This window comes from Eschrichtius robustus, chromosome 17 (genome assembly GCF_028021215.1).
Source record: "Eschrichtius robustus isolate mEscRob2 chromosome 17, mEscRob2.pri, whole genome shotgun sequence".
Classification (NCBI taxonomy): Eukaryota; Metazoa; Chordata; class Mammalia; order Artiodactyla; family Eschrichtiidae; genus Eschrichtius; species Eschrichtius robustus.
This window is the reverse complement of record NC_090840.1, coordinates 27,372,591-27,516,769: the sequence shown is the minus strand read 5'-3', so window position 1 is coordinate 27,516,769 and position 144,179 is coordinate 27,372,591. Positions and strand designations below refer to the sequence as shown.

At 35.0% G+C, this 144,179-nt stretch overlaps 2 pseudogenes; both read right to left on the bottom strand.

Annotated features, from left to right (window-relative positions):
* Window positions 1-54,840: 54,840 nt before the first annotated feature.
* LOC137751027 (ATP synthase membrane subunit K, mitochondrial pseudogene) lies at window positions 54,841-101,472 on the bottom strand (annotated as a pseudogene).
* Window positions 101,473-136,246: 34,774 nt separating this feature from the next.
* On the bottom strand, window positions 136,247-137,273 carry LOC137751471 (electron transfer flavoprotein subunit beta pseudogene; annotated as a pseudogene).
* Between the last annotated feature and the right edge of the window lie 6,906 nt (window positions 137,274-144,179).

Genomic DNA, 144,179 nt, shown 5'->3' with positions numbered 1-144,179 from the left:
TTGTAAGGTTATTAACTGGTCTCATTTCAATATTGTTGTGTCTCAGGGAACAGAGAGGCCCAAGGAGAAGGAGAGAGATAGAGGATTGGCCAGTCAATGGAGCAGTCAGAACACACACAACATTTATGGGTTAAGTTTGCAGTCTTCTGTGAGTGTGGCTCATGGCACCCCAAAACAACTATATTAGTAAAATCAGAGATCATTGATCACAGGCCACCATAACAAATATAATAATAATTAAAATGTTTGAAATATTGTGAGAATTAGAAAAATGTGGCTCAGAGACATGAAGTGAGCAAATACTTTTGGAAAAATGGTGCTGATACAGTTGCTCAATGTAGGGTTGCCACAATCTTCCATTTGTAAAAAAGTACAGTATTTGTGAAACACAATAAAGCAAAGCACAATAAAACAAGGTATGCCTGTACAGAAATTTATATTAAGTTGGGGGGTGGGGTGTTGCCATAACAAAATTAAAAGTTGTGATCCTGGTTTAGTTGATAGTGCAAAAACTTTTTTTGAAGTTTAGAAAGCGAGAGAGTCCTGTCAAGCTGTGATAAACATTTGGTAAAACTATCATATGAGATAAATTAGAAGGTAGAACAAATATGTGTTGAGCTTTTAGATCTATGGGAAATGGTTGAAAAAACAAAAGGCCACTATCTGTTGACTACTACTTACATCTTTTGGCAAGATACTACAGGAGATGAGGTTAGGTGGGAATTGATAGATTTGTAAAGAGAAGGAAGAAAAGAGAGAATCAAAAAAATGGGGAGAGAATTGAAAAAATTTAAGCTCATTATTTCAGGTAGCTTCAAGGTATAGCTACTATTAAGTTTGGAGAGAGAACTGACAGCAAATCAAGGTTAAAAGAAATAAAAATACAGTGGGACTAATAATGATGTCTAACAAAGAAATTTGGTTGTGCCACCAGCACACAGAATATTCTGGAAACAAAGCATATCAGAGAACTACCAAGGTTTTTTTTTGACAGTAATCATCACAATTTATTTTTCTTGTCACACGTCTGAGAAAACTACCAAGTTTTTGAGGGAATTTTATTGGCACGTAAACTGTGAGCTTTGCCTAAAAAGTCTGTGACTGTTCAGACCTTAAAACTGTCCTCAGGCTACCAAACTTCCACCAGCAGAAGGGCATTGTGAAAGCAGTTGGACTTTCCAGTAGGACATATTTCCACATGGTCATTTCAGATATGGCCACAGGGTATCACGAACAAGGAAAAACCTTGAGAGGACAAAGTTGGGAGTCAAAGAGCATTAGCAAAAGATCAGAAAGATAAGATGGGTTAGGTCATATAGGGTCTTATATTCCATTGTAAATGACTTGACTGTTTTAGAAAAGTGTATATTTACAGGATTTTGAGCTGAGCAGTGAAAGGATCTCAATTAAAATGCTACTTTTTTTAGAGAGATTACTCTGGCTGGAGAGTTGAGAATAGGCTATAGGAGGTGACCTAGAAATAGTGAGATTGTTTAACAAGTTATTGAAATAAACTGGAAGAGACATGGACCAGGTTGAGGTGAGCAAAAGTGGTGAGAATTGCTGGGGTTCTGCATATTTTTCAGGTAGAATCAAGCAGACATTCTCTTGCATTGTATGTGAGTTGTGAAAATGAAAGAAGTTAGGGATTCTGTTTTTCAGCCAGAGCAATTAGAAGGATGGAGTTGTCAACAGCTGAGTTGGGGAAGGCATTATAAAGAGCAGGTTTAAGGAGAGAGAACATCAGTTAAGTTTTGGACAAGTGAAGTTTGAGATATACATTACATATCCTCGTGAAGGGGTTGAGTGTGCAGTTAGATAAAAAATGGCTGGAATTCTTGAGAGAAGTCTGAGTTGGATGCTTTGGGGAGTAGACAGCATATATCACACATTAAACCACACACCTGGATGATATCTCCAAAGGACTGATGATTATAGATGAGGAAGATGATAGATTAAGAGGTTGAGTCCTGGATAATTCTAACATTAAGAGGTCAAAGAGAAGAGAACAGTTAAGGAGACTGAAAAAGAACAGGCAATGATATAAGAATACATTCAAGAGAGTATTGAATCCTAAAAGCCATGTGAAGAGAGTTCATTAGGGAGAAGGGATATGTCATTGATGTCAGGAGCTTCTGAAAGGCCAAGTAAAATAATGTCTAGGATAATTTTTTTCAGTAGATGCATCCATGTGGCTACATTCTTTCCAATAGAAGATGAGCAGAAATCATGTGAGTTATTTCCAGGCTTTTAAGAGAATACCCATGTTCCAACCACATCCTTCTTTTTCTCAAGTATGAGGCAAAAGATGAGAAGGTGCTAGGACAGTCTGATTCTCCCCAAATGGAATTCTGAAGCCTGGGTCACTGAATCAGTATATGGAAGAGAGGCACAAACAACCTACAATAACTGCCCTAAACTGTTATGTGAGCAAATAACAAAAAGTTATTGTTTTTAGTGATTATAGATTCAGAGTCTCTTTTTAGAGTTTTTGGCTAACCTTAACTAATGCAGTAAGTTAGCCTGACCCTCTGTCTCAATTTCTTCACCCATAAAGAGTAGTATGATCTTCACTATTCAGTAAGATGGTTATCTACTGATATGTTTATAAACATTTAACATTTTTAAATAAGTAAATCAATGTATATTCTATTTTAGATCAGATTAAAACTCAGAGATCAATATACTACTTATTAGGAACACTAAGATTCTGTTAAATGATACTACACTGCTTAATGATTAAAAAAATGGAGTAAATTCAACTTATGGGGGTGGTTTAACAAGACTATAATGATCTCAGCTCTGAGGGGCTTTCTTTTACTTTCTCCCTTATTTTGCTTCCAGTGTGCCTTTTCTCTACTTTTTATTTTATCTCGTTTCCTTTGCTTGTTTCCCATATCATCTCTTTCCTCTCTTTTATTTTTTCTCACTCTTTCCCTTCATTTATTTCCCCCCTTTTCCCCATTCCTTTTCTGTGTTCCCATCACTTCAATTTGTTTCCCTGCTATATTGTTCCCCTTTGTTTTGGTGCATAAGCAACCAAGAGAATCATCACAGGTTCATGACAGAAATTCAGGTAGAATATAAATTAGTTTTTTTTTTTTTTTTTTTTTTTTTTTTTTGGTATGGCCTAAGACAAAGAGAGTAGAGGCAATTAACCAAAGCAGCAGCTACCTATGCATGTTATTGTTAGAATTCCCATGGAATGAAGAGCCTCTGGTGCTTTAGAATACATTCCTTTCTTATTTTGTTTGAGTATTCATTCTGAAATCTGATAAATATATCTTACCAAAAGGTCGAATGCTTTCTCTTACAAACACGTAGAAAAATTGAGAAAAGAAAAATTATGTGTTGATGTAGATATTATTTGTTTTGCAATGTCTCCCAGGCTATCTGTATCCTGAAAAGAGTAAGATTATAAAAAATCACTCTCACATCCTGGAAGGAAAAATTAGCTGTCTTAACTGTAATATTTCGACTATTTTGCCATGTGCCACTTCTGGTTTTTACTCCACCTGTGCATCTTTATTCCACACTCTTCTGCAGTAATGTTTCATCATCCAACAAAGAAATGCTTATTTGTTCACTTCAACCAGTACTTGTACAGAGCTTACTATGGGCCACTTTGCCGAGTCTAGGAATACCACGTGAGAGTACTTGAATTCAGCTCAAAAGTAGTTGCAGATACATAAAGACATAATTAGAAAATATAGTGGGTACATAATTTGGGAATATAGAGAAGTTATTAAGGAAGGGGTTTTAAGCTTGAATACGATGGAGTTGATCTGTTGCTCTAATATTTTCACCCCTAATCACTCCCAAAGCACCTCTTGATGTTCTAGTGACTTGCTGACAACACTCCAAGTCTCCAACAGTAAAATATTTTCTACAGCATCTCAATTCTGCACACCCTTAAATTCCTTCAGTCATTGGAGCTCACTTCTTCTCCAAAGTAAGAAGTAGAAACTTGCTCTAAGAGAATTTTTGGTTTTCCGGCTCTCTTTGGAATTTGTTACACACTTTGTTAGTCATGTGACAAGATGGTAAGCTTCTTGTTTCTCTTATTAGGATAAAGGTTCATATAGCTCTCTTTTCCTATTTCTTCCACGAACTTTTTTCATTGCCCAAATTATTTAGGCAAATATTAAACACCCAGTCCCCTCTACCACTCTAGTTTACTAATAGAAGCCATGACTGATTCAACTGTCTTATTAAAGGGCATAATGTGGTACAGACTTTCATCTTATTCTTTGATTAATCAAAATGAATATGCTTAATTATCTCTCAAATTAATATTTAAAGTGATGTTTCTGTCCTTCGATCTCTTGGTTCTTGCTTTCTTTTGATATCTCCCTTCCTTCTCCTCTTCCCCCCCTCCCTCCCTCCCTCCCTTCCTACCTTCCTTCCTTCCTTCCTTCTTTCTTTCCTTCCTTCCTTCCTTTCTTTCCTTCCCTCTCTTCATTTTTATAATGGTAAGCGTGCAACATAAATGAAATGCAGAATTGAAAAAGTCAAAATAGTTTCTCTTGGGAAACTAACTGAAAAAGAGCCAAGATTCACAATTTCAATGTGAGAATCTAGGTGATAGAGGTGTAAAGAATATGCTGAGGGACCACAAGGAAGGAAGCTTATGATTTTGCATGGGGTATTCAGAAGGAGCTTTGTGTAAAAGAAGTGATTTTCTTTAGTTGGATATTCTAGAGTGAATATGAGCTTACCAGATACCAAATGGAAACACTGGGGAAGAGGTTAGCAACCCAAAAATGTTTATGAGAGAATAAAGACAAAAACACACTGTAAACTCAAGAAGTACAGGAACTCTCTTTTTGTGCAATCTTTTCATCCTCAGCGCTTAATAAAGTGAGACTTTTTTAATGGAGAAAAAACAAATTACCTATCCATCATCGATCTATCTATCCATCTATCATCTATCTAATCATCTTTCTACCTATCCAAAATCTATTAGTCTTATATCTGGGTGGAATTTCATCTTAAGTGATTAAAAATATAGCAATTCTATCTTCAACTATTAACAGAAGTTTCTTTCTTCTTGAGAACCACAGTATGCTGTACCTTTCCTCATGATTCTGACAGTTGCAATAGCTTTTCATCTACACTTCTCTCAAATGTAGTATGAATATGGCTCAGAACAAAAAGCCAGAGGAATTGCTAACTGGATTTCTAAAACTTATATTTGAGAATATAGATTTGAAATACAAAACAGTTTGATTAACAAAAGCTGGGGTTTTTGAGTGAGGATAGGATTCAGAGCCTGAAAACTCAGTATAAAGTTGATCCAAAAAAGAATAAAATAAAGGATAACACAAAAGGTAGTTTTTATGCTACACAAAGAGGAACTTAAAGCTCTTTCCGGTCCTAGGGGAAAACAAAACAAAACAAAACAAAACAAAAAACAAAAAACTTGAAGATAAATGGAGAAGACAGCTTATATATATGAGTGGGATTAGAGATGTTATCATAGTTGAGTGAGAAAAATTTAAAAAACCCTTAAAATGTTGTGCCTTCTTCAAAGTCATAGCCCAGGAAGATGGCATGGTATGTAGAGCAGCCCTGATTGCATCATGGAGCTGGAACTGTAGGGTAGCCAAAGTGCAGAGAAAGAGGGGCTTGAATGCACTCAACATTCCTGGACTTTAAGCTGAGTATGTGGAGAGATGTCCCAAATTCTCAAGCTCCTGAGAGAGAAAATAAAGTGATTAGGAGTGGACCAGAAGGCCCTCAGGTGGACATCACAGCATACATAAAGTGACCCTGTATACCTTCATGACTGAAACCCATGGGAGGTCATAGCAAGTGTATGCAGAGAGCCTACAAAGGTTTTGTTGGTTGTTTACAGCACAGTGTGGCCGGAAGATAGTGCCTCTTCACCACTGCCAGGGAAAATCACAGTCCTCTTCCATTTACCCCACCCTGGGAAGTTAGATAAGTACAAGAGGTGAGGAAAAGGGAAAAGTGATTGAGATAAGTCTGACTTGACCAGTCACCCAGAAGAAATAGATTAAGTCAGAAAAATGTTGATATAATCAGTGGGAATTGAGACTTATGGGGTAAATTAATAGAGGAATAGTACATTTTCCTACATCCAAATTTCGTGGCTATGGTGATTTTTAACATTAGCAAAAACAGCAATTTAGTGAATGCTTATGACATGCCACAATGTTTTTTACAGCTTTATTGAAATATAATTGACATATAAAATTGTAAGATTTAAAGTATACAGTGTGATGATTTGATACATATATATATGTATATGTTATGGAAGGATTCCTACCATCGAGTTGATTAATACATCCATCAACTCACATATTTATCTTTTCTGTTTTTGGTGAGAAAACTTAAGTTCTACTCTCTTAGCAAATTTCAACTATGTAATTAAGTATTATCAACTATAGACACCATGTTATACATTAAATTCTAAACCTTATTCATTTTATAATAGAAAGTTTGCACCCTTTTACCTCTCCCTGTTTACCCCCACTAGCCCCTGACAAGCACCATTATACTGTCTGATCCACATATAAGCAATACCATGCAGTATTTATTTGTCTTTCTCTGTCTGAGATAGTTCACTGGATAGTTCATAATGCTCTCCATGTTCTTCTTGTTGCCACAAATGGAAGAATTTTCTTTCTTTTTGGCTCAGTAATATTACATTGTGTGAGTATATGTTTACATACTTATATACATATGTATCACATTTTCTTTATCCATTCATCTGTCAACCTACACATAGGTTGTTTCTATACCTTGGCTACTGTGACTAATGTTGAAATGAACAGGGGAGTACATAACATTTCAAGATAGTGATTTTGTTTTTTTTGGCTATATACCTAGAACTGGGATTATTGGATCATATGATAGTTCTATATTTAATTTCTTGAGTAATCTCCATGTGTTTTCCATAGTAGCTGGGCCAGTTTACATTACCACCAGCAGTGTATAAAGGTTTCCTTTTCTCCACATTCTTGCCAAAACCTTCTATTTCTTGTCTTTTTGATAATAGACATCCTAACAGGTGAGAGGTAATATCTCATTTCCCTGATGTAGTTGTGTTGAGCAAATTTTCACGTACCTTTTGGCCATTTGTAAGTCTTCTTTCAAAAATGTATATTTGAGTCCTTTGGCCATTTAAAAGTTTGATTATTTGCTTTTTACTATTGCATTGTATGAGTTCCTTGTATATTTTGGATATTAACCCTTAGATATGTGGTTTGCAAATTTTTTCCCCATTCAATAGGTTGCCTCTTCATTTTGTTTATAGTTTGCTGTGCAGAAGCTTTTTAGTTTGATGTAGTCTCACTTGTTTATATTTGCTTTTTTTACATTTGCATTTGGTGTCAAATTAAAAAAATCATTGCCAACCTCTATTCACAATAGCCAGCACATGGAAGCAACCTAAGTGTCCATCGACAGATGAATGGATAAAGAAGATGTGGCACATATATACAATGGAGTATTACTTAGCCATAAAAAGAAACAAAAGTGAGTTATTTGTAGTGAGGTGGATGGACCTAGAGTCTGTCATACAGAGGGAAGTAAATCAGAAAGAGAAAAACAAATACCATATGCTAACACATATATACGGAGTCTAAAAAAGCAAAAACAAAAAAAAAGTTTATGAAGAACCTAGGGGCAGGACAGGAATAAAGATGTAGGCATAGAGAATGGACTTGAGGACATGGGGAGGGGGAAGGGTAAGCTGGGACGAAGTGAGAGAGTGGCATGAACTTATATATACTACCAAATGTAAAATAGATAGCTAGTGGGAAGCAGACACATAGCACAGAGACATCAGCTCCGTGATTTGTGACTACCTAGAGGGGTGGGATAGGGAGGGTGGGAGGGAGACACAAGAGGGAAGAGATATAGGGTTATATGTATATGTATAGCTGCTTCACGTTGTTATAAAGCAGAAACTAACACACCATTGTAAAGCAATTATACTGCAATAAAGATGTTAAAAACAAATTATTGCCAAGACCTATGTCGATGAGTTTATTCTGTATTTTTTTAATTTTAAATTTTTATTTCAAAAATTTTTATTGAAGTATAGTTGATGTACAATAATATGTAAATAACAGGTGTATAATATAGTGATTCACAATTTTTAAAGATTATACTCAATTTAGAGTTATTGTAATATACTGCCTATATTCCCCATGATGTACAATATATCCATATAGTTTATTTTATACATAATGGTTGGTACCACTTAATCCCTTAACCCGAGCTTGCCCTTCCCCCTTCCCTCTTCCCACTGCCAACCACTAGTTTAGTCTCTATACCTGTGTGTCTGTTTCTTTTTCATTATATTCACTGGTTTGTTGTATTCTTTATCATATTTACATGATATCATACAGTATTTGTCTTTCTCTGTCTGACTTATTTCACTTAGCATAATACCCTGCAAGTCCACCCATATTTTGCAAATTTGCAAATGGCAAATCTCATTGTTTTTATGGCTGTGAAGTATTACATTGTATATGTGTGTGTGTGTGTGTTTATATATAATATATATTATATATTACATGTATAATGTGTATTACATTAATATATTTACATAATATATTTATTCTATATTACATGTAATATATATATTATATCTTCTTTATCTATTCATCCATTGATGGACACTTAGCTTGCTTCCATATCTCGGCAGTTGTAAATAATGCTGCTATGAACATTGGGGTTCATGTTTCTTTTTGAATTAGTGTTTTTGTTTTTTTCAGATATACACTCAGGAGTGGAATTGCTTGGTCACATGGTAGTTCTAATTTTAGTTTTTTGAGAAACATCCATAGTTTTCCTCAGTGGCTGCAACAATTTACATTCCCACTAATAATGTGTGAGGGTTCCCTTTTCTCCACATCCTGGCCAACGTTCGTTATTTGTGTTCTTTTTGATGAAAGCTCTCTGACAGTGAGAGGTGATATACATTGTGGTTTTGATTTGCATTTCGCTGATGATCAGTGATATTAAGCATCATTTTTTTTTTAAATCACTTCTTTTTTAAAAAATGTGTTTTTTTTAACATCTTTATTGGAGTATAATTTCTTTACAATGTTGTGTTAGTTTCTGTTGTATAACAAAGTGAATCAGCTATATGTATACATATATCCCCATATCCCCTCCCTCTTGCGTCTCCCTCTCACCCTCCCTATCCCATCCCTCTATGTGGTCACAAAGCACCGAGCTGATCTCCCTGTGTTATTCGGCTGCTTCCCACTAGCAAAACACTAGGTGTTAGCTCTTCTCTAAATGTTTGATAGAATTCACCTGTGAAGCCATCTGGTCTTGGACTTTTGTTTGTTGGAAGATTTTTAATCACAGTTTCAATTTCAGTGCTTGTGATTGGTCTGTTCATATTTTCTATTTCTTCCTGGTTCAGTCTCGGGAGGTTGTACTTTTCTAAGAATTTGTCTATTTCTTCCAGGTTGTCCATTTTATTGGCATTTAGTGGCTTGTAGTAATCTCTCATGATCGTTTGTATTTCTGCAGTGTCAGTTGTTACTTCTCCTTTTTCATTTCTAATTCTGTTGATTTGAGTCTTCTCCCTTTTTTTCTTGATGAGTCTGGCTAATGGTTTATCAATTTTGTTTATCTTCTCAAAGAACCAGATTTTAGTTTTATTGATCTTTGCTATTGTTTTCTTCATTGCTTTTTCATTTATTTCTCATCTGATCTTTATGATTTCTTTCCTTCTGTAACTTTGGGTTTTTTTTTTTGTTGTTGTTGTTCTTCTTCTTTCCCTAATTGATTTAGGTGTAAGGTTAGGTTGTTTATTTGAGATGTTTCTTGTTTCTTAAGGTAGGATTGTATTGCTATAAACTTCCTTCGTAGAACTGCTTTGGCTGCATCCCATAGGTTTTGGGTCGTCATGTTTTCATTGTCATTTGCTTCTAGGTATTCTGTGATTTCCTCTTTGATTTCTTCAGTGATCTCTTGGTTATTTAGTAGCGTATTGTTTAACCTCCATGTGTTTGTATTTTTTACCTTTTTTTTTCTGTAATTGATAACTAGTCTCATAGTGTTGTGGTTGGAAAAGATAACTGATACTATTTTAATTTTCTTAAATTTACCAAGACTTGATTTGTGATCCAAGATATGATATATCCTGGAGAATGTTCCATGAGCACATGAGAAGAAAGTGTTTTCTGTTGTTTTTGGATGAAATATCTTATATATATCAATTAAGTCCATCTGGTCTAATATGTCATTTAAAGCTTACATTTCCTTATTTATTTTCATTTTGGATGATCTGTCCATTGGCGAAAGTGGGATGTTAAAGTGCCCTAGCGTGATGATGTTACTGTTGATTTCCCCTTTTATGGCTATTAACATTTGTCTTATGCATTGAGGTGCTCCTATGTTGGGTGAATATATATTAACAATTGTTATATCTTCTTTTTGGATTGATCCTTTGATCATTACGTAGTGTCCTTCTTTGTCTCTTGTAATAGTCTTTATTTTAAAGTCTATTTTGTCTGATATGAGAATTGTTACTCCAGCTTTCTTTTGATTTCCATTTGCATGGAATATCTTTTCCCATCCCATCACTTTCATTTTGTACGTGTCCCTAGGTCTGAAGTGGGTCTTTTGTAGACAGCACATATACAGGTCTTGGTTTTGTATACATTTAGCCAGTCGGTGTCTTGTTTGGGGCATTTAATCTATTTATATTTAAGGTAATTATCAATGTGTATGTTCCTATTACCATTTTCTTAATTGTTTTGGGTTTGTTTTTGTGGTCTTTTCCTTCTTTTGTGTTTCTTGTCTAGAGAAGTTCCTTTAGCATTTGTTGTAAAGCTGATTTGGTGGATGCTGAATTCTCTTAACTTTTGTTTGTCTGTCAAGGTTTTAATTTCTCCATTAAATCTGAATGAGATTCTTGCTGGGTAGAGTAATCTTGGTTGTAGGTTTTTCCCTTTCATCACTTCAAATATATCCTGTCACTGCCTTCTGGCTTGCAGAGTTTCTGCTGAAAGATGAGCTGTTAACCTTATGAGGATTCCCTTTTATATTATTTGTTGCTTTTCCCTTGTTGCTTTTAATATTTTTTCTTTGTAGTTAATTTTTTATAGTTTGATTAATATGTGTCTTGGTGTGTTTCTCCTTGGATTTATCCTCTATGGGACTCTGTGCACTTCCTGGACTTGATTGACTATTTCTTTTCCCATGTTAGGGAAGTTTTCAACTATAATCTCTACACATATTTTCTTAGACCCTTTTTTTTTCTCTTCTTATTCTGGGACCCCTATTATTTGAATGTTGGTGTGTTTAATGTTGTCCCAGAGGTCTCTGAGACTGTTCTCAATTCTTTTCACTCTTTTTTCTTTATTGTGCTCTGTGGTAGTTATTTCCACTATTTTATCTTCCAGGTCACTTATCCATTCTTGTGTCTCAGTTATTCTGCTATTGATTCCTTCTAGAGAATTTTTAATTTCGTTTATTGTGTTGTTCATCATTGTTTGTTTGCTATTTGGTTCTTCTAGGTCCTTGTTAAGCATTTCTTGTATTTTCTCCATTCTCTTTCCAAGATTTTGGATCATCTTTACTATCATTATTCTGAATTATTTTTCAAGTAGACTGCCTATTTCCTCTTAGTTTGGTCTGTTGGGTTTTTACCTTGCTCCTTCATCTGCTGCATATTTCTCTGTCTTCTCATTTTGTTTAACTTACTGTGTTTGGGGTCTCCTTTTCACAGGCAGCAGGTTCGTAGTTCCTGTTGTTTCTGGTGTCTGTCCCCAGTGGGTGAGGTTGGTTCAGTGGTTTGTGTTGGTTTCCTGGTGGAGGGGACTGGTGCCTGTAATGTGTTGGGTGGGGCTGGATCTATTCCTTCTGCTGGGCAGGGCTGCATCTGGTGGTGTGTTTTGGGGTGTCCTTGACCTTAATACGACTTTAGGCAGCCTCTCTGCTAATGGGTGGGGTTGTGTTCCTGTCTTGTTAGTTGTTTGTCATGGGGCGTCCAGCACTGGAGCTTGCTGGCTGTTGGGTGGAGCTGGGTCTTAGTGTTGAGATGGAGATCTCTGGGAGAACTCTTGCCGATTGATATTACATGGGGCTGGAAGGTCTCTGGTGGTCCAGTGTCCTGGACTCATCTCCCCCACCTCAGAGTCTGAGGCCTGCCACCCATCCGGAGCACCAAGACCCTGCCAGTCACTCAGCTCAGAAGAAAAGGAAGAAAAAACAACAAAAAAAAAAACCAAACTGAACAGATCGTACCCCAAACCAAAAGGTAAAAACATAACTAAACAAACAAAATCACACAAAGAAACATACACATACACACTCACAAAAAGAGAAAAAAGGAAAAAAAAAATTAAAAAATAAAAATTAAATATAAAAAATTATAAAATAAAAAATTAAAAATTAAAAAAGTAGAGGGACCAAACCAATAAACGAATTCACCAATGATAAAAAGCACTAAAAACTAAACTAAGATAAATATAAAACCCAGAAACAAATCAGAGGCAGAAAGCAAACCCTAAGTCTACATTTGCTCCCAAAGTCCACTTCCTCAATTTTGAGAACATTCGTTGTCTATGCAGGTATTCCACAAATGCAGGGTTCATCAAGTTGATTGTGGGGATTTAATCTGCTGCTCCTGGGGCTGCATGGAGAAATTTCCCTTTCTCTTCTTTGTTCACACAGCTCCTGCGGTTCAGCTTCGGTTTTGGCCCCACCTCTGTGTGTAGGCTCCCCTCAGGCATCTGTTCCTTACCCAGACAGGATGGTGTTAAAGCAGCGGCTGATTAATGTTGTCTTGCTCACTCAGGACAGGGAGAAGGAGGGGTACAGTAGTCATAATTGGAATGCAGGGCGAGCCTGTGGCAGCAGAGGCTGGCCTGACATTGCAACAGCCTGAGGCGTGCTGTGTGTTCTCCCAGGGAAGTTGTCCCTGCATGTTGGGACGCTGGCAGTGGCGTGCTGCACAGGCTCCCAGGGAGGTGTAGGTAGTGACCTGTGCTTGCCCACAGGATTCTTGGTGGCAGTGGGGCAACTTTAGCATTTCATGCCCGTCTCTCTTGTCCGATCTGATAGCTGTGGCTCATGCCTGTCTCTGGAGTTTGCTTAGGTGGTGCTCTGCCTTCTGTGTGCACACGGGGCAGGAATCCCCTTTCCTCACGCAACCTGAAACAATGGTCTCTTGCCTCTTTGGCAGGTCCAGACTTTTTCCCTGAATCCCTCTTGGCTAGCTGTGGTGCACTAGCCCCCTTCAGGCTGTCTTCGCACAGCCAACCCTAGTCCTCTCCGTGGGGTCTGACCTCCAAAGCCCAAGCCTCAGTTCCCAGCCCCCTCCTGCCCTGGTGGGTGAGCCGACAAGCGTCTCAGGTTGATGAGTGCTGGTTGGCACCAATCCTCTGTGTGGGAATCTCTCCTCTTTGTCCTCTGCACTCCTGTTGCTGTGCTCTCCTTGGTGGCTCTGAAGCTTCCCCCTGCCCAATCCCCGTCCCTGCCAGTGAAGGGGCTCCCTAGTGTGTGGAAACTTTTCCTCCTTCACAGCTTACTCCCAGAGGTGTAAGTCCCATCCCTATTCTTTTGTCTCTGTTTTTTCTTTTTTCTTTTGCTATACCCAGGTATGTGGAGATTTTCTTGCCTTTTAGGAAGTTTGAGGTCTTCTGCCAGCATTCAGTAGGTGTTCTGTAGGAGTTATTCCATATGTAGGTGTATTTTTGATGTATTTGTGGGGAGGAAGGTGATCTCCATGTCTTACTCCTACGCCTTTTTGAAGGTTTCCCCGATATTGAGCATCTTTTCATGTGCCTGTTGGCCATTTTGCATGTCCTGTTTGCAGAAATGTCTGTTCTGGACTTTTGCCATTTTTTAATAAGTTTTTTTTTTTTTTTTTTTATGTTGAATTGTATGAGCTGTTTGTATATTTTGAATATTAACCCCTTTTTGATCATATCATTTGCAAAATTTTCTCCTATTCAGTAGGCTGTCTTTTCCTTTTGTCAATGGTTTCCTTTGTTGAGCAAAAGCTTTTAAGTTTAATTAGTTCCCATTTTTTTGTGTGTTTTTATTTCCTTTACTTTAGGATATGTATCCAAAAAAGAATATTGCTCTACTTATGTCAGAGTTTTCTGCCTAAGTTTTTCTCTAGCAATTTTATAGTTTCCAGTTTAGATTTAGGTCTTTAATCCAGTTTGAGTATATTTATGCATATGGTGTTATATAATGTTCTAATTTCATTCTTTTACATGTAACTGTCCAGTTTTCCCAGCACCACTTATTGAAGAGACTGTCTTTTCTCTACTGTATATTTTTGCCTCCTTTGTCACAGATTAATTGACTCTAAGTGTGTGGGTCTATCTCTGGGCACTGTATTCTGTTCTGTTGACCTATGTGTCTGTTTTAATTAGAGTAGCTTTGTAGTATAGTCTGAAGTCAGGGAGCATGGTTCCTCCAGCTCTGTTTTACTTTCTCAAGATTGTTTTGGCTATATGGGGTCTTTTGTGTTTCCATATAAATTTTAAAATTACTTGATCTAGTTCTGTGAAAAACACCATCAGTATTTTGACAGAGATTGCATTGAATCTGTGGATTGTTTTGGGTAGTACTGTCATTTTAACAATCTTAAGTCTTCTAATCCAGAAACACAATATATCTTTCCATCTGTTTGTGTCATTTTCAATTACTTTCATAAGTGTTTTATAAGTTTCCAAGTACAGGTCTTTTTCCTCTTTAGTTAGATTTATTCTGAGGTATTTTATTTGTTTTTGATGCAATGGTAAATAGGATTGTTCCTTAAACTCTCTTTCTGATACTTTGTTATTTGTGTATAGAAATGCAACAGATTTCTGTATATTAATTTTGTATCCTGCAACTTTACTGAATTCATTGATAAGCTCTAGTTTTTTTCTGATGGCATCATTAGGACTTTCTATGAATAATGTCATGTCATCTGCAAACAGTGGCAGTTTTACTTCTTCCTTTCCAATTTGGATTTTTAAAATTTATTTTCCTTGTCTGATTGCTGTGTCTAAGACTTCCAATATTATATTCATTAAAAGTGGCTAGAGTGGGCATCCTTGTTTTGTTCCTGATCTTAGAGGAAATGCTTTCAGCTTTTCACCACTGAGTATGATGTTAGCTGTGGGTTTGTCATATATCGTCTTATTATGTTGAGGTATATTTCCTCTACACCGACTTTCTAGAGCACTTTTATCATAAATGGATGTTGAATTTTGTCAAAAGTTTTTTCTGTGTCTATTGAGATGATCATGTGATTTTTATTTTTCAGTTTGTTAATGTTATGTATCACATTGACTGATTTGTGGATATTGAAAAATCTTTGCATTCCTGGGATAAATCCCACTTGGTCATACATATTCTTTTTTTTTTTTATAAGGAATTCTAACAGAAGATAAGGTTATATTTTACTATTTAATGAATTTACATGATTCAAGCTTTTCTTTGAAAGAATATGACAAAAATTAGATGGCTTTGCAAATACTTTGGAGTCATTTGTATTGTCTTGCTGTGGATGTGGTTCGCACACATCTTTTAAAGTACAAAATAATATAGTCTTGAGTAAATAATTCAGACCTCACTGATAAGTATTAGAATGGAAAGTAAGGAAGTTACTCTTGTCTCCTTTACCCATTAACTTAGTTCTACACCCAAGAGGTAACCGTTTAACAGTTTGGTGTGTATCATTCCACAGTTTTTCTGTATGCACTGGTAAATATAGATATAAATCAACATATAAAATATTATTATTGGCTAACATTTTAAGTGCTTATTTTCTGCACCTCTCTGTCATATATTCCTCCAAGTCTTATGTTTGTTTTTCACATTTTTATGACATCTTTTGCAATAAGGTTTTTTAAAGTTTTTAGGTAATAAATGATGTTACTTTTTACCTTTATGGCATCTGGTTTTATCTCTTCTTGTGTCGGTAACTCTCACTGCCATAGTTTCACTCTACTGGACTGTAATAACAGGGATGGTGTCTGCTTTGTTTAAAGCTAATTTAAAGTCACCTAGCAAAAGTGCTAGAACATAAGGACTCAAAAAACATTCTGGACTGACTAACTCTACATTTCTACTAAATGAGTTTCACCAGTTGAACTCACTTTAAATCCTACACCAAATCTCACTCTTTTAAATTCTATGGGGTCTTGAAATATTAAGAACACTTGAAATGATTAAGCAAAACATCTGTAATTAAGGTAAGTTTTATTATCCATCATTTTGAAAATTATATCTTAATCCATATCGGAACAAACGTATCCTTCAGGCTTTGAAAGCTTGATTCTGTTCATAGAGAGCTTATTAACAGAGTTCTTAAACTAGAGGCCAGATGCCTATACAAGACTATTTGCAGCACAACCCTCATGTTGTGAAATAAAATTATGGTGTAAGGCTGATTTCATTTTCTTGCATTTGCTAATTTGTTAAGGAAACCCATATTTTTTTTTTAAATATAAGAGGATTAATAGCAAATGCTATTATTGAAACATATTACAAAAACCAATGACTATTATTTAAACATAATAGCTAATGACTTATAGAGTTAATTTTAAGCTTTTTGAAACACGGCTGAATATCTTGATTCATTGCTATAATTGTCCACTCCTCTTGAAGTTAAATGGTACCTTCACTATTCGAGGGTACATAGGGAATAGGGTTTGGAGTTGCTTATGAAACATGGGAAAAACTTCTCTACTGACTAGAAAATTTTCCCACCCATAGTCATTATCCTGAAATTATTTTTTTTGTTTGTTTGTTTTTAGTTAGTTCAGTAAAGGATTCCCCATTCATAGCTATATTACTATTAAATGACTACCATGTGATGGCCACCACACTTGGCAGGCTCCATATGCCAGCTCATTAATCTTTGCAACACACTTTAGTGAAAAGTCTTTCCATATCATTTGACATTTGAAGAAACTGATGTTTGAAGATATTAGGCAACTTGCCAAAAGTTACATAGTGAGGAAATGGCAGACCTAAAAGTTCAACTCAGCTCTGTTTCACTGTAAAATCCATGTTCTTTGCTTTATTGTCCTAGGAGTTTCAGTTCTCTCAGGAGAAGTGAACTTAGTTCTCTGCCGACCCAGAATCAAGACAGGGCCAGGGGTTCTGACATAGCTACTGGTATCACAGGTTTTGTAACGGCAACAGGGCTGAAGGCATAGCAGGAGGCCCAGTGATTGATTGGCAGAATATTTTGTGGTGAATAATGTGAAGGGTCTCCACCTCAATGCCATAAACTTGTAATCAAACTAAGAGAACAAAAATCAGGACATATTTCCTGGGAATTAATTTCTATTGGGAGTGTTTGATTGATTGAGTTTTACAACAAGTTGTGGGCACATTTGAAAAAGACAAATAATCTAAGCACTTGAGCCAATGCAGAAGCAGAGATTGTGAATAAAGATATTGGAAAGTGCTAGACTCTCACATGTTTTGAAATTGTGGATTTGGAAAAAACTTCCCTAAATCATCAAGATCCCAGGAACCCTAATATAGTTGTATCACTTTCAGCACCATATATTTGCCTCTGGAGAGAATGAAAAGCAATTGGATCATTCTGTAAGCAATGAGTATTGACTGACTCTCCACCTATTAGGCTCAGCCTTGTACTAAGCTCTGGAGATAGAGTGGTGATTGAGATGGGTATGCGTCTGGCACTCATGGGACTACTGAGGTAAGCAGGAATAAAAAAAAAAAAATGACGATAACTGTAATAGAGCAGCTGCAGAGTTCTCTCAAGACACACCATATTTCCTCAGTCGTAAGATGCCTTTAAAATCAAAGGGTCTGATGTACCTACCATTGATTTAATAACATTCAATATTTTGGAAAATAGAAAAACTACTACTTTGAGTATACGTGTCATTTGGAAGAGTCTAGGTTTTAGAAATGTTTGAACATGTCTCAGAATTGAAGACATCAGGGAAGACTTTCATGAGAACAAATATTTAATTGGAGACCAGAAGGATGAGTAAAAGCTAAGGGACCAAAGAATTGAAGGGGGAATGTGGCAGGCAGAAACAATAATTTAGGTAATGTTCCTGAGGTGAAAAGAGCAGAGTTCATTGGGACTGAAGGACAGACAACTCCTAGGACTGGTCATCAGCAGCAATTCCAGGTAGTGTTGACTAGCATGTGAGACCTCAGCAAGCTTGAAAATCATGACATGGATTTCAGACTCCATCCACCAAAAGTTTTAAGCAGAGGAATGACATGATTTAACATCTATTAAAATAGTTTGACTTCAGTGTGAAGGGAAAATTGGACTGGGACAAAAATCAGTGTGGAGACATATCAATTAGGATAGTATTGTAGCTATCCAGAGAGACATGAACGTACACCAGGTGAGTTGTAGGGATACAGGAATTAGATATATCTAAAATACAGGAAGGATTTTGAATAAGTAAGAAATCTCTGAGTGAAAGTTTTGTTAAACAATAAATTCACCTATAAGAATGTTTGAGAATACCTCTCTAGCGAGTGCTTTACAAACCATGGCCTGTAGGTCACAGCTGGCCAGGCTAGTGTGCAGATCTCTGTAGATCTGTACATCTGTCAGTGAATATACACCCACACTTGTGAGTCAGCACTGTTTGAATTGGTAGGAAAATAAACAAAATGCAGAAAATAACGTCCTTGCTCTATTTTGATGATTTCTATAATGTAAATGTTGAGAAAAATAAAAATCTAATCAATTTTGGACTAAAATAGTTGCAAGTTTACTAAGTAAGGGACTAAACAGGGCATGGAAAGAACAAATAGGATTTAAAGAGGTTAATGCAGGTGGTGGAGGCATTCTCCGTGGGGAGAACACTCCGGGAAGATGAAGAAGAAGAGTGTATAAGAACATAGTTTGTGTGTGACATTAAGTTGACATGAGTGAAGTAAAAGTTACATAACTGGTTGTAGGTCTTGTTACCACATTATATGAGTGCTTTTACTCACATAATCACAAAAGCCTATCTGTTCTGCTTCCTGAATAGTTCTCTTGTCCACACTTTCTTCTGAAGTGCTTTTCCAAAGAGAGTATCTGCTAATAGTTTTCATGTGCTTAACATCCTTTAATGTTTCCTGCACTGACTGCAGACGAAGTCTATACTCCCTAATATGACTTATGAAACCCATGATCTGTTTCTTGCTTAACTCTCTGGCCTCATCTATTATTCCACCATGCCTCTTTTTACTATGAATGCTTTAGATAGAAGGGATTTCTTTTCTCTTTTAGCAGCCATGCCAAATTCTCTCTCACCTGTCAATTGTTGCACTTGACTTTTATTTTTTCTCCCTGAATCCTACAGTCCTTTACTACTATAGGATAAGTCCCATCTTCATTTAGACATCACTTCCTCCAGAAACTTTCCTTCTCTGTCAACGTGAAAACTGAATTTACAGCTTCTCTCCTTGTAACATCTTGTTTTTTATTCATACCTTAGCACTTTCACCCTGAATGACAAATACTTATATTCATATTTGAACCCTCTACTAAAGCACAACAACAACAACAACAAAACTCTATGTACTTCTGATTGTACATACTGCATTATATTTATGGTACCTACAAAGAAAACCTGTCATTAGTAGGTACTGAATACCTATCTGTTGAATGGATGACTGGCTGAATAGCTATCTTTGGTGAAAGGTGAGAGTTGGCTTGGGTATTTGGAGAGCTTCTTATAAGTGGTTTTAACTATAAATTGAACAGGGTTCAAAAATTTTAAAATAACAGTCAACAGTCTTAGGCCAGATCTGGTATATGGCTGACTCTTATGTGGCCTGTGAGCTAAGAATGGATTTTACATGTTTAAAGATTTGAAAAAAAAAAAAATGCAATGAGACTTTATGTGGTCCAAAAATCCTAAAATATTTACTATTTGCATTTACTATCTGGCCCTTTACAGAAATAGTTTACCAAACCCTATTCTAAAGAGACAGGTAATATGCCATCTTTGTAAATGTTCTCTAGAAAAATGATAATATTGATGTGCTTTTGAAAATGTCTGGCAAGTCATATTCTGAGCCTTTATTGCTCTTTCTGTCAGTACTATGATCTAACTGCTGATTTTTAAAAATCCTATTACCTAAATTATTTCTAATTATTTATATTAGCATGTAAAAAACAGGGAGATTAACTAGACAACTTATTTTATATCTTTTTGAGCTGATATTATTTTATAATAATATGACCAGGTATAAGTGACGAGGTTCTGCTGTAATAAAAATGTGGAAAAAAGGGAAATGGGAAATGATACTTGCTTTTTGCATAAATTAACCTATTTAATTTTCTGAACCTACTTAATTTTCTGAACAATGCATGAACCAAGTAATAGTTTACTTGTTTGCCACTACTTTTCTAGTTCATCTGTTGCATCCATCCTCAAACATCATAGTTATCAAATAAACGATTGCTGAATGAATGAGTTAATGATCTAATGGAGTATTTTGGTTCAGAGCGGCTAAGAAACTTGGTCCTAGTCATATAACTAGTAAGTGATATAATTGGATGCTTTAACCTAGGGCTACTCTTAAGGCCCATAACACTTCCATGGTTTTTAAAAATGAATGTGTTTTATGTTAAGATTTCCTTAATGAACATGATAATTATGATATGTTCAATTATTCCTAATATTAATATTGAATATTTATTGAGCTGGACATGCTGTGAGAACTTTACATGAATATATTTAGTTAAACCTCTGAAAAATATTATGGAGTAAATAATATTATCAGCTCAATTTTAGAGACTAGAAATGAAGGCAGAGAGGAACAGAACACTGCCAAAAATCAATTGTGAGCAAAGTCCTGGCATGAACCAGTTCCATTGCCAGAGCTCATATCCACAGTTGTATACAACTGAAGAGTTACTTTAGTGTATATGCTTACTGTTATGTGTCTAGGACTATGCTAAGTAATGTTTGCCTAATGATTATCCTTCCTTCATAACCATAGTGCAAGTCAGTATTGTTTTCCTCTTTTGGAAGTTATGCAATGAGTTTATTTGTAAATCAATACAAATTCTATGGAGGATGAAATTGAAACTTAGAGGTTAAGTCATGTATTTACAAAAGGATATTACTATGAGTAAAGTGGATTTATGGAGTCGTGATCTCTAGGTACCTTATTAAAGAAATATACTATATCATTTTTCTCATACTAATGTCATGCAGTTAGGCACCAAATTAGAGATACTGAGAATTGTGATTTTTCCGTTCACTGTTTTCAACTTAATGACAAAATATACATTTGATAATTAATAAAATATGCAATGTTTTGAAGAGTACACAGTTTCAAGTTGATGGCAGGTGAACAGCCAGCCACTTTGACTGAAGGTCATTTTAATTTCTGTATGAGTGATAAAACCAGTTTTGTAGCATAGAATAACTTTATTTTTGCACTGAGAATGTTATTTGATGATATCAGAGAGATACAAGCAATATTTGTGGAGATACTTAAAAAGAATTGGTTATATAATACTATTTTGTAGGCATATGTGCACATCCATTTTGTATAGTGTCTACATATATAGATTAGAACAATGTATAGTAAAATGTACCTGAGCTAGATTTCTGAGTAAATACTGTATGTAGAAAAAGTGCATTCATATTGCTTTCCCCCAAAACCACTAAAAGGGTGGTAAAGAGATTTTTAAGAGACATAAATCAATAAGGTCAAAATGAGAGAGGTATAAGAAAACAACAGTAAAACTATGGAAGCTAAACTTTGGTTAAAAAAGTGATCCTTGAATTACAAGAAGTAAGAAAGCAGTATCTTAAGGTGGCAAGTTGAAAGCTGAAAAGTGACATATTTCATTCCAAAGAATCTTTAGAAGGTTCAGGAATTGGTAGCACTATTTATTTTTGGCATTGGGATTATTTTCTGAATGTCTGAATACCAAACAGCTAGACATCAAAACAGCCTCTTTAACTTCTCAGTGCCAGGGAACTGCCTTTTATCTATTCTACATGAACAAATAAACAGAGTTTGGTATATCCAGATGCCGGGATATTACTTGACAATGAAGTAGAATGAAGTACTGTTACATGCTACAGCATGGATGAAACTTGAAAGCATTATGTTAAGTCAAAGAAACCAGTCACAAAAGACCACATATCGTATGATTCTATTGATATGGAATGCGCTGAATAGGCAAATCTATAGAGATAGAAAGTGGATTAGTATTTTCCATGGGCTAAGGGTGGGTAGTGGGGGCAATGGGAATTAATTACTAAAGAGTATAGGTTTTCTTTTGAGGGAGAAAAATATGTTCTAAATTTAGATTGTGATGATGGATGCACAATTCTGTGAACATGGTAAAAACATTGAATTGTAATTTGTAGGTGGGTGAATATAAAAGTATTTAAACTATATCTCATTAAGGCTGTTATTAACAAAACAAAACAAAAAACATGAGCATTTATTCTGTGGACAAGGTAAAGCAAAGGGTCTCTGAACTAAGAAAAATAAGATACAGTTGAGAGTAAGAAATCTCGTTGAAAATAAAGATTAGCTGAATATTCATATACTGAAGTCCAGTAATCTCCAGCCCTTTTCAGTCACTTAGCTCTAAAAACATTGGCTTCCAGCTGTGTGGTTTCCCAAGGTTGTCTGTCAGGAATCTGATCAGCCCCAAAGGGAATACCTACAGGTAGGAACAACAGGGATTTCCCAAACACTTATCCACCTGATCACCTTACAGTGGAGACTAAAGTGAACAAGTTCCATTCATCCCACACATTGAAAACTTCTCACTGGTTTTCAATTAACACACTCATAAATATGAGTAGACAACTATGTGCCCCAAAGAGCTGGAAAAAAGCCTTAAAAAAGGACAGGAAAAAAAAGTAAGCTAAACAAGAAATAGTTCATGCAAGGGTTAAAACAAATCAACAAAAATTACTATCACTGCTATCTTTGGAGAAATAAGAAAATATGTTGTGTTCATTAAATTCATACAGGAATTCAATTGAAAATAGTTTTTGGAAATTAAAAACATGAAATGAAATGAAAAAATCATGAATAGTAGTGAACAAAAAGTAGAGGAACTCTTCCATAGCTCTTCCAGAAATTAAAAGAAAAAAATACTCAGATAATATATAAAATTTAAGACACTTGGAAAACCCATCAAGAGGTTTCATATCTGAATCAAAGAAGCAGAGAAAATCATCACTGAAATAATTGAAGAAAGTATTCGAGACCTCAAGGGCAGTGAGGATAAATGTGTGTATACATGGCGTTACTTAAGTAAAAAAGACGAAGAACGAGTTAGCGATAAGAAGATCAATGCTCAAAACTCATATTTCAGGTAAGTGATAACCGTGGGCAGTGGATTCAGTGCATAAGAGAGAATGCCATGAGTTTGTGTTGGATGATGGGAAAGCGAGGGTAGGGGGCGGGGGGATCGGGTCGACGGTTCTGAAGAAGCAATGGAAATAAGATCAATTTGTCTTGATGGAGCTGAACCCCTGTCCTTGAGGTAAGAGGAAATTTGGGAAAACAATGAAAAGCAAAACAAAACAAAAAGGAAGCCTTCATTTGAGAAAATTGCAGGGGAGGCATTATCATAAAGAGGCAGCCGAATTTTTATTCAAGACAAGGTGGTGAAGGGAATTCTTGGGGGCACCTTGGAAAGACTTGAGTAGAAGGAAAGGAAGTGGAGGACTGGGTGAGATTAAGATATAAGCTAAACATCACAGAAATATATGTTGAAATAGTAGTGGATGATTTGGAGAATCTAGAGCTTCTAGCAGTGATTTTGGTAAACTAAACTCTGAGCTATAATTTTGATAGTTTCTTAGAGAAGGGTGAGCAAACAGTTATTGTGGTGATATGGAATGTTTCATTCAGTTTTTTGTAGGGTACCTAATCACAGAAATGTTTGCATGATTCTGTGGCACTAATGGGCCAGCTATGCCCTAAGACTCTGTGTAATATTGACCATACTTAAGGAAACATAAGTCTAATAATTCTGCCTTTTGTCACTTTCTTCTCAACTATCACCTCTGTTTCCTCCCTTAGGAACATTGTCTGTAGTGGGAATATTAATTCCAGCTGTCTATTTTCTTCCTATATTCCAAAGACCTCAGTATAATACCATGCCAGTGATAAGAATTCAAGACATTGCTTTTGAAGAAATGGCATGCATAGAGATAGTATTTGGCAAGATTTCAAAATTTTATATAGAATTACAGAATTGGGATTTTGTGGTGTTTTCTATTCTGAATTTTCAAATAAGGGCTCCCATAACCCTAAAGAACATCTAAATATTTGGTTGGCAAGGTGGAAATAATGACTTGGAAGAAGCATATGCCAGATAAAGGAAAACAAACGAGGATATATATATATATATAAAATACCCCAGTAAATAGTCAAAGATGACTCCATGGAATAATGATCATATTTTTATCATTTTGGGGGATGAAGCCAATAATGGGGATGAGATCAGAGAAAGGAGAAGAACTGTTTGGAGTGAGAACTTGAATTTTGATTACCAAAAGAATGTTAACTGAAATATTCTACAATATTAACCTGTTATTCAATAAGTGCAAATTTTTATTTGAAAAATCTTAAATTTTATTGAAAAAGTAGAGAACAGTAGTATGTTTATTTAATAATTATTTTGGACTTATTCTTATCTTAAATCATTAGGTATGAGTACCTTATTTACCAAGCAAATTGGAGTGTGTCCTAATTATTTTAGAGCTCCTTAAATTTAAGATATCTGAAAGTATTTGCCAGCAATTTTGCTGCTCATTCATTCAATTGTTCATTCATTAAAGACATATTTATTGAACATCTGTGTTAGGCAGTGGGACTAGATGGAAAGATAGAGGCATCTTCTGTCCTCTTGAATCTTACATATGAAGCTAAAATATATATTGTTTGGGCTGATTTGGAGACCCAATTCCTATATATTTTATTTTGTCTTATTTTACCTTGATTTTTGATTACAATAAAATTTGGTTAAATGTCATTGTCTGCTAATGGCTAAAATGTGATCATATTTTCATTTAAAGAACAACATTTTGCCTTGGAACAAGCTGTTCATTTAATTCCTTATCATTGTGGAAATTCTAACCAAAACCAAGATACAATAAATCACAATACTGCTTAGACAAACCATTGCCATATTCGTAAAGTAGAAGGTAAAAGCAAGTTATATGTGTTTGAAACACTCATGACAAGACAAAATAAGTATGATGTTATTAGATTCTGATGATTTGAGGAAAAAGATTACAGATGTAAGGAACAAACTTAGTTGTAGCTAAAATATATATACTAGATGAATTTTAGGATCTTGAAATATTATGTGGTATTTCTTTTGTTTATAATGAAATTTATATTAGTCAATATGTAAAACTTGAAAAAATAGAGAATAACATAAAAAAATCTGTAATTTTTCAAACCTATGAGTAATTGAATGCATTATCCTGTTTTCTTTGAGTATTTTTTTAGCAAATGTGTATGTGAGTGTATGCATTTTATGTAAGTGTAAACTTGTTATATTTAGTTTTATATCCTGAAGTTTTCAATTTAGGACTATATACACTAAGTCTTTTTCAAATCATTAAGACTTTTTCTAAAGTATATTTTAAATGACTGCATAATATTCCATTTTGTAGTTATGCCATGCATCTACCATTCTAGGTGCATCTATCTAGTGTGGCCATTGCATACTCACGGTATTATGCAAAATTTGTTCTTAGCCTTTGGATTCAAAGATGACGTCATATGCTGTATTTGTGTGTGCATGTGTGTGTGTGTATGTGTGTGTGTGTTTGTAACAGTTGGCCAAAAGTAGGTTATACATATGCCCTTGATCTTATCTGTGCAGTCTTTAATTACATAATCTAACACTGGCCATGTTTCTGAGAATGAATGTCAGCTGCACAGAGAATAAACATCTCTAATCATTCTTTGATCAACTTGTCAAGAGTTATAAATATATGTCCATCCAGTATTATTGTTTTAGCCAATGTTACTTCTGATGTATTTTATTAAATGACCATCTCATTCAGTTAGAGCATATTCCTAGCTTTGGAATTTGGAAAGGGTAGCTATACACTTAATTCTCTCCAGGAACATCTAGGACCCTTAAGCCTGGCACAGTAAGAAGAAGAAAAAGTCAGAGCATATGGTTCCATGGATCATCTTGAGTTTAAATCTCTGCAGAGTCACTTATTACATATTTGATCATGAACAACTTTTTTAAATGTCTTAAAATCAGTTCCTTCCACTGTAAAATCCACATTTCTGCAGGTAGCTTTGTAGAAAGCACTGTAAACAATCATTGTAATTATTTTATAACACTGGCTGACACATAAAAGGAATGCAAGAAGTGGTGATAATTATGATTAGTGTGATTAGGATCCATAGGGATTAGGCCTATTTTCTGGAACTCAACATTAGGTCAGCTACAGATGAGAGACCATAAGAGGACACTGTAAAAAGATAAATGGTTCCCTGTGAGGGCAGTAATGAGATCTGTGACTGTGTCATTTTATAGCAATATCACTCTTCTTTTAAATCTCACTCAACAGCAAATCAGTGAGACAGACAATTTTAATTATATGGGCCCCAAGGAAGGTAATAAATGGTTGTTCATAAACACTCCCAGTGATTTTCATGAGATAAAGATAAATCTGTGGAACTGGACTTCTTTTTTGGTTGGTGCCCACAGATGGGCATTTGATTACGATGCATCAGTCAGCAGAGGCTAATAGTCTTCCAAGGAAGCTGTGGGAGCCTCCCTTAGAGGCTAATAAAACCCACTGGAGTGGTTCAGACTAACATGTTTCAGAAATATGTATCACCCTCACATATGATAAAACATATCTGTCTAGAATTTCTAAACATAAAGGAATATCTATTCACTACTGTCATTGTGGAGTTTTTAAAATTTACTCCAATTTTCTTTGAAAATTAAGGGGAAGAATAATAAAACTAATGTTTTCTATATTTTTACAAAAAAGTTGATAATTGATGAATTTATGTATCTAGCTTTTACTGGTGAGGCCACTTATAAAAACACACAATTAAAATAAAAATAAGAAGAAAGATTAAGTAAACATATATGTGAATATTTATATTTTTGTAACAATTCAGTAAAATTGGATATATACAAATATTTTAAAAACAAAACTTTTTTTTAAAAATCAAAGTTTTTAGCTTTACTTACTTAAAAAAACACTAATTTTTAGTTAATTAAAAGAGCATAACAAGCAAGTAATAGCTCAGATAATGGAAGACAAAATAAATAACATTCCTTCCTTTTATTTGTTGTGGTTTGTATGTGATAAAGGTAGTGTCTATCTCTAATTCCAAACTAACACTGCTATTTCCAATAGCAAAAGGAAACTAAGAAAGCTAAATATTTCCTTCAAACTAACTGCTCTTTCAACCAAGCAATCCCTCGAGGTACTAGAGAAAGAAGTAAAATTTATACAAACAACGAATGTTTTGCTATAGAGAGCAAGGTCATTTTTGTGTATATATGATGTATATGTGCATACACTTTGTGCATATATATCATAAAATAACAGTTTGCCCATGTAAGTGGAATTCTTTCATTTTGAGTTACTAAGGGCAAATTTATTATTATTTGCATGAAAGTTGCTGATATTGACCTTTGCACAATGTATGAAGATAGATTTTGCTCAAGTGCATTAAAGTTTCTAATGATATTGCAACAAAAACATTCAAATTTACTTTAAGGTATCAAATATTCCAAATCCCTAAAATATTATAAATTGTTTCCTTTATTATACAGACTTCATATTTTAGTTATAAGCCACTAATATATTTCAATACAAATTCTTTCAAGGGACTTTATTAAAATTCAATTATTAGTTGGTTTGATGTTTAACTGAAATGCAGTAATTTGTAACTCATTAATTCATCTGTACATTAACTATGAGGGCAGCTTATTATGTGCCACTTTTATAAATGATAAAAAGTAAGATAGTGTCTGGCATATAGTAAAACTAGCCATCATTTATTTAGCATCTACTATTTTTAAATTATTAATCTATTGTTAATACATTAGTGACAGTAGAGCCAAGGACTTAAGCACATGAGTTCTTAAACCAGACTAATGAGTTTTAATGCAGGTTTTCCCATTTTCCCCTTACTAGCTATGTAATCTTGTTTCTAGCCTCTCTGTAAATTACTTTTCTCAACTACACAATAGAGAAAAAAATACCACCTGCGTCCTCAGATTCTTGAGAATATTAAATGAGGCAATGCATGCACAAGATTTAAAAGAGTATCTGGGACATTTTAAGTATTTAATATATTCTGAATATTATTATTTTTACTGAATGGTAGGAATAGTAATCCTGAATCTTAAGTGGTAGGAATAATTATTGCTCTGAGATCACTTTAAGTCAGGTTCAAGTGCCTTGTCACAAATCTCACAGCCAGTAACTGTCAGAGCTGGGAACAAAATGCTGATCTGTCACCTTCCAAATCCCAAGCTCCATTCCCATTATATCAAATGTTCCCGAGTTTGCTACCTCTCAGGGTCACTATTTTTCTGTTTAAATGGAAATAGTCAAACTTCATTCCAGGTCTTTGGGAAATTCAGAAGGGTTCCTAAAACGTGAGTACCAAGGAAGAGGTGGGGAATCTTATGTCCCTTTGGCCACTCTAAATTCTTACTGAATTTTATTTATTTATTTTTTCACTTTTAATTTCCACTCATCATTTCACAGTCTATTGGGTACTCCTTAACCTTTTTGTTATTAACACTTCTTATTCCCTTTGAAACACAATTTTCTAAGATTCTTAAAAAAAGATAAAGGTTGGGCTTGGGATGTTGGATTAACACTCCCAAGAAAAAAAAAAATAGGAAATGACTTAAAAATAAATAGTAGGCATAATTATTGTCTAGATTTCTTGAACAATTTTTGTGAATCAGTGTAATAGGACCTGCCATTAAAAAAATTGTCTACTCCCCCTAAACTCATTTCTCATCTTTCATATGTTTTCTGTAACATACTCTATCACACTTTTTCCTAGTAGTCACAAAAAAGTATTCTGAAGAAACTCATAATACCTTTTTTTAAAAAAAGATATTTTATATGAAGTCAGAAATACAATCTAGCGGCACACTGGATTAGTTTTAGTGTGTTTGTGTGTGTATGTGTGTGTAATCATCCTAAATCTTACTTCCTATAGCTGACAAATATAAAGATTTGGAGAACAGGTAGCTTATGTCTCGTGACAGCTACACAATTTTCCAGTTTGCTACATAGAAACACCCAGGCTTCCCTGAAGGTATTAAGCATTCTGGATATTAAGACAATAATATTAGACTTCACAGCCCTTGATGACAAATTCTTTATAAATCTGCTTAGTGTCTTCAGTTAGACTGAATGATATGGTTTCACTGTGCTTGCAGTAATAAATGAGAAGGGGAAATCTTTTTATTTCTCTATCCTTTTATACCTCTAGAATAAGATATTTCAAATTTAAAAAGAAGAACATTTCTCAACAACTAAGCTTAATTAAACCACTACCTGGAAAAAAAATAGAAAGGAACTCATATGAATCTTGTATTGTTCTAAGCAAGAACAGAAAAATATATTAACCTATTTATTTTATGAAATAAAAACACACAGCTCTTTTCAAAGATTTCCAAAGTCTTGCAAACTTCTCTGTTTCTTAAAGAAATCCAATACATAGGAGAATGATTTATTCATGTTTTTTGCCTCACCTTCTTTCAAAAGCTGGAAGTTCAAGTATGGAGGTTCCTTAAAAAACTAAAAATAGAATTATCATATGACCCAGCAACCCCACTACTGGGCAGATATCCAGAGAAAACCATAATTCAAAAAGACACTTGCACCCCCATGTTCATCGTAATACTATTTACAATAACTAGGTCATGGAAGCAACCTAAACGTCCATCAACAGATGAATGGACAAAGAAGATGTGGTACATATATACAATGGAATATTACTCAGTCATAAAAAGGAACGAAATTGGGTCATTTGTAGAGATGTGGATGGACCTAGAGACTGTCATACAGAGTGAAGTAAGTCAGAAAGAGAAAAACAAATATCATATATTAACACACATATGTGGAATCTAGAAAAATAGTACTGGTTTGCAAGGCAGAAATAGAGACACAGATGTAGAGAACAAACGTATGGACACCAAGGGGGGAAAAGGGGGGTGGGATGAATTGGGATGTAGGGATTGACATATATACACTAATATGTATAAAATAAATAACTAATGAGAACCTGCTGTATAGCACAGGGAACTCCACTTCACTTCGTTGTACAGTAGAAACTAGCACCATATTGTAAAACAACTATACCTCAATTAAAAAAAAAAAAAAAAAGCTAGAAGTTCAGGGAATAATGTTGTACTTCTTTTCAACTGCATATTGAAAGGACATTTTATTAAAATATCACATGGACAGACATTTGAATTCAGCAATATGGATTATTGAGTTATATATTGATATTTTATAGGGATTTTCAGTCAACTGCTAAGGAGTTTATTTTCAAAATTGAATTTAATTGAGGAAAGTAACTATTTGCTTGGTAATACAAAAATGCATTGATAATGTGATAACATGCATGCTACCAATTCAAGACATCTATATTGTCTCACTTTAGATAGCTATATTGTTGTAAAAGTGTGCATATGTGTGTGTGTGCAAGCACCCACAGGTTCACGTGTTTTTCTGAAAACAGTACAATATACAAAGCTCATGTAAGCTCATGGTGGAGGGTAGAAAAATGACTAAAACATTCTGCTTCAGGGGCTTAAAAGTTAATGAAGGAACTAATCTAGAGAACACTCACCTGAGGCAGTCCATGGGCAATGCTCACTTACACGGCAAGTTTATTTTATAGCAGAATAGAAGTGGTGAAGGAGATACTACTCGGATGGAATATCAGCTCTATTAGTCGCTAGCTGGATGAGATTTACTTAATCTCTTAAAGTATTAGTTTCCTTACCTGTAAAAATAAAATATCCATTCCTATACAACAAGGATTTTAACAATAATAATGATAACATTAATATTATTGTTAACATATGAATAGAATGGTTTTTATTGTCAAGCTCTCTGTTGAGAGCTTTTCAAGCACTATGTCTTTTTATTTTTATTTATTTATTTTTTGAGGGTAGATTTTAGCTTTTAAGTTATCTGAATTCACAAAGTAATTTATATTTGATTTTAATTTCCTTTATAATAAAGATCAATGTTATTTCTTTTTTTAGTTTACTTTTAATTTTTTATTTTTTACACAATTTTTAAAGGTTACACTCCATTTACAGTTTTTACAAAATATTAGCTATATTCCTCCTGTTGTACAATACATCCTTGTAGCCTATCTTACACCCAATAGTTTGTACCTCTCACTCTTTCATCCCTATCTTGACCCTCCCACACCCCACTGGTAACCACTAGTTTGTTCTCTACTCTATGAGTCTGCTTAAATATGTATGGAAACACAAAACACCCCAAATAGCCAAAACAATCTTGAGAAAGAAAAACAGAGCTGGAGGAACCATGCTCCCTGACTTCAGACTACTACAAAGTTATAGTAATCAAAACAGTGTGATACTGGCACAAAAACAAAAACATAGATCAACGGAACAGAATAGAGAGAAATACATCTATGCACTTATAGTCACTTAATCTATGAAGTAGATTAAGAATATACAGTGGATAAAAGACAGCCTCTGCAATAAGTGGTGATGGGAAAACTGGACAGCTACATGTAAAATGATAAGATTCAAACATTTTCTAACACCATCTACAAAAATAAACTCAACATGGATTAAAGACCTAAAGTTAAGACCAGATACTATAAAACTCCTACAGGAAAACTTAGGCAGAACACTCTTTGGCATAAATTGCAACAATATTTTTTGGATCTGTCTCCTAAAGCAAAGTAAATAAACTCAAAAATAAACAAATGAGACCTAATTAGACTTAAAGCTTTTGCATAGCAAAGGAAACCATTGACAAAGCAAAAAGACAACCTACTGAATGGGAGAAAATATGACCCATAAGGGATCAATATCCAATATATATAAAAAACTTATACAACCCAACATCAAGAAAACAAAAAAATCCGATTAAAAAATAGGCAGAAGAACTGAATAGACATTTTTCCAAAGAGGAAATGCAGAAAGCCAACAGGCATATGAAACACTGCTAACCATCAAGGAAATGCAAATTAAAACCACAATAAGATATCACCTCACACCCGTCAGAATGGCTATCATCAAAAAGAACACAAATAACAAATGTTGACCAGGATGTGGAGAAAAGGGAACGCTCATACACTGTTGGTTGGAATGTAAACTGGTGCAACCACTGTGGAAAACATTAAAGAGGTTTCTCAAAAAACTAAAAATAGAACTACTCTATGACCCAGCAATTCTACTCCTGTGTATAAATCTGAAAAAAAAATTTAAAAAGACACTAATTTGAAAAGATATATTCACCCCATGTTCATAGCAACATTATTTACAATTGTCAATGTATGGAAGCAACCTAAGTGTCCATCAACAGATGAATGGATAAAGAAGATTATACACACACACACACACACACACACACACAGACACAGACACACAAACACACATAATGGAATACTATTCAGCCATAAATAGAATGAAATTTTGCCATTTGCAGCAACATGGATAGACTTGGAAGGCATTATGCTAAGTAAAATAAGTCAGACAGAGAAAGACAAATACTGTATGATATCACTTACACATGGAATCTAAAAAATACAACAATCTTGTGAATATGCACTATGTCTTTTAAAAAATGATGTATAACATACATATGGAAAAGTGCAAATTCTAATTGTTCAACTCTAGGAAATTTTACAAATCGAAAACATCACTGTAATATGCACCCAGATCAAGAAACTGAATATTACCAAAGATCCAGAAGCTCTTATGTGACACTTTCCTGTCACCCTATCACTAACATACTTACACCTCACAAGGGTACCCGTTATCTTGACTTCCAACACTGTAAATTAGTATTTTCTGTTTTTACATTATGTATTTTAATTCTCTCAATAGCCCTCATATGTAAACAAAGTTAATTTTCTTTAAAACCCTCATGCATTGATAAAGTCAAAGGAGATTCATTCCCGTGGAAGGTTATGGGAATATTTCTTGGAAAATTGATTTACTTACTTCCAATTCACTGGATTGGAATTAAAAAACAAAACAATGAATTTATGGTTGAATGTGACCCTCTCTCCTGCCAACACTGGAATTCTGAGAAATTTATTTAATGTCTCTGATCCCTGATTTCCTCCTATCTTAACGGCATTGTTGTAAGGATTAAATAAGATGTGGAAGAATTAGTAAACTTTAAGTGCTATACAAATATAAGATGTCAGCAGCAGCAGAAGTAGTAATACAAGAAAAATGTGAGAAATAGCTTTGGGCAAAACTGGCAGGTACAGGGTGTATTCAGGGAATGGCAAGAACTATATGCAGATGAGGTTGCAGTTACAGTGCTGGGTACTCGGCAGAGAGATTATTTATCAGGAAATAGATTAAAACATAGCTTAGGAACATATAGAGCCAATCTCTTTTCAATATTCAGCATGGCCTGAATTTTTTAAAAAAGGAACATACATTACTCTTACATACATTTTTGGCAGTGATTGAGATCTCTTTTTAGGAATTTGGGTGTGGTAAACATTTTTAGTAATTTGAAACCAGAACTGATGTAGTTTCTTCAGCCTCTGGAGTTTAGAATTTGAAGGGTAATATAATTTACATTAGTAGGACTGCTTTCTTCACTTTGAAGACCCAGGAGTGAAGGAGAAGAGAAAGAAGGAAACCTTATTCTACCAGTTCTCCTGTGGCCAGTGAAAACCATAGCTTGGACTATGGGGCTAGAAATGAAATGTGCATAGGAATCACTTGGGCAGCTTGTTAAAATGCAGGTTCTGGGCCCCATACCTTCAGAGACTCTAGTTTATTATGTCTCTGAAGGGAACTAAGTGATTTTGATAAAGTTATTTCAGGAACTCAATATCCTGATTCTCATTTTAGGGAAAAAAGAACCAAAAAATATGCAACTTAGGCTAAAAGTTGGAGGGGGGCAGTGGACAAAAATGAAAGCATTGTAGAGCTTAGGAGGGAAAAGAAGGGAATGGATGTTCAAATGAACCAGGAAAGAAGAGCTTAGGCGAAAAGGTACAGAGGCCCAGAACAGCAGCAAGATGCCCTGTGAGATCACACAAGAGACAGTGTGCAGCAGGGAGATGCTTCAGAAGAATAAAATCAAAGAAGTTTAGGAAAGAAAGCATTCAGGAGACTTATGGGGGTAAAGCTCTAGTATTGTAACAAATAGCACTTGAAAAATGTAAAAGAAATCTATAAACTCTGTGATTTATACACATGAAAAGACACCACATCAGCCATTCGTGTCTAGAGAATATGCACTAACACTGAAGTTGACCCAGGTTTTGTGGGCCTGGAATGCATTCAGTAATGAACATAAAAAATTAAAAAAAAAGCAAAATATGAATAAAAATTAAATATGCAAATGAATATTTACTTAGAATGAGAAAAAAAAAAATTAGAAAGCTGAGAAGAGCAACATTTAGAACAGTAACATGTAATAATAACTACACCATCTGTCTGGCCCATGTTGATAATGTTCTTCGTAATTTGTTTTGGATCTTTGGTCTCCATGTTGAATGACAATTCAATTAATATTGTTAATTAAAAGAATGGAAAGATAGTATGTTCTTTCTTCTACCATCATTTATTGAATTATTATCATTGCTGTTATTGTTATTACTATTGATGGTTTTGAAACATTTCTTCCAGCTTCACAGCTCCTTACCGGTGATGCTGCATTTGTACCTTCCTTCACAGTTCTTTGTCAGGGGAAGGTGAGTCTTTTGCCAGGGGGAAACTTCAGAGAATTACAGGGCTTAGGCTCTCCTGACACTTGGTGTTTCAGCAGCTCCATCTCTGCCAGATCTACTGTGCTGTTCAGTTCTCATGCTTTAGAGGGAGATTGTGTGCAAGGTGGGATGGTTGTGAAGCCAGGATCATACCCCATTCTCTATCAAAAGCAGGGACTAGAGTGAGGTCTTCAGCCATCTTCTCCTGGGATTCAAGCATCTTGATGCTTGATGAGGTCCATAAGGGACAGGTTGTCACTAACAGTAGGTGACACTGACCTGCAACCTGGAAACCACCACCAGGGCTGGCTAAGCCACAGGATGAGACAGCAGCTGTGTCATCCTCAGCTTCTTCTAGGACAACTCCCATCCTGGGAAAAGGCTCATACAAGTGAAGTTCCTGAAGTTTAAGCTTCGTTGCCCTCACAGGAATCTCGCCTCTGACTTAAACCTAGGATAAGAAAAGAAAGGAAGTCAAAGTTGACCAATTATAGCATGTCTGCTCATAGCTGTATCTAGTCAGTCGTTTAGTAAATTAAGATTCTGGGTTTTCCAAAGTTGAAGTTAGGTGTTAGTTAAAGAAAATATTGGTTTTAAGTGTTGGGTTGAACCCCTGAGGAAACAATTAGTATGTCAAACATTCTCAAATCTCAGTATCCCCAGAGGTCACCACTCCCTGGACCCATGCCCAGACCTGGAAAGCATATCAATGATTGAGTTATTCTGCCATACTAGGTGCCTTTCAGAGAACAGTGTTCAAATCCTTCTCCTGGGCACAGAGGTTGAAAGAGACTATTCTGGTCCCAATAGAAGTGTAATTTGCATGATTGTTTCCAAGAATTGATTAGCATAGACTCATGGAATAAAAACCTACTTATCATTATCATTTCAAAACCTAAATATAAAGATATACTTGCCACCATCAAAGGTTACATAATTTACTTCAGATTAAAGCCAGGAATAACTAAACTGTTATTGTGAATGGTGTGTACCATATTCTACCCTCACATACACACACTTTGTATAGTTAGCTGACAAAATGACATATTTAAATGTCTTACAGTTGTATCACATTCTATTTTCTGAGAACTTTTAGAAAAAGTTCTTCAACTTTGTGTTCTAAATTGTGGGTTATCATAATCGCCATTAATGATTTGTATCATTGACTGAATCACCTAAAGGACTCTGCCAGTAAAATGATAAGCAGTTTTTAGGGGATAATCTATGGAATAATTGAAGTCTTTAGAAAAACTGACTGTGAGTAATATTTCTAATTGTATTTGCCTGACAGAAGGAACACCTCATGATGAATTGATGCAGGATCTAAAGCAACCCTTATTGTTAATCTGATTTTCCCATCTTTGCTAAAGTCAAAACAAATTTACATTGTTGAAGAATGGAGACTAGAAGAAAAAAAGTGTGGCTTTTGAAAGGCATACTACCATTAAAAACAAAATATAATATCCTGAAGTCTTGAACATTGTGGTCTTAGTATCTATGTCCCATGTGTTGACTGGGCTCTTGACCAGTGGTCTCACCAAAGAGTATTTGGTGTGTGTGTAGGTGGAAGGGTTGGGGGTAAGATACAGGGGAATTTGGAGAGTTCAACTGACATATGATCACAGTCTCCATCAGTATATCCTTCCCCAACCATCTAAAGCTACCTTTGGATAACCATATCTACTCAAAATAAACATACAGTTTAATTAGGATTCATGTACATGCAATGAAGATTTGGGATCAAGACAAGCCATCTAGCCCATGCCTTCCAACTGTATTCTCACCAAGTTCCCTTTACCAAGGGTCTCCTATATAGAAATTCTAGAGTTACTATTGCTCTTCACTTATTTTCAGGAAAAGAGAAGTTTGTCATATAATATCCTTTGAGTAGGAAGATAACAATTGGACTTGTCACTACTAATAACTAGAGGTTTATAGAGACAATTGTGTTGTACTATATCAAGATTGTTTACATGAGAGATTACACATTCTCGAAATTTGTCAAAAAACAATACCTTATTTATAAAACTCAACAGTACTATACTTCACATTTATCTTATTTTGGACTGCATAAAATCATAATGCATTAGATACACACATTTTCCATTTCATAGATGAGATGCTTACGGGTTAAGGAACACAGTTAGATAGTGGTCAAATTTGGAGTCTTAGAACTCCAAGTGGAGGGTTCTATGACCACACTGAGCTCCTAAGACTCAGTCTATTCTCTAATTTGACCATCCCACTTTCTTCCACTTAGGTTGGTTCTTATTATTTTTCCTTTTTGTTTCGATTTTTCTCACATTTTTTTCTCCGTCATACCTATGATCTAGTTTGCATTTCAATTTTGAGGGAAACTTTTCAGAATCCAGGAAGATCAAGATAAATTGAAGTATGTAATTATGATTTCCAAGCATGTTGGTGATATTATATATGATATAAAAGAGTATATTTCTTTAGAATATTTGTTGCTCTGTCTTTATAACAGACATGTCAGCATATTGAAGTCATGCCTCTGAGTTGCCCTTGTCTTTTCCAATGAAGTTATCCTCTCTCCCAGGAGCCAAGTCCATTTTGCAAGCTGATTTAATGATGCTGGTAGGAACAGTGTTGAAAGTGACACTGTGCCATACTGTTGGTTGCAAAGAGGTCATCAAAAATATAGATGGCAAGGAGCAATCAATACATCTCTATTATACACAGATGGAAGGGAACTGTTTAAGACAGCAGTTCTATCATCCAAAGGTGCTTATATAAGGTGCTTATTCTCAAAGCAGCTGTCTTTAAAAGAATCAATTTTTAATGGGGTTAAGGCCTTATCACTTTAAAAGTGTTTGGCTGATCTATAACTTTTCCAAATACTCGTATGTCATTTCTCATTGTGAAGGTTTTTCTCAGCATAAGTGCCTAGAGTAACATCTGTAAAAAACAAAACAAAAACAAAACTAATTTTTCCTTTAAAAGACGTTTATTATATAAAATTTCAAATTTTGTTCTACTTGGAATTAATAATTATCAATTAAATATTAGTTTTCAAAAATAGTAAGCACATTAATTAAAGAGCATACATTAAAAAATCTTTAAACTCAGTAGTAATAAAAATAAACTCTTCTTATAAGAGATTTAATAATTGGATAGGAGAGAGAAATGGGTTGGTGAGAATTGAGTTTGGGCTCTTTCATGCTGGATAATGACAACATTGATGTGAAACTAACTCAAGCTTTACACCAGAGCTTGACACCCTGACATTAACAGCCTCAGGGCCTCAGTTGTTCTTGCTGAGACTTACTATAGTTATCTTCCATACCTGAATCTCCTTGGCATTCCCTGACACTTCTGTTTTAATATAGTAATGTTGATCCATTGACAGTAACTTTTAGCTCTGTGTTGAAAGACTTGCACCATCTGTTACATATCAAACTGACCTGCCTTAATTTGATCTGTACATACATGAAATTTCACAAATTATTTTTTCTTATCATTCTATTGGTATATAATTGACATATAATATACTTCACATACTTAAAGTGTAAAATTTGATGTGTTCACATAGGTAGACCTATGAAACCAACACCACAATCAAGATAATGGATGGATCTATCACCTCCCCAAATTCCTTATGCTCTTTTAAAATCCTCCCTCTCTTCCCCTTTCTGTCACATCCCTTAGCAACCACTAATCTGCTTTCTGTCACTATACATTTGTTTGCCTGTTTAGAATTTTACAGAATCATAATCATAAAATATTTACTCTTTCTTGTCTAGGTTATTTCACTCAGAGGTTTTTTTTGAGATTTGTTTGTGTTGATAAGTATAACGATAATACATTCCTTTATACTGCTGAGTAGAATTACTTCATATGAATTTATCACATTTTGTTTATCCATTAAGCTGTTGATGGACATTTGAACTGCTTCCATGTTTTTTGTTATTACATATACACCTGCTGTGAACATTATATTCTAGTCTTTGTAAGGACATATACTTCCATTTCTCTTAGGTAAATATCTAGGAGTGGAATATCAAGATTATATGGTTGGTATATGTTTAACATTTTAAGAAACTGCCAAACTCAGGCAATTTTCCAAAGTGGTTGCACCATTTTACATTCCCACTAGTGTTCTATGAGAGTTTCATCCAGTTTGTTCTGTAGTTTTACCAAGAGTTGGTATGTTTCGTTTTTTTGATCTTAGACATTCAAATAGTGTGTAGTAGTATCTTATCGTTTTAATTTATATTTTCCTAATGACTAACGACGCTGAATAAGTTTCTCCCGTGATTATTTGCCATCCATATATCATTATCAATGAAGTATTTATTCAAATACTACTAACTTTTAAATTTGGGTTGTTTATTTTCTAATATTGAGTTTTAAGAATTCTTTACATATTCAAGATATGACATATTTATCAATTTGTAATTTGCAAATATCTTCATTCAATTTGTAGCTAGTTTTTTCATTCTCTTAATAACAGTTTTCAAAAAGCAGAAGTTCTTAATTTTGTTAAAGTCCAGTTTTTCAATTTATTCTCTTTTGGATTGTGCATTTGGTGTTGTCTCTGAAAAATATTTGGTCAAAAAAGATTTTCTAATATTTTTCCTTCCAGCAGTTTTATAGTTTTTGTCTTTATATTTGGGTCTAAGGTCAATTGCTATTTAATTTTGGCATATTATGTGAAGTATATATCAACACTTTTTTTTTTTTTTTGCATGTGGATATTTAACTGTTCTAGCACCATTTTTAAAAAAACTGGTCTTTTATCCCAGAAAATGCTTTGTACTTCGGTTAATCATTTGTCCAAGTTGGTGTGGGTCTGCTCGGTCCCACTGATTTTTCTTTCCTTTATGTCAGTTCCACAGTGTCCTGATTACTGTAGTTTTACAATAGATCCTGAAGTCAAGTAGGTGTATCCTCCAATGTTGTTCTTTTTCAAAGTTGCGTTATCTAGTCCTAGTTCTATTTTATCTCCATATGAATTTTTGAATCAGCTTGTAAAGTACTACCAAAATGCCTGTTTGAAATTTGATTGGGATTGCACTGAATCCATAGATCTATAGATAAATTTAGGGAAGAATTAACATCTTAATATTCTGATCAATGAATACATCATACATGTCCATTTACTTGGATTTTTAAATTTTCTCAGCAATATTTTGTAGTTTTCAGAGTAAGTCTTGCACAATTTTGTTAAATTTATCACCAAGCATTTCATGTTTTTAATGCCATTTTAAATTACTTTCTTTTCTTTATTTCAATTTCTGCTTGATTACTGCCAGTATGTAAAAGTGCAATTGTTTTTTGTATATTGTTCTTGTATCCTTCAGCCTTGCTAAAGTAGTCCTAGGAACTTTTTTGAAGATTTTGTTGGATATTCTTTATAAATGATCATGCATTCTACCAATAAGAACAGTTTACCTCTTTCTTTTAATTTCTTGCCCAGTGGATTGTCTAGAATGACCAGTAAAATGTTGAATAGAAATGCTGAAAATACACACACTAGATATTTTCCTGATTTTAAGAGTAAATCATTCAGTCTTTCACAGTTAGGCATGATAATAACTGTAGGATCTTTTATTGATACCCTTTTTTAGGTGGAGAAAATTCCCTTCTTTTCTCATATCTCAATGCTTTTTATAAGGAAGGGATGTATAGTTTTGTCAGTATTTTTTGTACCTGTTGAGGTGACCATATGTTGTTGTTGTTTGGTCTGTTTACATGGCAATTAATTTTGTTGATCTTTTAATGTTAAATGAAACTTGATATCCTGAAGTAAAATCCAATTGGTCACAATGCACTTTCTTTTTTTTTTTTTTTTATATAGTTGCATTTGGATTGGTAAAGTTTTGATAAGAATTTTTGCATCTATGTGAAGAAGTATATCAAGGTGTAGTTTTCTTTCCTTGTAATGTCTTTATATGGTTTGGGTATTAGAGTAATGCTGGTCCCATAAAATGAGTTGGGTAGTATTGTAGCCTCATCAATTTTCTGGAAATGTTTGGTAGAATTTCACAGCGAAGACATTTTGTTCTGGAATTTTCTTTGTGGAAATATTTTAAAATACAAACAATTCAATTGAGAGATATAGAAATATTATTTTGGAAATCTGTGTCTTTCAAGACTGTATTCATTTCATCACCCCCTAAAATTTTTCATATTTACTTTATTAACATTTTAATATGTGCAATCTGTGATCATATTACTTCTTCCATTCGTTATATAGGTAATTTTTATTATTTTTTCTTTTTTTTTTTTGGCTTAATTAGTCTGACTAATGATTATCAGTCTTAGACATCATTCAGTTGCTCATGTTTTAACTTTAATCTAATCTGATGTTCTCCACTTTTTGAGAATATTTTTTGTATTATTTCATTTCTTTTAAATTTGTTAAGGTGTGTTTTGTGGCCCAGGATGCCATCTATCTTTGTGAATATTTTTTATGATCTTGAGATGAATGTTTATCATGCTGTTTTGAGGTGTAATGTTCTGTAAATGTCTATTAGATCATGTTGGTTGATGCTGTTGTTGAGTTCCTCTTATTCTTTGCAGATTTCCTGTCAAGTAGTTATATCAGCTGAAGATAGAAGGTTATTGAAGATACCAACTATAATTTTGGATTTCTCTATTTCTCCTTGTAGTTCTATCAATTTTCACTTCTTCTTATTTATTATTATTATTATTTTGATTTTATAAGTATTTAGGATCACTAGATGTTCTTGGATAATTGAAATTTTATCATGTAAATGCCCTCTTTGTTCTTGATCACTTAATTTGCATTGAAGTCACATTTATCTGCTATTAATATTACTACTTCTGCTTTTATAAAAACAAGTAATGTTTGTTGCATGGTATGTCTTTTCCTGTTTTTGTACTTTTAACCTACTTATGCTGTATCTTTATATTTAGCATGAGTTTTTTTAAAGAGAGTGCATAATTTGATCATTTAGAAAAATCGACTCTAAATATTTTTAATTGGTATATCTAGATCATTTTCATTTACACTAATTATTGGTATATTTGGGATTATTTCACCATTTTATTATTTGCTCCTGTCTGTTCCATCTGTTTCGCTGAAGCACTTTTGTGATGGCTGTTTTAAAATCTTTGTCAGATAATTTTATCAACTGAATCATCCCAGTGTTGGAATCTGTTAATTATCTTCTTTTATAAATTATGATTTTCCTGTTTGTGTGTGTGTGTGTGTGTGTGTGTGATGAGTGATTTCAGTTGTATCCTACTGGAGTTTATTATGAGAGTCTACATTTTATTTAAATATTCTATTTTAACAAGCAGTCATCTTATTTAAGTTTAATGCACAAGTCCTGGCCTGCTTTTATGAGCTGTGGTTCTAATGACAACTTACTTTTCAGAGTCCTTGCAAAGTGCTATTCTGATCTGCCTCGTATTTGTGTGATGATGGGAGGTTACTCTGATAATCTGGGTGCTGTTGATTCTGGTCAGTGTCAGATTAGCCAGGGATCTACCTAGGACTTTCTTTGCAGGTTTAAAGAATCACTTTCTTTTTTTAAAAGAATTTTTTTATTGGAGTATATTTGCTTTACAATGTTGTGTTAGTTTCTGCTGTACAATGAAGTGAGTCAGCTATATGTATACATATATCCCCTCCCTCTTGGACCTCCCTCCTACCCCCCCATCCCACCCATCTTGGTCGTCACAGAGCACCAAGCTGAGCTTCCTGTGCTTTATAGCAGGTTCCCACTAGTTATCTATTTTACACATGGTAGTGTATATATGTCAATCCTAATCTCCCAATTTGTCTCACCCTCTGTGTACCACACTGTGCCCACATGTCCATTCTCTACGTCTCTATTCCTTCCCTGAAAATACGTTCATCTGTACCATTTTTCTAGATTCCACATAATGTGTTTATATACAATATCTGTTTTTCTCTTTCTGGCTTACTTCACTCTGTATGACAGACTGTAGGTCCATCCACATCTCTACAAATGACCCAATTTCATTCATTTTTATGGCTGAGTAATATTCCATTGTAATATGTACGACATCTTCTATATCCATTCATCTTTCAGACATTTAGATTGTTTCCATGTCCTGGCTATTGTAAATAGTGCTGCAATGAACATTGGGGTACATATGTCCTTTTGGATTATGGTTTTCTCAAGGTATATGCCCAGAAGTGGGATTGCTGAGTCATATGGTAGATCTATTTTTAGTTTTTTAAGGAACCTCTATACTGTTCTCCACAGTGGCTGTATCAATTTACATTCCCACCAACAGTGCAAGAGGGTTCCCTTTTCTCCACACCCTCTCCAGCATTTATTGTTTGTAGATTTTTTGATGATGGCCATTCTGACTGGTATGTGGTGTTACCTCATTGTAGTTTTGATTTGCATTTCTCTAATAATTTGGGATGTTGAGCATGCTTTCATGTGCACCTTAGCCATCTGTATATGCTCCTTGGAGAGATGTCTATTTAGGTCTTCCGCCACATGATACTATACATAAAAAATCCTAAAGATGCCACCAGAAAACTACTAGAACCAATCAATGAACTTGGTAAGGTTGCAGAATACAAAATAAATGAACAGAAATCTCTTGCATTCCTATACACTAACAACAAAAGATCAGAAAAAGAAATTAAAGAAACAATCCCATTTACCATCACAACAGAAAGAATAAAACACCTAGGAATAAACCTACCTAAGGAGGCAAAAGACCTGTACTCAGGAAACTATAAAACGCTGATGAAGAAATTAAAGATGACATAAACAGATGGAGAAATATACCATGTTCTTGGATTGGAAGAATCAATATTGTGAAAATAACTATATTACCCAAAGCAATCTACAGATTCAATGCAATACCTATCAAATTATCAATAACATTTTTCACAGAATTAGAATTTAAAAATTTATAATTTGTATGGAAACACAAAAGACCCTGAATAGCCAAAGCAATCTTATGAAAGAAAAATGGAGCTGGAGGAATCAAGCTCCCTGGTTTCAAATTATACAAAGCTACATTAATCAAGACAGTACGGTACTGGCACAAAAACTGAAATATAGATCAATTGTACAGGATAGAAAGCCCAGAGATAAACTCACGTACATACAGTCACCTAATTTATGACAAAGGAGGCAAGAATATACAATGGAGAAAAGACAGTCCCTTCAATAAGTGGTGCTGGGAAAACTGGACAGCTACATGTAAAAGAATGAAATTAGAACACTATCTAACACTGTACACAAAAAATAAACTCCAAATGGATTAAAGACCTAAATGTAAGACTGAACACTATAAAACACTTAGAGGAAAACATAGGAAAAACACTCTTTGACATAAATCACAGCAAGATCTTTTTTGACCCACTTCCTAGAGTAATGAAAATAAAAGCAAAAATAAATAAATGGGACCTAATTCAACTTAAAAGCTTTTGCACAGCAAAGAGAACCATAAACATGATGAAAAGACAATCCTCAGAATGGGAGAAAATATTTGCAAATGAAGCAACAGACAATGGATTAATCTCAAAAATATACAAACAGCTCATGGACCTCAATATCAAAAAAACAAACAACCCAATCAAAAAATAATCACTTTCTTTTTTAAAGTTATGTAAGTTTCAGGTGTACAGCATTGTAGTTCAACATCTGTATACACTACAGTCTGATCACCACCATAAGTCTAGTAACCATAGATCACTATATAGTTGACCCCCTTTACACATTTTGCCCACCCCCTAACCTCCCCTTCCCCTCTGGTAACCACTAATCTGGTGTCTAATGAGTTTGTTTTTGTTTTATTTTGTATGTTCAGTTTTTTTTCCTTTTTTACAAATATTCCTCATATGAATGAAATCATATGGCATTTGTCTTTCTTATTTCACCTAGCATAATAACCTCAAAGTCCATCCATGTTGTCACAGATGACAGGATTTCATTCTTTTTTATGGCTGAGTACTAGTAAAGTAGTAATCTTCTTTATGCATTCATTCATCCATGGACACTTAGTTTGTTTCCATATCTTGGCTATTGTACAAGTCAATGAACACAAGGGTGCATATATCTTTTTAAATTAGTGTTTTGTGTTCTTCAGATAAATACTCAGAAGTGGGCAAGCTGGGTCATGTGGTAGTTCTAGCATCACTTTCTTTAATTTCCTCCTTTCTGGTATCCTATGTGCAATGCCTCATTGGGGTGAGGGTGGTTGTAACTTGCCATCGACGGGCTGTAATTGAAAATTTCAGCTCCCTACACCACACACTCCCTCTGCTGACACCACACCACAGGTGAAGAAGAATGCTGGCTGGGCCACCTGATACCACTTCTCTTCATTGCCACTGTGGAGGGGTGGGAGGATGTTTATGGCATGGTATTTGGCTGGAAAGGACATGTATTATCAAAAAGCTTTTGGTCCTGCTAGGCTGACCCTTTCCCAGTCCTTTGTCTAGAGAGAGTGGGTTTTTCCTGGAGCTTTTTTCTGTTTGTGCCTCTTGATGGTTCAGAGTTGCAGGTTTCTCTACTAGCCAACCCATTAGATATGGGAGATTGAAAAACAAAAACACAAAAACCCTGGGATTTGTTCCTGAAGTCCTGAAGCTCCTAGTCAGTCCAACTTTCTTTCCTCACATTTCATATCATCTTACTATTATCTGTTGTAGTAGGACCTCACTTAGTGAGGAAGATCCGGGAGAAAGAAGTTTATACTATCCTATCACTAAAATACATCTTTTTAAAACTCGAGTATACTTACTAATATGCTATGGAATTGCCTACCTGTGGAAGCCATTTTGTGAAATAATAGTTATTTATATAGGAACGAGATAAATTGTTAGTATTTTTCTTTCTCTGTTCTTATGCCTGTTTTCCCCACCTTCTCCCACTGGTATAAGCTATTCAAGAAAAATGCAGAATTAAGTAAAATAAATACTGTAGCATAGATAAGGTTTCCAATTCAGAAGCCATCATTCAGCTACTGTAGGACTTTAGGAAAATTATTTGGCTTCTCATTCCCAATTTCTTTATTTCCAAAAAGAAAATGGATATGATATTATTTTGTATTCCTCAACACTTTTTTCTTCTCGTGCTATTTCTCAGCCAGTTGGAATACTTACATGCTCCTTGCTTTAGAGAAGGTTTAATCTAATTTAGTCCAATAAAGCATGAGGCTGTCCTCAAATCTTTTTGTTCAAGGCTTCTGAGAAAGAAGGCCAGTCTTTTTCTGGCAGGATGAGGTCAAGGAACTTGTGAACCCAGATGCCCCCTTTTTCAACCATTCTGCAGCTATCAGGGGAACCAGACTTAAGATAAAATCTATACTATGAATAAAAGTAGAAAAACATGGATCATTGATAATACTGATGAAGTATTGAATCAAACAGCTTTGAAGCCTGTCCTTTTTCTGCAATCTTCAAATGTGATTTACTATTTTTAAAAGTCAGTTAATCCAGTTGGAGTTGAGTTGTATAACTTGAAGTATCCTAACTAATGTAGAATAATAATAAACGCTGCCTTATAGGAGGACAAATATTAAATGAGATAATGAATGTTAAATGCATACTACCACTTCAGGCACATAGAAGGAGTTCAGTAACTAAAATAATCAGTGTTGATTATTTTAGGTCTTTTGGAGATTGAGATTGGAGTGAGGGAGATTAATACCATATATATGACAATTCAAGTTTTTGGAAAAAAGAATATATTACTAATAGTAGCTATTTCCCCTTTCTTTGTGCTATAGATAAATTAAGCACACTAATTTGTCTATTTGAATATTGAGTCTGACATATACAGCTTTAAATTACTCCTAGACAGAGGCTTCCCAATTCCCATGGTTACATTTCAAACTATTTTTTTGTTGTTGTTGTTGAGGTTCGCTGAAAACCTTTTACCTTAGAATTTCTTGGTTGAGGATTGTTACTTATCCATCAATTTTGTTTAAAAAATAAGCATTTTATCATCTAGGAATTGTTACTTTCAAATTTGACACTATTAAGAAATTATAGAAAATTTAATGAAGTTTTATTATAGAAAATACAGTAAATGTGTGTTTTGTGTGTGTGTGTGTTACCATATTCTGGTCATATGGTCTAAAATGAAACATATTAAGAGAGCTGGATGTGCCCAAATTTTTTTTTAAATGTAGGTAACTAGATTTCATACAAACATTCTGTTCCTTAGACAGATTGCACTGCTAAATATTTATACGTTACCAGGTTTAGACCAATATATATTGACCAATACATATATATATATATATATATATATATATATATATATATATACAATATACATTGTAGAAAGTTCACGCACGATCTCCATGCCTTTCTTACATATGTTTACTATGATGAGACATTAAAACAATAACTGGATTCAGAGATATAGCTGATTTTGCAATCAGCCAAGATTGTCAAAGTTACCGCAATCATTGGTCCCAGAATTTTTCAAACATTTTAATCCAGAATTTAAATTTCTCTGAATACAACTTATCAATTTCTATATTAACATCGTACATATTACCAATACATTTACACATTTATATAAGCAACTCTGAGGCTTAGTCGGTACTTGGTGAGTAATTTGATCTTCTAGGGTAGAAATTACTTTCAGAAGAGAAAGATATTGCAATTTAAAAACTTACTTGAAGAAGATGCAAATATTAAAATTATCATGTTTTAAAATTATGTGTTCATTTAGTTGCATAAGACTCATTTTATATAAACCATTTCTGTATTAGCAAGACTGTAGGATAGAACATATTGTCCTTCTGGATGTGATTGCTAGGTTATTATACAAAAAGGTGGTAAAATTTGGAAATACATGGCTCCTAAGAGTGTAGAAATAAATATTATCTTTTTAATACCATCAATTCTCTTGGTTTAACTCAATATTACCTATTTTGGCTTGCAAAATTTTATTAACATAGTTTTTAGGACATCTAGAGGTATGAATTTAGCAAAAATCCTATCTTAAAGAACTCTGGTATTATATCATATGAAGAACATCTGCTGAGCCAGCTGTTGTCACCATTCAAGTTCAAGCTGTTTCCAAGAAGCATCTTACCCCCAGTCATTTTATTTGTTCATTTGGGGAGAATAATCAGGGACTGAGTGCCAAAGCTAGATGTGATTATTATGGTAAAGAGTGATTTGGTGAGCCTCAAGTGGGCCATCATGTCTTTGCAAATCAAATGGTTTGAATTGCTGCCAGGACATGTTGGAGTGTACTTGATAGATAAGATATACTGAATGGCACTGTTAACAGTGATGGTGAAATATTTTGCTTTAGTGAAGGTGAATGTGAACTCTGCACTGGGGCCTGCTATAAGTGTAGTCATTTAACCAGAACGAAGTACCTGTTATATACTGGACTCAGGTAATTGAGACAAGAGTCTGACCTATGCAGTCAAAATGAAATGCAGGTTGAGCATGAAACTCAGTTAATTTTGGCAGTGTACAGAAACACCCACGTTATCTAGGTCAGCTGTCTATGTTTTCTTTTCTCTGGATGATTGCTAAGCTCTTCATTTTCTATAAACAGAAGAAAAGATTTGAGATATGACAGTAGTTTGATTTATTTGTAAAGATTAAATAGATGTTCAAATATCATTGAGAATTGCTTCCACTTATTCAGCAAGAGAAAGAGCTCAGAAACATAAAGTTATTTCTTTTGTACTTTGTCTCACAAATATATCTTTAATTAGAAGAAAGCAGTGATTTGTATGTATTTCCTGTCAGTTTGCCTCAGACAATCACAAACCCCTGAATTGACCTGCCCATCAAGAGAAAAGAGAGCTGAATTAGATGTTAAACTTTTAAAATTGTGATATAAGCAATATTCCACCAAGGAGAAGAAAAAAAAATGCTTTTTTATAAATGCTTTTACATTGTGCTAGGGAGGAAAGAAGCTACAGGGTAAAATTACTTGAGTGTCAATGATTTTGCAGAAATAACCATTTACAAATGTTTACATGGATGCATCACGGAGTTAAATGCTTTGCTTTTTAAGACAAAGGTAATACATTTTACACTTCTGGGACTATGTCTCTAAGACATCCCAGGAGTACAGCTTTGCTTCTCTTGGGCATTAGGTCAGCTTCTCTGGAAAACTTACCTGCACTGCAGTATTGCCTAATACTGTTTCTCACATGTTATGTAAGAGAACTCAAGTTTACTTATGCTAGGTTTCTGTTGGGGCAGAGAGCAACTTTTCTTAATATTAGTATTACACTATTTAACAATTAAAACACAATATAAATCATGATAAAAGAGTTGATAAATTTCAATTTTTTTATCTGCAAAGAGGAGAACAGTTGTCATCTAAGGAGGCAGGACCTAATTCTTTGGGAACATGGGGATAGGTCTTACTCCACCTCATTTATAAGAATCTTCACTTTACCATAATCTGCTTTTGCTAGACATTGCTTCTGTTAGTCTACCCTTCTAATGACAATGTCTCCTTCCAGCCCTCCTCTTTTACACCTTTAAATCATCAAATAACCCTCATACCACTTCACCATATGAAAATTTCATGTCTTCAACTTGGCTGAGATCAGATTTAGAAAATTTTTAGATGTCACATCCAGGAGTTTGGAATTTACTTTTATGGGAAAGGGAACAGTAAAAGATTTTTTGACAAAGTAGGGAAATTACATCCTCAGATTTAACTATATCATTAATAAAAAATTATGTATTCCTATTTTTATATGGCAAAATCTGCCACAGAAAATTTAGTACATTTTCAAATTGGCCTTTAGAACTTTGGTAAAGTGTGTAAAAGATGGATCTTGTGAAGGCTGGAAGATTTCCCAGTAAGAACCAGTCATTTTGGAGATTGATGGGGAAGAGAGATAAAAAGAGGATGCAGCAAAGCATTAGCAAACTGTGCCTTGCCAAGTGTTTTAACTTGTCAAGAGAAGTTTTTGACCTGGTGAATGAAAAACCCATGAAGTTCAATGAGGTTGAGAAGCTTCTGTGAGCTAACTCTATCGGCCTCTTTGGTCCAGCACAGGGATTGACTTCATCAAGTAAAAAGACCTAGGGCATCCAGGAAAGATTTAGCCTCAGTTTTTGAGAAGCAAGAGTTTGAGTGCTGCAGTGATATTTTAAGGCACTTTGACACAGCCAGTTCTTGTGGCTCTTGTTTGTTGCAAGCCAGAGATGAAAAAGGGGTCAGGGCATAAGGGCAGGTGGCCTGGTACTAACAGACTTGTGTCCACATCAGCAGCAGAGTACTTGGATGTTTTGGGATGGGTCTGGGAAGTTTTTTAGACAATGTTAATGCAGTCATGCAAAAAGTAGGCCAATCACAGAATTTTCCTATAGCCCAGGAATTTTCTCTGTCTTTTTGAACTAAATTTCTTTCTCATTTTGCCAAAGAAAGAGCTATAGTTTTGGCAACAGTATCCTAGGTACTTATTCTGGTAACCAGGAGTCTATAAGATGGACAGTTCTGTGAATCCCTCTCTCTGACAATGAATGACCAAGCAAGCAATGATAGATCCATTGAAAAGTGATGGATTTAGCTCTGTTTCTCAATGTAAGTGTTCTCTCAATGCAGAGCTCACCCAGCAGGCCCTTTGCTCTGGCTTCCAAGACCATAATATTTAGTGTTCAGAACTCAAGCAGCCACACATATTGTATAGCATCTGCCATTCATAGAACTCACTACACTTGAATAATTCTTGCCCTAATTACAGTAATTTAGTTGGGTTTTAGAATCAAACTGCCTGCATCAGATTGCAGCTTCAACAAGTACTAACTATGTGCCCTTGGGCTTGTGACCTAAGCTATTTATTCACATTTCAGTTTCCCCATTTGTAGACTGAATATAATAGCACAGGATTACTTTGATGTTTAAATGAGATAATATCAATATGTTGAAATACTATAGAGTAGTCTCTGCACACGGTAAGCGCTCATTAAATATTAACTAGTTATTTATTTGGTATTCTGAAGTCTTGACTACTTCCTAATGGCATTACTTTTTATCCTTGTTCCTTTAAAAAATTCAGTTCACTTTTACTGAAACTAAGCTTTTCAAGCAAAGGTTTCAGTGTAGAAACACAGCATGTTGTTAATATCCCCAGTCCAAACTGCTATACCAGATTAAGGAGCCTATAGCTCAAGGGGTAAACTTGAAAATCCTTAAACTGGGGTGAAAGTGGAGTGAAGACTCCCTTCTCCTTTGCTGATGAACCAACACACACAAAAAAGAAAGAATATCAAAAAGAAAAAGACAATTTAGTTTTTAAATGCCTTATTCTTTTTATTATTTACATTTTATAAGAAGACCTTGAATAATTTAATACCATTTCCCCTTATCTTGGGAAAAACTTGACTATTCATAGTACCTTGTGATGAAGATAAACATTTTTAAGCATGTTTGGGAACTCTTAGAAATAGAAGTCATGCTTGGTTATTGGATTTGTTTTAAGAAGGCTTAGAAACGCTGTGACATTTAGCAAGTGCATGTTTATTTGGAATAAAAAACAGTGCTTGTACACAGTCCTTGAGAGGAACTGTAGGAAAAAAAAGATGTCATTTAGAAAAAAGGGAAATACATTTTGAAATAAGGTGTGATTTCTTGACAAGAATTAATGTTTGATCTTTGGAGAAGGAGATAATGAACTCTACCCTCACTTAAATTCTTGATAAACAAAGCACTAGCATTTTTATTTTCTGAAAATTTGAAGAAGCTATTTCTTGAATTTTCCACAAAAGAAAATGCCTCCAAATTAAATGCACCCTTCTTTCAATGCAAAAGCAGGAAAGCACAAACCTTTAAAGTACAGAAGCATTTGGAAGAAATAGAGCTGGGCAACATGCACTAAAGCAATTCTGGATTTTTGTAGAATCAGCATTGGAGTGAATCGGCATTGGAAAATAAAATTGTACAAGTGAGGCATGCAGAATTTTGGATTTTTTCTGGAAAAGTATTCAGGAAGACTCATAAAGAATATTTAATCTTCATTTTTCCTTCAATACCCCTGTGAGCCAAGCTAAACTAAACAAGAAGCATAGTTCATATTTGATTGCCCTTCTCTCTTTAGGGTTAGATTTTCCATTCCCCATTCATCTATTTTACTTCATCTAGTGCCCTGTATGTGTATGTTTAGTTTGATAATTGTTCTGTATTTATTCCCTTGTACAAGTCAGCTAAGAGAATGAGAATGTCTGTCTACCTATCTGTGTATCCATCCATCTATCCATCCATCCATCCATCCATCACATCCATCATCTCAAGTAATGTTTGTAATTTAAATAAAACTTTATGTAAATATTAATAACTCAATATAAACAAAATAATACTATTACCAAATTCTTAATAACTTTTAGTCATTCTCTATTTCTTGATCAACATACACTAAAATTATGAGATTACTGAATAGAGGGAATGTCTTTATATTTGAAAGATTGATAACTATCTCTGTAGGTCAGCATTTCCTAATAGATATTAATAAGTGTATAGAACAAAATAAGAATACATAGACAAATAATTCCTGGAAATGCTCAGTGACATGAAGACGAATTGGATTCTTTTTTTTTTTTTTTTTAATTAACTTATTTATTTATTTATTTATGGCTGTGTTGGGTCTTCGTTTCTGTGCGAGGGCTTTCTCTAGTTGCGGCGAGCGGGGGCCACTCTTCATCGCGGTGCGCGGGCCTCTCACTATCGCGGCCTCTCTTGTTGCGGAGCACAGGCTCCAGATGCGCAGGCTCAGCAATTGTGGTTCGCGGGCCTAGTCGCTCCGCGGCATGTGGGATCTTCCCAGACCAGGGCTTGAACCCGTGTCCCCTGCAGATTCTCAACCACTGCACCCCCAGGGAATCCCAAAAAATTGGATTCTTAAATGCAAAACTTTACTGAGATCTTGGTCTAGTTATGTGCTATGTGTATGAAATATCCTACAAACCTGTATCCTTTGGTCAAAGGATCTTTCCACACAAAGCCATTCATAGGACAGGTTTTGGAAGAAAATGGTTGTCAAATGTGGAAACTTATTTCTTGTTGATATATTTTAAAGTATGCAGTGTCCCAGCACTGCTCTGCTCATAGATATTAATATGAGTTTTGTGACATAATATCCTCATTTATAAGATCAGGGGCTTGAGGAGATGAATTCTAAGACTTCTATGCCCCTTGTGTCACAGATTTTTTTTATTATATAATTTTATATTACAATCACCATGATAAATTTATACTTCAATGTTAAGGATGAATAGTTGATTTTTCATTGGTAAACTCCATTTTACAAGAAAAAAATATGTAGGTTGCAATTTTTAATTCAAGTAAAACATAAAAGTTTGACTATCCTGAAAGACAAGCACAACCTTCCTTTCTGCAAAAATGTACCTTTCACCAAGATTTTGCTCCACAATACTGGATGCTGATTAAGCCTATGCTACTGTCAAGAATGTCATACAGAGTCTTTAATAGTCCATATTCACATGACTGAATCTGGAATGGAGCTAGAGAGCTTTTTATTTCTTTATACTCAATACTGGATATATTATTGTACCCTAATATTCCCAAATAAAAGATTTATGCAACCATGTGCAGAAAGTTATGGCAGAAAGAGCATTAACTAGGTCAAAGTATTGCTAAAGATAATTAACAATTTTGAGTCTTATATTTCATCACTGTAAAATGAGAGGATAATCTCTATATTCTCCATTTTACAGTAGGGTGACTATACAGTTTATCTTCCAAATCAAGATACTTTAAAAGATGAAATGGGACACCATTAATAATGATAACAAGTTAGCAGGTATAATTAAGTCTGTTCTGGACAAACTAAGATGGATGGTTACCCCTCATAACAAGCAAATATAATAACGTGTAATAGAGGGTTGAAAAACTCAGTAGCTGTGCGAATACAGGGTACTATGAGATCTTTTACACAAATGTGCTTTTGATGAAGTGATAGGAAAATGGTTGGGCTATTTGCAGTTTATAAAATGGGACACAGGATTATGGCAGTTACTCATTACCCAGACTTGTACAAGGAGGGGGCTGTGAGACTAGAAAGTTGCAGGATTGCTGATTAATAGATAAATGCTCTGAGTGCTTTAATGACTGGCTAATTGCTAGAGATAACTCCCTGTGTAGCAAAGGGAATACAAATGTTATTCTAAATATAAGGGAACCTGTCTCATAGTTGAGCAAACAAATTCTATATTCAGAACTTTCGAGAGTCCTTTTCTCAGATTAAGCTATATTTTAAAATTTATGTGCCCATGTCTAGAACCATTTAAGATATTTGTTTGTTTTTCATTGTTTTAACAGAAAATATTTTATCCAATATTACCTTCTGTTGGCCTATGTAGACATGTTTACAATAGAAATAGCCAAAATTAAACATTCAAGAACAGCATAGCAGGCTTTCTAATTTAACCCCCCCCCCGAACTCTTTACTGAATTATGAAGAGGGTGGGAGATCTGGTCTAAATTACTATGCAAGGTGGAAATGTTCAATGTTTGGTCGCTACATTAAATCCATAGCATTCCAAAAATAAGATACTTGAAGTCAACCTTATATAATCTCTCTAAGCCATTTGACAGTATTAAAATGGCATTCTGGAACCATACATTTTTTGGTCCTCACATTCATTTAAACTTGTCATCCAAACAGGGACTATTTATTCCATGAGGGTGAGGATAACATGAAAACACTGATCAGTGGTGAGATCATGAAATCCATTTTGTCATTATCTACTCTAGCAATCTAATCAAAGTAATTCTCTGACAATTCTTATTAGTCTAGATGTGAGCCTCAGCCCCTGCACTCAGCAATCTGTGATTAATTTATGTAGCTACTCAGCTCCATTTACTATTTTTTTTCCAGGTTCATAATTTATTGTACAAATTGAGTATCACATGATGAGTTCATATTAGCTTCTTCAGGCATGGGAACTTAACAGATGAGGTACAGCTTAGAATCCGTTTATGTTGCTTTCACAGCTGGAGTTTTTTTAGACCTTAACATAAAGTATAAGACTATCAAAGCAATACCTCCGTATGTGGTCAGTGCACAATTCATTCTCCCCGTAAGAGTGTAAGAGTTGAAATATTTTTTGATACCAGTGAATTTGAACTGGGCGTCTGTTTCTGGACCCCGTCATGATTTCAACCTTCCAAAACGCACAGACTCCGCAGCCGGTGTCCTTCAATTTACACAACCTTGGCCCCGCCGGAACAAACCCTCCATTTCCTATTAATAACGTGTTTATCATATAACTGTATTCAAGGGCTTAGCCTTTTATCTGATTTATAAACACATTTAATACATTTTGCTGATGCAAATTTTAATGTATTTAATAAAATGGTCTACAAACTTTATTATTAATGTGTAAATTTCATAGATAACTGAGACTTATCTTCTACCTAGGTCATACTCTAAACAATTTATAACAATTTTTAATGCTTTGTTTAGATGCCTTTGGAATGTTGAATGAAGGGTTTGAAATGAGCCTGAGGCAGCTTAGGTGGCATACATATTTCAAAGGGTAGTTTTACAATTCTAATACAGACTCCATGCACAGAGAACCCCCTTTGAAGCCTATTTTTAATGCAGGCCTGGATATACTATGGGCCATGCTTGTCCTCTGAAATAAAAACCATGAACAGGACAAAGTTTATCTGGCTTAATATTTTTCCCCATAACATCTAAGTTATAGTGAGTTTCTACTCCAACACTCTGAACTTTTCTTTTTTTAATATAAAATTTACTTTCCTAACACTATGCTAGATGCAAGGAAGACAATTTTAAACAACAAAATTCTTACCTTTATGCTGTCTTTAAATCAGTGAACAAAGGTAAATGCCAATCAAGTGAGATAGACTCCCAGATTATGTAAAGGATCTAGAACAACAGAATGACACAGAGAGGGAAATGTCATGGATAGGGAAGAAAGATAATGGAATTTTAAACACCATGGATGGTGTAGGCTGTCACAGAAATGAAGACAACTAAAGTGGTAATAAAAACATAAACAGAATTTTAGTGGCCTTGTAGCATCTAGAAAAACAAGAGTTAAAGCCTTTTGATCAAGACACCACCACACGACACCACCACACTATCTTTCTTAACTTACTAAAGTAACTATCCTTTTAGACAGCATAAGAGATGCCTGCCTGGACAGCGTTTGATTGTTGAATATATCACAGAAGACAAATCAACTTCATATTCTGATCTCATATTTCTCAGGAAAATGTTTTCTCTTCATTCATTTTCTCAGAAGTTGGGTCATTTAATAAAATTACCCAGGTTTCCTTCTACTTAGGTTTCTCATTGTACATTACCTCATTGGTTTCTTTTTTTAATTGAAATATAGTTGACTTATATAATTATATTATTTTCAGGTGTACAACATAGTGTTCAGTATTTTTAAATATTATGTACCATACAAACTTACTATAACATTATGGACTATATTCCTTATGCAGTACATCACATCGCTGTGACATATTTATTTTATAATGGGTAGTCTGTACCTCTTAATCCCCTTTACCTATTTCAACCATACCCTCCCACCCCTGTCAACCACTAGTTTGTTTTCTGTGTCTGTGTTTCTGTTTCTGTTTGTTTTGTGTTTAAGATTCCACATATAAGCGAAAACATCCAGTATTTGTCTTTTTCTATCTGACTTATTTCATTAAGCATAATACCCTCTAGTTCCGTCCATATTGTTGCAAATGGCAAGATTTCATTATTTTTCATGGTTGAGTAGTATTTCATTGTATATATATATACCACATCTTCTTTATCCATTTATCTGTTGATGGACACTTAGGTTGGTTGCATATCTTGGCTACTGTAAATAATGCTGCTATGAACATTGGGGTGAATATATCTTTTATAATTAGCATTTTCATTTTCTTTAGATAAATACCCAGGTGTCGAATTGCTGGGTTGTATGGTAGTTCCATTTATAATCTTTTGAGGAAACTTCACACTGTTTCCCATAGCGGCTATATCAATTTACATTCCCACCAACAGTGCAAGAGTTTCCCTTTTCTCCACAACCTTGCAAATACTTGTTATTTGTTGTCTTTTTGATGACAGCCATTCTGACAGGTGTGAAGTGATGTATCATTGTGGTTTTGATTTGTATTTCTCTGGTGATTAGTGACATTGAGCATATTTTCAAGTGCATGTTGTTCATCTGTACATCTTTGGAAAAATGCCTATTCAGGTCTTCTAGCAAATTTTTAATCAATTGTCTGTTGTTGCTGTTGTTGTTTTGATATTGAGTTGTATGAGTTCTTTATGTATTTTGGATATTTACCCCTTATTGGACATATCATTTGCAAATATCTTCTCCCATTTGTTAGGTAGACTTTTGCTTTGTGATGTTTTTCTTTGCTGTGCAAAAGTTTTTTTAGTTTGATGTGGTCCCATTTGTATTTTTGCTTTTGTTGCCCTTACCTGAGAAGACAGATCCAAAAATATACTGCTAAGACTGATGTTAAAGAGTTTACTGTTTATTTTCTTCTAGGAGTTTTATGGTTTCAGGTCTCACATTTAAGCCTCTAATCCATTTTGAGTTTATTTTGTATGGGGTGTGAAAAAGTAGTCCAGTTTTATTCTTTTGTGGGTACCTGTCCAGTTTTCCCAACACCATTTATTGAAGAGACTGTCTTTTTCCTATTGTATATTCTTGCCTCCTTTGTCAGAGATTAAATGCCCGTATAAGTGTGGGTTCATTTCTGGACTCTTTCTTCTGTTCTATTGATATATATATATCTGTTTTTGTGTCAGTACCATACTGTTTTGATTACTATAGGTTTGCAGTATTGTTTGAAGCCAGGGATCTCTAGTTTTTTTCTTTAGTAAGATTGTATGGCTATTTGGGGTCTTTTGTGGTTCCATTCAGATTTTAGGATTATTTGTCCTAGTTCTGTGAAAAATGCCATTGGTATTTCATAGGGGTTGAATTGAGTCTGTAGATTGCTTTGGGAGTATGGACATTTTAATGATATTAATTCTTCCAATCCATGAAGATGAAACATCTTTCCACTTATTTCTGGTGTCTTCAATTTCTTTCATCACTGTCTTATATTTTTCAGAGTACAGCTCTTTCACCTTCATGGTTAAGTTTATTTCTACATATTTATTATTTTTGATGTGATGATGAATGGGATTGTTTTCTTGATTTCTTTTCTGGTAGTTTATTATTAATGTATAGAAATGCAGCAGATTTCTGTATATTGATTTTGTATCCTGCAACTTTACTGAATTTATTTATTATTTCTAAGAATAGTTTTTTGGTGGAGTCCTTAGGGTTTTCTATATAGAGTATCATGTCATCTGCGAATAATGAGTTTTACTTCTGCCATTCCAATATTATGTTGAATAAAAGTTGTGAGAGTGGGTGTCCTTGTCTTATTCCTGATCTTAGAGGAAAAGTTTTCAGCTTTTCACCGGTGATTATAATGTTAGCTGTAAGTTGGTCATAAATGGACTTTATTATGTTGAGGTATGTTATTTCTATTCCAACTGATTTGAGAGTTTTTATCTTGAATGGATGTTGATTTTGTCAAAAGCTTTTTCTGCATCTATTGAGACGGTCATGTGATTTTTATCCTTTGTTTTGTTAATATGGTGTATCACATTAATTGATTTATGGAAATTGAACCCTGCAAGGATATTCATCCTTACATCCCTGGAATAAATCCCAATTGATCATGATGTATGATCCTCTTAAGGTATTGTTGAATTCAGTTTGTTAATATTTTGTTGAGGACTTTTACATCTTTTGTCTAGTTTTGGTATCAGGGTAATGATGGCTTTCTAGAATGATTTTGGAAGTTCTCCCCCCACTTCAATTTTTTGTAATAGTTTGAGAAAGGTGTGTATTAACTCCTCTTTAAATGTTTGGTAGAATTCCCCTGTGAATCTGTCTGGCCCTGGACTTTTGTTTTTTGGGATTTTTTTGATTACTGATTCAATTTCATTACTAGTCACTGGTCTGTTCAGATTTTCTGTTTCTTCCTGATTCATACTTGGAAGGTTGTATGTTTCTAGGAATTTATCCATTTCTTCTAGGTGTCTGATTTATTGATATATAGTTGTTGGTAGTATTCTCTTATGATTGTTTGTATTTTGGTGTTGTTGTTTGTAACTTCTCTTTCATTTCTAATTTTATTCATTTGGGCCCTCTCTTTTTTTCTTAATGAGTCTGGCTAAATGTTTATCAATTTGTTTATCTTTCAAAAAAACCAGGTCTTAGTTTCAATGATTTTTTTCTATTTTTTTTATTTTTTTTGGTTCTCTATTTCATTTATTTGTGCTCTGATCTTTACTATTTTCTTCCTTCTACTAACGTTGGGCTTTCCCTAATTCCTTTAGGTGCAAAGTTAGGTTGTTTACTTGAGATTTTTCTGGTTTCTTGATGTAGGCCTGTCTTGCTATAAACTTCCTTCTTAGAACTGCTTTTGCTAGGTCTCATAGATTTTCAAAAGTTGTGTTTCTATTTTGATTTGTCTCAGGGTATTTTAAAAATTTCCTCTTCAATTTCTTCATTGACCCATTGGTTTCTTTAGTAGAATGTTACTTAGTCTCCATATATGTGTTTTTTCCAGTTTTTTTCCTGTAACTAATTTCTAGTTTTATACTGTTGTGATTGGAAAAGATGATTGATATGATTTAATCTTCTTAAATTCATTGAGACTTATTTTGTGACCTAGCAAATACTATCCGGGAGAATGTTCCATGTGCACTTGGAAAGAATGTATACTCTGCTGTTTTTGGATGGAATGTTCTGTAGATATTATTAAGTTCATCAGGCTTAATATGTCATTTAAGGTCAATGTTTCTGTATTGATTTTCTCTCTGGATGATTTATCTGCTGATGTTAGTGGGATATTAAAGTCCACTTCCATTAATTTATAACTGTCAATTTATCCATTTGTGTCTACTAATATTCTCTTTATAAATTTGGATGCTCTTATGTTAGATGCCTATATGTTTACACATGTTATATTCTCTTCTTGGATTGACTCTTTTATCTTTATGTACTGTCTTTCTTTGTCTCTTGTTACAGTGTTTGTTTTAAAATCTATTTTGCTACCCCAACTTTCTTTTCATTTCCATTTGCATGAGATGTCTTTTTCCTTCCCTTCACTTGCAGTCTGTATGTGTTTTTCGCTTTTGGAGTGTGTCTCTTGTAGGTAGCACATGGATGGGTGTTGCTTTTTATCCATTCAGTCACCTTTTGATTGGAGCATTTAGTTCTTTTATATTTAATGTGATTATTGATAGGTATGTACTTATTGACATTCTGTTACTTGTTTTTGGTTGTTTTGGTAGCCCTTTTCTGTTCTTTTCTTCTTCTTTTAGTTTCTTTTCATGTGCTTTGATGATTTTCTTTACTATTATGTTTGGGTTCCTTTCTCTTTGTTGTTCTTGTGCGTGTGTGTGTGTATCTATTGTATGTTTTTCATCTGTGTCTATATATATATCTTTGCTTTAAACTGATAGTTGTTTAAGTTAAAAGCTCCACATTTTACCCCTTCCCCAGGTTCTATGTTCTTGACTTCATATTTTACATCTTTTTGTATATCCCTTAACTACTTATTGTAGTTATCATTGATATCTTTAGACTTTTGTCTTTTAATCTTCATACTGACTTTTTAAGTTGTTGATCCACTGCCTTTAGTATATAATTGCCTTTATCAGTGAGAATTTTTTCCTTCATATATTTCCTTATTTCTTGTTATGACCTTTCTTTTTCACTTAAGGAAGACCTTTCAATATTTCTTTTAAGGCCAATTTAGTGGTGACAGACTCTTAGTTTTTGCTTGTCTGGGAAACTCTTTATCTCTCTTTCAATTCTGAATGATAACCTTGCTGTGTAGAGTATCCTTGGGTGTAGGTTTTTTCTTCCTTTCAGCACTGTGAGTATATCATGACACACATTTCTGGACTTCAAAATTTCTGTTGAAAAAAATCAGCTTATAGCCTTATGGGAGTTTCCTTGTATGTAACTCTGTTTTTCTCTTGATGCCTTTAAAATTCTCTCTTTATATTTAACATTTGCCATTTTAATTATGATATGTCTTAGTGTGAGTCTCTTTGGGTTCATGTTGTTTGGGACTCTGTATTTTCTGGACCTGACCTGGATATTTGTTTTCTTCCACAGGTTAGGGAAGTTTTCAGCCATTATTTCATCAGATAAGTTTTCTGCCTTTTTCTCTCTCTCTTCTCTTCCTGGGACACCTATAATGTGAATGTTAGTACACTTAACATTGTCTCTGGGGTCCCTTAAAATATTCTAATTTTTTAAATTCTTTTTTTTCTGTCTGTTCTGATTGAGTGATTTCCACTATTCTGTCTTCTTGGTCACTTATGTGTTCTTCTGTATCATCTAGTCTGTTGTTGATTTCTTCTAATGTATTTTTCATTTCATTTACTGTATCCTTCAGCTCTGATTGGTTCTTTTTTATTTTTTTCTAATTCTTTGTTAAGTTCTCACTGTGTTTCTCTATTCTGTTGAGGGAAGGGAGTATTTTTATGACTGTTGTTTTGAACTCTTTATCAGGTAAATTACTTAGCTCTGTTTCATTAGGGTTTTTTGGGGAGGGTTATCTCGTTCTCTTGTTTGGGTACATAGTACTCTCTCTTCTCAATTTGTTTGGCTTTCCATGTTTCTCTATTTATTAGGTGAAGCAGTTATCTATCTGGGTATTGGCAGTGTGTCCTTGTGTGGGAGCATCCTTACAGAGACTGTGTGCCTGGTAGTTTGACAGAAGGGCTGGAGCTGAAGTGAGTATGGGGTGCGGCTTCTCCCTGGTGTATTGGAAGCTGTCTCCTTGGTGGGGTTAGGGGGCTGGAGCTGGAGCCCAGTGCAGGCCAGGGTTTCTCCTGGGGAATGTTGGAAACCACCACCTTGGTGGGGGTGAACTGGAGCCAGAGGAGCTAGAGCTGGAGACTAGTGCATGACAGGACTTCTCCTGAGTTTTTTTTTTAGGGCTGCTGCTTTGTGGGGCGTTTGGAGCCAGAGCAGGCTGTGGGCTGGGGGGCTGTGCTAGGACCATCTTGGAAGGCCAGCTAGAATACCAGGTGCTTTTCAATCTGCTGCCTCTGTGCTAAGATGTGGAGTGAGTACATTTGTGTGAATGTCCTTTAAGAGCAGCCTAGTTTTTTTTGTTTTTTGTTTTCTTTTTTCCTACAACCTTCTGGCTCTTCCAGTCATAAACCCTGCTTGTTTCAAAGCCAGTTAAGGGGGTTCATTTTCCTGGTGTCAGTACCCTGGGCTTGGGTACCCAATATGGCGTTCAAAACCCTTGCTCATTAGGTAGGACCTCTAAGTTTGTGATATTCCCTCCCACTTGTGGCTTGCCCACCAAGGGCACACGTCCTGAGTAGATCACTTTTTTTCTCCTCCAACTTGCCTTGATGTGTTTTTTTTTTTTTTTTTTTTCTTTATATACTTAACTGTAGAAGAGCTGTTCTGATAGTCTTCAGGTCTTTCTCAGAGAAAGTTGTTCTATATGTCTTTGTAATTTTGTTGTGTTCATGAGAGGAGGTGAACTCAGGGTCTTCCTACTCTGCCTTCTTGATCTTGCCTCCAAATTGGAGTTCTTGTATAAAGTTATCATGTATAAGTTTAGACAGCCTACATCCTTTTCTCAGTTCAGGTACTCATAGGAAAAGATCATTTCCAAGGTCCAAGACCAGCTTGGGAAAACAATCAAACACTGAACTGGTAACATGTGATACATAGCCTGGTGTTAGCAGCCCTTTGTCCCCTCAGAAATATGTGTTAGGGAAGATGCTAGCATTCTTTATATTATACGTACACATGCTTCTGAGGTCGTTTTCTTATCTCTTATTAGAACATTTAGCAATATATAATCATGTTATCTTGAACAGTATGAAAGGAAAATTTTAAAAAAAACTAAATACCAGGACAAGTGTAGAAATTAATTTGTATGTTAAGTGGTTGGGTCCCTGGACTTTGTGGAAAAGAGGTTGAATTACAAAAGCAAAGGATGGAAGTATCATTGAGAAAAAAATATTTTAAAATAACTTTGACAAAGCTTCTGATACAGAATTTGAACAGAATTTATTATATATCCTAATTCTAAACCACAGTACCAACTTCCTCTTTGGGTTGACTCAGTTATGACTGATTAAATCTGAACTGAAAATTAAATAATCAATATTAAGTAGATTATAAAGATGTTGCTAAGGAAATGAAATTACTATTTGGTTGAGGATATATAACATGTCAAATATTTTATGTATTATTTTATAACATCTGGGAGGGAAGCAATTATTATCATCTTCACTCTTTAGATAAGAACAACTTCCCAGTTTAGAGATATTAAGTGATACTGGTGAGGTTGATTTGAACCCATAAGTTCCTGACTCTACACAAACATTAGCATTTCTATAATAAATTAAAAATTAAATAAATATTTCTCAGTTACCTTTTCAACATACTATATGGTCATAAGGGCTGTCAAGGCAGAAGAAAAATATCTGATGTTTCCATACGGCTGTCATGTAAAAGGTAGAGGGAATTTGGTGGTCTTAGTTGACATGAGTCAGACCATAAGAAAGAACAGGAGAGAATAAAATGGAAAGGTCCTCACTCAGCCCTCTTCCTTCTTCTGAGGCCTGTTACCTCAGTAAAGGAGATTTCTGATTTCTCTGTAGACATTATAGGAAAGTTAAAAAAAGCTGGAAAATAATGTCTGAGTTAGGACATGGAGAAACTCTTAGCCTGTATAAACATAGTTGTGTTCATTACTCTTACCAGTTCTTAATTATTTTTTTAATTTCAAAAGTAGAAGTAATGTTCATTTTACATCATGAAACAAAGAAAATATTTTAAAGAAAAATGTAAAATATCTCCCCTCAACCCTTTTTAATATTAATAGCTTCATGGTATCTCCCCAGACTCTTATCCATACACATATATGAGGCTTATTGATCTTTTTAAAAGTATGATAATAACTTTGGCTCATAATTTTCTTATTTAAAATATATCTTGGTCATCTTTCCAAATTAAGATATACTTCTAAGTAATTCTCTTTTAATAACTGCATTAACAACCTCAATATGATCATAACCATAATCTACATAACTGCTCCCCCATTGAGAGACATTCTGATTATTTTCAGTTATCTTGCTATTACAATTAATGCTGCAATATTCTGCAAGTACTGGTGCTTTTGTTTTAATAGGCTAGGTTTTCAAAAGTTATAATAGATTACATATATTTTTAGTTTTGATATATAGTCAGATTGCTTTTTGTATCAGTTAGGTTCCAGCATGAAACATTGACATATTAAAATCATCAAATTTGAGAAAAGTTTAATAAAAGGACCAGTTATAAAAGAGTGGGCAGGATTTAGGGAGAACACCAGGGATGGTTCAATTCTCTAGTGCTAGTAACACTGAGGAATTACCACTTCTAGATCAGAAGACTTTAGAGGCAGAATGTGTGAAGAGGGTTGTCCCACAGGAGTTGCAACCTTCCTTGAGAGATGCAGTCAGGCAGTGGAGATCCTGACATTAGGGAGATGATGAAATACATACTATGACCTCAGCCTTCTTCCTCATTCTCATCTTCTGCTGAATCCCCTCACTTGCTGAATAAAACCAAGAAATTCAAGGGACAGAGATCCTATTAATGTAATTTCTGTAGGTAATTTCCCCAAAAGCTCAAAGAAGAACGGGGAAAAGTTTGAGAATGGACCAAGAGGAAGGAATGGAAAATATCCTTCACGGCAGTCATCCCAAATACTTTACCATTGATCTTTCCCTTTGTCCAAGTAAAATGATTGTGCTTCTCCCACAGAGATCACAAGAATCCTTTCAGTTACCATGTCAATGTGGGGTGAAATCAGTTAAGGAACAGAAGATATCCAGCATCTCATTCAAAAAAAAAAAAAACCCCAAAACCAAATATGTTACAGAAATTCATACCTCCTCAGTCTCTGCATTTTATAATTTTTTAATATCCCAATCTGATGGAAAAATTAAAATCTTGTTTTACAAAATTTTGCAATTACCTTTATTCTGTTGAGTTGAACATATTTTCGAGTGTTTATTGGCTATTTAGATTTCCTTACCTGTGAATTGCCTATTCATATCCTTTGTCAACTTTTCCTACTATATCAGTAAAAAAAACCTCTTTAAATATTAAGCATTCATTCATTTATTCATTCATTCAATACATATACATTGAATGTCCACTATGTGACAGGTTTTATTGTAGGCAGTGGAATCCAGTGAACAAAATAGGCAAAAATGCCTGCCTTCGTGAAAATCATATTCTAGAGATGAGAGACATGAATTAGTACAACATATGGTATATTAGGTGGTGAAACATAAGCAGGAGGGAGGAGGCAAAGTGAAGGATGATTTTTGGAAATGCTATTTTAAATGGAATAGTCAAAAAATGTCCTAGAGATGTAGCTAAGCAAAGATCCAAGGATCTAAGCTAGGGAATGATGTCTATACTTTGTAAAGAACATTCCAAACAGAGAAAAGAACAAGCACCAATTCCCTTTGGTGAGCATTTCTGACTGATGGTTGAACTGTTGGGAAGGCTGTGTGGTTGGAGCACAATAACAAAGAGTGAGAAAAGTAGAAAATGAGATCAGGGAGTCTATGGTAGTAGAAGACTAATAGATAATGGAGGGCCCAGGGCGCCATTATAAGAATTTTACTTTTTATTCTGAGTGAAATGGGAAGTCATTAGAAAGATCTGAGCTGAAGAGTGACAAGACCTAACTCATTTAAAAGAATCACCCTGGCTTCCAAATTGATGTTTGGCCAGATAGGGAGGAGATTTGGTAAAGGCAGAACCAAGAAGATAACTTTGGAGACTTCAGTAATCCAGGAAAGAAATGATAGTGAACTGAGGTGGCAGTGGAGGATAAAACAATGGTTGAATTCTGGGTATATTTTGAAAGTACAGCAGATAAGGAGATGTTGAAGTTTTAGATGTTGCATTTAAATTTGATTGTTTGTTTGAGGATCAGAGGTCTTGTTAATAGCAGGATAAGTTTGAGATACCTACCATCCATCCCAGATGTGGTCATAGTTGGATGTAGAAGTCTGGAGTATCTTGGGGAGATACCAACTGGGGATATTGTCACTTGTATATGAAATGTGTTGAAATTATTTTTTCACAATCTTGCATTTGCCTTTTGACATTTTTTCCATTCTTTTTGATGTCATTGTTACTGTTTTTTTGTCTCTATTCCTTTGTTCTATTTCCTATTTGCTTAGCAAAATCTCTAACAGCACTAGTTTATAAATATAGTTATTAAATTTTTTCTTCCAATCATACTTAAGGTTAGAGAAAAACCATAACATTATATAAACTTTATAACTTTGTATAAATTTAATCCAGTTGAAACATATTTTAAAATATAGTATAAATGGAGTATTCTAGCTTTGTTGCCAGATGAAAGCCAGTAATAAAGTGAACAGTAATTTACCTGTATTTTTCAATATTGCAAAATATGTTTTTTAAAGCTGAATAATGTAGAGGAACATCAAAAAGGAAAAAAAAAAAGTCAAAGAGTAAGATCTTAAGGCCCTATATATTTACATATTCTGTGAAAAAGACTCTTATAAAGAAAATGTCAATGTTTTTCAACATGTACACAAGTAATTGGGAAGCTTTTGCTCTGTATTCTTCACAAATGCCTTTTTTCTTTCTTTACAGAAAATAAGAGCTCACTTTTTTCAATTGTAATAATGACAAATACCCACACCCAGCCCCTCCACACATATTATGTATTTTTAAAACTGAATATGGACCACCTTTACAAACCCCTGTGTTTTATAAAGACTGTTATCAATTATAACAAAACAGTTATTTTATATCATGGAGATTTTTATAATTTGTCTGCAAAATGATTTTGATTTACATCATGTTTGCATCTAAGGGTTTAAAAAATATTGAGTTCATCAAATAGCCATTAATGAATTATTGATGACGAAGCAAGATTAAGTCTTGCTTTTTATTTTTTTAAATAAACTAAATTTTAAAAATATTAGGAGAAAAAAAAGCCACCAGCATAATTTAGCATTCTCAACAAACTTTTTAAAACTTCTTTCATATCCTCAGAAACCTATTACAAAAGCTGAAAGACAAGTACTATTTATAGCAAGGGGTTATATTTTTTCATTTGTAGAATAAAAAATAAATTAAGTCTGCTTGGCCATGATAATTCATTAATATACTGATCTCCTTAATTTCTATATATTCTATATATATATATATTTCTATATATATAAATATATATATATTTATATTTACTTTTTAATTTATTTACATTTTCATTTATTTTTAAATTATAATATTTGTCTTGATTTTCTTTACATTTTTATTTTTTTAAGTTGTAATATTTGTCTTGATTTTATTTGTTTCTGTACTTTCTTAAGTTTGAAGATATCAAGCCAAAGTTGTTGATATTTGGCCATGAGATGGCCTTTGGAGAGTAATATAAAAATAATTTGATGATAATAGTGAATGAAACCTGAATTTAGAACAATAATAACAAAATTCCAGGAAAGAATGGGAAGGGTGGGAAATGAAATAGAAGAATATGCACATTTCTGAAGTTTGGAAATGATTTCAAAAGAAAGGAAAATATTAATCATGCAGTAACTGTTCAATCTTTAAGCCATGATTCTTTGGGGCTGCTATTTTCACTTCCAAATTAAGGAATGAATTTGGAAGGTTCACAAAAGAACTAAATGCATTTACAATCAAAGTATTCCACAGCTTAATGGAAACTTACAAATACAATCCATACGTCGTATTTTATGACACAATCCCCAAAAGATTTTTAAGCAATTTGACCACAGGTTTGACATCAGTGTTATTTGAAACCGTCTTCAGATATTAGTGAGTGAAATAGCATGTTGAGAAAAATAATGTGTGAAAGTAAATTAGGAGTTGGCTAAATATTATACATGACCTAATTATTTTTTCTCTCATAGACCAGCCATTAAGGGTCAAGATGCTCAAGGATTAAGTGAGTGAGAATGACTCGGTCCAACCCTCCTACTCTTCATCTTCTCTTGTAAGGTGCAGTAAAGTCACTGAGCATATGGACACTGCTTTCTGGGAAAACATTTGAAATACAATTTAATTTGTAAATTCAAACACAACCATAAAGTTAGTTCACTTTGTTTCTGGCTGCACATCACTTCTGCCAAGAGCTGCTCTGTGTGCTACCAGATAAATAAACATTTCTCACTTGGGGCAGAACTCTGAAGCCAGATTAGACTGAGGCTAAGCACTCTTGAATGATAATTTAAGAGTAAATAAGACTCATGTATTTATTTAAGAGTAACAAGTCTCTTATTTATGGTAAGTTATTAGCATAATTTAACTTTTCAACTTGAACAGTTTAAAATATAAGATTCAAATAGTGACAATATCATAAACACATCTAAGAGATTCTCAGACTTCATCAATAAGGCATCCAGACAGTGAATAGAAGACAGTATTTTTTACCTAACTAAGCCAGAGTGAGTGTTTCTCTAGCTGCTTGGGTTCCCCAGTTTTGCTTTGATCTGAGTGACTAACTTCCAAGGCATATTAAAGAAGTGACTGATAGGTCCTTACATCGCTAGCATGACTAATCAATAAATCAATCACAGAAAACTCATTCTTCTTTACTTTTTAACCAACTTTATGAACAAGTCAAATAAATAAATGGAGTTGGGAGTGTAGGGTTCCAACCCAGTAGATTGAAGTGCAGCTGCAGAACAACTGCCCTATCTGGAAGCTTTCATGTGACAAGTTAAATTTAAGTTAATTTTTTAAAATTAAAAATTCTCTTCCTCCCCAACACCAGTCACTCCATTCAGAAAGCTTGCACAAGCCTCTTAGATAGCCTCATCCACCAGAGGGCAGACAGCAGAAGCAAGAACTAGAATCCTGCAGCCTGTGGAATGAAAACCACAATCACAGAAAGATAGGCAAAAAGGAAAGGCAGAGGACTATGTACCACCGGAAGGAACAAGATAAAATCCCAGAAAAACAACTAAATGAAGTGGAGAGAGTCTACCTTCCAGAAAAAAGAACTCAGAATAATGATAGTGAAGATGATCCAGGACCTCGGAAAAAAAATGGAGGCAAAGATTGAGAAGATGCAAGAAATGTTTAACAAAGACCTAGAAGAATTAAAGAACAAACAAACAGAGATGGTCAATACAATAACTGAAATGAAAAATACACTAGAAGGAATCAATAGCAGAATAACTGAAGCAGAAGAATGGATAAGTGACATGAAGACAGAACGGTGGAATTCACTGCAGTGGAACAGAATAAAGAAAAAAGAAAAAAAGGCAATGAAGACAGCCTAAGAGACCTCTGGGACAACAATAAATGCACCAACATTCACATTACAGGGGTTCCAGAAGAAGAAGAGAGAGAAAAATGCCTCGAGAAAATGTTTGAAGAGATTATAGTTGAAAACTTCCTTAACATGGGAAAGGAAATAGCCACCAAGTCCAGGAAGTGTAGAGAGCCCCAGGCAAAATAAATCCAAGGAGAAACACACTGATACACATAGTAATCAAACTGACAAGAATTAAAGATAAAGAAAAATTATTAAAAGCAAAAAGGGAAAAACAACAAATAACATACAAGGGAACTCCTATAAGGTTAACAGCTGATTTCTCAGCATAAATTCTACAAGCCAGAAGGGAGTGGCACAATATATTTAAAGTTATGAAAGGGAAGAACCTACAACCAAGATTACTCTACTCGGCAAGGATCTCATTCAGATTTGACAGAGAAATCAAAACCTTTACAGACAAGCAAAAGCTAAGAGAATTCAACACCACCAAACCAGCTCTACAACAAATGCTAAAGGAAATTCTCTAAGTGGGAAACAAAGAGACGAAAAGGACCTACAGAAACAAACCCAAAACAATTAAGAAAATGGTAATAGGAACATAATATTGATAATTACCTTAAAGGTGAATGGATTAAATGTTCCAACCAAAAGACACAAGCTTGTTGAATGGATACAAAAACAAGACCCATATATATGTTGTCTACAAGAGACCCACTCTGAAGTTGGTCTCTAGGTCTGAACATAGGAACACATACAGACTGAAAGTGAGGGGATGGAAAAAGATATTCCATGAAATTAGAAATCAAAAGAAAGCTAGAGTAGCAATTCTCATATCAGGTAAAATAGACTTTAAAATAAAGAATGTTACAAGGGAAAATGAAGGATGCTAAATAATGATCAAAGAAAGAAGATATAACAGCTATAAAAATATTTGAGGTGCTCCAACATAGGAACACCTCAGTACATAAAGCAAATGCTAACAGCTATAAAAGAGGAAATCAACAGTAACACCATAATAGTGGGGGACTTTAACAACTCAATTACACCAATGGACAGATCATCCAGACAGAAAATTAATAAGGAAACACAAACTTTAAATGACACAATAGACCAGATGGATTTAATTGATATTTATAGGACATTCCAACCAAAAACAGCAGATTGCACTTTCTTCTCAAGTACACATGGAACATTCTCCAGGATAGATCACATCTTGGGTCACAAATCAAGCCTCAGTATATTTATGAAAATTGAAATAATATCAAGCATCTTTTCCAACCACAACACTATGAAATTAGAAATCAATTACAGGGAAAAAAACATAAAAACTATAAACACATGGAGGCTAAACAATCCATTACAAAATAACCAAGAGATCACTGAAGAAATCAAAGAAAAAATCAAAAACTACCTAGAGACAAATGACAAGGAAAACATGTTGATCCAAAACCTATGGGATGCAGCAAAGGCAGTTCTAAGAAGGAAGTTTACAGCAATACAGTCCAACCTCAAGAAAAAAGAAAAATCTCAAATAAAAAATCTATCCTTACACCTAAAGGAATTAAAGAAGAACAAACAAAACCCAAAGTTATTAGAAGGAAGGAAATCATAAAGATCAGAGCAGAAATAAATGCAATAGAAACAAAGAAAACAATAGCAAAGGTCTATAAAACTAAAAGCTGGTTCTTTGAGAGGATAAACAAAATTGATAAACCTCTAGCCATACTCATCAAGAAAAAGAGGGAGAGGACTCAAGTCAATAAAATTATAAATGAAAAAGGAGAAGTTACAACAGACACCGCAGAAATTCAAAGCATTCAAAGAGACTACCACAAGCAACTCTATGCCAACAAAATGGACAACCTGGAAGAAATGGACAAATTCTTAGAAAGGTATAACCTTCCAAGACTGAACCAGAAAGAAATAGAAAATATGAACAGACCAATCACAAGTAATGAAATTGAAACTATGATTAAAAATCTTCCAACAAACAAAAGTCCTGGTCCAGATAGCTTCACAGGTGAATTCTATCAAACAATTAGAGAACAACTAACATCAATCCTTCACAAACTCTTCCAAAAAATTGAAGAAGAAAGAACACCCCCAAACTAATTCTACAAGGCCACCATTACCCTGATACCAAAACCAGACAAAGATGCTACAAAAAAAGAAAATTACAGACCAATATCACTGATGAATATACATGCAAAAATCCTCAACAAAATGTTAGCAAACAGAATCCAACAACACATTAAAAGGATCACACACCATGATCAAGTGGGATTTATCCCAGGGATGCAAGGATTCTTCAATATATGCAAACCAATCAATGTGATACACCATATTAACAAACTTAATAATAAAAATCGTATGATCATCTCAATAGATGCAGAAAAAGCTTTTGAGAAAATTCAACATCCATTTATGATGAAAACTCTCCAGAAAGTGGACACAGAGGAAACATACCTCAACATAATAAAGGCCACATACGACAAACGTACAGTAAACATCATTCTCAATGGTGAAAAACTAAAAGTGTTTCCTATAAGATCAGGAAAAAGACAAGGATTTCCATTCTCACCACTATTTTTTTTTTAAACATCTTTATTGGAGTATAATTGCTTTACAATGGTGTGTTAGTTTCTGCTTTATAACAAAGTGAATCAGTTAAACATATACATATGTTCCCATATCTCTTCCCTCTTGCATCTCCTTCCCTCCCACCCCTCTAGGTGGTCACAAAGCACCGAGCTGATCTCCCTGTGCTATGCAGCTGCTTCCCACTGGCTATCTATTTTATATTTGGTAGTGTATATATGTCCAAGCCACTCTCTCACCCCGTCACATCTCACCCCACCCCTTCCCCATATCCTCAAGTCCATTCTCTAGTACGTCTGTGCCTTTATTGCCGTCTTGCCACTAGATTCTTCATGACTTTTTTTTTTCCTTAGATTCCATATATATGTGTTAGCATACTGTATTTCTTTTTCTCTTTCTGACTTACTTCACTCTGTATGAAAGAATCTAACTCCATCCACCTCACTACAAATAACTCCATTACGTTTCTTTTTGTGGCAGAGAAATATTCCATTGTATATATGTGCCACATCTTCTTTATCCATTCATCCGATGATGGACACTTAGGTTGCTTCCATGTCCTGGCTATTGTAAATAGAGCTGCAATGAACATTTTGGTACATGACTCTTTTTGAATTATGGTTTACTCAGGGTATATGCCCAGTAGTGGGATTGCTGGGTCGTATGGTAGTTCTATTTTTAGTTTTTTAAGGAATCTCCATACTGTTCTCCATACTGGTTGTAACAATTTACATTCCCACCAACAGTGCAGGAGTGTTCCCTCTTCTCCACACCCTCTCCAGCATTTATTGTTTATAGATTTTTGGATGATGGCCATTCTGACTGGTGTGAGATGATATCTCATTGTAGTTTTGATTTGCATTTCTCTAATGATTAATGATGTTGAGCATTCTTTCATGTGTCTGTTGGCAATCTGTGTACCTTCTTTGGAGAAATGTCTATTTAGGTCTTCTGCCCATTTTTGGATTGGGTTGTTTGTTTTTTTGTTGTTGAGCTGCATGAGCTGCTTGTAAATCTTGGAGATTAATCCTTTGTCAGTTGTTTCATTTGCAAATATTTTCTCCCATTCTAAGGGTTGTCTTTGGTCTTGTTTGTGGTTTCCTTTGCTGTGCAAAAGCTTTTAAGTTTCATTAGGTCCCATTTGTTTATTTGTGTTTTTATTTCCATTTCTCTAGGAGCTGGGTCAAAAAGAATCTTGCTGTGATTTATATCATAGAGTGTTCTGCCTATGATTTCCTCTAAGAGTTTGATAGTGTCTGGCCTTACACTTAGGTATTTAATCCATTTTGAGTTTATTTTTGTGTATGGTGTCAGGGAGTGTTCTAATTTCATACTTTTACATGTACCTGTCCAATTTTCCCAGCACCACTTATTGAAGATACTGTCTTTTCTCCACTGTATATGCTTGCCTCCTTTATCAAAGATAAGGTGACCATATGTGTGTGGGTTTAACTCTGGGCTTTCTATCCTGTTCCATTGATCTATATTTCTGTTTTTGTGCCAGTACCAGACTGTCTTGATTACTGTAGCTTTGTAATATTGTCTGAAGTCAGGGAGCCTGATTCCTCCAGCTCCATTTTTCGTTCTCAAGATTGCTATGGCTATTCAGGGTCTTTTGTGTTTCCGTACAAATTGTGAAATTTTTTGTTCTAGTTCTGTGAAAAATGCCAGTGGTCATTTGATAGGGATGGCATTGAATCTGTAGATTGCTTTGGGTAGTAGAGTCATTTTCACAATGTTGATTCTTCCAATCCAGGAACATGGTATATCTCTCCATCTATTTGTATCATCTTTAATTTCTTTCATCAGTGTCTTATAATTTTCTGCATACAGGTCTTTTGTCTCCTTAGGTAGGTTTATTCCTAGATATTTTCTTCTTTTTGTTGCAATGGTAAACGGGAGTGTTTTCTTAATTTCACTTTCAGATTTTTCGTCATTAGTGTATAGAAATGCAAGAGATTTCTGTGCATTAATTTTGTCTCCTGCTACTTTACCAAATTCATTGATTAGCTCTAGTAATTTTCTGGTAGCATCTTTAGGATTCTCTATGTATAGTATCATGTCATCTGCAAACAGTGACAGCTTTACTTCTTCTTGTCCGATTTGGATTCCTTTTTATTTCTTTTTCTTCTCTGATTGCTGTGGCTAACACTTCCAAAACTATGTGGAAGAATACTGATGAGAGTGGGCAACCTTGTCTTGTTCCTGATCTTAGTGGAAATGTTTTCAGTTATTCACCATCGAGGACAATGTTGGCTGTGGGTTTGTCGTATATGGCCTTTTTTATGTTGAGGAAAATTCCCTCTATGCCTACTTTCTGCAGGGCTTTTATCATAAATGGGTGTTGAATTTTGTCAAAAGCTTTCTCTGCATCTATTGAGATGATCATATGGTTTTTCTCCTTCAATTTGTTAATATGATGTATCACGTTGATTGATTTGTGTATATTGAAGAATCCTTGCATTCTTGGAATAAACCCCACTTGATCATGGTGAACGATCCTTTTAATTTGCTGTTGGATTCTGTTTGTTAGTATTTTGTTGAGGATTTTTGCATCTATGTTCATTAGTGATATTGCCCTGTAGTTTTCTTTCTTTGTAACATCTTTGTCTGGTTTTGGTATCAGGGTGATGATGGCCTCGTAGAATGAGTTGGGGAGTGTTCCTCCCTCTGCAATATTTTGGAAGAGTTTGAGAAGGATAGGTTTTAGCTCTTCTCTAAATGTTTGATAAAATTCGCCTGTGAAGCCATCTGGTCCTGGGCTTTTGTTTGTTGGAAGATTTTTAATCACAGTTTCAATTTCAGTGCTTGTGATTGGTCTGTTCATATTTTCTATTTCTTCCTGGTTCAGTCTCGGCAGTTTGTGCATTTCTAAGAATCTGTCCATTTCTTCCAGCTTGTCCATTTTATTGGCATAGAGTTGCTTGTAGTAATCTCTCATGATCGTTTGTATTTCTGCAGTGTCAGTGGTTACTTCTCCTTTTTCATTTCTAATTCTATTGATTTGAGTCTTCTCCCTTTTTCTCTTCATGAGTCTGGCTAATGGTTTATCAATTTTGTTTATCTTCTCAAAGAACCAGCTTTTAGTTTCATTGATCTTTGCTATTGTTTCCTTCATTTCTTTTTCATTTATTTCTGATCTGATCTTTCTGATTTCTTTCCTTCTGTTAGCTTTGGGGTTTTTTTGTTCTTTTTTCTCTAATTGCTTTAGGTGCAAGTTTAGGTTGTTTATTCGAGATGTTTCCTGTTTCGTGATGTAGGCTTGTATTGCTATAAACTTCCCTCTTATCACTGCTTTTGCTGCATCCCATAGGGTTTGGGTCGTCGTGTCTCCATTGTCATTTGTTTCTAGGTATTTTTTGATTTCCCCTTTGATTTCTTCAGTGATCACTTCGTTATTAAGTACTGTATTGTTTAGCCTCCATGTGTTTCTATTTTTTACAGATCTTTTCCTTAATTGATGTCTAGTCTCATAGAGTTGTTGTCTGAAAAGATCCTTAATACGATTTCAATTTTCTTAAATTTACTAAGGCTTGATTTGTGACCCAAGATATGATCTATCCTGGAGAATGTTCCATGAGCACTTGAGAAAAATGTGTATTCTGTTGTTTTTGGGTAGAATGTCCTATAAATATCAATTAAGTCCATCTTGTTTAATGTATCATTTAAAGCTTGTGTTTCCTTATTTATTTTCATTTTGGATGATCTGTCCATTGGTGAAAGTGGGGTGTTAAAGTCCCCTACTATGATTGTGTTACTGTCGATTTCCCCTTTTATGGCTGTTAGGATTTGCCTTATGTATTGAGGTGCTCCTATGTTGGGTGAATAAATATTTACAATTGTCATATCTTCTTCTTGGATCGATCCCTTGATCATTATATAGTGTCCTTCTTTGTCTCTTGTAATAGTCTTTATTTTAAAGTCTATTTTGTCTGATATGAGAATTGCTACTCCAGCTTTCTTTTGATTTCCATTTGCATGGAATATCTTTTTCCATCCCCTCACTTTCAGTCTGTATGTGTCTCTAGGTCTGAAGTGGGTCTCTTGTAGACAGCATATATATGGGTCTTATTTTTGTATCCATTCAGCCAGTCTGAGTCTTTTAGTGGGAGCTTTTAGTCCATTTACATTCAAGGTAATTATCGATATGTATGTTCCTATTCCCATTTTCTTAAATATTTTGGGTTTGTTATTGTAGGTGTTTTCCTTCTCTTGTGTTTCTTGCATAGAGAAGTTCCTTTAGCATTTGTTGTAAAGCTGGTTTGGTGGTGCTGAACTCTCTCAGCTTTTGCTTGTCTGTAAAGGTTTTAATTTCTCCATCAAATCTGAATGAGATCCTTGCTGGTAGAGTAATCCTGGTTGTAGGTTTTTCTCCTTCATCACTTTAAGTATATCCTGCCACTCCCTTCTGGCTTGCAGAGTTTCTGCTGAAAATCAGTTGTTAACCTTATGGGGATTCCCTTGTGTGTTATTTGTTGTTTTTCCCTTGCTGCTTTTAATATGTTTTCTTTATATTTAATTTTTGATAGTTTGATTAATATGTGTCTTGGCGTGTTTCTCCTTGGATTTATCCTGTATGGGAATCTCTGTGCTTCCAGGACTTCATTAACTATTTCCTTTCCCATGTTAGGGAAGTTTTCAACTATAATCTCTTCAAATATTTTCTCAGTCTTTTTCTTTTTCTCTTCTTCTTCTTGGGACCCCTATAATTCGAATGTTGGTGCATTTAATGTTGTCCCAGAGGTCTCTGAGACTGTCCTCAGTTCTTTTCATTCTTTTTTTCTTTATTCTTCTCTGCAATACTTATTTCCACTATTTTATCTTCCAGGTCACTTATCCGTTCTTCTGCCTCAGTTATTCTGCTATTGATCCCGTCTAGAGTATTCTTAATTTCATTTATTGTGTTTTTCATAGTTGCTTGGTTCCTCTTTAGTTCTTCTACGTCCTTGTTAAATGTTTCTTGTATTTTGTCTATTCTATTTCCAAGATTTTGGATCATCTTTACTATTATTATTCTGAATTCTTTTTCAGGTAGACTGCCTATTTCCCCTTCATTTGTTAGGTCTGGTGTGTTTTGACCCTGCTCCTTCATCTGCTGTGTGTTTTTTTGTCCTCTCATTTTGCTTATCTTCCTGTGCTTGGGGTCTCCTTTTCACAAGCTGCAGGTTCGTAGATCCCATTGTTTTTGGTATCTGTCCCCAGTGGCTAAGGTTGGTTCAGTGGGTTGTGTAGGCTTCCTGGTGGAGGGGACTAGTGCCTGTGTTTTGGTGGATGAGGCTGGATCTTTTCTTTCTGTTGGGCACGTCCACGTCTGTTGGTGTGTTTTAGTGTATCTGTGGCCTTATTATGATTTTAGTCAGCCTCTCTGCTAATGGATGGGGCTGTGTTCCTGTCTTGCTAGTTGTTTGGCATAGGATGTCCTGCACTGTAGCTTGGTGGTCGTTCAGTGAAGCTGGGTCTTGATGTTGAGATGGAGATGTCTGAGATTTTTGCCATTTGGTATTATGTGGAGTTGGGAGGTCTCTTGTGGACCAGTGTCCTGAAGTTGGCTCTCCCACCTCAGAGGCACGGCCCTGATGCCTGGCTGGAGCACCAAGAGCCTTTCATCCACATGGTTCAAAATAAAAGGGAGAAAAAATAGAAATAAAGAAAGAAAGAGGATAAAATAAAATAAAATAAATTTATTATAATAAAAAATAAGAAAAAATTATTAAGAATAAATTTATTAAGAAATTTTTTTAATTTTTAAAAATAGATTTATTAATTTTTTATAATAAAAAATAAGAAAAAATTATTAAGAAAAAAAATTTTAATTTTTTAAAATAAAAAATATGATAAATAGTATTAAGAAAAAAAAAATTTTGTAATTTTTTAAAAATAGAAAATAAGGAAAAAATTATTAAGAAAACATTTATTAAGATAAAAAATATTTTTAAGCAAAAAAAAAAAAAAAAAAAAAAAATGGACCAACCGAACCCTAGGACTAATGGTGAAAGCAAAGCTATACAGAGAAAATCTCACCCAGAAGCATACACATATACACTCCCAAAAAAAGGAAAAGGGGAAAAATTAATATATCCTGGTCCCAAAGTCCACCTTCTGAATTTGGGATGATTCGTTGTCTATTCAGGTGTTCAACAGATGCAGGCACATCAAGTTGTTTGTGGAGCTTTAATCTGCTGCTTCTGAGGCTGTTGGGAGAGATTTCCCTTTCTCTTCTTTGTTCGTACAGTTCCGGGTGTTCAGCTTTGGTTTTGGACCTGCCTCTGCGTGTAGGTCGCCTGAGGGCGTCTGTTCTTCGCTCACATAGAACGGGGTTAAAGGAACAGCTGCTTCGGGGGTTCTGGCTCACTCAGGCCAGGGGGAGGGAGGGGTACGGATGTGGGGCGATCCTGCAGCAGCAGAAGCCGGCGGGAAGTTGCAGCAGCCTGAGGCGCACCGTGCGTTCTCCCACGGAAGTTGTCCCTGGATCACGGGAGCCTGGCAGTGGTGGGCTGCACAGGCTCCCGGGAGGGGCGGTGTGGAGAGTGACCTGTGCTCGCACACAGGCTTGTTGGTGGAGGCAGCAGCAGCCTTAGCGTCTCATGCCCGTCTCTGGGGTCCGCAATGATAGCCACGGCTCGTGCCCATCTCTGGAGTTCGTTTAGGTGGTGCTGTGAATCCCCTCTCCTCACGCACCAGGAAACAAAGAGGCAAGAAAAAGTCTCTTGCCTCCTTGGCAGCTGCAGACTTTTTCCCAGACTCCCTCCCGGCTAGCTGTGGTGCGCTAACCCCTTCAGGCTATGTTCATGCCGCCAACCCCAGTCCTCTCCCTGGGATCCGACCAAAGCCAGAGCCTCAGCTCCCAGTCCCCGCCCCCCCCGGCGGGTGAGCAGACAAGCCTCTCCGGCTGGTGAGTGCTACTCGGCACCGATCCTCCGTGTGGGAATCTCTCTGCTTTGCCCTCTGCACCCCTGTGGCTGTGCTCTCCTCTGTGGCTCCGAAGTTTCGACCCCTGCCACCCGCAGTCTACGCCCGTGAAGGGGCTTCCTAGTGTGTGGAAACCTTTCCTCCTTCACAGCTCCCTCCCACTGGTGCAGGTCCTGTCCCTATTCTTTTGTCTCTGTTATTTCTTTTTTCTTTTGCCCTACCGAAGTACGTGGGGAGTTTCTTGCCTTTTGGGAGGTCTGACGTCTTCTGCCAGCATTCAGTGTGTGTTCTGTAGGAGCAGTTCCACGTGTAGATGTATTTCTAATGTATCTGTGGGAAGGAAGGTGATCTCCGTGTCTTACTCTTCCGCCATCTTGCCCACCATCCATTCTAGCCACTATTATTCAACATAATTTTGGAAGTCCTGGCCATGGCAATCAGAGAAGAAAAAGAAATAAAAGGAATACAAATTGGAAAAGAAGAAATAAAACTGTCACTGTTTGCAGATGACATTCTATTACACATAGATAATGCTAGAAGATGCCACGAGAAAACTACTAGAGCTAATCAGTGAATTTGGTAAAGTTGCAGGATGCAAAATGAATGCACAGAAATCTCTTGCAGTCCTATACACTAACAACGAAAGATCAGAAAGAGAAATTAAGGAAACAATCCCATTCACCATTGCAACAAAATGAATAAAATACCTACGAATAAACCTACCTAAAGACGTAAAAGACCTGTACTCAGAAAACTATATGACACTGATGAAGGAAATCAAAGATGACACAAACAGATGGAAAGATATACCATGTTCTTGGATTGGAAGAATCAATGTTGTGAAAATGACTATACTATCGAAAGCAATCTACAGATTCTATGTAATCCCTATCAAATTACCAATGGCATTTTTTACAGAACTAGAACAAAAAATCTTAATATTTGTATGGAGACACAAAAGACCCCAAATAGCCAGAGCAGTCTTGAGGGAAAAAAAACGGAGCTGGAAGAATCAGATTCCCTGACTTCAGACTATACTACAGTAAAGCTACAGTAAACAAGACAGTATGGTACTGGCACAAAAACAGAAACATAGATCAATAGAACAAGATAGAAAGCCCAGAGATAAACCCACTCACCTGTGGCCAACTAATCTATGACAAAGGGCTCAAGGATATACAATGGAGAAAAGACAGTCTCTTCAATAAGTGGTGCTTGGAAAACTGGACAGCTACATGTAAAAGAATGAAATTAGAATGCTCCCTAACACTGTACACAAAAATAAACTCCAAATGGATTAAAGACCTAAATGTAAGACCGGACAGTGTAAAACTGTTAGAGTAAAACATAGGAAGAACACTCTTTGACATAAATCACAGCAAGATTTTTTTGACCTACCTCATACAGTAATGGAAATAAAAACAAAAATAAACAAATGGGACCTAAGGAAACTGAAAAGCTTTTACACAGCCAAGGAAACTATAAACAAAACAAAAAGACAACCCTCAGAATGGGAGAAAATATTTGCAGCAAATCAATGGACAAAAGATTAATCTCCAAAATATATAAACAGCTCATTCAACTCAATATTAAAAAAAAACAACCCAATCAAAAAATGGGCAGAAGACCTAAATAGACATTTCTCCAAAGAAGACATACAGATGGCCAAGAGGCATATGAAAAGCTGCTCAACATCACTAATTATTAGAGAAATGCAAATCAAAACTACAATGAGGTATCACCTCACACTTGTTAGAATGGGCATCATCAGAAAATCTACAAACAACAAATGCTTGAGAGGGTGTGGAGAAAAGGGAACCCTCTTGCACTGTTGGTGGGAATGTAAATTGATACAGCCACTATGGAGAACATTATGGAGGTTCCTTAAAAAACTAAAAATAGAATTTACCATATGACCCAGCAATCCCACTGCTGGGCAGATACCCAGAGAAAACCATAATTCAAAAAGACACTTGCACCCTCATGTTCATTGTAATACTATTTCCAATAGCCAGGTCGTGGAAGCAACCTAAATGCCCATTGACAGACAAATGCGTAAAGAAGTTGTGGTACATATCTACAATGGAATATTACTCAACCATAAAAAAGAATGAAATTGAGTCATTTGTAGAGACGTGGATGGGCCTAGAGACTGTCATACAGAGTGAAGTAAGTCAGAAAGAGAAAACAAATATCGTATATTAATGCATATATGTGGAATCTAGAAAAATGGTACCGATGAACCGGTTTGCAAGGCAGAAATGGAGACACAGATGTAGAGAACAAATGTGTGGACAACAAGGGGAGAAATTGCAGGGGCGGGTGGAATGAATTGGGAGATTGGGATTGACATATATACACTAATATGTATAAAGTGGATAACTAATAAAAACGTGCTGTATAAAAAAGCAGTTTTAGACATAAAAAGATAAATAAGAAAAATAATAAAATTCATGATGTTAGTTGATAATAGACATATTAATATGACTTTTTTTTTAAAGAATTCTGTTCCTCAGTCATACAAGTTGCAATTCTAGCTTTCAGTAGCTGTATGTAACTAGTGGCCACAATATTAAACAGTTCAGATATGGTATATGTCCATCCAATTAAGAAAATCCAATTGGGCAGTATTGCTAGAATCATGAGTACCTTGATCAGGGTTGTATTCTTTGTTCCCCCTCTACCCTGCAGGGTCCTGCCCTGCTGGAATTGAGCCTGGTTCAGGGCAAATGTATTGTGTGTGGTATTCTTGCCCTCAGAGCATTTCAAAGTCTTGTTCTGGTACCAGGAATAAAGTCTCCATCCTCTATCACACTTCAAATTACTATTTTTTCATACCATTTCCTAAGTGAGAGTAGTGCAGTGTATACTTAGAGATAGTTAAATTTTTTATACCATTAATTTAACTGTTTGCTTTATACAATATTTTCATAAGTCTGAAATATAAGATTTAACTTTTATATGCATATATTCATTTTGGCTCTAGAAATTTTAAAGAAGCATGGCCTTCCTTGATACTGCCAATTATTGATATCTTGGTTGTAGAAATTTTATTAATGCATCTTTCTATATCCGATCGGATATACATCAGTCTGTTATAGGTTATATAGAACTTGATTAATTTTGGAACATCACTTCTCATTAGGTGGCTCAGTTCACAACTCAGTTCTGGACATAGTTTTTCCCATTTTAAAAATTGTAACCAATGCTGAGTTTGATTTTCTTGAGAAATACAAAACATTTTGTCCACTGGTTGAATATAAGGGAATAAACTGTTTTAATATTCTGGCTTAAGTCTAAAGGTAACACATATGTTTAATATCAAATGTGAATCAACATCATGCAAAAGATATTTGGAGCTTGACCCCTACCATGAAAAAAAAAAAAAAAAAAAAAGACATTACTGAATCTAAAGCTTAAGCAAATAAAGTTTTGCAATTAGTTACTATAATACTTGTGCTTAAAATATTTCAACTAATCATTTATTTTCATGTTTGAGTTTTAATACTTTCAATCATTCATTTATTTACAAATTATGTTTTAAACATCTATGTAAGTATAAATGAAAATATCTTATCAAAAAACCTGATAAGCTGGAATGAGTAGACTTTTCAAATTAAGACATTATTTTATGCATTTAGAATATATCTCTCCATATATGTATAAATACATATATATATATAAATACATATATATATATATATTATATATATATATATATATATATATATATATATATATATATATATAATATATATATATATATATATAAAGTTTGATGAACTGTAAAAGCATTCTATATGCATGAGGAAATCTAGAAGTTCCTCAAATGAAAAAATTTAAAAATTGCCTTTTATCAATTACTGTTACTTTTTCTATATATGGCATCATAGCTATCTATGTCTATCACATATTTATATACATGTGTAGATATATACTTTGATACATTTAAGTATTCATATAAACCAATTTTAAAATACAATAAGATCATACTTTGTATATTTCATTTGGTATTACTTGGTGTATTTGAAATCATGGTTTTTCATGTAATATGCAAAAATGATGCTGTTATATATCTTCTACAATAGCACAACTATGCATATGTTATGATATCTTCTATTTAAAATAGATACATGTTCTTTCATTTTTTGATGTGGAAGGAGAAAAAACAACCAAGGACATTATTTCATGCCTTTATTAAAATGTACCAATTTGAGAACAGCTGAAAGATGAGTATTCTGGAGAAATGAGGAGTTTAAATATTTTACAGGACACAATAGTGAAGGTCAGAGTTGTGTTAGTTGTGGACAAGAAATTGGGCCAGTAAGACTGTGGTCATGATGTACCAGCTGTTGGTTGGTCAACATGGGTTCAACAAGAGATGTGGGGAGAAAGAGTTAGGGAGTAAGGTCTTGAAACGATCAGAGTGGAAAACTTTTAGTTCTTCAGGATCTTTTACAAAAATTATAATCCAGCTACTATTGTGGGATTATTTTCTTCATTTTAAAAATTAAAACCAATGTTCAGATGGGTTTGTCTAGCTCTTTGTACCTTCTACAGATTTTATTAGGCTTTATTTATAAAAATAAATATTCATATGAATAGGACTTGGGTCAAACAAGTATACCAAATTTTTAATGTATTAGGCACCCACTTTTTTTGTACATTTGTACAGATGGTTGGTAATAGCTTCTTTCTTGCTGATTATGTTTGCAAAAACTAATTATTTAATCATTTGTGTTTTTCAAAGATTCCTGAACACTTTATTTGTATTATTATATTATTTTGGTATATGCAAGGTGCTGTGTGATAGATTCATTGTGTTAACTGCCCCAGTTTTTCACATCTCCTTGTTTTCTTGCCATTTGCTAGTGTCCTCTTACACTGGCCCTTAGCTTGAACATGTGACTTGCATTGGTCAATATTACAGCTCACAAACTTGACTGAAACAGATTTGAAAAAACTCTTGTACGTGTTTACTTTGTCTTTCTTCCATGTGACTGCCATGGGAAATATCTGGGCTAGTCTGTTATAATGATATGATGAATGCTTAGAGGAGATTATAATGACACATTTGAGACCATTCTAAACCAGGCAGCAACCAGCTGAGCAAAAACCCATGAGCTGAGATTAACCAAGCCAGGCAAATATCAGCAGAACCACCCAGCTGACCCATAGATTTCTATGCAGAAAGGAACTTTTATTGTCATATGCCATTGAAAATTTGTAGATTTTTGTTATGCAGTATTATTATGGTAATAGATAAGTGATACACACTGGCCAAATTAAGAACAGACAAAGCAGTCAATGTATACTTGTCTCATTTTAATAAACGTCCTAGATTTCTCCCCAAATCCCTCATGTCATATAGCACAGGGTGGTGTTCTTTCTGTATGACTAGCAATAATGGATATGGCATTTCTCTGGAGATATTTCTATTATCCCAAAGTAGTCCATCGCAGGAAATAATTCAAACACCAGTAAGAAGATTATTAACATTTGATATTTAAATTTGTAGTCCTCTTTTCAACAAATACTCATTAGAAATTCTGCTTTTTATTTTTTATTTATTGTATTTATATTTATTTGATATTTATTTTATTTTTATTCAGCATAGCTATCAATAATTCTATATATTTTCTTATATGTGATATCATAAGACTATGCATGCTCTAATTTGGTAGTTTCAGTGTTTCTCTGCCTTTGTTTCATTTCTCAAACTCTTCACATTAATTATCTGAGTTCCATCTCTGCAAGCTCCCTCCCTACTCATTCTCCTACCTGACTACTCCATGCAATTCAGATATTCTGCTCAAAAAGTCACCTTTCTGATTCCCAATCCAGAAGATTCATTTGAGTTGGCTGTACTTTCTATGTGACTGGACAGAGCTCTCCACTTCCTGGGTGATTTTTTCTTGTCTTTTTTTTTTTCATGACATTATTCACTTATGTTCTCTTTGTCTCCTTTCACCTCTATGAAGATTTATTCTCTGTCCTCTTCTTCTTTGTTTAACCATTATTTCTCTTCATCCAGCATTTTGTCCTTGATTCTCTTTTTACTCCACCTAAACTCTCTTGCCTCTTCACAGATTCCTCTGACTTCAACTAACACCTATATCCTAAAGATCCTTAAGTAGGTATCTCCATCCCAATGACTGGTTCTGAGTTCTAAACTGGTTATTCAAAATGTAGTTTACATTTCTTTTGACCTGGTCCGCTTCTTTATATTCCCTACCTTAATAAATGGTGCCTCTAACCGCTCCCTCATCTAAAACAGAAACTCAGAAGGCATCTTAAACTCCTGCCTCTCCTTTCATCTCCACATCTAATTAAGGAGTCCCATGCATTCAAACCGCTTAATATATCTTATATAGGAATCTTCCTTATAAGTGACTTGACCTTAATTTTGCCCTAATAATTCTCACTTAAATTATTTAAAGAGCTTCCTTCTATATCTCTTCCTCTAGTCTTGAAGCTTTTCAGACTGACCCTCGAAATTTGCCAGATTTATCTTTCTGATATACATATCTAAGTATGCTGATCCAAACTTAAAATTTCTCTGTGACTGTCAAATACCTGAAGTATAAAATTCAAAATTTTATATTGACATCAAAGAATGGTCAACTGAAAATTGCATAACACAACAGAGTAGATTTGGATATGCTTGGCTGCCTTCTTTCTATTGTTCAGCCCAAATCCCAGGAGGGAAACACGTAAGTGTGAAGTGTGTGTGTGTATGTGTGTGTGTGTGTGAGAGAGAGAGAGAAAGAGAGAGGGAGAGAGAAAAAGAGAGGGAGAGAGAGAGAGAGAGAGAGACACTTAACAATGCTAGAAATCCAGAAAGTCTGCTACAAGAAATTATATGGACTCTCTGGAAGTTGCATGGAAGATGGCACTAGATACATAGAATAAAAATTCCAGTGGAAACCAGAGTTTCAAATCTGCAGGATAAATGCTACAAAGTGTGAAAGATGATTATAGGACAACTCCTATTTCAGATGGAATAAACATTAGGTGCAAGGCCAATCCAGAAGCAAACACAAGAGAGATTAATTGGAGCATTGCTTTAAGAGAAGCTGGGTCACTCTGATTCCTATATTTATGCTCTTAATAAAAAGATATTTCTATAAATAAAAAAAAGAAGAGTAATGCTATTTTCATAATAGAATCTCCACTTACCATTAAAAAATATAGTATGATCAGTTGAAACTCATAATAGTAATAAAACAGCACACTGCAGCTAGATCTAAATATATCCTCGTAATATATAAATCAAGTGAAGTTTATTTTCAGTTGCTGAGCTCTGATGCAGTTGTGCATAGTTGATCTAATTTTGTAGTTGGTAGACAAAGTCAAAATAACTGAATCTGATATTCTGACGACCAGTTTGCTTTGTCTATTTAACACTGAGCTTGACCTCTGCAGATCTTAACTGACCAAATACACTTTGGCAAAAGAACAAACTTTCTTTTAGAAATGGAAAAAGATCCCCTCATATAGGCAAGTAGATACTGAGTAACCATTTGAAATCTTTTTTTGCGCATTAGTAATTACCTCTTCCCCCCAATTCAAATGCTCTTGGTCCCTAACATATAAAGATGCTTTTGAGTGGTTGCTAAGCTTTGCCAGTATTTCATTGTTCAATAATTCTCTAGATTGTATAGCTCCTCACCCCACTGTGTGCAGTACACACATGCACAGACACACACACACGAGATACACGTGTTGCCTCAGCTAACCAAAACTGGTTTCTGTTTCTCATAACCCAATAAATTAGTATGCTGACCTTAGAAAATACTTTTCACTTGAATGAAAGTATCAATGGATCAAATAGACTGATTCATTCTTGGAAACAAAAAGCAATCTTAAAAGTGAATGACAGGACTTCCCTGGTGGTGCAGTTGTTAAGACTCCGCACTCCCAATGCAGGGGGACCAGGTTTGATCCCTGGTCAGGAAACTATATCCCACATGCATGCCGCAACTAAGAGTTCACCTGCTTCAACTAAGAAGCCCTCCTGCCGCAATTAAGACCCAGCACACCCAGAAAAAATAAATAAAATATGTATTTTTAAAAAATTGAATAAGATATTTCATTTAACAATTATTTGTTGAATATTAAATAGGGGTTTATATCTGCTGTCAGCACCAACACCGATATCATTGATTTGACCTTCCTTTTTTATTTATTTGTTTATTTATTTATTTGTTGCAGTATAGTTAATTTGCAATGTGTTAGTTTCAGGTGTACAGCAAAGTGATTCAGTAATACATAGAGATTTTTTTGGGATTCTTTTCCATTATAGGTTATTACAAGATATTGAATATGGTTCCCTGTGCTATACAGTAGGTTTTTGTTGTTTATCTGTTTTATATATAGTAGTGTGCACATGTTAGTCCCAAACTCCTAATTTAGCTCTCCCTGACCCCTCTATTCCCTTTGGTAACCATAAGTTTTCTATGTTTTCTATGTCTGTAAGTCTATTTCTGTTTTGCAAATAAGTTCATTTATATAATTTTTTTTAGATTCCACATATAAGTGATATCATATGATATTTGTCTTTCTCTGTCTGACTTATTCACTTAATATGATAGTCTCTAGGTCCATCTATGCTGCTGCAAATGACATTACTTCATTCTTTTTTATGGCTGAGTAATATTCCATTGTGTATGTATGCCACATCTTTATTCATTCATCTGTCAATGGACACTTGGGTTGCTTCCATGTCTTGACTATTATAAATAGTGCTGCTATGAACATTGGGGTGCATGCATCTTTTCAAATTAGAGTTTCCTCTAGATATATACCCAGGAGTGGGATTGCTGGATCATATGGTAACTCTATTTTTAGTTTTTTAAGGAACCATTATGTTCTCCATAGTGCCTGATCTTCCTTTTTTGGATATAGTAATATCATTCAAACTATTTATTTGACAAAATATAAAATTAAAAAGGAATTGTATGTACTATGTACTTTTTGATATTTTAGTGACTACTTCTTATCTGACTCTAAATACGTTGAATTGATTCAAGAAAAGTTCTTTTGATGAGCTCTGTGGGATATAGAGCAAATAGAAAACTGGAGTTATTGTTCTTTACTCCATGTAAACGTTCTTGTAACATCAGCTGAAAATTATCTTAAGAATAGTTGAAGAACATATTCAACATTAAGGCCTCCCTGCCTAGTGAGTTTGTCTCATTACTGTGCCAGTTTGACTCTGTGAAAATGGAAAATAAAATCTTACTCTGCTTGTGCAGCCAATGTAATGTAATTAAGGTGATGTGGGATTGTTCAACTGTGAATGTAGAAACACAACAGGACACTTGCAAAACCAAATTTCATCCTAGGTAAAACTATCCTTATAAGGTCTTCAAAAACCCCAACAATTTCATGCTCTGGCCGGAACAAAAGTTTCAGAACATAATATCCACTCTTAAGAGTTAACTAATTTTTACATAGTCTATGATAATGTGAAAGAAAATACATGTTAGCTGTTTTATTTATAGACCAAAAAAATAAAAACAAAGTTAAATGCTACTCAAGATGAATTCAATTATAAAAACTATTTTTCTGGATATTTTACCAGTAATTTTAATGTAAATTCACATTTTTATAGGTTTATAATCACTGGAATGCAAAACAACAGATATCCTACATACTAAATAACAGTTTTACTTAGCAGAAATGACCTTTTCAAGAGTGTGCATATCTAGTTTATCTTGAAATAAAGTTAGAAAGTGAGGGAGATTTTATTTTTGTCATTTTAATATGTGGAAGAAGTATTTACTTAAAAGCGATATATTTGAAGAGGAAACAGAAAAAACATTCCTTTATCATGGCAGAATGTAAACATTTACTCCATCTGGATAATAGTACATGAATGACTATTAGTTTGGTGCTCTTGTCTGCTTGATGTTTCATAATAAACATTAAAATAAGTTGTAGTTTAATATAATAATATAATATAATATCACGTTGTGGTAAATACATACAACTTTCACAAATTTATTATTATGTTTTATATTGTTATTACTCTTTAGTTTATATTAATGAATATAAACATAAGTGCACGTTTTAGAAAATGTAATCTAGTAATGCAATTTCTGAATTGAGGTCACAAGAAAAAAAAAATTAAATATTAGTAATATTAAATGCAGAGAAATCATGTTTTTCTTAAATTGAGGTACAATTGACGTATAACATTATACTAGTTTCAGGTGTATAACATAATGATTCAATATTTGTATACATTGAAAAATGATCAATGTATACATTGAAATAAGCCTAGTTAGATCCATTACCATACATAGTTACAATTTCTTTTTTCTTGTGATGAGAAATTTTAAGACATCATGTTTAACTTGCAGTTTCCCTGTTGAATGATACGTTGAGGATAATGAAAGAATGTTTCATTCATACAGAATGAAGAGTAAAAGACATGTTTTCAGGAATTTGCTTATTAAGAATTTGATATAAGTGCATATAGATTAAATTGCTGAATACAAAGCAGAATAGTCATAAACTGTCAAAGTAGAGGGCACACCCAGTTAAAAAAAAAATGAGTCTGAGCATGTATTTATAAAACTATAGCCTACTGCTGATCCTTTAGTCAGTAATGTGATTTTTCTCCCATCAGGCTCTATAAGGCCTTCATTTACTAATTAATCCACATAGAGATTAATTAGGAAAGGCAAGAGGTTATTATCCCCCCATTTTACAGATGAGAGAGCAAATATAAGAGAGGTTAAGATATATGCCACAGGCCCCAATTAATGGTGGCACATTTTACTTACTAGTGCTGTTTTCTGAGGACCTCAAAGCACTAGACTGAATCGTTAATCCTCTTAATTTTACTGCACCGTTGGTAGGGGACAGGTACAATTATCCTTATTTTACCTTTAAGGAGAATGAACTGCTCTCACATCAAAGATTTGCCCAGGGTATTTGGCAGAGTTTAGAATTAGTCTCAACTTTTTAATTCATGAAAGTTATTCTTTGTCTTGTGTCAGCATAGTACACTTTTTGCTAACTGATGTTTTAGAATTTAGATGCAAATAAAAGTGTTTTTGATATTCTGTCCTGATCTTAGACCATTGTGTAACAGTTTCTTCCAGTATTTTCAAAGTATGAATCAATATTTAAAGTAGTTTCACCTCAAAATAATGATAACTGCAAGAAAAACATAACCAGATGTCTTAGTGTCTTCGAATTGCTATAACAGAATACCACAATCTGGGCTGCTTATACCCAAGAGAAATTTATTTCTCACAGTTCTGGAGGCTGGGAAGTCCAAGATCTAGGTGAGGGCATATTTGGTGTCTGGTGACAGCCTAGTTGTTCATAGACGACTGTCTTCTCACTGTGTCCTCAGATCGTACAAGGATGAGGGAGCTGTCTGGAGCCTCTTTTGTAATGGCACTAATCTCATTCATGACCTAATCACCTCCCCAAGCCCCCATCTCCTCTTACCATCACACTGGGGATTCGATTTTAACATATAAATTTGGGGGGGGGAGACACTAACTAGTCTATAGCACCAGAGGAAATAAGTATTGGTTTAAATATATGAAGAATGCTATGAGATGCCTGTATGAAGCACCTAAGTATAACACTGATCTTGATTATACATCTTTATTACTGATTGCCCATGATGAAATGTCATTATATCGTAATCAACATATTTTTAAAATATACAAAATAGCTATGAATAGCCACATGAATATCTCTTCCCTGGTCATTAATTCTAATTTTTATTTCTGTGTCTTTGGACATTATTGAGAGTATTTAATCACCAAGAATGGAGAATAAATACATGCTTTAGAAAAGGCAATTAATTTATTCTTGCATGAACAACATTAAAGACAAAAGTTTTCACAGGTTAACTAAAATGTCAAAATAATAATAAAATCATAAATTTTTAGAGCTGGAATAAGCCAAGACTTCTTGTTTATTCCTCCCTTTTTAATTAGAAAATTGAATATCTGAAAAATGGCAGGCTCAAGATTGCATAATTAGAGCTAGATACATGTCAAGAATATAGGGCTCTAAACTTTCTAATTCAGTACTTTTTCAGGTCAAATAAAAGTAAAGCCTAATGAATATGATATCCAGACAAACTGAATAACAATTTTTCTGGTAAGGCATATATATTAAGTACTTATTCTGAAGCAAGTTTTAAATAACTCACATTAGTGGTAGAAGGCATCATTCCCATTCTCAGTTAGTGAAGTTAACATAATCAGAACAAAATTTGTAAATGCCGTTTCATTTGCCTTCTTTTTCAAAAATCCTTACTTTTTGCTCATGGTAATACTGTTAAGTACATCATACATACTTAAAATTTTGAATCCAGTTTTGACCTTTCTCTTTATGTTGGTAGCTCATATTAATCAGTAGACAAGTTTTGTTAGTTCAATCTCCAAAATATCTCTTGAAATGAAAATATCTCTTGGCCATTCCTAAGGTCATTTGCTTGGGGAAGGACTTTATTACCTATTACCTTGGATACTGCAAATAAATTTCAGCTAGACTTTTCCAGTACCCTCCCTACACTCTACAATATTTATATTTCACCCAAATTAATCTTCTAAGTATAATAATGTCAACGGTCATTAATGTATATCATAGCGGCCTATTACCAATTGAATCAATATATTCTGTTTCTCAAACACGTCAAATAGGTCCCTGCTTCAGGATCTCTGTATTTTTTTTCCTCTCCCCGGACTGTTCTTTTTCCCATATCTTTTAATGAATGGCTCCTCATTTTTAAAGTCTTTCTAAAAATTACTGTCCTGATGACCCTATCATTTTCCTCATTCAGTCTTTCTTATGGCACTTAGTGTCTAAGATAATCTTGCTTATTTTTGTATTTGCTTATCGTTTGTCCTAATTAGCATGCAAATTCCACGGACATAAATATCTACCTGATTATATCTGGATTCATAAAGCCTTGAACAGAAACTGGCTCTCAAAAAATATTTTAAATAAATGTCAGAAATAGTAGCTTTATATTCAAAAACTTCATTCTCTGACAGTAATCTTTTCAGATGTATCAACCATTTCTTCCTTATATGTACCTAAAAGCCTTCCATCCCAACTAATTATAATTCCAGCTCATGTCAAGCCTCATCTCAGGTTATTTCATAATCCAGAGGTTTGCAAGCATCACTGACTTGTAGATTGTTTGCTTTATTGAGGTCATTTGTTAAAATAGAAATCCCTTTGTCTCTCTCCATGCTCATCATCACCCTAAGATTCTGATTCAGAAGTATATGAATCTCTATATGAAATTTCAAAGTGATAAGTATGTACCGTCTAGTTTGAGAACCAGTTCCTTATCTACCCCTTCTTTACCAGCAAAAAATTATCCATCCCTTAATCGAAGATTCAAATGTTAGATCTTTGCTGAAATCTTTCAAAATCATATCCTTAAATAAATATAATTTCTCCCTATCTACAGTTGTGCAACCCTCAGTTTGTCTCTTTTGTGGTTCTAATTACATTCTTTTACTGTGACGGTTAAATATGTAACTCGTGTATAGCACTTAGAACATTTCTTTATGCATAGTAATCCTCTGTTAACGATTACCTATTGTGATTATTATCATAACTATACTTTTTGTTCTGCTCTCCTTTCCTTCCCAAGAAAACCGCCTGCTACGCACATATACTCCTATGCATGTATAGTCGATAGTTGTTCTTAAAGAAAAGAACTTTTCTGTTTGTTGGTTAATTTTGTTTAAATCAGTATTTCCTGCAGGTCATTGTATAATATTTTTCACTAAAAAGAATATCCTGAAGTACTTGATATAGAAATGAAAGAAGGAAAAATGAAAGGATGGAAATAGACATTTTTAAGAGGAGGACAAAAAGTGAGAAGGAAAAAAGAGAAGGGCTTGTACTATTTTTGAGTAACAATGACTGTTTTCTTACTAAGCTGGATATTGAATATACCTTATTTTAATTTAAATGTAAAATGTGTTCTCTATTATTTCAATCCCCCTATGAAAACAGATGGAAAATATTTGGGGCTGCCTCACGATGTATTTAAGAGTGAGAACGATTCACTAATTCCAGTCTGTTGTTCCAGTGTCACTATTTCTGTTCATACATGCCACTCTCATTCTGGATCTCCATTAGCTAGCCAAGCGTGGCTAGTGTAGCTAGTCCATTGTACTTTAGCTTCTATACATGGTACAAATTGAAATAATACAATGAGTACTTTAGCATTGTAGTTCACTGTCTCTGAGTGACAGTATTAATAAGTATATTAGACAGCAAGAAAAAATGAAGTAAGTGCTTGGAACATGTGTAATGTATGGAATGACACAGATAATAAGTCAGATACCACTCAAGAGTCTGAAAGGTCTAAATTTAAAAATAAAGTAAGAGCTATAAATTTACTGACTCCACCTCCTGCACCCCTCAAAATGCCTGACAGAAGATGCTAATAAACTGAGAATGACAGCAACACAAAATGGTAACCACGTCAGTCAAACTGAAGAGGTCATATCAAATTTCAGATAGGTAAGGACCATATTTGCAAGTATATACAGCAATGTACATGCACAACTAACAGGCAGCTGTTACAAGCATAAGGGAGTGAGTGAGTAAACAGGAAATTAACAATTCCTGGGTAGCTTGTTTGGATTCCTATAGGACAGTGTTTAGGAGAAGTTATTTCTTCCTTTCTCTTTCTTTTTCACAACAAACCAACTGAAGTGGATGTTCCAAAGTGATCACTTAATAGTACACAGTCTCACATGAGGAATTTGTTAAATTTTATTTTTCTGCAGATAAAGATGAAAAATATCAAACATTAATGGTGTGTTTCCTCTGTGTCAAGATGTTGGTTTGTTGTATGTATGTATGTATAAATAAATAGATAGATGGATCGATAAATAAATAAATAAATAAGTTCAGTGTTTTTGAGTTCACAGACCTGCAACTAGGAGGGGGGTTAAGAGACAGAAAAGTAAACCAAGAATGAAGTTAGTTAAATGTTAAAATAAAAGTATATTCAGTGTACTATGAATGCACAGAAGAGAGACTAATGTCTTTGACTACGTCAGGTAGACCCTGATACTGCTTTCTGAGGGAAATGACATGTTTTTCACTATCAAAAGCTGTGTGCCCACAGGCAACTGATTGTTTTGTAATTAGATAAACACTACACCAGCAAAACTGACAGCCTTCCATGGAAACCCAGAAGAGAATACCTGCTGAAGAGTTTTAAGAAGGTAATATTATTATTATTATTTTTAACATCTTTATTGGAGTATAATTGCTTTACAATGGTGTGTTAGTAGGAAGGTAATGTTTTATCTAAACTTGAAGAATGTCTTGGAGTTTATAATGTGAAAAAGTGGGTGAAGGACCTCATAGGCAGAAGGTAATGTTATAAGCCACATAAATGGCTTATTTAAGAAACAATCAGTAGTTGGATGCAGTTAAAGATATTTGTAGGAGAAGGATGAGTGCTGATATGGAATGCTGCAGGACATGAGTTTGAGAAGCAAGTTAAGCAAGATTGTGATGGCTTTGTTGGCTATCCTAAGCAAACTGGATTTAACATTGTAGGCTTTCTGGGGAGAGATGGAAGATAATGAAGTAGGGCAACTGCATTTTTATACTAAATTTTACACTTTAATCATAAATTAAAGGAGAAAACCAATTAGGAGGCTATTATACGAGGTGAGGAGAACCAGACATATAGCAGAGACACTAATCTGAAAGTTAATTCATAATTGAACTTCAGTGGATGTAGAGAGGTGATATATATATGTGTGTATATATATATACGTTTAGTATTTAGAAATTCTTATTATATGTTCAAGATATTTTGATGTAAGTTTTGTTTACCTTAAGTCATTTAGCACCTTGGGAGGTATATATAATTTCCCCTTCTTTCTGCCGTGAGAAAACGGAGTCTTAACCTTCTGTGGCTAATATATGATGAACAAAAAATTCAATTGATACTGCTCTTTGACAAAGATTTTTCCCTTCTCACAAGAGATAACCCTAGAAGAAAAGAAAAGAAGAGTAGTGGTAAGTGTAATAAATACAGTATTTAGGGTTGGGTGCACACATTCATTTTTCAGACCACCAGGGCAGCATTTAGTGGGATGCAGTAAATTAGAAAAACTCAGATTAATACGAAGGAATGTCATAGATATAGGAGATTATGAATCTCCAAAGGATCATAAAACCCTGAGCTAGAAGAAATGTTAAAATATAATATAGTCTATTCTTAACTTCTACTAAGATTGACTGAACATAAAACTCCTCTAAGAGATGGGTCTAATCCAAGTATGTTCTAAACCTGAGGCTCTAAACTCTGAAAGAATTCTGAAAGAGTGGAAAAGGATTTAGTGACAAGGTCCTCATCCTGAAAAGATCATCAGGAAACAGGTCGACTTTAGATTAATATGCTTAACATACTAATACTCTGCAGTTGTTAAATGAGATCAGGTTACTCAAATTTTCTGTCTCACCCTCCTTCTTCCATCTCTTTTTTCCTTTCTAATATTATGATTATTTAATTTTCCTTTAGCAGTAACAGAATATTATTTTGCTTTACTCACCCATCCATTAAAATATCTTTGTGGTGGGGGGGAGAGAAAGAAAAATTACAACGATGTTGTGGTAAAACCTGGAGCTACACCACAGGCATTTTATGTGCAGTGTTTGTAATAAACCACTCTTAGAAAGCGTGATCATAATCATTCCATGCAAGAAGGAAGCAGTGTAGTATAACAGAAAGAGATATGATTCCTTTCGTATACCAAATCTACCACTTCTCTGAAACTCACCACTCATAATCCCCAATAAGATGCATTAAAATATTCATTACTTTACAGGGTTGTTTTAAGTGTCAAATGAAACAATCATAAAAGAGCTCTGGGAACTGAGAAGTAACATGGCACACACACAGACATTGTTTAAGGAGCAGGCCATCATTATGTAATGACCACCTAGCCTACCCACAGGGACATGGCATATTCTTGCCTGCAGTTTTCACCTGGATTCACAAGGTGTTCATTAATAATGCACAAATAATTATTGTGCATATTATTTAAAATTCTAGCAGGAAGAATTGGTTAGTGGAAAACAACTGAATCCAATTTTTCTAAGGACACACACAAAGGGTGAGATCTAAAACTCCATCTTATTCTGTTACATAGGCTTTGAGAGTATAGCATATTATACTCTCTCTGACTGTATTTCTGACCAATATGTGTATAAAACTGAGTGCAATTTTAAATTAACTGATGGTTTTGATTACTTATCTCCTCTTCATAAAATAATAGAATTCAATATATATGAAAAGCTGTGGACTATATTTTGAAATATATGACATGTAAAAATGTGCCATAAAGCATAGAATAGACATATAATATCTAATAATTTTAATTTTGTACTTAGAATTAGATAATTAGAATAGTTATCTATTCTAATAGAAGAAGAATTTATCTTGGCAGTACTGGATTTTAAGCTTGTTGATGACTCTAATTCTGTAATCTATAATCTATACCCAATTCCTTTTCTATAGTAGTAATTAAGCATTTGGGATATGAAGTTTTTGTCCATGTTATTTCAACTAATATCACCAGTATCCTTGTGAGGAAGATAATATTTTTGTCTACAATTTGCTAATAAGGAAAATTCAGAGAGGTAAAATGTCTTTACCAACATCAGAAAACTAGCCAGTAAAAGATTTGGGACTCCTATGCAGGGCCTCTGGTGTTCAAAATTTGCACTCTTTCTACACAAAATTCTGGCTATGTTTATCTTACTCCACCTCCCAACTTCGTTATATTCTGTGTATCCGTTAGATGCTGTCAGAATAATTGTGCTCTTCTTTGAACTGTGTTGCCTAGCACAGTATTTGGTACAAATATACTTAATGAATACTTGATAAATAAAAAGCCAGCAAGATGATATACCTGCTAGATCTCCATATAATTGTTTTATTTTCTTGTTTATTCGCAACTGCCATCAAAGTTCTCTGTAGACTCATGTTAATCACTTTTGTTAGAGTTAAAAGTTTCAATGAAACATGATATTTACTTTATGCCACTCAAAATCACAGAGGTATTTTCATGACAGAAACTCTTTCCAGGGCTCTTGAAATCCTGGCCCAAAACAAAAGGGAAGAATTAGAGTAACTATACTTTTACTGACTTTATTCATTACAATGAGAAATAATTTTCCTACCAGGTTCTCGAATAAAACACTATTTAATCTGAAAATAAATTAGGCCGTGACTTGTTCAATAAGATCTCCAATGAAAAATGATATATTTTCTGGGCATTCTAAGTGATAACTTACTTCAACACACATTTATATCATGAAAGCAGAAATAAGGTTTCAGTTGACCCTTGATTAATGTAGGAGTTAGAGGTGCCAACCCGTGCACAGTAGAAAATCACTTTACAACTTTTGATTCCCCCCAGGCTTGACTGGAAACCTTACTGATAACATAAATAGTAGATTAATAATATGTTTTTTATGTTATATGTATTATACACTACATTCTGACAATAAAGTAAACTAGAGAAAAGAAAAAAGATGATACAAGTGAACTTATTTACAAAGCAGAAACAGACTCACAGACTTCAAAAACAAACTTATGGTTACCAAAGGGGAAAGGTGAGAGGGAGGGATAAATTAGGAGTTTGGGATTAACAGATACACACTACTATATATAAAATAGATAATCAATAGGGACCTACTGTATAGCACAGGGAACTCTAATTGACATTTTGTAATAACCTATATAGGAAAAGAATCTGAAAAAGGATGGATATATGTATATGTATAACTGAATCACTTTGCTGTACATCTGAAACTAACACAACATTGTAAATCAACTATACTTAATACAAAAAAAATACATTAAAAAATAAAATAGAAGACAAAGAAAGAAAATTATAAGGAAGAGAAAATACATTTACAGTATTGTACTGTATTTATTGATACTGTAAGTTTATGGCATCTATTTACAAGATGAATAGTCTGTCAGTATCTACATCAATATTGTCTAATATTATACAAATGTTGTAGATGTCATATATATTACTAACACTAGACATCAAAAAAAGATAATGTGAAAAAGAAATTCATATTTATTTATAGGTATAACCATTCATTGATAACAAAGAATCAGCAATATCATTGCTTTATGTAGCCTAGTATTATTGATAAGATTGCTTCACAGTAGCCTAGTATATACACTAATCAGTGAATTGTTATAAAATTTTTATGGAATACAATACAACAGTCACATTTATAATACAGTACTGAGAACTTTGTTACATTAAAAAAAATCCTGTGATGACAGGCTGATATACAGTTTCTTCAATTATGAGAGAGAGAGAGCTAAGTGGATTATCTGTAGGTTTTTAAAAATTGCCTCAAATCTCCAAAACTGTTTCCAATATATTTATTGAAGTAATCTGTGTTGAAGAAGACCCATGCAGTTCAAACCTGTGTTATTCAAGGGTTAACTGTAAAGAGGTTGACTCTGGTTAACTTAAACAGAAATATAACTTATTGCCAGGTTTTAAGGTGTCTCATAGTGTCCCTGGAAAGTTTGGAGAACCAGGCTCACAAAAGAAGCATGAGCAATGGAGGCTGAGCAGACAGACACTGCCACATTCCTAACACAAAGTACCTCTGGAGAGAACAGAGACTCAGAGCTCCAGCCACTGCATTGCCAGCAGGGCACAGGGGACTCATTGCTGGCTTTGTTGCTATTTGGCCTCTGCAAAATTACTTTGTTTTCCAGTGTCCTTGTGGCCATAATCAATTCTCCATTCCCCTTACCTTGCTTCACTTCTTGTAAAATAAGTTAAAATGCTTGGTGATTGGAAGTAACAGACTAAGCAATGATTATATGTCCATTCGGTAACAATCAAGGAAGAAGAGAAAGTGATGATTTGGTCATTTTATTTCTGCCTCTTGGCACTACTCATAATATAGGATATTCAAATCCAAAGTTGGGGGAATATAAATAATAACAGAATTTAAAATGACCATTACAAGTGCATATTTTTTCATTATTTTATGGGTGAGGAGACAAATTATTTAAGATGCTCATTCAAGGTAAAAAAAAAAAAAAAACTAGTAAGTGGAAAAACTAGATTTTGAAATAGGATCTATCTAATTTCAGAGATTAAATGCTGTATTTTCCATGTCATAATTGTAATTGAAAAGTAATACTATAAAAATAGCATCAAAATTTATAAAATACTGAGGGGGAAATTTAATGTCCTATGGGTAAAATCTCTGCACTGAAAACTATTTAACATAGCTGAGAGAAATTAAAGACCCAAATAAATAGAGAGATATACTATGTTCATGGATTGGAATACTCAATTTTGATGGCATTTCTCACATTATTTCTAGATCCAATCCAAACCCATTAAAATCACAAAAGTATGATATTTTAAAAGACATTTACAAAGTTTTTCTAAAAAGTATATGAAATTTTTCTATGAAAGATTTATAATATGCAAAACAATTTAGAAAAAAAAAAAAAACTTTGGACATATATCATTTAGCTATACTATTTTATACTGTGATAATAATAATAAAGGTAATAATAAATCGATTGACCAGATGAGAAGATCCTGACAGACCTAAAACACATTATGTTTACCTGATTTTCAACCAATGCTCCAAAGCAGTTCAATGGAGAAAGAAAGCTTTTTCAACAAATGGAGCAGGATATTGAAAAACATAAAAGGCAGCATTTGTCTAATAACATTCACAAATACGAATCTGATATGGATCATAAGCATAAATGTAAAATCTAAAATATGTAGCTTGCCAAAGAAAATATGGGGGAGGAGAGTCAGTATCTTTGTGATCTTGGTGTAGGCAAATAATTTTCACACAGGATCCTGAAACCACTAGCCATAAAATAAAAAATAATAAATATTCAAACCACAGGGTAAAGAAAATACTTATAATGCATAGGCCTGGAAAATTACTTATATCCAGAATACATATTAAGATAATACAGCTGAATAATAAATCACCACAAAAACAAAATAATAATAGGCAAAAGCACTAAACGAAGAAAGATATTTGAATGGTTAGCAAGTACATTAAACAGTGCTTAATATTATTAGACATTAGGTAAATACAAATTAAAACCGTAATATATATCTCTACATACCCACTGTGTAGGAAAATTGATGAAAAGCTTAACATCCTCAGGTGTTGGTGAAGGTGTGGTGCAATAGAGCTCCTATAGTTTGCTCGTGAAATGTAAACTGTATAATTTTAGAAATTAGTGTGGCAGATTTTTCATAAAACTAGATATACATTTATATTGTAACCCAGAAATTTCACTCATGAGTGTTCCAAGAGAACGTCCAAAAAAGATTATAAAAACAGCTTTAATCGTAACATCTCCAAACTAGAAATGACCCAAATTTCCATCAGCATAAGAAAGAACCATATTTTAGTACACTTATAGATTGGAACATTACTCTCAAGTAAAAATGATTAATTCATTTCTTGATGCACGTAATAGTAAGGACAGATCTCCAAGAAGTGTTGAGTGAAAGAAACCAGACACACGACACAAAACTAAATGATTGCATATGTCAAAGTCTAGTACAGTCAAATCAAACGTAGGAAAAGAAATTACAACACTGGCGCAGGGGGTGGGGCTACAGGGGCTCAGATTGATTGCAAATGGTAGCCTGAGGGAAGTTTTGGGGGTTGTTGATATATGGAAATGAAGTCATCATTAGGGGGAAAGGTTAAAAGAATACAAATAAAAATTCGCCTAGGGGTCTGGGCAAGATGGCGGAAGAGTAAGACGCGGAGATCACCTTCCTTCCCACAGATACATTAGAAATACATCTACACGTGGAACTGCTCCTACAGAACACCCACTGAACGCTGGCAGAAGACATCAGACCTCCCAAAAGGCAAGAAACTCCCCACGTACTTGGGTAGGGCAAAAGAAAAAAGAAATAACAGAGACAAAAGAATAGGGACGGGACCTGCACAAGTGGGAGGGAGCTGTGAAGGAGGAAAGGTTTCCACACACTAGGAAGCCCCATCGTGAGCGGAGACTGCGGGTGGCAGAGGGGGGAAGCTTCGGAGCCACGGAGGACAGCACAGCCACAGGGGTGCGGAGGGCAAAGTGGAGAGATCCCCGTACAGAGGATCTGTGCCGACCAGCACTCACCAGCCAGAGAGGCTTGTCTGCTCACCCACCGGGGCGGGCGGGGGCTGGGAGTTGAGGCTCGGGCTTTGGGCGGATCCCAGGGAGAGGACTGGGGTTGGCAGCGTGAACACAGCCTGAAGGGGTTAGTGCACCACAGCTAGCCGGGAGGGAGTCCGGGAAAAAGTCTGCAGCTGCCAAAGAGGCAAGAGACTTTTTCTTGCCTCTTTGTTTCACGGTGCGCAAGGAGAGGGGATTCAGAGGGCTGCCTAAACGAGCTCCAGAGACGGGCGCGAGCCACGGCTATCAGCGCGGACCCCAGAGACGGGCATGAGACGCTAAGGCTGCTGCTGCCACCACCAAGAAGTATGTGTGTGAGCACAGGTCACTATCCACACTGCCCCTCCCAGAAACCTGTGCAGCCCGCCACTGCCAGGCTCCTGTGATCCAGGGACAACTTCCGCGGGAGAACGCCCAGCGCGCCTCAGGCTGCTGCAACTTCCCGCTGGCCTCTTGCGCCGCAGGCTCGTCCCGCATCCGTACGCCTCCCTCTCCCCGGCCTGAGTGAGGCAGAGCCCCCGAAGCAGCTGCTCCTTTAACCCCGTTCTGTCTCGGCGGGGAACAGACACCCTCAGGTGACCTACACGCAGAGGCGGGTCCAAATCCAAAGCTGAACTCCGGGAGCTGTACGAACAAAGAAGAGAAAGGGAAATCTCTCCCAGCAGCCTCAGAAGCAGCAGATTAAAGCTCCACAAACAACTTGATGTGCCTGCATCTGTTGAATACCTGCAAATTCAGGTGGTGGACTTTGGAAGCAGGATATATTAATTTTTCCTCTTTTCCTTTTTTTGTGAGTGTATATGTATATGCTTCTGGGTGAGATTTTGTCTGTATAGCTTTGCTTTCACCATTAGTCCTAGGGTTCAGTCGATCCGTTTTTTTTTCTTACTTAAAAAATTTTTTATCTTAATAAATGTTTTCTTAATAGTTTTTTCCTTATTTTCTATTCATAAAAATTAAAAAAAAAATTTTCTTAATAAGTTTTTTCATATTTTTTATTTTAAAAATTTTTTCTTAATCAATTTTTTTCTTAATAATTTTTTCTTATGTTTTATTATAAACAATTAATAAACCTATTTTTAAAAATTAAAAAAAAATTCTTAAATTTATTCTTAATAATTTTTTTCTTATTTTTTATTATAATAGCTTTATTTTACTTATTTTATTTTATTTTATCCTCTTTCTTTCCTTCTATTTTTTCTCCCTTTTATTCTGAGCTGTGTGGATGAAAGTCTCTTGGTGCTCCAGCCAGGCATCAGGGCTGTGCCTCTGAGGTGGGAGAGCCAACTTCAGGACACTGGTCCACAAGAGACCTCCCAGCTCCACGCAATACCAAATGGCAAAAATCTCTCAGAGATCTCCATCTCAGCATCAAGACCCAGCTTCACTCAACGACCAGCAAGCTATAGTGCTGGACACCCTATGCCAAACAACTAGCAAGACAGGAACACAGCCCCATCCATTAGAAGAGTGGCTGCCTAAAATCATAATAAGGCCACAGACACCCCAAAACACACCACGAGACATGGACGTGCCCAGGAGAAAGAAAAGATCCAGCCTCATCCACCAGAACACAGGCACTAGTCTCTTCCACCAGGAAGCCTACACAACCCACTGAACCAACCTTAGCCACTGGGGACAGATACCAAAAACAACGGGAACTATGAACCTGCAACTTGTGAAAAGGAGACCCCAAGCACAGTAAGATAAGCAAAATCAGAAGACAAAAAAACACACAGCAGATGAAGGAGCAGGGTCAAAACACACCAGACCTAACAAATGAAGAGGAAATACACAGTCTACTTGAAAAAGAATTCAGAATAATGATAGTAAAGATGATCCAAAATCTTGGAAATAGAATAGACAAAATACAAGAAACATTTAACAAGGACGTAGAAGAACTAAAGGGGAACCAAACAACGATGAAAAACACAATTAATGAAATTAAAAATACTCTAGATGGGATCAATAGCAGAATAACTGAGGCAGAAGAAAGGATAAGTGACCTGGAAGATAAAATAGTGGAAATAACTATTGCAGAGCAGAATAAAGAAAAAAGAATGAAAAGAACTGAGGACAGTCTCAGAGACCTCTGGGACAACATTAAACACACCAACATTCGAATTATAGGGATCCCAGAAGAAGAAGAGAAAAAGAAAGGGACTGAGAAAATATTTGAAGAGATTATAGTTGAAAACTTCCCTAATATGGGATAGGAAATAGTTAATCAAGTCTTGTAAGTGCAGAGAGTCCCATACAGGATAAATCCAAGGAGAAACACGCCAAGACACATATTAATCAAACTATCAAAAATTAAATATAAAGAAAACATATTAAAAGCAGCAAGGGAAAAACCACAAATAACACACAAGGGAATCCCCATAAGGTTAACAGCTGATCTTTAGCAGAAACTCTGCAAGCCAGAAGGGAGTGGCAGGATATACTTAAAGTGATGAAGGAGAAAAACCTACAACCAAGGTTACTCTACCAGCAAGGATCTCATTCAGATTTGATGGAGAAATTAAAACCTTTACAGACAAGCAAAAGCTGAGAGAGTTCAGCACCACCAAACCAGCTTTACAACAAATGCTAAAGGAACTTCTCTATGCAAGAAACACAAGAGAAGGAAAACACCTACAATAACAAACCCAAAGCATTTAAGAAAATGGGAATAGGAAAATACATATCGATAATTACCTTGAATGTAAATGGATTAAATGCTCCCACCAAAAGACACAGAGTGGCTGAATGGATACAAAAACAAGACCAATATATATGCTGTCTACAAGAGACCCACTTCAGACCTAGAGACACATACAGACTGAAAGTGAGGGGATGGAAAAAGATATTCCATGCAAATGGAAATCAAAAGAAAGCTGGAATAGCAATTCTCATATCAGACAAAATAGACTTTAAAATAAAGACTATTACAAGAGACAAAGAAGGACACTATATAATGATCAAGGGATCGATCCAAGAGGAAGGTATAACAATTGTAAACATTTATGCACCCAACATAGGAGCACCTCAATACATAAGGCAAATCCTAACAGCCATAAAAGGGGAAATCGACAGTAACAGAATCATAGTAGGGGACTTTAACACCCCACTTTCACCAATGGACAGATCATCCAAAATGAAAATAAATAAAGAAACACAAGCTTTAAATGATACATTAAACAAGATGGACTTAATTGATATTTATAGGACATTCCACCCAAAAACAACAGAATACACATTTTTCTAAAGTGCTCATGGAACATTCTCCAGGATAGATCATATCTTGGGTCACAAATCAAGCCTTAGTAAATTTAAGAAAATTGAAATCGTATTAAGTATCTTTTCAGACCACAACGCTATGAGACTAGACATCAATTACGGAAAAGATCTGTAAAAAATAGAAACACATGGAGGCTAAACAATACAGTACTTAATAACGAAGTGATCACTGAAGAAATCAAAGGGGAAATCAAAAAATACCTAGAAACAAATGACAATGGAGACACGACGACCCAAAACCTATCGGATGCAGCAAAAGCAGTGCTAAGAGGGAAGTTTATAGCAATACAAGCCTACCTCAAGAAAAAGGAAACATCTCGAATAAACAACCTAACGTTGCACCTAAAGCAATTAGAGAAAGAAGAACAAAAAAACCCAAAACTAGCAGAAGGAAAGAAATCAGAAAGATCAGATCAGAAATAAATGAAAAAGAAATGAAGGAAACAATAGCAAAGATCAATGAAACTAAAAGCTGGTTCTTCAAGAAGATAAACAAAACTGATAAACCATTAGCCAGACTCATGAAGAGAAAAAGGGAGAAGACTCAAATCAATAGAATTAGAAATGAAAAAGGAGAAGTAACCACTGACACTGCAGAAATACAAACGATCATGAGAGATTACTACAAGCAACTCTATGCCAATAAAATGGACAACCTGGAAGAAATGGACAGATTCTTAGAAATGCACAACCTGCCGAGACTGAACCAGGAAGAAATAGAAAATATGAACAGACGAATCACAAGCACTGAAATTGAAACTGTGATTAAAAATCTTCCAACAAACAAAAGCCCAGGACCAGATGGCTTCACAGGCGAATTCTGTCAAACATTTAGAGAAGAGCTAACACCTATACTTCTCAAACTCTTCCAAAATATTGCAGAGGGAGGAACACTCCACAACTCATTCTACAAGGCCACCATCACCCTGATATCAAAACCAGACAAAGATGTCACAAAGAAAGAAAACTACAGGCCAATATCACTGATGAACATAGATGCAAAAATCCTCAACAAAATACTAGCAAACAGAATCCAACAGCAAATTAAAAGGATCGTGCACCATGATCAAGTGGGGTTTATTCCAGGAATGCAAGGATTCTTCAATATACACAAATCAATCAACGTGATACATCATATTAACAAACTGAAGGAGAAAAACCATATGATCATCTCAATAGATACAGAGAAAGCTTTTGACAAAATTCAACACCCATTTATAATAAAAGCCCTGCAGAAGGTAGTCATAGACGGAACTTTCCTCAACATAATAAAGGCCATATATGACAAACCCATAGCCAACATTGTCCTCAATGGTGAAAAACTGAAACCATTTCCACTAAGATCAGGAACAAGTCAAGGTTGCCCACTCTCACCACTATTATTCAACATAGTTTTGGAAGTGTTAGCCACAGCAATCAGAGAAGAAAAAAAAAAAAAAAATAAAAGGAATCCAAATTGGAAAAGAAGAAATAAAGCTGTCACTGTTTGTAGATGACATGATACTATACATAGACAATCCTAACGATGCTACCAGAAAACTACTAGAGCTAACCAATGAATTTGGTAAAGTAGCAGGGTACAAAATTAATTCACAGAAATCTCTTGCATTCCTATATACTAATGATGAAAAATCTGAAAGTGAAATTAAGAACACACTCCCGTTTACCATTGCAAAAAAAAGAATAAAATATCTAGGAATAAACCTACCTAAGGAGACAAAAGACCTGTATGCCGAAAATTATAGGACACTGATGAAAGAAATGAAAGACGATACAAATAGATGGAGAGATATACCTTGTTCTTGGATTGGAAGAATCAACATTGTGAAAATGACTCTACTACCCAAAGCAATCTACAGATTCAATGCAATCCCTATCAAACTACTGCTCGCATTTTTCACAGAACTAGAACAAAAAATTTCACAATTTGAATGGAAACACAAAAGACCCCGAATAGCCAAAGCAATCTTGAGAATGAAAAATGGAGCTGGAGGAATCAGGCTCCCTGACTTCAGACTATATTACAAAGCTACAGTAATCAAGACAGTTTAGTACTGGCACAAAAACAGAAATATAGATCAATGGAACAGGATAGAAAGCCCAGAGATTAACCCACACACATATGGTCACCTTATCTTTGATAAAGGAGGCAAGCATATACGGTGGAGAAAAGACAGTCGCTTCAATAAGTGGTGCTGGGAAAATTGGACAGGTACATGTAAAAGTATGAAATTAGAACACTCCCTGACACCATACACAAAAATAAACTCAAAATGGATTAAAGACCTAAGTGTAAGGCCAGACACTATCAAACTCTTAGAGGAAAACATAGGCAGAACACTCTATGACACAAATCACAGCAAGATCCTTTTTGACCCAGCTCCTAGATAAATGGAAATAAGAACCCAAATAAACAAATGGGACCTAATGAAACTTAAAAGCTTTTGCACAGCAAAGGAAACCATAAACAAGACCAAAAGACAACCCTCAGAATGGGAGAAAATATTTGCAAGTGAAGCAACTGACAAAGGATTAATCTCCAAGATTTACAAGCAGCTCATGCAGCTCAATAACAAAAAAACAAACAACCCCATCCAAAAATGGGCAGAAGACCTAAATAGACATTTCTCCAAAGAAGATATACAGATGGCCAACAGACACATGAAAGAATGCTCAACATCATTAATCATTAGAGAAATGCAACTCAAAACTACAATGAGGTATCATCTCACACCAGTCAGAATGGCCATCATCCAAAAATCTATAAACAATAAATGCTGGAGAGGGTGTGGAGAAAAGGGAACACTCTTGCACTGTTGGTGGGAATGTAAATTGATACAGCCACTATGGAGAACAGTATGGAGATTCCTTAAAAAACTAAAAATAGAACTACCATACGACCCAGCAATCCCACTACTGGGCATATACCCTGAGAAAACCATAATTCAAAAAGAGTCATGTACCAAAATGTTCATTGCAGCTCTATTTACAATAGCCAGGACATGGAAGCAACCTAAATGTCCATCATCAGATGAATGGATAAAGAAGATGTGGCACATATATACAATGGAATATTACTCAGCCATAAAAAGAAATGAAATGGAGGTATTTGTAGTGAGGTGGTTGGAGTTAGAGTCTGTCATACAGAGTGAAGTAAGTCAGAAAGAGAAAAAGAAATACAGTATGCTAACACATGTATATGGAATCTAAGGGGAAAAAAAAGGTCATGAAGAACCTAGTGGCAAGACGGGAATAAAGACACAGACCTACTAGAGAATGGACTTGAGGATATAGGGAAGGGGAGGGGTGGGATTTGACAGGGTGAGAGAGTGGCATGGACATATATACACTACCAAATGTAAAATAGATAGCCAGTGGGAAGCAGCTGCATAGCACAGGGAGATCAGCTCGGTGCTTTGTGACCACCTAGAGGGGTGGGATAGGGAGGGTGGGAGGGAGGGAGATGCAAGAGGGAAGAGATATGGGAACATATATATATGTATAACTGATTCACTTTGTTATAAAGCAGAAACTAACACACCATTGTAAAGCAATTATACTCCAATAAAGATGTTTTAAAAAAAAAAAAAAATTAGCCTAAACCTGGAGACACAATAAGCATAGTCCAAATACTAAATTGTGGCCATTTTTTTAAGGGATCATAATACAAATAACATAAACTTTATATTTTAAAATATTAACATCTGAAATAGCTAAACTGGAACGACTGAAAGAAGTGAGATATTTACATATGCTAAATTTTTTCCTTTTGTTATTTTGAAAATAAACGTGTTTTATTATAAAATTACAAAATGAATCCAACTTCATAAAACTCTTTACACTGTTGTTCTTATATTTACAAAGCTCCTTCTTTAGTTTAAACCTATTGCTGTGAAGCAACTTAAATGTTGAAATGTATCAATTCAGTTTTCATTTTATTGTATTTTCTAATAAATTTAGGTAAATTAACTTAATATTTAAAATAGGAATAGCTAATATAATGTAAACATATAAAATATAAAATAAGTATGTGTTTATAAATATACATTACTATTAAAACAAACATTTTATATTTATAAGTATAAAATAAATAAAATTAATATTATGTATTTTATGCATATTTTACATATATAACCTACTTTGGTAAAATATATTCCATGTGAGCTATGGCAGATATAACTAAGGGCTTATATTTTGTCTGCTTTGCAACATTTCCTGTGTTACAGATTTTTTATTTGGGGGGAAATGTTACGAATGTTTTATTTAGGGGAAGTGTCTTGTTTAGACACAGTGAAGAAGTATGAAGAGAGGACAATTACTTCCCCAAATGGTTTGATATTACAGTAAACATTGTATCAGTGCCGTCTACAGCATCATTTCAGAACCAAAGGTGGCAAGAAACAACCGGAAAATATAAGGTCTTCTGCAAAAATCAAGAAGACTCAGCTTCCCCTCGTTTTCCAGACTGGGCACTCCAGGTGTTACACTCCGGGATTAAAGGAAAGAGTGAGTATGGAAGGTTATACAATTTGCTGATACTTGTGTTACTTACCTAAGAGATCAGCTGCTTAAAAATTAAGTTGTTTAATTTGTTTCCAACCCAGTGAGTGAATAGAGGAATCTGTTGCCGGTGGAGAGAGTGCATGTGTGCTAAGAAGAAAGGGAGGAGGGAAAATGGGAAAGTCTTGGTAAGAGCATAGACTAGACTCATGCAAAACTGTGTTTGTTTTTTTCCCTCTGTCACTAATTAGCTGAAAAATCTTGAGTTTCAGTGCTGCAACTGGAATATGGGGCCAACTTAGGGCAATGCATATAACAGTTGTTGTAGCTAAATGAGATGATGCTTGTAAAGTCCTAACACAATCTATTACATGACAATAGAAATATCAGCTGTTTTAACATGCTTAGCTCTTTCTCAGTCTTGTGATAAGGTAATCTGTTGTAGCTTTAATTGTTAGAGTTGCAGGGTGAGCATGAGTATGGTTCATTTTCTCCCTCACTGAGGGGTGAAGGAGTGTTTGAAAAAGGTTATACATAAGAAGGAGTAAGAAAGAAGGAATGACCTGCCATTCTGCTATTCTGCTGAGCAGATGGTGCAGGATTCCCTTTCCAAGACAGGAGACCTTAGGAGTAAGTCAGTAAACAGTCAATAACAGTTCAAAAAGAGTCAGTGAAAAGTCAGTAAACAGAAATAGAACCAGAGTTCAGGATGTTAGGTTTCTCAAACATGTTTAAGCTGATAAGTATGGATTTTGGTCACGGAACAGGTGTTTTTTTGTTGTTGTTGTTGGTTTTTTTTTTTTAATGAGGTTAGAGTGAAAGTTCAGAATATTTTTGCCTCTTTGAACTGGTATCAATTAATCATTTCTAGCTGCAAAAATGTCTTTTGGTAAGATGTTCCCTGTACCTCTGTGAACTTTGAGTTTTTTCAACATCAGAGCTTCTCATCTTGTAACTAAATGTCTAGTGTCCATGGTTTTTAGTATTTTGCTCATGAATTAAAATTGGAGAAACAGTGATTGAAGTGGGATTAAGAATATGTTCTGTATATTAATTTTTTATATCATACCCAGGGCTTCCTAATGCTAATTAAACTCTACTGTTACTCTTAAGTAAAGAGAAAACTCACAAGTCAAAAAGAGTAATAGAGGGAGAAGTACTTCCAGATGGGGTAGTAATGATATCCTAAAATCCTCTGTTCCATAAAATCAAAAAGAACACTGGAAAGTTTTAAAAAATCAACATGTTCAGAATTCTGGAAATTGACCAATGGCTTACAAAAACTAGAGGAGAGTTTATTCAAGAAAAATGGCTGAATCTCACTAAGGAGACTGAGATTTGTGATGTTTAACTTGCCTTAGCTTTTGAAAATCAGCGGCTCTGCAATCTCAGTGAACACCAGCAGCTAGCAGCCACTGGGAGAGCCAGATAGGTTTGAAGCAATACAAAATGTCCCATTCTTGGAAAATTGTCACAATGTGACCCATCTGGCAACTCTTATGAAAAACCCCACTCACAGGGCTTGTCTTTTTTTTGCCTGACTGAAATCTTGCTCAGTGAGGAAATACATTTCCCAAAGGCTTTACAGAGGCTGCCTGTTGTAGTAATACCACTTGGGCCAAACAAGAGGATTGTCAAAACCCTGAAAATGAAAATCTGTGGAGAAAAATGTCCATGTGGGGTTTGAAAACCTCCAACATATTTCTGGAGACCTAGAAGCCCATGCACATGTGCAGGGCTTTGTTCATAACCAAGAAAGACCTTAGAAGGCCCTAATATCTTACTTCTAGTTGATATCAAGGCTCTGTGCAAGCAGAAAATGAAGTCTAAGCCACAGTGGTAGCTGCCAGAGGAATGAAGGCTTGCATCTCCACTAAAACAGCACCACTAGGCAAAAGGTAGGAGACATTGTTTCAAGGCATTAAGGAATCCAATCATATTTTTTTCTTCCAGTTTTATTGAGATATAATTGAGCTAAAGCACTGTATAAGTTTAAGGTGTACAGCATAATGATCTGACTTATGTACATCATGAAGTGATTACCCCAATAAGTTTAATGAACATCCATCATGTCCTATAGATACATTAAAGAAATAGAACATTTTTTCCGTGTGATGAGAGCTTTTAGGATTTACTCTCTTAACAACTTTCACATATAACATACAGCAGTGTTAATTATATTCATCATGTTGTACATTAAATCACTAAAACTTATTTATCTTGTAACTGAAAGTTTGTACCTTTTGTCTGCCTTCATCCAAATCCCCCTCTCCGGCCTCGCCTCTGGTAACCACAAATTTGACTTATTTTTCCATGAGTTTGTTTTTGAAGTATAATTGACCTATAACAAAATGTTAGTTCCTGGTATACAACATAGTGATTTAATATTTTTATACATTTCAAGCAATCATGATGTCTAGTTACAGTCTGTAACCATACAAAGATATTGCATAATTATTGACCATATTCCCCACACTGTACATTTCATACCTGTGACATTTATTTTGCAACCAGAAGATTGTACCTCAACACCCTCACCTGTTTATCTCCTCTCCCCACCCCCCTTCCCTATGGCAACCAACTTTTTATTCTCTGTATCTATGAGTCTATTTCTGTTTTGTTATGTTTGTTCATTTGTTTTGTTTTTCAGATTCCACATATAAGTGAAATCATACAGTATTTGTCATTCTCTGACTTGTTTCATTAGCATAGTGGAATTGCCGGATTATATGGTAGTTCTATCTTTAATTTTTTGAGGAATCACTATACTGTTTTCCATAGTGTATGCACCAATTTACATTCCCACCAAAAGTGTATGAGGGTTTCCTTTTCTCCACATGCTCACCAACACTTGTTATTTATTGTCTTTTTGATATAGCCATTCTGACTGGTGTGAGGTGATATCTCTGTGGTTTTGATTTGCATTTCCTGATGATTGGTGATATTGAGCATCTTTTCATGTGCCTGTTGGTCATCTGTATATCTTCATTGGAAAAATATGTATGTGTCTTGTTAAAGTCTTTGTTTTAAAGTCTATTTTGCCTCATATAGGTATTGCTATCCCAGCTTCTTTCCATTTCCATTTTCATGGAATACTATTTTCCATCCCCTCACTTTCAGTCTATGTGTATCTTTCATGAGTCTCTTGTAGGCAGCAAATATATGGGTCAGTTTTTGTATCCATTCAACCACTCTGTGTCTTTTGATTAGAGCATTAATTCATTTACGTTTAAAGTAATTGTTGATAGTTATGTACTTAGCACCATTTTAATAATTGCTTTCTGTTTTTTTGGGTTTTTTGGTTTTGTTTTTTTTTTTAGTTCTGTTTTGCTTCTTTCTTCTTCTTTGCTCTTTTCTCTTGTGATTTAATAACTATTTTTTAGTGTTATGTTTGGATTCTTTTCTCTTCTTTGTTTGGGTATCTATTACAGATTTTTGGTTTTGGTTATCATGAGGTTTATATATAGCTATATATACACACACACACACAAACATATATATGTGTGTATACATACACATGATTATTGTAGGTTTCTGATCATCTAAGAGTCAATCAATTTTAACAATCATGCATTTTTGACTCCCTGAGACAACACGTTCACTGTTTCTGACACCATACTTCATAAATATTGGTTTTGTGTATTCCTTAACTACTATTGTGAATGTACATAACTTTACTGCCGTTTTCTTTTATCCTTTCTACTAGCCAATAATTGGTTAATTTACTACATTTACTGTATACTTGCCTTCACTATTGAGATTTTTCCTTTTGTAATTTTCATATATCTAGCTTGGCTTTTACTTTTCTGCTTAGAGAAGTCCCTTTAACATTTCTTATAAAGCTAATTTTGTGGTATTGAACACTTTTAGCTTTTGCTTGTCTGTAAAAATTTGATCTCTCCCTCAAAGCTGAATGACAGCCTTGCTAGGTAGTGTACTCCCAATTGTAGGCTTTTCCCTTTCATCACTTTAAATATATCATGCCACTTCCTTCTAGACTTCAGAGTTTCTGCTGAAATTTCAGCTGATAGCCTTATGGGAGTTCCCTTGGACATATCCTGTTGCTTTTCCCTTGATGCTTTTAATATTCTTTCTTTATATTTCATTTTTATCATTTTAGTTAAAATGTGTCTGGTGTGGTCCTCTTTGTATTGATTCTGTTTGGAAATCTCAATGCTTCCTGGACTTGGATGTATGTTTCCTTTCCCAGGGTAGGAAAGTTTTCAGCTATTATGTGTTCTATTATGTTCTCTGCCCATTTCTCTCTCTCTTCATCTTCTGGTATCCATATAATGTAAATGTTACTATGCATAATGTTGTCATAGAGGTCTCTTAAACTGTCCTTATTTAGTTTTTTTTCTTCTTTTTTCTGTTTAGCTTCAGTGATTTCCATTAATCTGTCCTCAGCTCTCTGATCCATTTCTCTGTATCATCTAATCTACTCTTGATTCCTTCTAGTGCGTGTATGTGTGTTTTAATTTAATTTAAGTTATTGTATTCTTCATTTCTCCTTGGTTATTCTTATATTTTCTAACTCTTTGTTAAAAACTTCTAATTTCTCATTCTATTTATTCCTTCTCCTCCCGAGTTCTTTGAGCATCTTTATGATCATTCTTTACTGGTTAGATTACTTATCCCTTCTTATGGGGTTTTGTTACTTTATTTGGAACATATTTCTCTGTCATCTCATTTGCCTAATCACTGTTTTTATTTCTATGTATTTGTATTTTTCCAGTCTTGGAGAAGTTGCCTTTTGTAGGAGACATCCTATGTGTCCCGGCAGTGCAATCTCTTCTGGTCAACAGAGCTATATGCTCTAGGAGTACCCACTTTGTGGGTTGCATGGATGTTCTCTTGTAACAGGCAGACTACTGTGGGTGGTCTGACACACATGCCTGGCTCCCAGTCTGCTTAGTCGCCACGCCTTGACTTGTGCAGATGTTGCCAGCCACTGGTGGGTGGGGCTGAATCACAAAGAGACTGGATGAGTAGCCTCAGGGGTCCCAGGGATAGTGCTTGCCCACTGGTGGTTGGATCTTCATTCCAGGGTGGGTGGTTGTGGGGCTGGGTCTACTAGATCTAGTGTCAGCCTGCTGGGGGGTGGCAGTTCCTGATGGGGCTGGCTGTGAGATCCAGAGTGTTCCAAAGCTGGTGTCAAGGGATTTCCTGAGGCTAGTGCCAGCCTGCTGGTGGGTGGAGCTGGGTCCCAGAGTCTCTGGCTGTAGGGTCCTGAGGGTCCCCATGCTGGTTTGGGCCCACTGGTGGATGGCACTGGTTACAGACACAGCTGACTACAGGGTCTGGGGTATCCCAAGGCTGATATTAATCTGCTGGTAAGATAGACTGGATCCTGACATGGAGGGCTGTGGGGCTGTGGTTGTTCTGGGGCTAGTGCCAGTCCACTGGTGAGCAATCTGGGATCTGCAGTCTCTGGCTGCAGGGCCTGGGGGTCCTGGAGGTGGTCTTGACCTGTTGGTGAGTGGGGCAGGTCCTGATGGCTGGCTTCAGGGCTCAAGGTATTCTGGGGTTAGTGAGAGTGCACTGGTGGGCCACTTCGGGTCCTGGGCCCTCTTGGGGATGGGGTCTGAGTCCTAAGGTGCTCATGGGGTCCTAAACAGCTGGCCTGGTTTTCGGTGGTGCTGTGTCCCTGTCTGGCTAGATGCTTGGCTTGAGGTGTACCAGTAATTGTGCAGAAAGGCTGGTGGGTGGGTCTGGGTCCTGGGACTGATAAGCTAGAGGGAGGATTCCAAAATGGCACTTGCCAGTGCCAGTGTCCTCATTGTAGAATACTCTCCCAAAAATGGCTCCCACCAGAGTCCATATCTCCAGAGTGAGCTCCAGTTGCCTCCTGCCTCTTCAGGAAACTCACTTTCCAACATGAGCAAGTGAGTCTGACCAAGGTTCCTTTTAAATTACTACTTCTCCCTGGTCTTGGTGTGTTAGATTTTGTGTGTACCCTTTAAAAGTGGAGTCTCTATTCCCCACAACCTTCTACCTCTCCCAAAAATAGTCTCCTCTGGCCTTCAAAGCCAAACATTCTGGACGCTAGTCTTCCTGGTGCAGGACCCCCAAGCTAGGGAGCCCAATGTGGGGCTCAGACCCTTTACTGCTTGGGGAGAACCTCTGTGATTGTAATTATCCTCCCGACAGTGGGTCCTTCACTCAGGGGTAAGGGTCTTGACTATATCTCATCTTCGCCCCTCCTACCTGTCTTATTGTGGTGCCTTCTTTATATCTTTAGTTGTAGAAGATCTTTTCTGCAAGTTTTCAGATTTTTCTCATTGACAGTTACTTTGTAAATAGTTGTAATTTTGGTGTGTCCATGGAAGGCGGCGAGCTCAACTGTGCTATGTTGGTCAGCTCTATCCAATTATTCAGTGACCACTAAGCTAACTGAACAGATATTTTGGTGGCCTCCCATCATAAAAAAAAAAGTACTGATTTTTACAGAATTTGTCCAATGGAGTCACTAAACCAACAAGCAACACCAACAAAAATAGCATCAATAACAAATCTTGGGGGGGAGGGTGTGAATTGTGTTTTCAGAGTTTGCACATTATATTATTTAAAATATTGAGTTTTCAACTCAAAATTTCAAGACACACAGATAAACAGGATAATGTGGCCATATGTAGAAGAAAGTAAAATTAGTTTAAAAAAAAAGCTGTCAATAGAAAAAACCCCTGAAGCTGGATAGTACTCTGAAGCAAGCTAAATCTAAAGAAATTGTCTCTAGAAGCTTCAATCTAAAATATCATTCTAAAATGCATATTTTTAAGGGGGAACAATTGCTTTTTGCTATGTGTAGAATGCTTAATTAATATTTTAAATATATTTGAAAATAAGGATGCTTACTGCATAGTTGGACTATGTTGCTTAGAATAAATAGTTGTTAATTAACACCAACTAGGTTCTGACTATTTAATGACTTATGCAGCAAAAATTAAATATTGGCTTTTCTAAAAATGTAACTACTGGGATTGTGATATGAGGAATGTAAACTATAAGACTAATAATTCATAGTGAAAAGTAGAACAAAATTTCAGTGGCTATCAATAACTCTATTTATCAAATTTTAATTATATTTCTTGCAGCTGCATGTTCTTTGACGTTGGTGAAGTAATCGATGCATTATTTTTCAAAAAAATTTGATTCTGGTTAATAATTGTGTCACATTAATTAAGGTACCACATGCTTTATCCCCTTAGCTTGTTATAAACTACCACAATTAAAATGCTTTTTAAATATAGCTACTGACAATGGGTAATGCTATAAAGTGATGTTACAGGAAAAAGATATCTGGCCTCACCATGCATTGTAAGAATTAATCCAAGTTTTTATTATTATATTTCTTTTGAAAATGTCAAGGAAACCTGATTAATGCAAAGCAAAGAAAGCATATATTTTTGTTGATGCTGAAGCAATCAAGGTCACACAAATACAGTTTTAAAAGTCTTAATCTCAATAGCACTAATCTTTAAAAATTATTATTTTCCATTTGTTCATCAGTTATTTATGGTAAACACTTATGTGATCATAAAATATAACTAAATCAGTCTGCAGTTTCATTAACAAAAAGTGAGATGAAGACTGCAACATGACAAAAGTGATGCTGGATCTACTGGACTATGTGAAGATATGTTTTATATGATTTATGTTGTAAAGTTAATTAACCGGACAAGTAATGCTAACTGATTGTTGCTTTTTTCCTTTAAATTTGTTTTGTGTAGACTGTGGAGTAACTGTGGAATCATCTAGGTAGAATCCAGGACTTTGCATTTTGAAAACTTCCTGGGGAAATTCATTAAAGATCTGGAAAAATTGCCCTGAATGGCTCTGTAGAGAAGAGAGTAGATACAACAGATGTCTTCATGTGTGCTGAAAATGGAGGTCATTTGGGAAAGGTGAAAAGAGCAGGTGAGATGATGTAATCTCTTTATTATGGTTCCAGATAGAGCAAATATCAGTAGGACATGGTTAAGAGACAAAAGGGGCAATAGTTATAGCCAGGAGGATTTATCCATATGCAACTACAAGGATATATCCATGATTAAAATAAGTGCTCACAATTCTGGGACATGGACTGCATGGTGGTCATGAAGAATAATCAGGAGACCTAGGTGGGGGGTTAAAAGGAGAAATAAATGGTTTATCATGGTTAATTTTGAGTATAAATTAAATAATTTAGGTATCCAGTGAAAGAAAAGATAACATTCCTGGAATTTTGCTAGAAGGATGAGAGTCAGATTTGAAGATAATAGGTAGATAGTAAGACATAGAAAAGATAGCTGAAACAAATAAAATTTTGAAGTAAATTTTGAATTATGTGTAAAAAATTTTCCCCTCAAAATTGTTATGGCCCAGAGAAATGTGTTTCTCTTTTTCTTTGCTCTAAGAAATAATTTAATGCAGGCTATTTCAGGCAATTTCCATATAGCTTATCATTAAACGTTATAAACTAATACATTAGGATAATTTACCTACCTTACTTTTTGGTCAAAATAATCATTGAATAGCAATTCTGTGATAAGCACTTTAATACGTATAGTGGGACCTATAAAACATCTAACAAATAGCAGTTCTTGCTTTTAAGGAGCTACTAAATTAGGTATAGTAACAACAATTTATGGAAAATTAAAATAACAAAATACAATAAAATTAGATAACTATTAAATGGATACTACAAATAAAAAAAATGCTCTACATATTCAATGAGAGCAATTTACTGTATCTGAATAGTCAGTTCAACTTCATGAAGAAGTTCACTACTGAGCTGGTCTTGAATTAGGCAGTGAAGAGGGTGCAAGAATTCCAACTGAATGGAGAATATGAAGTGACAGATAAGAAGAGAGTAATGTATAAGGAATAGTAAATACAGTAAACTTAATTTAAGAATTTAAGGAAGAAATTAGTGAATGATGAGATTGGAAAGGATTGTTAAAATGAATGGACACCAGGCTAAGTGTTCAGGCAAGGCTACATTGTATGTCAGAAGCAGGGCAAAAAGAAAATGTGAACCCCATGAAGCCCTTTGTTTAAAAATATTAAAAATTTCAAGATAGTGACAGCAGATCACTAAACCATACATGGAACCCTTCTAAGCATGAAGTCCTGTGACTGCACAATTCATATGTCCATACAATGACTGTTTATGGAGTTGAATCTTCATTTGAAAGGCAATGAGAGTGCTAATATTTCTTTGATATCATGATTTCAATTCTCCCATGTTTATTGCAGCATTGTTCACAACAGCCAAGATGTGGAAACAAACTGAACATCCATTGACAGATGAATGGATAAAGAAAATATGGTATAATAATACAATGGAACACTCATGCTGAAAACTCGGCCTCTGTGCACTGGTGCCAGATTGAATCTCAGAGACAGAGTTTTGGGTAAAGAAGAAAATAATAGCTTTATTGCTTTGCCAGGCAAAGGGGGACACAGCGGGCTCATGCCCTCAAAAACTGTGTGTCCTAACTCAGGGGAATTTGGTGAGGCATTTTACAGCAATGGTTCAAGGATGGGGTTGCTGATAAGGATCAGGGTGTGTGCGAGGCATGCATTCCTTTAATCTGGTCTCAGGTGGTCTCCTGATGAGCTTCTGTGGTTCTCGAGGTTATCAAACTGTGATCTTCTCTCTGGAATAAAGACTGCTTCATCATGTAGTTAACATATTCCATTTGATGGAGGATTTAGTTCTGCAGGGGAGATCAAAGATATTGTTATGTGTATCCCTTGATGTGGAACTAGAACCCAGTCCCAAAGCTGCACTATTGTTTCTTGACTTCTCCTCCCTTGTCTCTGTATCCCCTCCTTTCCCTAATCAGCAACTGTTTGAACCTGCTCTTTGGAACTCAAGGAAGATCTTGGAGGCTGAAGCCTATTTCCTACAGGTTCTTGCTCCCTGATTGGCAAGGGGGAGTTGGTTCTTTGGGACATGAGTCCACCTTCTCCCCAGGATTGCCAGCTTTCCCAATAAAGCTATCTTTCCTTTTACCCAGCACTTGTCTCTCTGTATTGCATTCTTGGGTGATGAACAGCTGAACCTGAGTTCAGTAACAGTCCTTGATATAAGTAGAAGAAAATATTTTCAAGAAATAAAATTTGACAAAGCTTCTGAATGGCTAAAGGAGATAAGGGAAGTTGAGGAGTGAAGGTGATTGAAGGATTTCCAACACACTTGTCTGAGATAACGGCTTGAAACCATTATGAGATTATAATATTTCATATTTAAGATGATTTCATATTGAGTGATGGCAGGAGAACCAAGTGGAAATAGACACTGGTTAACCATACATAGATTAGGGACTAGAGTGCAGGAGACAAATTTTTGTGTGAGATGTGTAAGATGATAAAAGTAGTGCGGTAAGCTAATATTTAATGATACTATCACTGATGTAGCATATGTCATTTTCAAAGATTCCAATAGTGAATTATTAACCTATTTTATTTGTTGATTTAACATTTCTGAAAGAGTTAACACTTTAGATTTCACATCTCTAAAAAGTTAATGATTTCTTTTCTTTCAGAAATATTACTTAGACCAATGACTGAACATTCAAGGGAAAAAATAATTTTATGTGAAAAAAATGAAACAACCAACCACCATCATTTAATAAAGTGATTGTGCTATCTAAGACATTATTCTAAGCCTCTTTACCTGTCATATGTCTTTCAATATTCTCAACATTCTTATTAGATGTGCACTTTTTTGATTCCCCTTTTAAATATTAAGAAACTGAAGCATAAGTGAGCTAAGTTTATTGATTATCTAAGGACTATTTATTGAGTTATAACAGTGCGCCTCTCACTGAACCTGTACCAGATATGTAGTAATAAATAAGACTGTCAGTGACCCTATTCTTCAGTGATAATAAATTATATGAAGAAAATAAAAGACTGAAAGGATGATATAATAGGAAAAAACTGGATCAACACTTTAATGGTTGGGACAATAACTTGTCCAAAGTCATACAGTTACTTAATGTATATTATGATTTGAACTCAGTTCCATGAGGGTAGAGATTTTAGCTTCTCTTTATCACTGTTGCTTTGCCAGAATATCCTCAACTATTTGATGAATAAAATGAGTAATGGCCAATATTTATTGATGGCATGTCATGCATTGTACCATATCATTTCCATAATATTTTAAAATATTGAGAAGATTATTAATGTTATTCTTGTTTTAAGGATTTTGAATTTGAAGTTTACAACAGTAAAATAAATTGTTCAAGTTTACACTATGACTGTGTAGGGCTTGGTATTTTAAATTGATGTCTCTAAAAGTCCAAAAGTGGGAATATCTCACTAATGCTCATTTGAAGTGAAACTTTTTGTTCCTCATAGGTCTGAAGATATTGCCGTTGTGTGAATCTTGATGGGAGGATGTAGGAAAACGCCAGATTCTTCTCTCCCAGAATCTGGATGCTTACTTCAAACAGCCCCTAGGTCTAGTGACCTGAGGAGAAGAGGAATTTAACAATACTCCTGGAATGCATTAATCTATCAACCGATGAAAAAAGAAATTACAAAACTGTTAAATACCTAAATCTAAAATTGAAACCATTTCATAGCATAGATTACGAGTAAAAATACCCCCCCCCCTTGATTCAAATGGTATAGCTTAAGGTATAGCACCACATTTTTAATGATTATTGAGTTAGATGATGCCTATGCATTCCCCAGAGAAGATGTAATTTGAATGTTGGGCTCATTCTGGCTCTTGTGATATGGAATAACAATGGATAAATCCTAATCTAATCTGCTTTGGCAATGAAGTTGGAAAAAAATGGACAGAAATTTCATGCTTTGTTTTCTGTATTATAGATATTTTAAATTTTGGCCTATTTATAATAAAAATTGATTCTAATATACAACTCTCAAAACCATTATGATTTCATATCTGATTCATATAAAACTGTGTTTTTAGTTATACTCTGTGATGTAATATATATGGTTTGTTGGCTTAGCAATGATTGCTGTTACATCTTATATAATCCAGGCAAAGTTAGAAAATTTGTTGACAATTCAGCCTCGAGCCAGAAGATGCTCCAGGGCTGGCTGAGGATAAATCACCTTTAAGTGCAAGGATCAGTTGATGGTTTCAAAATGCCTTACTGTCCATAATATCTCGAACTCCTCATTAAGCGTGCTGTGAGGACATACTACAAATCTAGCAACACAGGATAGATCAGCATCCTGTTCCACATCAACTTGTACAGAAATTTGGTTTGCTGCAACACTGAAGATATCCACCAGCTGCTTTCTTAGAGGAAATACATCAAAATACCCTTTTGATTTTCTTTTGACTCAAAAATGAAGTTCCCCTTTTCCCATAACACAATGAAAGTATTTATTCTCCACATTCCCAAAATTCTCATAGAGCAGATATAGTGTAAAAGAGTCTAATGCATTCTCTTCAATTTGTATCAGAAGCTAGTTCGCAGATGGCTTCCCTAGCCTGCAACTGTTTCAGCTTCTTACATCGTGCTGGCAACTCTCAAAACTAATTCAATATACATCTATTGAGTTTTTTAAGTGCCACACTCAATGGTTGGCACTGGGAATACAATGGTGAACAAAACCGATTACTATTTCTGTTCTCACGGAGACTCCTTGTCAGGGAAAATATATAGCCAAACTAATTTTTCTATTCACATTAAATTCTTACATACACACTGCCTACTTTAATTTCTCAAGTGGCCTATTGATTTTTATTCAGGTTCTAAGACTCTATATACGCAAACATATTCAAGGGTATTGCAAATGAACTAACAAGTTCAAAGTGGCCAATGTAAATAGAATTGAGCAATGATGTGAAAGGTAGGTAGTTAATCTCGTTCATGCAAACATCCAAAGATAAACCAGAATCTTTTTAAAATATGGTGTCAAGTTCTCACTTCATTTTACTTGGATAAAAATGTAGAGACAAAGACTATTCACTAGCATGCTTATTTATAGTTCTATGATAAGACTAGGCAGGACCAAGGTAATCTATCACCTTATAGTTTATTGCCTGTGATCACTGCACTTTTTATGATTCTCTTCTTTCATGCACATTGATTTCTCTCATGCTGCAACTAAGGAACTGTAAATGATGAATGACAGTATTCACAATTAAGCCATTAAGGCAACATAGTCTTATAATAACAAGAAAATATATTATAAAGCAAGTCCAAAGTAAAAAAGTTGTAGAAGTTCATTTTTTAATTCTTTTCTGTGACAATAATACAAAGACCCCATATAGACGTAATTCTAAGCCTATGTTTACCAAAGTCACCATTTACAATGGTTCTTGACTGTAAGTTTCTTTTTATGCCTGGCATCTGCTTCTCAAAGATTTTCAATTATTTAAAAAATCTTATAGATGCAAAGCGGATTTGTGTTTAATTTCTAAAATTTAAACATAACATTTCCTAATACTTCATAACTACTTTAAAATATTTTGAGAATCCCATCATATAATTAATTTGGGAAAGAAAGGGAAAAGTGTGTTGTTTTGCTTATTTCATACCTAATGTGTGTTTTGTCCATGAGTTTTTACATTTTTCAACAGTTTTTGTCTGGTATTACACTCATAAAGCACCCACTGATTAAGTGATCCACAAGTATTTTATGAGCATCTACTATGAGCTAGTCAATGTTCTGATTTCTGAGAATTGAAATTAAAGTTCTTGATTTCACTATGTGTGTGATGTAAAATAGACAATAAGGATACAATACGACATAGGAAGGACTGAAAGCCATGAGAGTAGGTAGGAGAGGTATTTAACCCACTCTATATATCCCTTTATTTCATACCACTAATTCTAAGCATCAATCCACACCCATCTGATTTGTGCAAAATTTATCAGTCACTTGGCAAAGAGACTATCGTTTGGATAAAGTGTATAGTTTCTGCTCCAATATATATATTCCAAAATATATATGTTGATATATACATAATATAAACGAATATATATAAATGAGTGTTTATATAAATGAATACACACACACACATATGTACACATAGAGTGAGAGAGAGAGAGAGAGCGAGCTAGAGACTGGATTGAGCCAGATCTTCAGATAAGTTCAATTTTTAGGTTATAATGTTTTTGACCTTCATGGATTTGCCTCTACTGGTTTGTAGTTTTGTCATTTTACCCTTAGATTGCTTTTTTGAGCCATACGTACAGCAGAATTCATATAAAACTTAAATTTTACAATTTTATTTATTGCAATGACATTTTGAAGGATACTATCTCCCACAACACATAGGCGCTTCTTTTAAAAAAATGCTACAGGGATGGGAGTAGGGAGGTTATTCTCATCAAGCAAGACAATACTTTTAATCTTTTAAAACCAGTGATTTTTAAAAAAATGCTCATATTTTTTACCATTGCTTTAGGCACCGGGAACTTTAGAATAAAATTATTACTTCACTTTTTCATGAACTTTTTTTCCCCAAATGTTTGTTTTCTTACGTATAGCCTTATGTATTTTTTAACGTATTAAAATAGAATACAGAATACAAAAATGTATTTTCATATGTATTTTCTCTATTGAGGTTCTATGAATAAATTGGTACATTAACACACAAAATATACATGATATACTGTTTCATTACTTTTTAACATATTCATTTTGACAGTTTCTAGTTTTATTATTGATCAATCTAATTTTTTTCTGACATCATTTACATTTTTAGTTTTACTGTCCTGTTTTTATCGTGATGGTATCTGCTAATTCATATTTATGACGTATGACAATATAAATTATTTATTTTTAAGTTTTGTATATTTCCATTAAAAGTAATTTGGGGCCTCCTTCCATTCAATCTTATTCTGCTGGTGTGCAGAGTAAATTTTCATGGCACAGGCACAAGTTTAATTAATCAGTTTAATGACAGAGGTACAAAGAGTATATATCAGGTTTAAGGATCTGGAGAAACTTGATGCTTCTTGTCAGTGTGGAATAAAACAGAGAAGGAAACCAGAGCAGCTAAGGATATTTTTTAAAAGGATTTTGTTTTTACCTCATTGAATTCTTTTCACTATTGATTGACTCATGGTCTCAGCATTGTTAGAGCCACTTCACTTCCTTTTGATTTATTTTTACCTGCTCAGCACTTTTCAGTGGCTGTGCAGTATTTCACACTGATAAAGGCTTCTTTATTGGTTGAATCCAGTAATCCTTTGGTAAGAGTGAGGGTTGAAAGTGACAGCTCAGAAAAGAGTATAGACAAGGCATGGATAATGAAAAGAATTCAATTAAAAGGTATGATTCCCATTTTTTCTCACCTGAGTCTATGTGTTTGTGTATGTGTAAATCAATTTTTAGCTTATAAAAACAGTACATTCAGAGGACTTGGGATAACTAGGAAAACAAGAGAAGACATGGTGGAATAGGAGCAGCCATGTATAATAGGAATTTTTTCTCCATTCAAGTTCACTATTAAAATCATTTAGGACATTTGAAAATTTTACCCTATTGATTACTGTTTGATGATTATGTGTTAGTCAGATGTGAGTTCAAGAGCTTCAAATGTTTAAATGATTTCATTATGTCTTGAATTTTGGTGAATCCATTTTTAATATAAGCAAGTTATACTCTACCTTCCCTTTTAAATAATTAACAATAGTCATAGAATCAAGCTCAATGTTCTGTATGCTCTGCTCAAAGAACGTATATGACTTCTCTTAAAATTAAATTACTTTTACTATCTAGTATCCCTTAATATAAATTATATTTTGCAATCAATTTGTGCTGCATATGTGAAATGTCACTTGAAGCAGTAAGAATAAAATATTTCACTTTCAGTGACATCAGAGGCATTTTGTAAGATGTTTATACTTGATGACACATATTGTATAATTTACTCTTACAATAGGAAATGTTGAAGAAAAAGGTATTGGTGCACATCTGTACTTGTGCTGAAATGAAAACATATCATTGGCACATTGTTATTAGAAACAGAGAGTGCTACCTTTAACAGTGGCTGGTAAAATATTGGCTCTTCTAACCACAATTTGATACCTTATGATTTGGGAAATATGAGAAGTTACTTTTAACCAGAAATGAAAAAAGGGAACAAATGAATAAATCTATTTATAATGAAGATATTCTTCATAGCTAAGAAAAACAATGATAAGCACACAGAGCAGGTATTTAGAAAGTTCACTAAATCCATGATCTTGAATCAAACTTAAAATTAATTGAAAAAAATTTTAAAGAATGAATAAACCTTTGTTTATAATAATATGCACAATAAATTTTAGCAATTGCTTAGAGATGTTTAGTTGTGGGGTACAACTAAAGTTCTTTGAAAACAACATATTTCCTATACATTTTACTTCCCAAGCAAAGAACAGAAATTGTTCTTTGATGATATATTGCTAATTTACATGAAAATACAAACTGTAAATCGTCTCTCTCGATTTTGAAAACAACTACCCAACAAGCTCTTATTCGATACAGTTTATAGATAAGATGATCAAAACATCTTTAACTTATGGTATTTTGTAATTTAAGCAACAAATATAACCACACAATTTGTCTTGTTTTGGACTGAATTTGCTTCAAGTTATTACTTAACTTTGGTAATGGGATCTGGTGACTGACAAATAGAATGCTCCTATTTTTGAAGGAATTGCTAAAGTAGAATAGGTGAAGAGCATGCAAAGCTCTAAATCTAAAATAAATTTAACTAGCAAACATTTATTGTGAATAATTTGTTGGAAGCATAAAAAAAATCAAAAGAGATGCATTTTCTTCTGTAACGATATATATATATCTTATTAGTTAAGAATTTTGACCACATGCACATAATATAAATACCTAATAAACAGTAAAAATAAAAGAAAATATACTTGGTAAAGAATAACATAAAACATTCTATCAATAATCAGTTCCAAACTTTTATTTACCCATTTCATCCTGTATCAAGTAAGTCTTCCAGACACTGTTGAAAAGTTATAAGATCCTACATAGTTTTAATATTCATCATGGTTAGTTTCTTGAAAGTTTTTGATCCCAAGCTTCTGACTTCTGAAATCACAGAAATCCATATTGAAGATAAATTCCTAATGTCAAAAAAATAAGTGAGCTACACAAGTGAAACTTCAGGTAAAATAGTAAGTCAAATGCTTTGGTTAACAAAAATAAGATACTTTACTAGAATAAAAAGAGTAGTTATAATCAATCATTAAATAGTGTACTTGGTAGCTTTTAAATACTTGTATGTATGTATATTTAGTTGATGCTTAAATAAATTAAATTTAAAAATTATAAAGAATGTTTTTAGATACTGTTTTTTTCAACTTTAGAGATAAAAATTGTTTGACATCAGATTGGCTGTATGAGCTCATCTGGAATCAGAGGATTGATGTGTTTGGCCAAAGATTGTATTGTTTTCTATCTGAAAGGCAGCAGGAACATTTAGAACACATTTTCATGGTCAAACAAAAATTTTGTGCCTGACTCTTTCCACACATTGATTACAAAAGCCCTATCTCCTTGGATTTTAACTTTTTTTCTTTTCTTCTTTTTTTTTGGTAGCTCCTATGTAGTGACAGCCATTCACATTACAGGCAATAACAGTTCATATCAATTTTCTAGGACAAGGGTTATTAACTTTGTAAATTTCCTAATAAAATACACACAGTTTTGCAAATATTTATTTTTTTGACAGGAAGCAATCACTTCATTTTCTAAATTATCAGTGATTCTAATGCAGCTGAAGAACCAGTTTATTTTGGCACAGTTTTGTGTTTGGGTAGGGATGTTGGAATTTGGATGACCCAGGATGAAAAGGTCTCATGTTTACCTAGCAAGTAAGGAAATATGGTAATCAAGTGTGAATAAGATATAAAGTTGCTCAATTCAGTTAAAAATGAAATGGACCCTCTAATGTGACGTAATGAACACTAAAATTTAATTCCACATTTTATTTTCTCTTTCATATTTCACATGTGCAAATCTTATAGAAAAAAATTAAGTCAAGGTAATTATAAAATGATTTACATTTATTTGACAGGGTTGATTTTTAAAAATAAGTGATTATCTCATAACTTAGAAGGCTTATTTACTTTGTTATAAAGCAGAAAGTAACACACCATTGTAAAGCAATTATACTCCAATAAAGATGTTTAAAAAATTAAAAAATAAAATAAAAAAAGAATTCTATAGGTATAATTTTCTCTCATATTTAAACAAAGTTCAGTTATATTTTGTTTTATCATTTTCCCAGATAAAATTATGGTCAATTACTGCTTGTTGGTTAAATAATATTTCATTTGTTTTAAAATATACTTGGAAAAACTAATATATGCTAATTATTTTCAACATAGAAACTCATTTGAAATTGTTCATGTCACGTGCATAACATTTACTTAATATAGGTTTGTTGATAGTGAAAGAAAATAAAACATTATTTATTATTTTTATTGCTGGGTTAACGTTCAACCTCAAATATTTTCTTTTATTAAAGACAGAATAAAGTGAATAACCATCTTGATTTTGAAGGTTACATAAAGAAAATTGCAAGCTGCTCCTAGCATTTCGTTCAAATCTGACTTCCCAAATTTAGCTCACATTTGGGTTCCCAAAATTTAGAATATTTTGCCCTCCATTATCGGTCTAGGTCTAAACTAAATAAAAGTTGGTGTACAGAAAACTTTACGGTACTTTCTATCATAACATTTTTGGCTGAGATTAAGTAGGAGAAACTTGGAACTTCAATGTTTAATTTGAAAGTTTGAATTTTTTTAAACAATTTTTAAACAAAAGATTTTTGAATAAATTCTAATTTATTTTGGGACTCTTTCAAACTTCATTCCTGTAAAGAAGTGTCATTATTTCTTTCATCCAAACTTATGAACCCATCTTTTGTGGAAAGAATCTTGACTTTTAATGAAGGGTAAAAGTGAAAGCTAGAAATTTTAGACACATGCAATATTTTTTATTGTAAGATTATCAAATAATAAATTGGGAGACTTCATTGGGGCTAGGATGGGATTTTGTTATTTTTAAATAGATGGTATTTTTCACCTTGTCATGAAACAGAAAGACTAGAAGATTCCACATATTCTTTCGCTAAATTTGATGATTGTAATTACTCAGAGAGTAGATATTTTCACTGCTGAAGCCTTCATCAGTCAATCTAATTAACATTTTGTATTCCCCTATATGATCGTACAAGACCTCTAAACTTAAAGATGATCCAACTGGCAGTAATAATAAGCTTGTAGAAATTACTCAATACTTAACTTATATTTAAGTGCAAGCAGACATCTTATTGTCCATCACTTAGATAAAAATCCACATAATTCTGAAATACAACTGAAACAATTACACTTTTAAAATATGATTCTGCTAGAATTCATTACAATATTCTGATTCTTTATCATGTGCTATTCAACTACATGTATTGATATTGGGATGACCTCATTAATTATAGTGACAGAGTAATGGATAAGGGTTGTATTACACTATCATTCATGGCTGTGGAGGAGAGTTAAAGCGTCATTTTCTATCACTTTAACACTGAGTATTAGAATAACATAAGGATTAAAAGCTTAACTCTACTGTAATTGTCACAATTTTTTCTATTAAAGCCTTTCAATCTAAGGAAGAGAATGTTTGGACCTATAACATTTTTGTACAGCAATACACTTGACATGATGAAATCACTGTCTCTGAAGCATCTCTTCTCATGTGACAAGAAGGAAGATGTGTCTATTTAAGCTTTAGAGTAGAATTAAACATCCATTCTTGCTGTGGGAAGAAGTTAATCTTATTAGCGTATATAAAAGTTTATTTCCAAATGCAGATATGTAGCAGACTAACATATTTAACCAGATTGGACAATTATGTTGTTATGTCCTAAACCTACATGAACTGTGACTATATAATTAAATAATAATAGCCTTATCTACCTGTTCTATAAGACGTTTGCAAATTGACAAGTACAGTAGCCCCCCTTTATTCATGGGGGATGCCTTCCAAGACCCACAGTAGATGCCTGAAACCACAGGTAGCACTGAACACTCACTATGTGTTTTCCTATACATGCATACCTCTGACTAAAGTTTAATTTATAAATTAGGCACAGTGAGAGATTAACAATACAAACTCATAATAATGTAGAACAATTACAATATACTGTAATGAAAGTTATGTGAATGTGGCCTCTCTCTCAAAATATCTTATTGTACAATGTTAATGCCCTTTCCTTCTTCACTAAGCACTTAGCACTTGGCCATAACTTTTACAGTTTGAGGTAAGACAGCAAAACTAGCACAAGTTTCTTTTTTTCTTTATAACTTCAGGGATAGAAGATTTGTTCTTACCATAGATCTTAGCAACCTTAGCATACATTTTTTTCTTTCCTTAAGTAGAGAACTTTCACGTTTTCACTTAAAGGAAGAACTTTACAACTTCTCTTTGGCATATCTGAGTTGCCAGCTTCTCTACTCTTGCACTTGTGGGCCATTATTAAGTAAAATAAAGGTTACATGTACACAAACACTGTGATACCAGGAAAGTTGATCTAATAACCTAACCCAGAGAGCGATTAAGTGACTAACGGGTGGGGTACTCTGGATAAAGGGATGATTCAAGTCCTGGGTGGGATGAAGCAGGGATGTGATAGATTTCATCAAGCTACACAGAGTGGCAAACAATCTAAAACTAACAAATTTTCTATTTCTTAAATCTTCCATTTAATATTTCTGGACCTCTGCTGACCATGAGTAACTGAAACCACAGAAAGTATAACCATGCATAAGGGTGGACTATTGTAGACAATGGTTTATACAGGTGGATGACTGATGTAAAGTAATTGTTTTAATATTTATTTTTACTAAAAACAATATTTCTCTGATTTTCATTATTTTTAAATTACATTCTTTGTAAAAATGTAATGGACATTAATGAGCTACTTTTCAAATTACAAATATTAATGAAATTTTAAATTTGTTTGAAATGTAAACCATAGGTTTTTATAAACCTCTAAGGTAAGAAGTAAGATGTTAAAGATAGTGGTTATTTCTTTTAAATTATCATAGTATTATACATTGATTTTCTAAACTGCTAAAATAATTAAATCTTCAAAAAGTCTGGAAATTTAAGTACAAAGCAATAATATTGGTCCCATTCACACATCTAGAAAGTGTAAAATTAGGAATTAAAACCTAGATATGACTGGCCTAAGTCTGAGCTGTTAGCATAATGCTTGGTACACAGTAGGCCCCAAATAAATGACAAGAGTCATTGTGCTTTCTTTTCCATGTTTGAGTTTTGTTTCCTCAGATACAGAACAGAGATTAGTTAAAAATGATTGAAATTGTTTTAGTTAGCCTTCCAAATGTAAGTGTATAATATAATTTAGTTATCATATTAATTCATAGTCAATGGCCCTGGTTTTGTTTAGTTATTCATTCACTTTATTAAACAAATATATTTATTTTTGTATCTATGGTGTTCCAGGCTCAATAAATGCTTATTGACTTTTAAATTTGAGGTAACACGCACACATACACATACAAACACACACACACACACAAACATACATATGTGTGTGTGTGTGTATGTATATATATGCCAATCTATCTACCTATCCATCCATCCTTCCTTCTGTAGTTTATGTTCCATTATTAATATTACTTTCTTTTCACCAAATATTCTTCAAAAGCATCACGTTTCAGGACTGAATATTATCCTCTGTATTTCCTTAAAACTCTTCTATAGTGGTGTCCAAATCTCTTCAGATAACAAGATTCTAAAATATCCACCAAAAGGCAATCATAAGCCAAAGGCCTATGTGAGGTAAAAATCTTCATTTGGCCCTTCTCTTTGGAATCATAATCCTTTTTCTCCTCTTATGAAACCTCATATAAAATCCTATAAAGTAAGAAACTAACATAGAAAGATGAGATATTATTGTGGAGAATAATCCCCAGACAAACTTTTGATCCCAGGTAAACTTCAAAAATTTTGTTGTTTATAATGATGAGAAGACCAGTTAAGAAGAGGTTACATTAATTCATGTGACAAGTATGAAGGACTGAAGTGTAGCAATAGAAATAATAATGGAGTGCTGCTAATTCATATGAAAGAAAAATGAAAATAAAATAAAATAAAAACTTCCTCTCACCGGGGTCTTTAAAAACCCTCCTGCCTTTTTTTCAGTAGAGTTGAGTCAGACTTTAGTTCTGGCGTCTCTCCCCTATTGCAATAGTCTTGAATAAAGTCGTCCTTTCCTGTTTATCTTTGACTGGTGCCATTTTTACTTTGAAAGGCCATGGTACAGATCCTTCCACTGGGGAAGAGTTACCTGGAGTTGGGCTTGTGTTTCCAAGAATTTGTTTATGTGGGCTTCGGACTTGTGCATCTTCATGTATGATGGGATTAAAAAGGATTATTGGGGACAGAGACCAGAGCTACCAAAGAACAATTCTGTGGAGCAAAATATAGATGATTGCTAAAACAGAACTTGGCCACTGATATCCAAATTCCCCAGACATTTTTGTGGCCAGTATCCTTTGAAGATTAGGGCCAGTTATAGCAGCAATTACAAGGTACAGAGTAAATGGTATATCTTGACAAAACAGCAATGTTTCCCCTATAATTACATCCTAGCTTTTAAATTTTGCTTTCTCTGTTTACTTTTTTGCATGCACAACTTGGTCTTTCTCAGTTATGGCATGAATTCTCTTGACTGCTGGTTTGTCTCTCTATTACAGCAATTTTCTTGGGCAATGCTAACGCTTGCCAACTCAGGCCTATGGAATTCTATCCCTTACACCAATACTTTGGCATAAAGGGGCTGGAGAGATCAGGAAGAGCTTTCCTGAATTAGGCTCTGTATGTGTTACCTGTCATTGAATAACAAATTACAACAAATTTATTGGCTTAAATGAACACATGTTTATCTCATAGTTTCTGTGGTTAGTAATCTAGACAAGTGTTAGTTGGGTCTGCATCTTTAAGTTCTCTCACAAAGATGAAACCAATGGTTAACCAGGGCTGAGGTCTCATTTGAAGGGTAGACTGAAAAAGAAGAGTTGTCAAGCTCACATTGTTGTAGACAAAAGTACAATTCCTCAAGGACCACTGGAACGAGAGCCTCTGTTTCTAGTAGACTTTTGGCTGGGGGATACCCTCAGTTCCTTGCCATTTGGGCCTCCCCAACATGGTGACTTACTTCATCAATGACAGTAAGCGAGTTTGCTAGCAAAAGGAGAGTCATTATATTATGTAACCCAATGACAGAAATGACATGCCTTCACTTTATTAGTTAGGAACACCAGGGGATTAAACCAGGATCTGAATACTAGGAAGCAAAGCCATATGGGAGCCATCCTAGTAGCTGCCTACTACAGACCCAATGGTAGTTGATACAGCATTAGAGGAGTCCTTTCAGTTCCTAACATATTATATTTTATCCTTTGCCATATCCATGAAATGATAGAAAGGACTGCCACTTATTTCTTGTATGGTGTGTATGGTGTGTACTGGTGATTGAGGAACTACTGATTAAAGAAACAAAATGTGAAAAAAAGAAAAAAAAGAAAGGACTGCCACTTATTTCTGAGATTGTTGAACAGCAAATCGATTTTAATCCGTTAAATTACCTTGATTAAACTTATCATGGCCTGGAGACAATAACACATTAAATTTAAAAAAGGCAGCATTTTCCTCCCATGGTTGGCAATGTATGGCAAGAGAGTAGCTTCAGATTTAAAGCTCTCAAAGAAATGACAATATTTCTTACAATATCTTTAATATGTAATATTGTAATAGTTTCTTTGTCATTATAATTATGATAATATTACCTAATTCATAGGATTGTTGTGAGGAAAAAGTGACAGAATATAAAATGCTAAAATTCTAGATAGATGTACTGATGTTAATATTGCCATTAGCTACCATTTTTGTTGAAAAGGTATATTAAGGCAAGGAAAGGAGGATGGTGTGTGGATAAATACAGGCAAACTAATCCAAATGTTAAATTTTGTCTTCAAGTCATCTAACTATATGTTTTGAGAGGTATCTGGGATTTTGTTTTTATTCAGGTATAATAGGCTGACAGATCAGGGAACAATTGTCATTGAAAAGAAAATTTTTACTCACAATTCCCAGGAGGAGGGGGTGTGCCACCCCACACAGGGCCACATGGGGAAGCACCAGTGTTGGTCATGAGGCAAAAGGAGTGAAGGGAAAGCATGGACAGGAGTCTTCTTTGTAGTTTTTGCCAGAAGGAATAGATGATGGTGAGCAGACTTAGAGTTGGATAGTTTAAGTAATGCCAACAGACTCTGGGCTACTGGGATTGTCACTATGTGTCCAGTACCTGGCTTTGGTTGATTAGGGGCAGGGATGCAGTGTTCCCCAGTGCCTGAGCCTGATAAAAGGAGGCAGGTGGGGGTATGGACTCAGGATTAGTTGGTTTGCATGTCAAAGACTTACAGGCAAATTGTTTGCTATCTCTAGAAATTCACTAACTCTGTGAGGTTAAGCCCCTCCTTGGATGTGTAGGCCCTAAGATATCAAGGCATCATAAGATACAGAAAATAACAAAACATGATTACTATACTTTGCCATTCATCTGCTGTCTGCCAAATTTTGGTGGTCCAATATTAATGCTATAATGTAAAGGATTTACATTTAGTTGATCAGAACAGCAAAGTGATTTAAAACGTGCAAGTTCAACTGCCTGGGTTTGAATGCTAGTTTCACCACTTGTTAGCCCCATATGATCACCTCTAAAAGTCAATGTTCCTGTTTGTATAAGGGGAACAATAATAGCTCTTACTCAATATATTTGTTTTAACATTAAATATGGTAATGTGCCTAAACTAATTAGCCCAGTATCTGATACATAGTGAGTTTTCAGTAGATATTAGTTATTATCATTATTATCGTCATTAATAACATTGTAATTTCCAAGTCCCAGAACTGCTGTTTAAGCCTTTCCACATCTTTATGTTCCTATCATGTTTCAGAACAAGACAAGTATAAAGTAGAATGAGATTTGACTTGAAAAAAATCAAAGAGGAAAAGTAAAGACAGTAAATAAAATGGTACTATAAGAAGGGATGTGATCAGGAGGGAGAGGAAGAGGACAGAAATTAGATGAGATGAATGTGAATGGCCACCTTGTTTGGGACCTCTCCACCCTCCATGCCTATGCATCTTCCCCCCTAAATAGTTTGGGACCCAGCTACACATCACAACATCTCCATCATATCTGTATGTTTCCTTCCATAGTGTATGAATCCCATAGACTCTGAGCTCCTTCAGGATAATCCAGGCTCAGGGCAGGTGTGAACATCAGAATAATCATACTCTGCATCTCTAATTAGCATCAATAACAGTATCAATAATAGCATCAAAACAGAGTATCAATAACAGTGTTAAAGGCAGAAAAAAAAGTGTTGAAGCAGGAAATGTCATAAAATGTGGAAATGCTGTGTTCTGGTGATAGCTAAGACTTAGTTTATATATGAGACTCAGTTTTTTGTGTTTTGTTTTTCAATGGGTTTAGTAAATCTGGTGAAGGCATTTTGTTATTTTTTTTTTTTCCTCTGCAGTTTCCACTTTCTCAGGATGAGCAGAGTTGCAGATTCCTTAAGCTTCTGCATCTAGAATGCCAAGAGCATTATGATCAATTTGCCACTTGGTTTCCACTGAAACTATTAGAAATTAGAAGGCTTAGTCCCTTATTTTCACTACTCTCGTGTGTACTTTTTTAGGTAAACAAGCGTTAGGACCTTTTGCCCTTAAACTTCTGCTTTCCTTCCCCTATCACGTCAAGCCATTTTAAACACTCTTAACACTTAAACACACATTCCCTCTAACAGAGACCTACACACTGCCTTCTGCTTTATTTCCTTTATAATCACTTTTTTATTTTCTCCTGGCTGTCCCAGGGCCCCATCCCCGGCTAGGTTGTGTTGTGAGCGAGGTGTGTGTTTGGAGGGATGGAAAAGAGAACTGTGACAGCCTGCTGGATGGACTTTTTACCTGCTGCTCTTCTGATTATTTGTGCTGGGATGAGGCAGCTCTTAAAAAGAGCTAGGATTAAGGTTGCTCAGAGGGAAACTGAACTGGGTATCAAGAGAACACAGGAGAGAATCGATGCATTACCGACTTACTTACCTCACCTCAGCAGCATATTTAGAAACTCCAGTCTTTCCAAGTTTATCATATCTGGCAAGTCTCCCTCTGTATCTATCACAGTAGGAGAAGAAGAGAAGGCCAAATGAAATTTCTGAGCCTAGAGATAGTGTTTTCTTCATGGGCTTTCTATAATATATTTGTTGACAGCCTCCTTTTGTGCAATTTCCTCTCACTCCAAAGATATTTCTTAGATCAAATCCAAGGTTATTATTTAGGAGAAGAAAAAAAACACATTTTTTTTTTTTTTTTTAGAAAAATGGAGAATTCCTTCACTGTCCCAGTTCTATTTCTGGTCGTGGGAGAATAAAAAGGCTGGGCAAGGGGAAGAAGGGCAGTAAGAGGTGGCAGGTGGACTTGGGTCAGAGTGGACAGCAGATGTAGCATTGGAGAGCGAGCCCATGGCAAGGGCAGGCTCCATCTCCTCTTTCTTGCTTTCTCTTCAAGGCTTAAAAGACATTCTTTTAGTTTTTCAGACAGTAATCTATTTAAGCCACTTAATAATTTTATGAGATAGATGCTATTTTTAGTCCTTTTTACAGATGAGCAACCTGATATTTATCAACTTTAAGTACCTTGTCCAACATACTTCCAAAGTTATCGAGGTGAATCTTTAATGAGTATTCCCAGTAGTTAAAAACTGCCAAAGTGAATGTTATTGGATACTATCTACCAAATATTGATACTTAGTAAGTAGTTGGATACATGTATCTCGGTTTCAAAGGAAATGTTTGGGCTACAAATATAAATTTAGGAGCCAGTCATGGAACAGAATGAGAGCACTTATGAATTAATATAGGTAGAAAATAAAGAGATTATATCTAGAGACAATATTGCCCTTGTGTCAAGAGGTTGCTTTTGAATTCTGACTCTATTTCTTAACCATTAGAATAAACTTGGATGTGATACATACTACTCTAAAAATTAAATTGTGAGAGGCAGCATATTAAAAGTGTTAAGAACATAGATTTCCAGCTCTGCCACTGTATGAAGGTAAACAAATTATTTAAATTTTCTAAGTATCATTTTTCCTCATCCACAAAATGGAAAAAGTAATTATAGCTACTTCAGAGGGTTATTTTGAATTTTTATAGAAATTAATGTTTAGTGAATTTATGCTATTTATTAAGTCCCTGTAAATTCTAATATTTTTCTTTTCTCTAAAATGTAATTGGTAAGAGTACTTACCACATACCCTTAAGAAATAAATGAAATAAAGCATATATAAGTACTAAATACATATTAATTCTTTTTTTTTTTTTTTTTTTTTTTGAGTCATGGTTTTATTGCTGGGTTTCAGGGAAAGGGCTCAAATGCGCCCAATCTCCCTCAGCTTGGCCACCAGGTCCTCTGTTGTCTCCACCTTGACACCGGCCGTGTGCTGGGGTGGGTCTTCCAAGCTAATCACAGAGAACTTGGAGGTCAGGTCCACGCCCAGGTCCCCAGCCTTGATCACCTCGATCTTCTTCTTGGCTTTCATGATGTTGGGCAACGTATCGTAGCGGGGCTCGTTGAGCTGCCGGTCAGCAGTCACCACGTCAGGCAGCTTCGGGAGCAGGGTCTCCAGGCCTCCATCAATCTCCTGCTCCCCTTTCACCTTGTCCCCTTCCAGCGTCACCTGGGAGGTGAATGTGCCCTGTGGCCAGTCCAGAAATCCGGCTGTCATCTGCCCTGTCTGGTTACAATTATCATCGATGGCCTGCTTGCCCAGGTCCACCTTCTCCTTCTCTGCCAGTTTGGCCAGGACCCAGGCCACCTGCAGGGACCCCAGGAGATCTGCCTCTGCAGCCAGCACCTCCACGTGTATGCCTCGGTCTGCACCCATGGCCAGAGCTGTGCGGATGGTCTCCTGGCACTGGGCAGGCCCACAGCTGACGGCAACGACTTCCTTCACCAGCTTTTTCTCCTTGAGCTGCACAGCCTCCTCCACGGCGATCTAGCAGAAGGGGTTCATGGAGCGCTTCACGCAGTCTGACCGCACCTGTCCTGTCGGGCTTCAACAGGATCTGCTCAGCCGGGAGGGGAACTGGCAGGGTCAGGGGGAAGCAGGCGAGAAGGCGGGGGTGGGGGTAGGCGGTGGCCGAGACACCAAGCCTCGCCCAGGCTGGATGGGGGCCACAGGGATGTGGAAAGGAGCAGGACCTTGTCCATGGTCCCACAGCTTCAGGGACAGAGAGGGTTAGAATTCACAGGTGGGTGGAGGCCACCTTCACACTCAGACATTCACTGAGCACCAGGGACATCTGACATGCTTGTCCTACTCTGTGGCTGCTCCTTGGGCCTGAAAGAGTGTTTCACAAATTTTTCTTTACCATAACCCGTAGCGAGAGGTACATTTTACAATATTCCCAAGTGTATTATAAATGCACACATACATTTATATATAAACATAAATACCACGGCAATGTGAGGTTCAGTGATGGATTCTAACCCTTCCATTATACACCTTACCCTGACATTTTCTATTCTTTTTTAAATAATTAATTAATTAATTTTTAACATCTTTATTGGAGTATAATTACTTTACATTCTGTTAGTTTCTGCTATATAACTAAATGAATCAGCTATACGTATACGTATATCCCCATATCCCTTCCCTCTTGCATCTCACTCCCTCCCACCCTCCCTATCCCACCCCTCTAGATGGTCACAAAGCACCCAGCTGATCTCCCTGTGCTATGCAACTACTTCCCACTAGCTATCTATTTTACATTTGATAGTGTATATATGTCCAAGCCAATTTCTCACTTCGTCCCAGATTACCCTACCTCCTCCCTGTGTCCTTAAGTCCATTCTCTATGTCTGCGTCTTTATTCCTGTCCTGCCCTTAGGTTCTTCAGAACCACTTTTTTTTTCAGATTACATATGTATGTGTTAACATACAGTATTTGTTTTTCTCTTTCTGACTTACTTCACTCTGTATGACATATTCTAGGTCCATCCACCTCACTACAAATAATTCAATTTTGTTTCTTACTATAGCTGAGTAATATTCCATTGTACATATGTGCCACATCTTCTTTATCCATACATCTGTCGAAGGTCACTTAGGTTGCTTCCATGTCCTGGCAAATGTAAATAGTGCTGCAATGAACACTGTGGTACATGACTGTTTGAGTTATGGTTTTCTCAGGGTATATGCCCAGTAGCAGGATTGCTGGGTCATATGGTAGTTCTATATTTGGTTTTTTAAGGAACCTCCATACTGTTCTCCATAATGGCTGTATCAATTTAAATTCCCACCAAGAGTGCAAGAGGGTTCCCTTTTCTCCACACACCATCCAGCATTTATTGTTTGTAGATTTTTTGATGGTGGTCATTCTAACCTGTGTGAAGTGATAACTCATTGTAGTTTTTTTTTTTTTTAACCGGGAGAAGGGATTTTTTTTTTTTAATAATTATTTATTTTTGGCTGTGTTGGGTCTTCGTTTCTGTGTGAGGGCTTTCTCTAGTTGCAGCAAGCGGGGGCCACTCTTCATTGCGGTGCGTGGGCCTCTCACTATCACGGCCTGTCTTGCTGTGGAGCACAGGCTCCAGACGCGCAGGCTCAGTAGTTGTGGCTCAAGGGCGCAGTTGCTCCGCAGCATATTGGATCTTCCCAGACCAGGGATCGAACCCATGTCCCCTGCATTGGCAGGCAGATTCTCAACCACTGCACCACCAGGGAAGCCCCTCATTGTAGTTTTGATTTGCATTTCTCTAATGATTAGTGATGTTGAGCATCCTTTCATGTGTTTGTTGGCAATCTGTATATCTCCTTTAGAGAAATGTCTGTTTAGTTCTTCTGCCCATTTTTGGATTGGGTTCTTTGTTTTTCAATATTGAGCTGCATGAGCTGCTTGTATATTTTGGAGATTAATCCTTTGTCAGTTGCTTCATTTGCAAATATTGTCTCCCATTCTGAGGGTTGTCTTTTCATCTTGTTTATGGTTTCCTTTGATGTGCAAAAGCTTTTAAGTTTTATTAGGTCCCGTTTGTTTATTTTTGCTTTTATTTCCATTTCTCTAGGAGGTGGGTCAAAAAGGATCTTGCTGTGATTTATATCATAGACTGTTCTGCCTATGTTTTCCTCTAAGAGTTTGATAGTGTCTGGCCTTACATTTAGGTCTTTAATCCATTTTGAGTTTATTTTTTTGTATGGTGATAGGGAGTGATCTAATTTCATTCTTTTACATGTAGCTGTCCAGTTTTCACAGCACCATTATTGAAAAGGCTGTCTTTTCTCCATTATATATTCTTGCCTCCTTTATCAAAAATAAGGTGACCATATGTGTGTGGGTTTATCTCTACACTTTCTATCCTGTTCCATTGATCTATATTTCTGATTCTGTGCCAGTACCATGCTGTCTTGATTACTGTAGCTTTGTAGTATAGTCTGAAGTCAGTAAGGCTGATTCCTCCAGCTCCGTTTTTCTTTCTCAAGATGGCTTTGGCTATTCGGGGTCTTTTGTGTTTCCATACAAATTGTGAAATTTTTTTTTCTAGTTCTGTGAAAAATGACATTGGTAGTTTGCTAGAGATTGCATTGAATCTGTAGATTGCTTTGGGTAGTATAGTCATTTTCAAAATGTTGATTTTTTCCAATCCAAGAACATGGACTATCTCTCCATAAGTTTGTATCATCTTTAATTTCTTTCATCAGTGTCTTATAGTTTTCGGCGTACAGGTCTTTTGTCTCCCTAGGTAGGTTTATTCCTAGGTATTTTATTCTTTTTGTTGCAATGTTAAATGGGAGTGTTTCCTTAATTTCTCTTTCAGATTTTTCATCATTGGTGTATATGAATGCAAGAGATTTCTGTGCATTAATTTTGTATCCTGCCACTTTACCAAATTCATTGATTAACTCTAGTTGTTTTCTGGTAACATCTTTAGGATTCTCTATGTATAATACATGTATCTGGAAACAGTGAAAGTTTTATTTCTTCTTTTCTGATTTAGATTCCTTTTAGTTCTTTTTCTTCTCTGATTATTGTGGATAAATCTTCCAAAACTGTGTTGAATAATAGTGGTGAGAGTGGGCAACCTTGTCTTGTTTCTGATCTTAGTGGAAATGGTTTCATTTTTTCATCATTGGGAACAATGTTGGCTGTGGGTTTGTCATATATGGCCTTTATTATGTTGAGGTAAGTTCCCTGTATGCCTAATTTCTGGACAGTTTTTATCAAAAATGTGTGTTATATTTTGTCAAAAGCTTTTTCTGCATCTATTGAAGTGATCATATGTTTTTTATCCTTCAATTTGTTAATATGGCGTATCACATTGATTGATTTGCATATATTGAAGAATCCTTGCATTCCTGGGATAAATCCCACATGATCATGGTGTATGATCCTTTTAATGTGCTGCTGGATTCTGTTTGCTAGTATTTTGTTGAGGATTTTTGCATCTATATTCATCAGTGATATTCACCTGTAGTTTTCTTTTTTTGTTACATCTTTGTCTTGTGTTGGTATTAGGGTGATGGTGGCCTCGTAATATGAGTTTGGGAGTGTTCTTCCCTCTGCTCTATTTTGGAAGAGTTTGAGAAGAGTAGGTGTTAGCTGTTCCCTAAATGTTTCATAGAATTCACCTGTGAAACCATCTGGTCCTGGGCTTTAGTTTGTTGGAAGATTTTTAATCACAGTTTCAATTTCAGTGCTAGTGATTGATCTGTTTATATTTTCTATTTCTTCCTGGTTCAGTCTCAGAAGGTGCGCTTTTCTAAGAATTTGTCCATTTCTTCCAGGTTGTCCAATTTATTGGCATATAGTTGCTTGTAGTAATCTCTCATGATCCTTTGTATTTCTGTAGTGTCAGTTGTTACTTCTCCTTTTTCATTTCTAATTCTATTGATTTGAGTTCTCCCTTTTTTTCTTGATGAGTCTGGCTAATGGTTTATCAGTTTTGTTTATCTTCTCAAAGAACCAGCTTTTAGTTTTGTTTATCTTTTCTATTGTTTTATTTATTTCTTTTTCAGTTATTTCTCATCTGATCTTTATGATTTCTTCTGCTAACTTTGGTGCTTTTTTGTTCTTCTTTCTCTATTTGCTTTAGGTGTAAGGTTAGGTTGTTTATTTGATATTTTTCTTGTTTCTTGAGGTAGGATTCTATTGCAATAAACTTGCCTCTTAGAACTGCTTTTGCTGCATCCCATAGGTTTTAGGTCATCGTGTTTTTATTGTCATTTGTCTCTAGGTATTTTTTGATTTCCTCTTTGAGTTCTTCAGTGATTTCTTGGGTATTTATTAGCATATTGTTTAGCCTCCCTGTGTTTGTCATTTTTACAGATTTCTTCTTGTAATTGATATGTAGTCTCATAGTGCTGTGGTCAGAAAAGATATTTGATATGATTTCAATTTTCTTAAATTTACCAATGCTTGATCTGTGACCCAAGATATGATCTATCCTGGAGAATGTTCCATGAGCACTTGAGAAGAAAGTGTATTCTGTTGTTTTTGGATGGAATGTCCTATAAATATCAGTTAAGCCCATCTTGTTTAATATATCATTTAAAGCTTGTGTTTCCTTATTTATTTTCATTTTGGATGATCTGTCCCTTGGTGAAAGTGGGGTGTTTAAGTCCCCTACTATGATTGTGTTACTGTTGATTTCCCCTTTTATGGCTGTTAGCATTTGCCTTATGTATTGAGGTGCTCCTATATTGGGTGCATAAATATTTACAATTGTTATATCTTCTTCTTGTATTGATCCCTTGATCATTATGTAGTGTCGTGCTTTGTCTCTTGTAATAATCTTTATTTTAAAGTCTATTTTGTGTGATATGAGAATTGCTACTCCAGCTTTCTTTTGATTTCTATTTGCATGGAATATCTTTTTCCATCCCCTCACTTTCAGTCTGTAGGTCTGAAGTGGGTCTCTTTTAGACAGTGTATATACAGGTCTTGTTTGTGTATACATTCAGCCAGTCTATATCTTTTGGTTGTAGCATTTAATCCATTTACATTTAAGGTATTTATTGATATATATGTTCCTATTACCATATTCTTAATTGTTTTGGGTTTGTTTTTGTAGGTCGTTTCCTTCTCTCATGTTTTCTGCTTAGAGAAATTCCTTTAGCATTTTATTGTAATGCTGATTAGGTGATGCTGAATTCTCTTAGCTTTTGCTTGTCTCTAAAGCTTTTAATTTCTCTGTCAGATCTGGATGATATCCTTGCTGAGTAGAGTAATCTTAGTTGTAAATGTTTCCCTTTCATCACTTTAAATATGTCCTGCCACTTCCTTATGGCTTGCTGAACTTCCTTCAGAGTTTCTGCTGAAAGATCAGCTATTAACGTTATGGGGATTCCCTTGTATGTTGTTTGTTGCTTTTCCCTTGCTGCTTTCAATATTTTTTCTTTGTATTTTTGATAATTTGATTAATATGTGTCTGGGAATGTTTCTCATTGGATTTATCCTCTATGTGACTCTGTGCTTCCTGGACTTGATTGACTATTTCCTTTCCCATATTAGGGAAGTTTTCAACTATAATCTCTTCAAATATTTTCTCTGTCCCTTTCTTATTCTCTTCTTCTGGGACCCATATAATTCGAATGTTGGTGTGTTTAATGTCCCATAGGTCTCTGAGACTGTCCTCATTTTTTTTTCATTCTTTTTTCTTTATTCTGCTCTGTGGTAATTGTTTCCACTATTTTATCTTCCAGGCCACCTATCCATTCTTCTGATTCAGTTATTCTGCTCTTGATTCCTTCTAGTGAATGTTTAATTTCATTTACTGTGGTGTTCATGATTGTTTGTTTGCTCTTTAGTTCTTCTAGGTCCTTATTAAACGTTTCTTGTATTTTCTCCATTCTACTTCCAAGATTTTGGATCATCTTTACTATCATTACTCTGAATTATTTTTCAGGTAGACTGCTTATTTCCTCTTCATTTGTTTGGTCTGGTGGGTTTTTATCTGGCTCATTCATGTGCTGCATATTTCTCTGTCTTCACAAATTTATTTAACTTACTGTGCTTGGAGTCTCCTTTTCTCAGGCTGCAGGTTCGTAGTTCATGTTGTTTTTGGTGTCTGCCCCCAGTGGGTAAGGTTGGTTCAGTGGGTCATGTAGGCTTCCTGGTGGAGGGGACTGGTGCCTGTGTTCTGATGGATGAGGCTGTATCTTGTCTTTCTGGTGGGCAGGACCACTTCAAGTGGTGTGTTTTGAGGTGTCTGTGAACTTATTATGATTTTAGGCAGACTTTCTGCTAATGTTTGGTTTTCTGTTCCTGTCTTGCTAGTTGTTTCACATGGGGTGTCCATCACTGGATCTTGCTGGTCTTTGAGTGGAGCTGGGTCTTTGCATTGAGATGGAGATCTCTGGCCGAGCTCTCGCCAATTGATATTAAAAGGGGCCGGGAAGTCTCTGGTGGACCAATATCCTGAGCTCTGCTCTCCCACCTCAGAGGTTCAGGCCTTACAGCCTTGGAGCACCAAGCCCCTGTCAGCCACACAGCCTTAGTAAGCTGAGACACCAAGTGGGGAGTAGGAAAAATAGTGTCAGATACTTTCCTCACCAATTCTTTGATACTTATTTGGGGAAAAAAAAGACAAAAATATAAATAAAACATTATGCACGATACCTTGAAGGAAGCCTGTGCCTGTGTGGGGCCCTAGATCTTATGCATCATTAGCTTCATTGTCCATCAGCCTCTGGGAGATAGCCAAGCAGAAGAGAGGATTGAGAGTCCTTTGGCACAGGGCACAGCAATTACAGGCACTGTGGTGCCCGACAGAGGGAGGAACAAGAGAGGCAGCTGCTGAGGAGAGCTGGAATCAGACCATGTATAAATTTATAATCCATGACAAGGAATCTTCATGGCGAAGTCGATGACCCTCTTGAAAGCCATAATCACACTCAGCTCTACCATCTTCCTGCCGCAGCAACCCTATTAACTCATTTTTTTTTTCTCCTTTTTCCACACACACACACTGTATTTTATTTTTACAAGAGATAAATAGACTGACACCAAGCATTGTACATGGTATTAACTCGTTTTTAATAAAATATTGTATATGGTGATTACTATGCCATGCATAACCAGATACATTCTTAATTTATTACATTCTTTTACATAAACAAGCATAGTCATGGTTTTGTGTAAATGAATATTTAATTCTTCCCTCGCTTCAAGATTTATCCTTTTGATAACTCCTGAAAGGCATAAACAAGTGGCTCAAAAACAAAACTGACATTTTAAATATCCTTTGACCTTACCATGAACTTCAGTATATGTTTATTCTCTTGATTCTTTCAATTGAATCAC